Genomic DNA, 139,504 nt, shown 5'->3' on the forward strand with positions numbered 1-139,504 from the left:
TTTTTTATATTTTTCCTATTTTTTTCTTTTTGATTTTCGTCTTTGCTTGTAGAGTGAAGCTATGCTGCCGGTCGCTAATGTTGATGTCATGGGTGATGGTGATGGGTAGAGGGTTTGGACAGTTAATGCTATGGGTTTCGGGGTTTAGGTTCTGGGTAGTGTGAGGATGGTGAGCTCTGTTGTTAAAACATGAATATAACTCATATTTAATTTTTTAATTCTACTTAAACTCCTTGAATCTCTCATCAATAATCGCCTCATATTTGCTATTGACTACTCTTAACTGTAGTTAAAGACCTCTTTAGTGCTTTTTAGTGTTTTTTAGTGCATATTATTGCAAAAACTTCTCAGAACATCTCGGCACTTTTCTTAACATCCTTTTTCAACGATTCCACGATGTGTAAAGAGACCTATGTTGGTCTATGTTTTTTTTTTTTGCAGCAATAAAGTTATTTGGTCTTTCATCGTAAGTTACAAAACTTTGTTGGTGGATTCACCATATATGTCATGTTCCTTCTACTAGTTAAAACAAATCAAAATTTGGAGGTCTGTCGAAGATTCATGGCTTTGAAGGTCTGGTTAAAGAAAGAAGAGAGAAAAAGAAAGGAATGAGAAAAGAACGAGGGAGAGACGAGGAGGGAGAAGAAAGGAGAAGAATAGAAAAAAAATTAAGTTAAAAGAAAAATACAAGTTTTAAATTATTTAGTGCTGACATGGAAGCCACGTGAGTATTGAATGGGCCACGTGAGATCTACTTCAAAACAAATGGATGCAAAATACATAATCCAGCTTGAATTTTACCATCTCTAACTACATCCTTTAAAAATCTATCAAGATTCTGAACTAGTACAATGATGATGATGATGATGATGATGATGATGATGATGATGATGATGATGAAAGGGTGCCTAACATGTTGAAATCCTGACATGCCAATGCCTTAGTAACCCCATAACAAAGAGACACGACATAGTGGACAACGTCACTTTGCGTACTCAAACAAAAAGCTATGAAACAACAAAACTAAACCACCTGACAAATTGGGTCAAGGCATCTTCCAAAACCAAAAGTTAGGGAATCTATGTTGCTGCAGCAGACAGTAGATCCTCATCACAAATAAATACATACTTAATTTCTCTATTTTATATAATGGAACAGTTAGATCAAATGATAATTAGGGGCGGATCTTTTAAGGGTTGTAGTTAAAGAAATTAGAGACCCCCCTTTTTTTAAGATTACATGTTAATTTCTTCACAAAATTATATGTATATGTATTGTATTTGTCCTTGCTGTGTATGTCTTGAAGAAGGTGACAGATTTCACACTATCTTCGTAAAAGAACTTGATGTTTACATCTCAATGGAGTCGCCTTTCCAAGGACATGTTCACCTTTTCTTTGTCGTTTACATGCCAACAAAATTGCGTGGGGAAGCATAACTACTCTTTTTCAGCCCGGTAATTATAATGTTACCCATCCATGTATTACAAATGTGAATTAACGGTTTGTAGCATTGTTTAGATCTCTTATACCATGTCTGAAAAGTGTAACCAACAGAATCATGGTATATTGTTTTGACTGTCATATACAAGAATTATGTTTTCATACTTTGTTGAAACAAGGTTTGGAGGTAGTTTATATGATTGTTCAAAGAGTACTTAACGACGGTTACAAAAGTTTGGAGAGTTGAGTAGAGTTTCGATAAGGTATTTAGTATTTGTTTTATTTTGAAGATGGATAAAGTTTATATAGAGGAGTTTGGCGTAGACTCTCTTTACAAAAGTTTCCTGTAATGTAGGGTTATAGAATGTTACCAAAAGAGTCATTGGAGTGCTCTATTAGGATGTGCTTTAGCGAAATTGGCCTTACTTCCATAGAGTCAACAACAAATCTTTAAGAGATTTTATGAAACTTAACTCGAAAAGTCTCTAATTAAAAAAAACCAAAATTTTGAAATGTTTGGTATCTAATTAGAGATTTTATGGCGCTATTACCATTCAAAAAGTAAACAACATGTTATTTGAGCTTTGAAATGTTTTTTTATATATACTTTTATAATTTTTTGAGTTATTAAAAGTATTTAAAAAATTCACAATTTTTATAAATTTTCAGGGTTTTATTGAAAATATATTTTTTTTAATTTTTATGTACTTTTAAATAGTAAGGACTAATTGAAAAAAATATAAATATTGAGCGATAAAAAAGTTATTTTGCCTTCTTTATAATTGCAAAATTGGACAAAGGCGTTAAGATTTAAAAAAGGAAAGTAAAGTTTTAAATTTAAAAGAGTATAAGGACCTCTGACATATTTAATTTTTTTTCTAACAAACTTAACTTTGAAGTTATTAGAGCTTGAAAATAGGGTGATGATAAGATTAAATACTATAACAATTATATTAAGATCAATGGTGAAATATGTATTTAAGTTCAAACGCAGTAGAAAATAAAAAAGAGCATTAAGGACAAAAATATATGCATAGTTAACTTTTATATATATTTAATAATATTTTAATGATAAGATATTTATTTTATAATTTTACTTAAATATTTCAAATAATGATAATTTATTAAATATTTTTTAAAAAAGTTGACTAAATGAAAAAAATTAAACATAATTAATATAAAATATATTTTTTAGAAAATGAAGAAATCAGTTTCTTTTTTTCATTTCAATTTCAAGATGTATAAAAAGATTGTGTTGTTCCTAATTTTCTATTTCATAGAAAAAATAAATGAACAAAATAAAAGTAAATAAAAGTTAAAAGGAAAAATGAGTTAAAAGGGTAATTATAATTTCTAGGGGAGGTCATTGGACCTTTTTCCAGTTGTAGTTGATTGAAATTCCAATCACAGATATTCCAAACACTTCCAACATTGGGGTGCGTTCAGTGGACTTTTGTTTTCCTTTGATTCCCATTGCACTGAAGGCAACTGGCCTTTGATAATTAAGAAACTAAAACCAAACTAGAAACCAAGATTTTAAGGGGGTTATATTGGAAAATGAAAAGATTTAATATAACATTTTGGTACTTGAATTTGACATTTTTTTAATTTAATATTTAAATTTGACTTTTTTTCCTAATCTGGCACCTAATCTTTTTTTTGTTCGATTTAGTACTTGTCAACTGTTTTACAAATTACTCCAATATACTAACAATGTTATTTTTATGAAGTAATAAAAATAATCAATATATGACTAACATGTGACAAATGATATGATATTTTTTTGTATTTTATATGTTCAATTACTTTTAGTTTTATTTATTTTATTAATTGAAAATAAAGAATTTCTTTTAATTTGGGGTTTAAAATTATTTTCTTATTTAATATTAATTCGTTAAGCATAGTTCAATACATATTTTTTTAACATGAATTTTCTCTAATATTGACAATATTTTTGTAGCATAACAAAAGAAAAAAATATTAGTGTTTTGCGTAATTTGTACAGTATTTAATAAATTTAGAAACCAAATTGAACTTAAAAAAATTTAGATATCAAATTAAAAAAATTGTCAAGTTTAAGTAACAAATATTATATTAAACGAATCGAAGAAAAGCAAGGGGGAGTTTGAAAATTTTGGAAGAGTGTGAGGCATGGGATTATATGGGACATGCATGATGGTTGAGAATGGGTGCAAAATCATGATCCATGTGCTTTTGATATTGACATGCATGCAATTATACTTTGTATCAGAAGAGTGCGTGTTGCACCAGTTTTTCTTCCCCCCACTTAATCACACATTATCAAACTAGTTTTCTTTTTCTTTTTCAACATGTACCTAAAATCCATCCTATCTCAAATCCCATTTTGGATTCCATCAGATTGTAAATAAAATCAACATGATAAATTCTAGTTGTGAATATGGTACGGTAGAGAATCAAAATTTAAATAACATCACGTGGGATTAGTCCAATTGGGGGAAAGAAGAGTGGGGTGGTAAATTTCTAACTTGTAATGAACTAAAATATGTCCACGTGTCATTAGTGTAATTGGTGATGGAGGAATCTCTTGAGTTGATCAAGTTTAAAATACAAGGTGGTGATGATGATGAAAGCAATGAAGAGCAAGGGCGGTCCCTTGGGTCAAAGTGTATGTGAAAAGGGAGGAGAGTGATAAAATATCAATGTACTTAACTAACATTGGGTTAGTTTTAGAGCTTTGAAACAACAATATGATGTATATAAAAAATAATAGAAGTGGGGCTGGTAATAGTGGTTGGTTAAGGGAGGCTTTACCAAATCTCAACTCCTTCCATTTTCTGGGTAAGGAATCCAAAGTTACTGCTTACTCACCCCCCTACGACTCCGTATCAGTTACCCCACTTCCACCCCTTTCCTAACGCAGATTATCCTACTAGAAACTCTATCCTATAGGTATATATATATGGAAATTATATATTTGGAACATAAATGTGTATTTAAAAATAATATATTATAAATAATTAAATATATAGTTTGAAATTAATTAATAATAATAACAACATATGAAATATGTATGATAGTAAAATAAAATAAAAAGAAATTAAATTGTAAATAAAACAAGGTTTAAATATATGAATATATCATATTAAAAATACTAAATGAATGTAATTATTTATGATAGTGTTGTCATCAATATCGAGTTGGGGTTGAGTTATTACAACACCATCTCAATTAACCAACAACATTGTTAATATAATTGATGGAAGTAATAAAGTATACATGATAAAATTAAAATGTATAAATAAATTAAAATAAAGTTTTGATTAAGTGGTGAATTTAAATTTTTTCCAATATAATTGATTGACATTGGTTAAATCTCATCATATGCATATTGTTTTTTTTTTAAATTAAAAAGACTATAGTACCTTCAAATAATATAACGTATCTTAAATACGAAAAGTCTTTTCTTTAATTTTCCTAATTAAATTAGTGTCTGATTAACTTATGATACTAATTTTTTAGATTATAACAATATTTAATATTAACATTAGATGTTTGGATGACATCACAATACAAGTCACACAACCGAGCAAATGTTAACAAGCAGCACTGTTTTTTTTGATGAAAATTAAAAGAAAATTACATCAAAGATCAACATCACAAGCTATATTTTGTTGAAGAACCCCCACTATTTAATTAGGAGGCTTATCAAAAATCTATAGGCTTGACTTCCATGTTAGACAGAGTTTAACCAACCGGTTCGTAATTAAATTTTTTTCTCTGGGCACGTAACGAATCCACCATTGTCCTTCAGAACGCATAATCCTTTGTACTCTTATAAGAATTGTGATACATGAATCTTCCATCTCCTTTTCGGTTAAGGCCTTAATCACTTCTAGGTTGTCGGTTTGTATCATGACCTATTTAATTGAAGTTTATTTTTTCTTCAAATTTTATGTATTTCGATCTTTGTTTTTTAAGAAATAAGGTGTTGGTCTTGAAAGGAAGTGGTCCAATTTGTTAAAAACATACAAGTTCTTTAATAAATTACTTCATTAAAACAATATTTGGGTCGCATTAATGGCTCGAATATAAGATGAAAGGCCACATTTAATTGACCTTTAAGCAAAAACGAAAACCAAAAATAGATAAAATGGAAATTGACAACCTTCTTCCCTTCCCCGCTGCCTGAATCAAGCAAAACTGAGATAAGCCTACGCAATTAAAATGAGTAGGTTTAATATCTACGTTGGCTCTAATATTATAGTGAAAATTTCGCTTTGGTCCTTTTACTATTTTTCGGTCACTATACCTAGTCATATTAGCCCCTTGACCATTTCTGTAAAAAAAATCCAACGTGTTGAGACATCGGCCTCTTGACAATAGACTTAATGCTTGTTTTTACTCATGTACTATAGTGAGAATACTATTGTCCATGTATTTGCATGGGCGAGAGGATATAACATGATGGATGTAATGAAAGTGGAGGGAATAAAGTGATGGAAAAATAATTTAAAAAAAATAGTTAACAATATAATAGAGGAGCCAAAAGAGGTATTAAACCAAATTATCATTAAAAAAATGGATTGAATTTATATATATTGATATTTGAAGAAAAAGCATACCATTTGCTACCAAATTATAACATTATGATTCAACTAACAAATAACCACGATAAATACTAACAAGTTCTAATTAAGAATCCACATGGCTATGGTTAAAGTTTGCCCAACTAAAGTATTAAAGTCAAATTTTGCATATATAGAAATCCCCTAGAAAATTATGAGTTGGTGAAGAAAATCTCATGTATTAAGTTATTTGGTTTGACTGAAATGTAGTAGGATTTTTTTTTATTCAACATTTTCCGATACCACACGAGTGGAGAAAAGTTTGATTCATACATTGGAAAAAGACAATTATTGATCATCAAGAATATTATTTTGAAAAATAAAGCCAATTAAATCGAATTTGGTCCCTTGCTTGCGATTGCAACATAAATATTGGTAATACTGGTATAAAGTCAAAGTTTGTTGGTCCCTTGCATGATAAAACCGGAATTGGCTCATAATATATGTTAATGAAGTTTTACATGCTATTAGAAGTTTATTTATAATATCTGTCAATGAGTATATCTATTCCTATAAATAATTGTTTTTAATATATTAAGACAGAATTTTGTCAGTTAAGTCTTAATTTGATTGACATGAGTATAGTGCATGTTAAAAAGAACAGATATAATTATAACCTATGATGAAATTATTCAAAATATATGTATCTAAAAAAGGTTTAAAAAATAGATAAGTGATGAAAGAAATGGGGAGTAATAATATATTGGTAATGGATTATAAAAATTTCAAATTGACATTAAAATCTATAGCCCCAATTGTTAATCACATGCATAGTTTGATGGGAAAAAAGCAATCAGAAAAATAAAAAAGGTAAGTGGGCAAAACAAAGTTATATTATAATTACTGTTATTATTACGGTTGTGAAAGATATACTTGAGAGAGAAAGAGAAAAAAGTAAATGGTTGGTGGTGAATGTGGAGGCTTTCAAAGCCAGGCGAAGGATCCAATGCACAAAAAGTACTAAGAACTCTCCCTTTATAACCCTCTTCCTCTCTCTCTCTCTCGCTCGCTGAGTTAAAACTGTTTCGTCCTATTTTTTCTCTTACTCAACTGTAGAAACAAAGTCTGGAATTGTACAACTCCACCAGGGGGGAAGATGGTGATTTGATGATTTACTATATTTCTTTATGTTATACATTCTTATCGCTTTTTCTCTGTTTGCACTAATGTATGTAGAATTGCGGCTGCCTGCAGGTTTCCCTTGTCGGTATCTCGAGTTCAGAGACGGCCGTAGTCAAAGGTGGTGAAGAAGGAATGGAATTCGACATTCTGAAACGACCCCCATCGGTGAAGTGCCAAACTACAACCTCTTCTTCTTCTTCTTCACCCGGTAAACAACAAGAAGAAGAAGGAGAAATCAACGTTAGAGCAGCTGGTGAGGAGAACGAAGAGAAGAAAGAAATGAATTCCAAGGAAATGGACGATGATGATAATGATGGGCTTAAAACTCCAACATCTACGGATTCCAAAATCCCAGCTGAGCCGAAACAATGCCCGCCTGCACCAAGAAAACCCAAGCCAAATAAAAGAAAAGCATCATCGCCTACCAATGGTTCAACCGCAGTCAGGATTAATCCGCTACTGCTGGATCTTTCGGAAGAGCTGGAGTCCTTGAGCCACAAGGTCAAGAAAAAAACTCGAACACAAGAGCAGCAATGATTTTTATTCATTGTTAGCGGTATTAAGTACACACCAATCAAACATTAATAACTTATTCTTTATTTGTATTTAAGACTTAAGAGAGTTCATTGTTTTTGCTGACGGTGACGATCATGATGATATTGAAGCTTATGATATAATGTTGGTGTAAAGTTAAAATATATGGAAAAAGATGAAATTGTAAGAAAGTAGAGATACTAAGAAAAAGAGATGGATATATATATATAGAGAGAGAGAGAGACAGAGAGTTGCAAACTTTATTTGGCAGCTTGTTTTGTACTCAAGCTGTCATATGCTTCTGTTTAGAGAAGAATTTGTTCCTGCATTTGCTATCTTTGGTTTTAAGCTTCTAGTTTAGTTCTCTTTTTTATTACTGCTTTTATTTTTTTTTGGATTTAGATTTCTCCATCATCCACATGTATCAAGGGAATTAGAGCATTTCTGCCTTTACCTTTGCGTTGGAAATAAGTACAGAAATTTATGCAACCACTTTTTAAAAGTCACATCCACTCTATATTACCAATCTCTTTCTTTATATTAAATTGTAACTAAAATAAAAAGTAGAGGCAGATTGAGTCATAATTTAATTAACATGAACATCGTTATTAATATAGGAAGACGTAAGTTTAAGTATGTTAAAAAGTATTATTTTTCTACTTATGGATTGAGAAGAAACCATGAATAATTTTAAGTATTGTATAAAAAAAAGATATTATCAAAACCTATATTTCTCACAAGTTTCTTTATTTTAATGTTTTATTAAAAATATTGAAAAGTCTAATTTTTAAAATATTTTTCATAATTGTTTATTCACTTTTAAATAATTTGGACTAAATTGACAAAAAAAATTATAAATCATACTAGTTAAAAGAGTTATTTTATTATTTTATAACATTTTTAAGGACAAAACTAAAAGAGAGACCAATATTTTTTAAATAAAAAAATAACCACTCAATATAGAGAATAAATTTTAAATTTATACAAACTTTATCCAATTTAAACCTAAATTTAATCCAAAATTAGCATATTATTTTCTCCAATTGATTTGATTTTTTTTAATTTACCCTTCATGAAACACACATAATTTCAAAGTGGTTTAAGGTTGACCACTATTAGAGATTGGAGCAGATTTTTAATTTAAAAAAGAAAAAGGTTTAAGGTTATTGTACAAGCCTATTTTGCCCGAGGCCCATTACAAATAAAACACTTAAAAACCTATCCAATAACCAACCCAAACAACCCATTACAACAAAACCCAACTACCCAAAACCCAAAACAAGAAAAAAACCCTAGCAGAAAACAAAAGAACCCTAGGCGCCATACCTAGGGTCTTCTGACCCTCGGACTTCTACGCCACCGTCACGTCCAGCGCCGCACCTACCCTCTGCCCACCTACTCCAGCAACCCTACAAAATAGAGGAGAACACACAAGCAGCAAAAATAATAGGAAAAAATAGAAACAGATCGGCTATAAAAACCAAACACCATTTTTGTATTTGGCTTCTTCTTTTACAACTGGTTAATGAAAACCAGATAAAAAAGTTTTAAGAAAAAGGTTGACTCTAGTGCTTCTATTTTCTTGTTCTTGTGTTTTTCTTATTTTATTTTCTTATTTTTTTGTGTTTGTTTTTTTTACAACTCATTTGTAACAAAACGAAAAAGGAAAGGAAAAGGAGTACTTACCGGTTTCGAAAGCCCATCACCGGAAACCTTCTTCGGTGTTGGAATCGGACCGAAAAGGGTACGAAAGACCCCTCCATTTTCAGCCTCTTGGGTCTAGAGAGCCGGGTCTTTAAAAGGATTCGGGAATGGGGTTGAAAGCCCATCTTTTTTTGGCTCCGACCATCGCTCACGGCGGAGCCACGACGAAGCTATGACGGCAACATGCCGGAGCCGGCCGCCATCTAGTCTGAAATCCAGAGAAAAAATAAAAGAATGAAATTTTGAAAAAAGGGGCAGCTGTTAAATGAATTTTAGGTTAAAATTTTATTATTTATAACAATGCCTATACGACGTCGTTTTGGGTCTGAGATTCAGACATCAAAACGGCGTCGTTTCACTCTCTTAACCCGCGACCCAACCCGTCCACCCTCAGGATCCGCGTGTTTCTACAGTGAAGGGATATTCATGTGCCAGGTCCCTCCGCTTTCACGTTGTTGTACAATGTGGTCTCTCTTATTTTCTTAAATTTAGCCGCGTAAATTTCCGCGCATTTCATTGCAGTCCACACTGAAACGCTGCGCATTGAGGTTGGGAATATTGCCCGATCGGTCCCTTGTGCCTTCAGCGCGTTCTATTTCAATCCCTATCCACTCCTTTTTAATTTATTTGCGATTTAGACCCCTTAAAGTTCTGTTTTCAGTTTAAATTAATCCATTTTTGTTGTATTTTTGCTATTAAATTAATTAATTTCAACATGTTATCATTATTTTTATTATTATTGCTTTTAATATTGTTATTACTATTATCATGCTTATTATTATTTATACCTTTGTAATTTTAGATTTAATTATGTGCATACATATCTTGGATCTATATACATATACATACTTCCATAATTCGTATACTTTATAATTTATATATACATACATACGTTTTGTTATGCATATATAATTACATATATTATTTACACTTTATATGTATACATATATATACATATATACACTTGCACATTTTATATTTCATAATTTTAAATGTATATACATATACTCTTCTTAGTTTTATTTTTACGTATATACACATTTCCTTTTATCATTTTATAACTTACATACATATCCACATATTTATATACATTTTTAATTGTCATACATATATATGTATATTTTAGATCTTATTATATATATCTTTATCTACATATATATTTTTTATATCTTATTATATATATATACATCTTTATACACGTATTTTTCATTCACATATCTATATATATCTATACGCATTTTTATTTTCACGAATACATATGTATACTTGTATGTATTTTTATTTGTATGATTTTTATATATATTTATATACATATACATATTCATATATATATCTTTACTTTTTATAATCTTATTCACTTTCTTTATTTATTTCTTTGTTTACATTTTTATTATTATTTGGAAAGAATGTTTTAGTTTTATTTATCTATATGCTTGTTATTTTGTATGTTGTTGTTTTGTCTTTTTATTTCTCTTATTTTTGTTGCTATGACTCGTATTACTTTTACACTATCGTATCCAATATTGTTTTGTACGCATATTAACATCGAGTTTCATTTCTACCATTTCGAGTTAGATTAATTCGATGCATTTAGATTAATTCGATGTATGAATCATGTTTTTTTTTAAAAAGGGGTAAAACCTTGTATTTTAATTCGATAAAGTCGTACCCTAACTTACGGGGTTTCGATTTTCTCGATAAATTCAAATACACAAATCATTTCAAACAAAGTTTTTTTAATATTCTCGGGGATTAACAAAAGATCGTGTTCTAACTCACAGGACATGATCTCTTTCCTAAACTCGAGATAATCAAATATCTTTCAATTTTTTCTTTCTTTTGGCATTTATTCACGTATCGAGAATTCAAGATATTGTATCCTAACTTACAGGATATAATTCTCTTTCTCGATTAACGTGAAAAATGCCTATTTTCTTGAAATTTTTAGGATTTTAACAAATGATCATGTTTTGAATCTTTTTCAAATTTTCAATCTTTTACACTAAGACACTAAGTAATCAACTAGGTACCAATTTTGGGCGTTACGAGGGTGCTAACCCTTCCTCGTACGTAACCGACTCCCGAACCTGCCTTCTGATTTTTCGTGAACCAAAATCGCTATTTTGATAAAACCAAATTGTTTATTAAAACAACCATTTTTCGAGGTGGCCCGACCACACCTTATCAAAAAAGATTGGTGTCGACTCATGTTTTTATTTTTATTTTCAAAATCTAAGTCGATCCTGTTTTATCAAAAAAATGGTGTCAACAGCTTGGCGACTCCGCTGGGGACACCAAAGTAAGAGAGTCAAGCCATGTGTTGATTACTTTTTGTCTTTTTATCGAAGATTAAAAACTTAACACGATCTTTGTGTTGCATTTCATTCGTCTATCTCGGTCTTTATCATTTTGTTCATAACTACTGCGTTTAAATATATATTTTTGCATATTGCATTGCATGACCGTTGGTCACACCCTTTTAAGTGGGAGTGAGAAACTACGCATTTGTGAGGTTTTCACCTCCGTATGGGATAGTGAATCGCTTCCGGGATACATCCGTACCTATGTCTTCGTGAGATCTTCATCTCCGCATGGCCATAGGAAATGTATTCCCCTAAACTGAATTCAGTCCATATGAGCCTATAATGGGTGATGATCGAGGAATCTGCTGGTTCGGGTACCTTCACTTTAGAACTAAACCACATGTAGTGAGCCATAGGAACCCAATTAGATAGAGCTACACCAAACCTTAGTACTTACCTGAGTAAGCGATTTATTTATTATCATTTACTTTAAATCATGCTCTGTGTCTAATACTAATTTGCTTTTTTTTGTGATTGCATGGCATTTTCATTCTAAAAGAGGTGTCGATTCACGTTCAGTATCTAAATAGAAAGCCTATCATGGAAAAGGGGTTTCTTGATAAAGTAGAAGATAATGCAGCTGTCCAAATATGGCCGAGACGACACAACGAGAGAAATGTGATAGTCTTACCGAGGGGCACGTGTCAGAATTATGGGATTTCACCCGTATCAGCGTAATAAAAAATGATCTTCGAGAAATGAAAGAAATTTGGGATCAATGGGATAACGAGACCAAACAGCTGTACTTTTGTAACTACGGTGACCTGTCTTATCTGCTCAGTGTCAAAGTGGACAAGTAAATGCGTTTCTTGGAAGAGCTTGCGAAATTTAGCATTGGTACACCCTGATATAAAAAAAATAGTCGATGTCTTCGCTCTAGGTATTTATGGATTAGTAACCTTCCCCAAAGCTTTAGGGTACATAGATAAGACCGTCTCTGATTTATTTGATCGACTTAGTAAATGGGTTACGCCCGTTCCGGCAATATTGGCTGAAACTTTCAGATCTTTGAACGCATGCCGGTGAGCAAGAGAGGGAAGGTTTATTGGATGTGCACAGCTCTTATTAACATGGTTTCATGGCCACTTATGGAAAGTAGAAAAAGTCTCTTATCGAGTATTCTCCGATAGCTACTCCCCTCTAGAGGAATTGATGGCTACGCCAAGGCTGGATGACGTTTCGGAAGAAAAATGGATGGCAATACTCCAGAATCTCTGAAATGAAGATGTTGAATGGAGAGCTCCTTGGTTGATTCCTGATGAGATTTTATACCGGTGCGGATATTTTAACTAGGTTCCTCTATTCGGGATATGGGGAGCTGTTGGATACGCTCCTCTACTCGTATCAAGGCAGTTTAGATCACGACAATTCATACCAGCAATGCAGGGGTTGGCCCATTGTGAATTTTCCTATAAAGGGACAATTATAAGAAAAAGGTTCGAGAAATGTCTAATGCTTGGAACCAAACTCGTCGAATGAAGATCTTGGCTGTGGGTCCGTCAATGACCCCCGAATATAATTAGTGGCGTGATCAAAGAGTCAATGAAAATATCTCGATGTCGAATCCAGAAACTGCTCGATCTTTAGAGAAGCACCTACAAGTATTGCCCTCTGAGATAGAAATCATCAAACAAGATTTTGAAAAGAGGAGTTTGGAGTTAGGGAAGAAAATAGAGCAACTAGAAGAAGAAAAAATGCAATTAGGACTAGATGTTGACGTTCAAAAATTAGAGGCCGACAAACTGAGAAAATGGAAGAACAAGGCAGAGGAAGATTTAGACAGCCTGAAGACGGAGTACAAAAAGTTGCGTAGGTCAATGAGAACTGCCTGCTTGGGTAAAACGTCAAAACAATGGCGACAGGAAATCCAGGAGGGAAAGACAAAAGTTGATCAATGGGAAAAGAAATTCCAAGATACTCGAGCTCGAGAAGTTGCTTTGGAAAAGAGTCTACTAGTTTGCCAAAACGAGAAAGCGGAGTTAAAAGTCCGAGCAACGAAGCTAGAAAAGTCACTTCACCAGCACCGTAGTCGTAATTCTGCGGTTGAGTTAAAAGTAAGCTTAAGCAAAATCGAGGAATTGAGAGGAAAGGTAGGAGAGCTTGAGGACGCGTTGCAAAATAGCGAACTCCGAATAGAGCTTATTGAGAGGGGTAATGAACAGTGGCAGGAGCAGTTCCATCGGTCTCAAGATCAGATTAAAGAAAGAGATTTTATTATGGGTGAGGCGGTGGCTCAACTACGCGAAGTAGCCGATCACCTACAAACTCTGGTAATTTAGGCCGATGTATTAAGTCTAAAGTATGAGTCAGAATCTGTAACAGCCCGATTTTGGGCCTAGTCGGAATAGTGGTTTCGGGACCACAAATCCGACGAGGGAAAATATGGTTAATATTATATTTTTATGGTCTACAATTTCACGGAAAATTTTCGTAAAAATTTCGTTCGAAAATTTCGACGTTTGGGCACTCAATTTAGTCAAAAGGACTAAATTGTAAATAGTGCAAAAGTTGAGTTCTATATGTAGAAGTATCTAATTGATATGAAATTTTAAATTGGAGGTCTTTATGTGGTAATTAGACCATTAGTTAGTTGATGGACAAAAATAGACATAAGAAATGAGAGAAATAGATTTTTTTTAAGTGGGGGCATATTAGTCATTTGGTAATAAAAAAATAAAATGGGAAAAATATGTTCAGCATGTCATCTTCCTCATTAGTTGCTGCCGAAATTTGAAGGAAGCCATAGCTAAGGTTTCTTTGCTTTCTCAAGCTCATAGTAAGTGCATCCTAGCCCCGTTTTTAATGTTCTTCAAATTTTTGGAATCCTCGTAACTCGGTTTAGCTTATTCTAGCAATAATTCGTGTTAGGGCTCATATTTGGAAAAATACCCATAGGTGAAATGTGTTTATTTTGCTGTTTTGTGGTGGAATATGAAGCTATAAATTATGTTAAACAACTTTTGCTAAGCGATTTTAAGCGAAAACGGGTAAATAGGCATAATCGGTAAAAATAATTATTGTTCATAAGTGTATGTTAGAGTGAGAATTTGATGTTGCCATAGAAGGGAAAAATGTTCAGCATGTCATAAAACCTAAGAATAAGTGATGAAGTTTAATTTCCGAGCTTGGGGACAAAAGTGTAATTATGCAAAAGTTTGGGGGCAAAATTGTAATTTTTCAAAAAGTTGGGTGGTGGATTATTTTAATGAATGTGAACATTAAATGAGTTAAATTTGCTATTATAGATCAAGAAAGACGTGAAGATTATCTCAAACGAGGAAAAGAAAAGATAGTGGAGTGAAGTGCAATATTACGATATTTTGCACCGAGGTAAGTAAACACGTGACTTGATGTATTATTTTGACATTAATTGATATATGTTGAGATTTATTTGGAATTAAAATAAATGTTTGGCCAAATCCTAAAAATGTTGTTAAATCGGGAAAGGTGGTAAAGGGTTGCAATATATGATTTATGGGTTGAACACTCGGAATAAGCCGAAGTATGTTGTACATAAAGGGGTTGCTGTGTGCTGATTCCCCGATTCATTGGTGGTGCTATGTGCGATATCCACCGTATCTTTGAAATGTGAAAGGGGGTTGCTATGTGCTGATTCCCCCGAGGGGTTGCTAAGTGCTGATTCCCCAGTTCATTGGTGGTGCTAAGTGCGATATCCACCGTATCTCTGAAATAAAAAGGGGGTTGCTATGTGCTGATTCCCCCAAGGGGTTGTTGCTAAGTGCTGATTCCCCGATTAAGTGGTGGTGCTAAGTGCGAGATCCACCAATAACGGTTAACATTCCGAGTGCTCAACGAAAAAGTGTGGAAGGTGAATATTTCCATATGGTGGAAATTTTTATGGGGCAAATATTGAGTTGGATACTAAATCGATCCATGTATGAGATGGGAGAAAATATCAAAAACGAAAAAAGGAACGATTTAGTTATAAACTGTGTTGAACAACAGCAGATGGGTAACTTTGAAAAATCACCATAAATGGTGGAAAATGAATGGGAAGCTGAATAATATATGAAATTGAAGCTGAATGTGTCTATTTTCATATGAAATAAATAGAATAAGCAAAAGAGTTGTATTTTTGGAGATATCTGAATTTTACTGAAACAGGGCTGGATTGATTTCGGGATCCCCTGTTCTAACTTTGGAAAATCACCAAAAATTGTACAAAAATAATTATGGTGTGAAATTTATATTCCTGGATTCCTTATTGACTCTATTTTTAATAGAAACAAGCGAAACCATTTTTAAAATTTTGTACAGAGAGTTAAGTGAATTTTTTTGAGGAAGGGTCAGAACCGTTGGGCAGTGAAACAGGGGAAGTTTTAATGAATAAACTGTACTAATTGGATGGGTAAAAAAATTCTTAAATTTTTATGGTGAAATGGTATATGAGTCTAGTTTCAGGGAAAATTTACGAAACTCAATTTGGAGCCCTGTAGCTCCGGATAAAAATAAATTAGCGACTATGACGCAGAAAAACAGTTTGCTGGAAATTGCCTAAACAATGAAGTTATTCATGAATAAGTTTATATTTTGGTGTAGTTATGTGAGTAATTACTTATTTATCATGTGTTTACTTACTAAGCTATATGCTTACTCAATTTTATTTTTCCCTTGATTATAGTGACTTCCGACAACTCGGAAATTTGGAACGAAGTCAGACAATCATCCACACTATCCTTCACACTTGGGGTATTTTGCTACTATCGTTCCGGAAAATTATGGCATGTATAGACGACCTATGAAATATGGAATCATCATGTAAATATATGTTATGGTTTGATTTAAAATGTGGTGTTCATTAATAGTTAAATTGTGAGTATTATTATAAATGAGTTTGGTTGATATATATATATTGGATTGTGATTTAAATTTGCAGGAGGTTTAAGCAAAATTAAGCAGAAATGCTGTCGAAATTTTTTTAAAAAACTTAGTAATACCTCATACTCTATTCCGAGCCGGAATACGAGTAAGGGGTGTTACATTTTAGTGGTATCAGAGCTACGATTTAGTCGGTTCTCGGACCAATAAAATATGTGTGAAAGTCAGTCTATACATGCCATCAATATATTGTGATAGTGTGATGATTTCTGACAATTTAAAATTTTGTTTTATATAGTAAATGGATCCTAATCGAAGTATGGCAGATGATGTTGAAAGTAACACGCCGGTTCCCGCACAAGGGACCGCGCATGAAGAGAGTAGACATGAGACACATGGACAGGATGAGGCTCGAGAAGCCTTCCTCCGAATGATGAGTGATTGGTATACAGAATATGTCCGTGTAAATCCGAATGTTCCACCTCCTCCACCCCCTCCTATTCCTCCGCCGGTCCCCGTAGCTCCACGAAGTGCTGAATTGGTGAGATCAAGTAAACCACCCGTTGATAGAATTCGCAAGCATGGGGCTGAAGATTTCAGGGCCAATGTTGATGATGATCCGGAAAAAGCCGAGTTTTGGCTTGAAAATACTATCCAGGTATTTGATGAATTATCTTGTACTCCTGAGGAATGTTTGAAATGTGCTGTGTCTTTATTGAAGGATTCGGCATACCGTTGGTGGAAAACATTAATAACGGTGGTTCCAAAAGAAAGAGTTACTTGGGACTTCTTTCAGGAAGAATTCAGAAAGAAATATGTAAGCCAACGGTTTATTGATCAGAAGCGCAAAGAGTTTCTCGGATTGAAACAGGGCCGAATGTCAGTAGCAGAATATGAACGGGAGTTTGTCCGGCTTAGTAAATATGCCCAGGAATGTGTGCCTACGGAGGCTATTATGTGTAAAAGATTTGAAGAGGGGCTAAATGAATACATCAGATTACATGTTGGAATTTTAGAGTTAAAAGAATTTGTGGTATTAGTTGATCGTGCTTGCAAAGCTGAAGAGCTGAGTAGAGAAAAGAGAAGGGCAGAGATGGAAGCTCGAGATGTAAGGAAGAGGTCAATGGGCAGAACATTTCAATCTCACCCGAAGAAGTTTAAAGGGATGGATCCACGACCAACCAATTCAGTTGGGTATTCACGCAGAGACCGAGGGAGGTCATATTCCGGAACTACAACTCGAGCTACCTCAGTGGCAAGTGTGGGTAATGTAGGAAACACCAGACCTGAATGTCAACAGTGTGGCAGGCGACATACTGGTGAGTGTTGGGGATTTAAACGAGCTTGTTTCAGATGTGGTTCCCAAGAGCATTATGTAAAAGATTGCCCTGAGAGAATAGAAGAAGAAAGATTACAAAGAGCTGGATCGGGTGATGTTGTCAGTAGAGGCAGACCACCGAGAAATGTGGGAAGCAAAGCCAGTGGTAAGAGTGTGATAAAAGATGCAGCTGGAGGATCAGAAACTAGAGCGCCTGCCAGGACTTATGCTATACGCGCTCGAGAGGATACCCCATCTCCCGATGTGATTACTGGTACATTTTCTCTTCATGATATTGATGTTATTGCTTTGATTGATCCCGGCTCTACTCATTCATATATATGCATGAATTTGGTGTCTAGTAAGAAATTGCCTGTTGAAAACACTGAATTTGTAGTTAAAGTATCAAATCCTTTAGGCAAATATGTCTTAGTCGATAAGGTTTGCAAGAATTGTCCCCTGATGATTCAAGGTCACTGTTTCCCGGCTAATTTGATGTTGTTACCATTTGATGAGTTTGATGTTATTTTGGGGATGGATTGGTTGATATTGCATGATGCCAAGGTAAATTGTAGACAGAAAATTCTTGAATTAAATTGTGAAAACGGTGAAATTCTCCGGGTTGAAACAAAGGAGCCGAATAAGTTGCCTATGGTGATTTCGCACATGTCTGCTCAGAAATACTTGAGAAAGGGATGTGAAGTTTATCTTGCTTATGTGCTGAACACGGATATTACTGGGTCAAAGCTTGAATCAGTGCCGGTAGTTTGTGAATTTCCAGATGTATTTCCAGAGGAATTGCCTGGGTTACCTCCGATTAGAGAAGTTGAGTTTTCTATTGATTTGTTACCTGGTACTGCACCGATTTCTATTTCACCGTATCGAATGGCTCCGACTGAGTTGAAGGAATTAAAAGCTCAGTTACAAGAGTTGACAGATAAAGGATTTGTGAGATCGAGTTTTTCTCCTTGGGGTGCTCCTGTGTTATTTGTGAAAAAAAAGGACGGCTCTATGAGACTTTGTATTGACTATCGTCAGCTCAACAAGGTGACTATAAAGAACAAGTATCCTTTGCCGAGAATTGATGATTTATTTGATCAATTAAAAGGGGCAACAGTGTTTTCTAAGATTGATTTGAGTCTAGTTACTATCAGTTAAGAGTTAAAGAGTCTGATGTGCCGAAAACCGCCTTTAGAACAAGGTATGTACACTATGAATTTCTGGTAATGCCTTTTGGGTTAACAAATGCTCCAGCTATTTTTATGGACTTGATGAACCGAATTTTTCGGCCGTACTTGGATAAGTTCGTGGTGGTGTTCATAGATGATATTTTAATCTATTCTCGGGATGAATCTGAGCATGCAGAACATTTAAGAACTGTGTTGCAGATTCTGAGAGAAAAGAAATTATATGCTAAATTCAGCAAAAGTGAGTTTTGGCTTCGTGAGGTTGGATTCTTGGGACATATAGTTTCAAGTGAAGGTATTCGGGTTGATCCAAGCAAAATTTCAGCAATTGTTGATTGGGAGCCACCAAAGAATGTGATAGAAGTTAGAAGCTTTCTGGGCTTAGCTGGGTATTACAGACGCTTTGTCAAGGGATTTTCGATGATTGCTTCTCCTATGACTAAGTTACTGCAGAAGAATGTCAAGTTTGAATGGACCAATAAATGTCAACAGAGTTTTGAAAAGTTGAAGGCATTATTGACTGAGGCGCCAGTGTTGGTGCAACCTGAGTCCGGGAAGGAGTTTGTAATTTACAGTGATGCATCGTTGAATGGTCTTGGGTGTGTGTTAATGCAAGAGGGCAAAGTAATAGCTTATGCTTCGAGACAATTGAAACCGCATGAGAAGAATTATCCGACGCATGATTTAGAATTGACTGCCATTGTTTTTGCTTTAAAATTTGGCGTCATTATTTGTATGGTGAAAAGTGCCGAATATTCACTGATCATAAGAGTTTGAAGTATTTGATGAGCCAAAAAGATTTGAATTTGCGGCAACGAAGATGGCTCGAGCTAATCAAAGACTATGAGCTAGTGATTGATTATCACCCCAGGAAAGCTAATGTGGTTGCTGATGCCTTGAGCAGAAAATCTTTATTTGCTTTTAGAGCTATGGGTACGATGTTAACTTTATCTGATGATGGCTCAATGTTGGTTGAATTGAGAGCTAGACCATTATTTCTTCAGCAAATTCGGGAATCTCAAAAGAATGACAGTAAATTGCAAGCCAAGAGAGCTCAGTGTGAAGCAGGTGTTGACTCAGATTTTCAAATTGGTTCAGATGATTGCTTGATGTTCCGGGATAGAGTATGTGTACCAAGAAATGATGAGTTAATTCAGACCATTTTATGTGAGGCACATAGTGGTGACTTGTCAGTTCATCCGGGTAGTGTGAAAATGTATAATGATTTGAAGAAGTTGTATTGGTGGCCAGGCATGAAAAAGGATATCTCGGAATTTGTATCAAAGTGTTTAATCTGTCAACAAGTGAAGGCTGAGCATCAAGTACCATCGGGTTTACTTCAACCGATAACGATTCCAGAGTGGAAGTGGAATAGTATTACGATGGATTTTGTGACAGGATTGCCTTTAACTCCAAAGAAGAAAGATGCTATTTGGGTAATTGTTGATAGATTGACAAAGTCGGCTCATTTTATTCCGATACGCATTGATTACTCACTTGACAGGTTGGCAGAATTATATGTTGCTGAAATAGTGAGATTACATGGGGTGCCTAAATCTATTATATCGGATAGAGATCCGAGATTTACTTCGAGGTTTTGGATAAAGTTGCAGGAAGCCTTGGGTACAAAATTGAATTTCAGTACTGCGTTTCATCCGCAAACTGACGGGCAATCGGAAAGAGTGATTCAAATTCTTGAAGATATGCTCCGGTGTTGTATTTTAGAATTGAAAGGCAGTTGGGAGAAATATCTACCATTGGTTGAATTTGCTTATAACAATAGCTATCAGTCAAGTATACGAATGGCACCGTATGAAGCATTATATGGGCGTAAGTGTAGAACTCCTTTATATTGGACTGAGCTCGGTGAGAACCGGATTCATGGAGTCGACTTGGTGAAAGAAACTGAAGAAAAGGTGAAAATAATTCGTGACTGTTTAAAGGCTGCCTCAGATCGGCAAAAGTCGTATGCGGATTTAAAGAGAAAAGAAATTGAGTTTCAAGTAGGTGATAAGGTGTTCTTGAAGGTGTCTCCATGGAAGAAGATTCTGAGATTTGGTCGTAAAGGCAAACTAAGTCCACGATTTATTGGACCATATGAAGTTACCGAGAGAGTTGGCCCTGTAGCATATCGGTTAGCTTTACCACCGGAGTTGGAAAAGATACATAATGTGTTTCATGTGTCGATGTTGCGACGTTACCGTTCGGATCCTTCACATATGGTTTCCCCTACAGAGATTGAGGTCAGACCAGATATGACTTATGAGGAAGAACCAATAAATATTTTGGCTCGGGAAGTCAAGCAGTTAAGGAATAAAAGTGTATCCTTAGTAAAAGTACTGTGGCAAAAACATGGGATGGAGGAAGCTACGTGGGAACCGGAGGAAATTATGAGGAAACAGTACCCAAATCTCTTTTCCGGTGAGATTTTCGGGGACGAAAATCCTTAAGGGGGGAGAGTTGTAACAGCCCGATTTTGGGCCTAGTCGGAATAGTGGTTTCGGGACCACAAATCCGACGAGGGAAAATATGGTTAATATTATATTTTTATGGTCTACAATTTCACGGAAAATTTTTGTAAAAATTTCGTTCGAAAATTTCGACGTTTGGGCACTCAATTTAGTCAAAAGGACTAAATTGTAAATAGTGCAAAAGTTGAGTTCTATATGTAGAAGTATCTAATTGATATGAAATTTTAAATTGGAGGTCTTTATGTAGTAATTAGACCATTAGTTAGTTGATGGACAAAAATAGACATAAGAAATGAGAGAAATAGATTTTTTTTAAGTGGGGGCATATTAGTCATTTGGTAATAAAAAAATAAAATGGGAAAAAGATGTTCAGCATGTCATCTTCCTCATTAGTTGCTGCCGAAATTTGAAGGAAGCCATAGCTAAGGTTTCTTTGCTTTCTCAAGCTCATAGTAAGTGCATCCTAGCCCCGTTTTTAATGTTCTTCCAATTTTTGGAATCCTCGTAACTCGGTTTAGCTTATTCTAGCAATAATTCGTGTTAGGGCTCATATTTGGAAAAATACCCATAGGTGAAATGTGTTTATTTTGCTGTTTTATGGTGGAATATGAAGCTATAAATTATGTTAAACAACTTTTGCTAAGCGATTTTAAGCGAAAACGGGTAAATAGGCATAATCGGTAAAAATAATTATTGTTCATAAGTGTATGTTAGAGTGAGAATTTGATGTTGCCATAGAAGGGAAAAATGTTCAGCATGTCATAAAACCTAAGAATAAGTGATGAAGTTTAATTTCCGAGCTTGGGGACAAAAGTGTAATTATGCAAAAGTTTGGGGGCAAAATTGTAATTTTTCAAAAAGTTGGGTGGTGGATTATTTTAATGAATGTGAACATTAAATGAGTTAAATTTGCTATTATAGATCAAGAAAGACGTGAAGATTATCTCAAACGAGGAAAAGAAAAGATAGTGGAGTGAAGTGCAATATTACGATATTTTGCACCGAGGTAAGTAAACACGTGACTTGATGTATTATTTTGACATTAATTGATATATGTTGAGATTTATTTGGAATTAAAATAAATGTTTGGCCAAATCCTAAAAATGTTGTTAAATCGGGAAAGGTGGTAAAGGGTTGCAATATATGATTTATGGGTTGAACACTCGGAATAAGCCGAAGTATGTTGTACATAAAGGGGTTGCTGTGTGCTGATTCCCCGATTCATTGGTGGTGCTATGTGCGATATCCACCGTATCTTTGAAATGTGAAAGGGGGTTGCTATGTGCTGATTCCCCCGAGGGGTTGCTAAGTGCTGATTCCCCAGTTCATTGGTGGTGCTAAGTGCGATATCCACCGTATCTCTGAAATAAAAAGGGGGTTGCTATGTGCTGATTCCCCCAAGGGGTTGTTGCTAAGTGCTGATTCCCCGATTAAGTGGTGGTGCTAAGTGCGAGATCCACCAATAACGGTTAACATTCCGAGTGCTCAACGAAAAAGTGTGGAAGGTGAATATTTCCATATGGTGGAAATTTTTATGGGGCAAATATTGAGTTGGATACTAAATCGATCCATGTATGAGATGGGAGAAAATATCAAAAACGAAAAAAGGAACGATTTAGTTATAAACTGTGTTGAACAACAGCAGATGGGTAACTTTGAAAAATCACCATAAATGGTGGAAAATGAATGGGAAGCTGAATAATATATGAAATTGAAGCTGAATGTGTCTATTTTCATATGAAATAAATAGAATAAGCAAAAGAGTTGTATTTTTGGAGATATCTGAATTTTACTGAAACAGGGCTGGATTGATTTCGGGATCCCCTGTTCTAACTTTGGAAAATCACCAAAAATTGTACAAAAATAATTATGGTGTGAAATTTATATTCCTGGATTCCTTATTGACTCTATTTTTAATAGAAACAAGCAAAACCATTTTTAAAATTTTGTACAGAGAGTTAAGTGAATTTTTTTGAGGAAGGGTCAGAACCGTTGGGCAGTGAAACAGGGGAAGTTTTAATGAATAAACTGTACTAATTGGCTGGGTAAAAAAATTCTTAAATTTTTATGGTGAAATGGTATATGAGTCTAGTTTCAGGGAAAATTTACGAAACTCAATTTGGAGCCCTGTAGCTCCGGATAAAAATAAATTAGCGACTATGACGCAGAAAAACAGTTTGCTGGAAATTGCCTAAACAATGAAGTTATTCATGAATAAGTTTATATTTTGGTGTAGTTATGTGAGTAATTACTTATTTATCATGTGTTTACTTACTAAGCTATATGCTTACTCGATTTTATTTTTCCCTTGATTATAGTGACTTCCGACAACTCGGAAATTTGGAACGAAGTCAGACAATCATCCACACTATCCTTCACACTTGGGGTATTTTGCTACTATCGTTCCGGAAAATTATGGCATGTATAGACGACCTATGAAATATGGAATCATCATGTAAATATATGTTATGGTTTGATTTAAAATGTGGTGTTCATTAATAGTTAAATTGTGAGTATTATTATAAATGAGTTTGGTTGATATATATATATTGGATTGTGATTTAAATTTGCAGGAGGTTTAAGCAAAATTAAGCAGAAATGCTGTCGAAATTTTTTTAAAAAACTTAGTAATACCTCATACTCTGTTCCGAGCCGGAATACGAGTAAGGGGTGTTACAGAATCGGACCGAGGCCGAGAATTAGCTTGGCTTCTTAGAAAGGTTAAGGCTTCCAGTATAAGGGCAAAGCCATATATGTAATTTATTTTATGTAAAGAAATTTCTTCTCTAGTAAAGTTTTCTAATGAAGTTGAATCAGAATCAGTGCCTCTTTTTGCATTCATATCATGCATTTACATTACATCATATGCATCAAGTTTCATAAAATGACCCTAATAATTTAAAATATGACAGTTACCCTGGAAACTGACAAAAACCCATTAATCAAATATCACTACGGTACTCGTTGTCAAACAAAAGCAATGGATTAGAAGTTAGAAAAGTTGGAACAATTGCAAAAGGAAATGCAGGATCGAATGCAAGAACGACTAGATAAAATCCAACAAGACATGCTAGAATCCTAGCAAGTATTGATGAATCAACTATCGCAATTATTGGCTGGAGCGAACGATAAAGGAAAAGGCCTAGTAATTGATTCTGGAATTGGCTATGAAGATCTCGTTTATCCTCCAGGTTTCACTCCGATGAGTACCCAGACACAACTAGAGATGTGTTCTCAGAGAGTACTTGTCACTATTAGGCCTCAATACCAAGCTGGTGCCGCAGTACCTACGAATTTTCAAACAGGCTCGGGTTCTAATCCTGGAGATGATTCGACCAACCTTGTCGTTCCTGATATGGACGATGTAGCAGAAGTAGAAAAGGCAAAAGTAGATTTACCGAAGCAACTTGAAGATAGGTGTAGGTGGCTAGAGGAAAAATTCAGAGCAATAGAAAATACCGATTACCGTTGGAAGATCGACGCCAAAGACTTGAGTTTGGTCCTTGACTTAGTTCTCCCGCCTAAGTTTAAAATGCTCAAATTTGAGAAGTATAACGGGACTAGCTGTCCTGAAGCTAATATCACTATATTCTGTCGGAGGATGACGGGATATATCGACAATGATCAATTGTTAATTCATTGTTTCCAGAACAGTTTGATCGGAGCTGCGGCCAAATGGTACAACTAGCTGGGTCGTGCCCAAATTTACTCATGGAAAGATTTGGCATAAGCCTTCATGAGACAATATAGCCATGTAGCGGACATGACGCCCGATAGGATCACGCTACAAAACATGGAGAAGAAACAGAATGAAAGCTTCAGGCAGTATGCCCAGAGATGGAGAGAAGTGGCAACTCAAGTCCAGCAGCCTCTTCTGGAAAAAGAAACCACAATGCTTTTTATCAATACTTTAAAGGCCCCGTTCATTACCCATATGTTGGGAAGCACCACTAAGAGCTTCTCAGATATGGTGATGACCGGTGAAATGATTGAAAATACAGTGAGAAATGATAAAATAGATGCGGGGGAAAACTTTAAGAGATCGACCTCAATGAAGAAAGAAGGCGATATAAATAATGTGAGTACATACAACAAGGGATATTCAAAGCCAATCACTGTTGGTTCACCAAAGACTGTAGCTACCAGTCATCAGGGTCCTCCGAGGCAGGAAACCAATTCGAGGCTAGAAAGACCCCAGTTTACACCTATTCCGATAATTTATGGAGAGTTGTATCAAAATCTATTTAATGCACATGTGGTAGCCCCTTTTTATCTAAAACCTATGCAACCCCCGTTCCCTAAGTGGTATAACACAAACGCTCAATGCGAATATCATGCAGGGATAACGGGGCATTCGATTGAGAATTGTACTGCGTTCAATGAGGTGGTTGAAAGACTCATCAAAATGGGTATTGTAAAGTTGGATGACCCCTCCGGACCAAACATAACGGGAAATTCGTTGCTCGATCACACGGATAAAGGGGTAATTGTGATAGCCAATAGTGGAAGTAAGAGAATTAAGGCAGACGTGATGGAGGTAAGAACCCCAATGAATTGTGTTTGGGAACAAATGGTATATAGGGGTCTAATCACACGAGATTCAGACGAAAGGCTTGAAAGGGCAGGAACATACTGTGAGTTTTATGCCAAAGAGGGTCATAATATCCAGGAATGTGCAGAGTTCAGGACCATGGTACAAAATTTGATGGACAATAATGAGATACAGTTTTATGAAGAATTCAAGGGATTTGAAGAAGGAGAGGTCTGCGCCTCAAAAGAGGGACCCGCTGAAAGATTCCAAAAGGTCAATCACCCATTAGTGATTATTTCACGACCAATGAGCAATGAAGCAGGGATACACATAGCACCGAAAGTCATAATCCAAAAACCAGTACCCTTTTCCTATAGGGGTAACAAAAGGGAGCAGACTAAAGCCACTAATCCTATGTCCCTGAAGTTGCAGTGAAGCGGATTAAAACGAGGAATCCTATACCTTTGAAGTTGCAAAGGGTCGGATTAAATTTTATCATAACAAGTCGTATCTCCCTGAAGTTGCAGTGGGGCAGACTGAAGCTACTAATCCTATCTCCCTGAAGTTGCAGTGGAGCGGATTAAAACAATGAATCATATACCTCTGAAGTTGCAGTAGGTGGAATTAGATCTTATCATATCAAACCTTATCTCCCTGAAATCGCAGTTTAACAGGTTGAAGATACAAGTCTTATCTCCCTGACGTTGCAGTGGAGCAGACTAAAACCACAAACTTCGTCCCCCTAAAGTTGCTACTAAGAAGATTGAAGTTACAAGTCATATCTCTCTGAAGGGCAGTGGAGTGGATCAAAGTAACAAGACACAGTGGACGGAAATGAAGCTACTTGAAGAAGATGAGCACCAGAATAAGTCAAGACTCGGCAAGACCGGGCAAAATTGGTCTTTCTTAGTCTTTCCTCTGTTCTCGTTACACGACAACGAGCAAAGAGGGGCAGCTGTACAAGCCTATTTTGCCCGGGGCCCATTACAAATAAAACACTTAAAAACCTACCCAATAACCAACCCAAACAACCCATTACAACAAAGCCCAACTACCCTCAAAACAAGAAAAAACCCTAGCAGAAAACAAAAGAACCCTAGGCGCCGTACCTAAGGTCTTCTGACCCTCGGACTTCTACGCCATCGTCACGTCCAGCGCCGCACCTACCCTCTGCCCACCTACTCCAGCAACCCTGCAAAATAGAGGAGAACACGCAAGCAACTAAATAATAGGAAAAAATAGAAACAGATTGGCTATAAAAGCCAAACACCATTTTTGTATTTGGCTTCTTCTTTTACAACTGGTTAATGAAAAGCAGATCAAAAAGCTTTAAGAAAAAGGTTGACTCCAGTGCTTCAATTTTCCTGTTCTTGTGTTTTTCTTATTTTATTTTCTTATTTTTTGTGTTTATTTTTTTTACAACTCATTTGTAACAAAACGAAAAAGGAAAGGAAAATAAGTACTTATCGATTTCGAAAGCCCTTTACCGGAAACCTTCTTTGGTGTTGGAATCAGACCGAAAAGGGTACGAAAGACCCCTCCTTTTTCAGCCTCTTAGGTTCAGAGAGTCGGGTCTTTAAAAGGAATCGGGAACGGGGTTGAAAGCCCATCTTTTTCTGGCTCCGACCACTGCTCACGGCGAAGCTATGACGGCAACATGCCAGAGCCGGCCGCCATCTGGTCTGAAATCTAGAGAAGAAAATAAAAGAAGGAAATTTTGAAAAAAGGGGGCGGCTGTTAAATGAATTTTAGGTTAAAATTTTATTATTTATAACAATGCCTATACGACGTCGTTTTGGGTCTGAGATTCAGACATCAAAACGGCGTCGTTTCACTCTCTTAACCCGCAACCCAACCTGTCCACCCTCAGGATCCGCGTGTTTCTGTGGTGAAGGGATATTTATGTGCCAGACCTTCCGCTTTCATGCTGTTGTGCAATGTGGTCCCTCTTATTTTCTTAAATTTAGCCGCGTAATTTTCCACGCATTTCATTTTAGTCCGCACTGAAACGCTGCGCATTGAGGTTGGGAATTTTGCCCGATCGGTCTCTCGTGCCTTCAGCGCATTCTATTTCAGTCCCTATCCACTCCTTTTTAATTTATTTGCGATTTAAACCCCTTAAAGTTCTGTTTTCAGTTTAAATTAATCAATTTTTGTTGTATTTTTGCTATTAAATTAATTAATTTCAATATGTTATCATTATTTTTATTATTATTGCTTTTAATATTGTTATTACTATTATCATGCTCATTATAATTTATACCTTTGTAATTTTAGATTTAATTATGTGCATACATATTTTGGATCTATATACATATACATACTTCCATACTTTGTATACTTTATAATTTATATATACATACATATGTTTTGTTATACATATATAATTACATATATTATTTACGTTTTATATGTATACATATATATACATATATACACTTGCACATTTTATATTTCATAATTTTAAATGTATATACATATATTCTTCTTATTTTTATTTTTACGTATATACACATTTCCTTTTATCATTTTATAACTTACATACATATCCACATATTTATATACATTTTTAATTTTCATACATATATATGTATATTTTATATCTTATTATATATATACATCTTTATACACGTATTTTTCATTCACATATCTATATATATCTTTACACATTTTTATTTTCACGAATACATATGTATACTTGTATGTATTTTTATTTCTACGATTTTTATATATATTTATATACATATTCATATATATATATATCTTTACTTTTTATAATCTTATTCACTTTCTTTATTTATTTCTTTGTTTACATTTTCATTATTATTTAGAAAGAATGTTTTAGTTTTATTTATCTATATGCTTGTTATTTTGTATGTTGTTGTTTTGTCTTTTTATTCATCTTATTTTTGTTGCTATGGCTCGTATTACTTTTACACTATCGTATCCAATATTGTTTTGTACGCATATTAACATCGTGCTTCATTTCTACCATTTCGAGTTAGATTAATTTGATGCTTGAATCATGTTTTTTTTTTTAAAAAAGTGGTAAAACCTTGTATTTTAATTCGATAAATTCGTACCCTAACTTACGGTTTTTCTATTTTCTCGATAAATTCAAATACACAAATCATTTCAAATAAAGTTTTTTTAATATTCTCGGGGATTAACAAAAGATTGTGTTCTAACTCACGGGACATGATCTCTTTCCTAAACTCGAGATAATCAAATATCTTTCAATTTTTTCTTTCTTTTGGCATTTATTCACGTATCGAGAATTCAAGATATTGTATCCTAATTTACAGGATATAATTCTCTTTCTCGATTAACGTGAAATATGCCAATTTTCTCGAAATTTTTAGCATTTTAACAAAGGATCATGTTTTAAATCTTTTTCAAATTTTCAATCTTTTACACTAAGATACTAAGTAATCAACTAGGTACCAATTTTGGGCATTACGGGGGTGCTAACCCTTCATCGTACGTAACCGACTCCCGAACATGCCTTCTGATTTTTCGTGGACCAAAATCGCTGTTTTGATAAAATCAAATTGTTTATTAAAACAACCATTTTTCGAGGTGGCACGATCACATCTTATCAAAAAAGATTGGTGGCGACTCCTGTTTTCATTTTTGTTTTCAAAATCCAAGTCGACCCCGTTTTATCAAAAAAATGGTGTCAACAGTTATAAAAAGTGTTTAATTTTATTTTAAAAAATAACAATTAAGTTCCTACTTTTTTTTGGTACTTAATTGGTATTTGAATTTTCAAAATGCATAAAAAAACATTCTCAAACTTTTTCAAACAAATTAATTAAGCCCTTTCCTTTTTTTTTTGCACTCAATTTATTAAAATGCATCAAAAAGGTCATTTGATAGTTTACTTTAATAGTTGACCATTAAAGTTAACCGTCCCTAATTTTTTTCTGTTAAAGCCACCCCGTGTGACAACCACAATGTGACATGTGGCAAAAATTATAAAATTAAATATGAATAAAAGTTATAAAAAATATTAAATATTAATAAAAAATTTAAAAAATATTAAAATTAGAAAAAATTTAAAAATCATAAAAATTTATAAAATATATAGAAATATAGAAAAAATTATAAAATTTTATAAAGTCGTAAGAAAATTATAAAAAATGTAAAGAAATATAAAATTCGTAATAAGTAATAAAAATTATAGTACTAAAAGAAGCATTTTATAATTTTTCTACAATTTTTATTAATTTTTATTTGTTATTATTTTTCATCACATGTCATACTGTGTTGTGACACATGATATCTTTAATTGAAAAAATTTGGGGGTCGTTAATTTTAACGGTCAACGATTAAAGTTAATGATTAAAGGATTTTTTATGCATTTCATAATTTTTTTATACTTTTTATAAAATTTTATAATTTTTTTTATTTTTTACAATATTTATATTTTTTCTAATTTTTAATATTCTTTAATATTTTTATTAATATTTAATCATTTTTATAAATTTTTATATTTTTATAATTTTACAAAATTAGAAACAATTAATTTTAACAATTGAAGGTCAAAGAATCTTTTAATACATTTTGACACTTTAAATATCTAATTGAGCATAATTATTTAAGAAAAAAAAGAGGGATTTTTATCTTAAGCCAAAGAAAAACATTAACCATGAAAGTGGGGGTAGCAAATTCGCCAATGGCTCCTCCCGCCTTATTAAGATGTCAAAATAATGTAATGGCTCCTATTTGACCGTTTCTCCTCTTTTTCCTTCACTCCTTAAACAGTAATCTTCCCTTGTTTTCCTCTCTTCCATCCTTCGTTTCTCTTTCCTTCTCATTCCCTCCAATACCCTTTCAAAGCAAACCCCAAAGAAACAAACATCATTGGAACCAAACCTCAAAGCCTTTTTTTTTTCGCCTTTTTCTTTCTTTCTTTCTTTGCCTTCTGTTTTGTGTGTGTTTAGTAAATGTGTCAAAATGAATGCTCGAAGAATGGATCGCAAGAAAACCATGACCATGAATTGGGATGGCCTACGAGACGACGATGATGAGTTCTTCGACCCTAGCGATACAGGTCACGAGTCGGAAGGTTCTGATGACGAGAACGAAGATTTCGATGACTGTCACGTTTCTTTCGCTTCCACGGTGCCGCCGGTCACAACGGAGTTTCGAACCGTCGCCGCCACCGCAACCCCTGTGGCTCCCGACTACGATATGTGGATGACGTCTCCAGGGTCCATTAAGGCACGGAGGCAAAAGCTTTTTCAAGGCATGGGCTTAAATTCTAACAAACAACTACTCAGTCTTAAACGTGCCATTACCAACAAGGTCGCTTTCCATCCGGCTTCGACTCCGGCTCCGGCTCCTGCTCGTGCTCCTGCTCCTGCTCCTGCTCCTGCTCCTGCTCGTGCTCCTGCACCTGCACCTGCACCTGCTCCTACTCGTGCTGCTACTCCTACTCCTACTACCGCTTCGGCAAAACCCGAAGTTCCGGTAGCTACTAAGAGCAGTGCTCCTACAAAGGAACCCCAAAAATCCAGTGAAGAATCTTCGAAACGGGAATTGCAATCTCACTTGCCGGTTTCTTTCTTGCTGGTACGATCCCGGTCCGAAGGCGAGATTGAGTCACGTTCGATCGAGAAGCAAAGGAAACTAGATATGTTGGGTACGGTATCAAAGCAACGCCTGGCGAGAACGTATTCTATGATATCAGCCCCACAAGCAAAAGCATACCTACGCCCGGGAAACATTAAGGCTTCGAAGGGTAACCAGACAAGCAAGCAAAGCGGGCCTTTAACCTCGATATTCTCTAAACGTGGGTTCGAAGCATTTTTCTTAATTAAGAATTTAGATACGGGGAAAGAGTTCATCGTGAACGAGTATGATCAAGACGGGAAGTGGAACAAGCTGAGTGATCTTCAAACGGGTAAGAAGTTAACGATGGAGGAATTCGACAAATGTGTGGGGTATTCGCCAGTGGTGAAAGAGCTAATGCGTCGAGCAAATGATAACAAGTCCAACTCGTATATTTCCAAGAGCTTGAAGATGAGCATGAGTAAAGGTGCAGCCATGTTGAAAAGCATTAAAGGGGTGGCCAATTCCATGGCATTAAGAGGGGAGAAGGAGAGGGAGGTAGTGTTAGCCCTGGAACAAAAGAATAATGCCAACAAGAATGGAAATAACCAATGGGTGAAAGTTAGACAAACAGGGAAATCATACAAGGAATTGAGTGCTTTAAATTTATGTCAAGAAATTCAAGCTCATGAGGGATCCATTTGGATCATCAAGTTTAGCACGGATGCCAGGTATTTAGCCAGTGCCGGTGAGGATACGGTAATTCATGTGTGGGAAATTCAAGAATGTGAGGTGTTGTCCAACAATGAAGGGAGTTCAGTAACACCAGGGAGTTCACCACTTCATCCATCCCTCGCAGGCTCCATGGATCTAGATGCCGATAAAAGGAAAGGAAAGGTTCCTGATTATGTCCGTAAGCCTGAAGTTGTTTTTTCGCTCTCTGACAGACCAATCTATTCTCTTAGTGGCCATACCGAAGATGTTTTGGACTTGTCCTGGTCCAAATCTCAGGTTTTCTTCTCAAAACCTCCACCATATTAACTTAATCCAACCTAAGTTGATCATAAAATAAAATAAAAATCAATAACCCCAGCTTAAAAATGTCTTTAAATCATTATAAAATCATGGAGATGTTTAAAGGTGTAAATTGATTTTTATGAATTTTTCAGCAACTACTTTCATCTTCAATGGATAAAACTGTAAGGCTATGGGACCTGGAAAGCCAGAGTTGTATAAAGGTGTTTGCTCATAGTGACTATGGTAAGATTACCATTCCATTTCAACTTAAACGCTAAACTAGTTCATGTTGTTGTATCAAACTATAATCTCAGAGCTTTGGGTTCCGGTGTTGGTTTGCAGTAACTTGCATACACTTCAACCCTTCTGACGACAATCATTTCATAAGCGGATCGCTCGATGCGAAAGTTCGAATTTGGAACGTACCAGAGAGGAGAGTTGTTGATTGGACTGATCTCAACGAAATGGTTACTGCCGCCTGCTACTCCCCTGATGGCCAGGTCTTGTAATTCATTCGAACTATTCATATGATAACAACATTTATATCTTGAAATTGCATCCATTCATCAAGCCAAATTCAACCTCTAACTCTTTCTAAATTGTGTACATATGTTTTTCATTATTGAAGAGTGCCTTCATTGGTTCACATAAAGGCAATTGTCGACTGTACAGTACTGAAGGTATATATAGTTCACTCTTTTTGGTTCAAATTTTACCATGGACTTTTTCCCCCTTTTTTATAATATTCTTGTTATCTTCGATGAACTAGAATGCAAACTAAATCAGCTAGAACAGATTTTTGTTCAAAAAAGCAAGGCTAATGCTAAAAAGATCACTGGTTTCCAGGTAACCTTGCCAATTACGTTGCCATTCATTCATTTCCATATTTTTCAAAGTTAAATCACTTATAAACCCCCATAATTTGATCAAACAGTATTGTCCAACTAATCCATCTCAAGTACTCGTTACTTCCGCGGATTCTCGAATCCGAATCTTGGAAGGATCAGAAGTCATTTATAGATGCAGCGGTACCGATCTCAACAAGACTTCAATTTTGTTATTCGTTTTTCATTTTCGTTCCCAACGTCTGCATATGTTGGTATTTTTCAGGGTTCCGAAACACCAGCAGTCAAATTGCGGCATCGTTTACTCAAGACGGAAAATATGTGTTAACTGCAAGTGAAGATTCCCAAGTATTCGTTTGGAGGTATGACGAGCCTCGAAACACAGGCACAGCGAAAAGAACTGCAGTCCCTGCTCGAGGTTACGAGCAGTTCCCGTGTAAAGCTGTTTCGGTAGCAATCCCGTGGCCTGGGACTATAAAAGGCGAGACTCCGTCGATGTCAAAGAAAAACTCGAAACGAACCCAACCCGGTGAATCACCAAACAATGAAGACGACACTCAACCGAACAAGAAAGGCTTGCCGCCACTTCCTAAGAAGAACAACACAGAGAAAACTACTAGTCCTTCGGAAGAAGATCCAGCACAAGCTTCTGCTGTTGATCCTGGGATCCCCGAGTCATCGTCTTCGATGTCGAGATCTTCGTCATCAAGCAAAGACGATTCGCCATCCGATTCATCAGCTAGCAACCTCAACTCTTCTTCCTCAATAAAAGCTGGGGATTCGTCTTCTAATGCCAACACTGGCTCCACAAAAAGCGAGGAATCAGGTTCGGTGCCGTCTGCAGCAGCAGCACCATCCATTTGGTCATGGTTCGATGTTGTAGGCGGTGGAGCTGGAAACACTCCTACGGAAACAACGGCTTGGGGCCTAGTAATCGTTACAGCCACACTAGATGGTGAAATCAAGATCTACCAAAATTTTGGGTTGCCACGTAAAATTAACCTCATCTAAACATTGATTGATTACACAACAACAAAGTTTAGCCCCAAGCAATCAAATTAAGCTGCAAGAGAGGTTTTATTTTTTTCTTATAAGACTGTTTTGTATATTAATACCTATAGCTAATCAAATGTAACAAAATTTTGTTCATACATTCATTTCGTTGTACAATCCTAATGAATAATCATGCAGAAGAAATTGCTCAGTGTTTTAACAATTTCACTTCTTTTTAGCTTAAGTAAAAAAAATACTTTGTTTAGTTAAAGAGTGTAATTTTAAACTTTGAAAATAATTTTGTTAGGAGGGATCATGTTGAACTCTAATTTATAGAATAAAATGGACATAGAAAATATAAAAAAAATAAACTCTCACTAAAACAATAAAAAAATAATTAAATCATTAAAAAAATTTCACTCGATTGAACCCTCTATAATTAAAAGAAATCAGTCAGGCACTTTCATTAATGAAAACCAATTGACACAAACATGATTGACGTAAGTTGACACATGGCATGCTATGTTCATATATATTTAATTTTTTTTTTAAATCCTAAAAAAATTTAAAAAATCAAGTCAAAAATGAATATGAATATAGGCAATTTAATGTCAAGTTTATTTGAATATGAAAACTTATTTTTTTCTAAACTCATTAATATTATAAATATTATTAACAAGATGTAAAAATTATAAATGATTATTAAAATATACAAATTATAAAATAATTAATAATTATTAAATATTCCAAAATTTATTAAAAAAATATAAATCAATAAAAATTTCTAAAATGTAATATATTAAAAATTTGTCATAATAATCGATTAAAAATGTAGTGATAAAGCATATTTTAAGAAAATATAAATTTGAAGCTGTTAGGGCAACCACAACCTTAAATATGGGCAAAATATGAAAACAGGTAAAGTTCGGGCCTAAAGAGTGTCAATAAGACTTATTTTTACTTATCAGTCAACTTGGCCCATTTTAACTGACACCTCAATCAAATCAAGCCCGTTTCTCAAACTAGTCCGCCCAGAAAAGTTCCGTGCGGGGGAAGCTGCTTCCCGGAGCTTACAATACGCCGCCGTTTAATTTACTTGTTGAGATTTGAATTCAAAATCAGATCTCATTTCTCCCGCTGCTTAAGCCTGAAACTCCTCACTTCATTGTCCAGAAATCCAGTTAGATCTTCCCTTTAAAGATAGTAACAAAAAGAACAAAAATGAACTCTATCACTTCACCGGTTAGCTGCACCATCGATGACAAGGACCTAGACGACGCCGCATTATGGGCTGTTATCGACTCCGCCGCCGCATCCCATTCCTCCTCCAAGCACCGCAAACCCTTGGCGATCAAATACCACAGCCATCAATCCCCGCCCACCCCCGTTTCGGACCCCTCGCCCCCCCGGAAACTTCCCCAGCAAAAGGTTCAGAACCCTAACCATCAAATTTATTCCCCTCCTAGCGCGAATTGCCGCCGGTTTACTAACTCTGGGGAAGACTATCACCGGCCGTACAAAATCGCGAGGTCTTGCGCTTCCGAGGTCAGCGAGACAAGCCCGGTTGCCATAGTACAGAGGACACCAATAACCTCTTTGCCGGAGCGGTCGCCGGAGATGTATTTGTCTCCGGGTTTCGGAAGAGTTGACGTTAATGGATCCGAGGTGTCGCCGGGGAGTAGCGTAAGGAGCGAGGAGAAGGAAGGAATGAGGCATAGCTTGTCCGGGATGTTTCCTTCGGTTGCACTGTTTAAGCAGTATCAGAATGCAGCCATGGCGGTAATTTAACCTTTTATTTTAAGAGAAACTTATCTTCAACGTATTAAAATTTTTTTACGTTACATTTCATAAGAATGATGTCTCATTAAATGAACAGATTTTGGAGAAATCTGATTATACGATGATATCAGGAAACCCTTTCATTAAAAAATCAGGTAAATTAACTCTGATTCGCTTCTCAGCTCTTTCATGCTTGACATTTATGTGGTAGAATTTAAAATGTGAGCTTCAAGTTTTGTAGGTTGGAGGAAAATATCGTTTTACTTCAACCTCTCCTACGAAATCAAAGACAAGAACATTGAATTCGATGAAAACCGCAATGTTCAGCGTGCTGAATTCGTGGTTCGGGCTTATATGCAGTATGTTCCTTTAAACTCTTGAAAAATTAAAGGTACTTCTTTGATGGTTAGTGGTTACTTTGTTTTCCATTACTATTTTGTCTGATCATGTTGGCAGGGGTGGGAGATTCTCTGATGGGTGGGGCTCGTGTGAGCGGAGGGAGAAGAGATTTCTAAAACCAAACCATGATATCCCTAGTACAGCAGAAACCAGAGCTAAGAACAAAGCATGTCAGGTAGGCGTTTCTTTCCTTTCACATTGGCTTGTTTCTTTCATAGGCTTTAAGTTAATCTTAATCTCAGACTATTTCAATGTTGCCTCAAAGTTGGAATAGTTTTTTGTTTACCTGGAAATATGAGTTTTGCTCAAATTCATGTGAAGTTCAAGTACTTAGTCTGAGTTTGAATTCTATCTTCTTGATTTTAATGCCTCTTAACGCATAATTGCAAGCTTTTTGTAGATTAGTTGTTACTCCCATGGAATTTAAGGGAAATGGTGGGGTTTTTACATTTTAATGATCATTGAGGAGGCCTAGCTGAGAAATGTACCATAAGCTAGTGTTTTGCTCTAGCAATCAATGATCAGAAACTATGTTGCTTGGTCAATGAATGGTTTCAAAGTAAGCTGTAAATAACTCGAGCTGGATTTGAAATTCATAGTTCGAAACTTGGCACAAGTTCAATTGATTAAAATTATCTAAGCCCGAGATTCGATGTAAACTAAAAGAAAAGCATTATCAAGCTCAGCTCGATTAAGCTGATTTATATATATTTAAGCTTGAGTTAGGACTCGTTCTATATACAATTTATTTGGGGTAAAATGATAGTTTAGTATAAAAAATCTATTTATAAATAGAAAGTTTGGTTAAGCTCGCAAGCTCTATGAACCAAATATACTTGAATTCGGGGTTGCTTGATGGAATAAATTTCTTAATTTTTGTAGTCAAACTTGAATAATTTGTAAGCAGAGATATCTCATTTACAATCCTAGTTTCAAGTCAAAACCCTATGTTTCTCTGTCAATACTCAATAGTCTTCCTTGCTTTTGCTGTAGCCATTTTTCAATCTCAAGAAACCTTAGCTACTACTAGCTTTGTTTTGGTTTAAATATATATTTAAAATTTAATCCATTTCTTTATTGTTAGTATTTACATTTTACATTGTAAAATTTAGATCTAATTGTTATCACGGCTAAATTTTTTTTATTAAGTTTGTTGGTGTAATATTTTAAATTTTTTTTTAAAAAGAACTTACTAAATAGCCATATCACAAAAAATATTTATTAAAATAAACTTGAAATAAACAAAAGAGCTTTAGCTAAATTTTAAATATTGGAAAAGTAGAAGCACCTGCTGCACATTTTAACCTTTTGTTTTTCATTTCCTACAGCTTACTGGATAAGTTCTTTTGTATCCATTAAATAATTATTTGCACTGCAACTCCATTATTCTGATTCATTTGATCGTCATGTGCTTTGTGGTTAGATTTTAGATAGTTTTTAATATATTTGCAGGATTTGCTAGGAATTGGGGAGTATCGTACTGGTGCAAGCCAATTTCAGCGACAAATATAGCCATTCATTTTATCCCGCTCCATGTTGCAGTTAATTTCCGATTACCACAAGCATCACCGCCGAAGACATCCCTTCGCCCCCCAAAAAGTAATAATTAAAGAGCAAAGCTTAAAAACCGATTTCTTTGTGAAAACAACATAGAACTTTGGCAAATGGAATTGCTTCTGATTCAAATTTAGTTACCCATTCATCCCCCCCCCCCCAAAAAAAAAACAAACAAACAAAAGCGTGAAGGCCCTTATAAGGGCCAATAACTCGGCTTTTACACAAATTCTGAACTCCTAACTTTGGGCTAGGACCCAGCCCACATTATACTCAACATTTAAGAAAATGGATGTATTATTGTTGTTTTGATATTGATATGTTTTCCATTTGTCTATATTTTCTAAACATTTTATATTTAAAATTATAGTTTTTTTAATAAAACTTGTATTATATAAACATATAAACATACTTCTAAGTATAAATATATTTGTATGTAAATATGAATTTTAAAGTTAATAATTTTGTACAATCAATAAGTGGTTTGGTGCAATGATCACAATGGAAGAACATAAATTCGAACCTTGAAAATAATATTATTAAGAAGGATAACCACGAATCTTAAACATGAACAATAAAATCAACATATATAATAATTCAAAAGAATCTTTAGTTTTTTAAATTTTCATCCATTTATTTCATTAATTATTGCTGTAAAATTCACTTGCCTTTTAAATATACATGATCCTCTCAGTGAAGGACACAATTACTCTCAAAAGTTTATTTATTACTAATGAATTTTAAATAAACAGATAAATTTACTTGTAATTACTTATTGTTCTTCCTATTTTGTTCTATTCAAGAATTTTAAATTAAATAAAAATATAATTAATTATAAAATTATCTTAACATAATTAAATAATTTCAATTATAAATTGCATTATATTTTAATATAAGCATATATCAAACATATTATATTTTTTAATTAATATTTTGTAAGTTAATTTTTAAAATAATGCCATGAATGATCAACAAATTATGATAATTCGTCCCCTCCTATAGATTAGGCGACATTTTTCACAAATTTTATGAATGGAATACCTTATTTTTATAGTTGTTATTCTTGAAATTTGAATTGAATCTCCTTAAAAAGAATCTTGAAGTTGAAAAAACCACCTAATCGTTCGAATCGTTCGAATCCTTGTTGCAAAGCCTATAAATTATACTCACCATTGGTTGAACCACAAGCAATTGCTTCACTTTTGTTGACTCTATCCCACGTCGGTAAAACTCTCCCGAAACATAATCTAAAATCAGATCAGGAATCCGGAGTGAGAGTGATATTTATTAATTAAACCTTCATGAATCCATTTTTTTGTTTTTTTATTCCAGGTAAAACTTTCTTGACGTATCAACTACGGTAAGGCAGGAGGTGTTCTATTAGACAACCCGTAATTTTTTTTTTTGCACAAATGGAGAGATCATTTTATTTTCCTTTTCGCCCCTCTTTTATTAATTAACTTTTAATGCAAATACATGCAAGTTTAAACTTATTTTAAATTCATTTTTAGATAGTGAGTTTGATATGAATTCATTTTTCTTTATTTCTTTGCTTTTGAATTTTAACCAATTTATTTTTTCATTAAAACATTTTACACAAAACTTCAAAAGTAAATAAACATAAAGTATAGTGCCGACAATCATGGGACATATAGTCGGTCGAATCCAAAGGAAAAAGGCAAGAACCTTGGCCTTTGGTTAAATGGAGAAATTGTATTTTGACCCACCTAAAAATTAATAATTTTAACATAAAAAGAGTTTTTAGCTTTTAACCCGTAAAAACTTATAATTTTAACAAAATTCCCCCTGCATATAGTTAACATAGATCAAATCTAGCCTAGCTTGGTTGGATGGTTAGTCACAAAGTTAATATATATGAATATGATCTACTAAGGGGCAGTAAAGCAAAATGCATTACAGTAAAACCTGCTCGCGTTAACAGTTTAAAGTTAATATGAGTTATAATTACGAGCATCCACTGAAAATTTGACCCCCATTATATATAATATATATATTTCTTTCAGAAAAAGGAAAATGTAGTCCACTGCTTCTTCATTCCAAAAAGCAGACCGCAAGAGTATTTAGGGTCTATCCCCGATCTCATAGCTCATTATAATCAATGATATAAGCCGGATATAGAAGAATGGAGTTCAAAGAGCATACCAATTATACTCTCCTTGACTGTTGCCTGTCAGAACTTCTCAGTTTCTTCACTACATTCAGCAGGCACTTTTCCAGGACTGTGGCTACCCATTTTCCCGAACGAGCTGATGGCCGACAAACCTTTGAAACTGCTGCTTCCTTCACTGACATTGGACTTCCTAGATTTAGTTGGCTTAGAGGGACTGAATTCTGCTCCTGTATCGATGTTGGTCATCATTCCACTACTCAGCCTTAAAGGACTAGCATCTGCTTCTGATTCGTTGTTGTCAATTTTGGCGACAACTAGTTGGGTGATTCCCCTACGGCAGAAGGGACAAACTAGGACTAAAGGAGATGCTGTCAGTGGGTTGGGCTTCTTGTGGCAGCATAGAGCTAAGATGCAATGAGCACACATCCGGTGACCACATTGTCTAATCTCTATTGTGCATAGCCGGTCAAAGCATATGCAGCATACATCTACATCGCTTGCCTGTTTAACACAACTTTCATCGGTGAATTAACAGCTACATTCGTTTTATAATAGACTATTAACATCTTACATGTAATCTTTGCATAGAGCTGCGTAAAAGAAAAATAAGCTGTACACATTGTTACCTCAGAGGCAGTATCGTCAGCTTTGACCTCATACTGTGAAGCAGATGGAAGTTCATGGACTGTATCCTTCAAAATGGCTCTCTCCCTCTCTCTGTTAGCCTCCATTAAGGCCTTCTCCAAGAGCTCTTTTGCTTCTGGATTAAGCTCGCTTATGAACCTTAAAGGCAATGGCCAAACAAGAGGTTCTGCAGATGCAGGGTTCAACAAAGCTGCACATGCATCGTGTTTGTGCTTCAAAGCAATCAAATATGGTATTCTCCTGCAAATACATTAGAATCAAGGCTTTCAATGACAGTATCGAATAAACAAATTAACGGCTACTGTGTTGAAGGAAAGTTCAATAGTATATAGTTCCTATAGAAGTCATAATCAGAGAGGAAATGATTTCACCATGAAATAGAAAACAGAAAAAACGAAAAACAAATATCGGATTTCCTATAAGTTTTAGGATATAGAGTGTATCTTAACTTGTAGTTTGAATGTCAAGCTGAATGCAAGGTGCTTTTCACTAAAATCAAATTGAGCATTCAACCACGAAAGCTATACTCAATGTGACAAAGTCGATAAACAAAACACTTATAGTCACTTTAGCCTAGCAGATGAAAATAATGCAAAAATTTTGATTGAGAATACCATGGAATTTTAACTGTAAGAAAGTAATAATTGAAGTTCGTCCTCCCTTTTCCACGTATGCTTACCCATATGAATCCGGTTGAAGCCTATCAGCTCCCCAAGCAAGTAATTCCCGGATACACTCTATAGAACCCCCGCGCGCGGCAAAATGAAGAGGTGTGCTCCCAGGGTAGCTGCAATGTGACCTAAATCAATCCAGATTTCACAACTGAAAAGGATCAAAACACACAAGTAATCAAAGATAAATTACCCATTTCCACCAGTTGAAGCACAAACAAGAGCCCCATTATCTAAGAGTGCATGAACACAATCAGACCATCCTTCACGAGCCGCCAAATGCAGAGGCGTAGCACCGTTCTCATCTCTTATGTTAACAAATCTCGCAAAGCCCCTACGAATTCACAATGCCATTCAATTCAATCAGACAGCAACAGAAAGTTTAAGTTCATGAATTTGGCCACTTCTTTTTAAAGGGTTAAGAGAAAGAGACCAAGAATCTGCAAGGGGGCTGCTGTGAGCAGCAGAAAGAAGAGCTTGAAGGCAATCAGAATGGCCATAGTAGGCAGCATAATGCAAGCAAGTCCTTCCTTGAAGTGAATCAAACATCAATACCTGATTAATTTTTCATAAATAAACATCACACTGATCAGTTTCTAAGCAAACACAAAATAGTACAGTGTAAAAGGAAAAAAAGAAAAAACATGACATACATATGATCCACTCTGGATAAGCCTTTTCACACAATCGGTCTTCCCATGCATTGCAGCCAACATCAATGGGGTCTAAACCCATCACAAGCAAAACAGATCAATGGGAAAGAAATAAAGCCAGCCAATCAGAAACATGCAAAGGAAAGAAAGAAGAATTCCTGTCTGAAAACAAGTACCTGTCTGTGACGATTCAAGATGTCTGAATTTGGATGCCGATCTAAAAGGAACGAAAGAATCTGCAGCAATGATCAAAACCAGACACCAAAACAAAAGAATCCCAGAAAGAAACCATCAACATTGTCCCCCGAAATAAAATCCCAAAATCGATTAAGAAACAAACAAACAAAAAAAAGAACCCACCTCGATCTGGCCATGGATAGCTGCCACATGAAGTATAGACAACTTCCCATATCGAGTGGTGCTTTTTAAGGTAACTGGGTCTGCTTCAACCATTGCCTTAACCATGTCCAGGTCACCTGTCTGAACAGCACTGAGCAAATCATTCTCATGGTTTTCCAAGCAGCTAAGCTTTTGACCCATCACCTCCTGTCCACCTTATCTGTTATTATAAACGAATGGAGAACTGCCACAGACCCAGCGGAGTCTACCTCACGCGCCACCAGTAGGTGGTGGTGAAGTGGATGCTGATGGTGATAGTGGCAAAGGAGAGATTGTGAAAGTGAAATGGGCTTTTAATTAATCTAATGTAATCTAATCTAATCTATATGTACTACTACTTAACTAGACAGACACTGTGGAGTTGATGCCTCGTAGTTTGGTCCGAGATTTCAGGCCATTGCCAAATTGCATTTCGGACACTTTAAGATTCTCTTCATGTATTTGTTCCTTGGCATTTCCTTTGCTGGGAATTAGAATTTTAACTTTAACATGGAACATTATCTTGTCTTAAAATTTTTAATCTTATTGCTGTCAATGTCTCAAACAGTTTAATTCCCCTCCATGACCGAAAGCTATGAGAATATGCTCCTTTTCTTTTTATGCTTTTAATTGAATCTTCTACTTTAATATTTCTACTTTCATGCTTCAAGTCAAATAAAATCAGAGTTACGAGAGAGAGAGAGAGAGAGAGAGCACTCCAATCGTTGAAAGTGAGACAACACAGTACGGTGAAAATCAATAGAACAAGTGTTAGGTCTAATTATGATCCCAGTCCTCCTCTTATTTATACAATTAGAATTTAATCTCTCTATTAAAGTGGGAGGATTCCTTTTGAGACCATCCCAAATTTTAAAACAATCTTTTCGGCCTTCCATTAAACGGGATAAATGCATTTTTGGTCTCTCTAAAATTAATAAGTTAATTTAAACTTTTTTTAATACAAAATTTTTAGTTTTGGTCCTTCTAATTTTTTATAATATTATCTTGTTCCCTTTAAATAAGTTTTTTTATTCCGCTCTTGCATGTAATATTGTTTACGAGACTTTTTTTTTAACCTTTTAGAAATGTCATATAATCTAATTTAATAAAATTCTTTAGACAATATTATCAATTGAACTTTAATTATTAAATTAAAAAAATTAAACGCACATAAATTAAATTTCAAATATGTAAAAAGAACTAGATTTAAGTTCTAACTTTTCTATTTTTCATTAAAATCATGTTCAAAACAAGTCTTTGAGTAAAATAGGGAAAAAATGCTTGAACTAAAATTAAATACTAATAATGGACATTTTAAATTTTATTATTTTTAACAATCAAATAAAATGTCAATATTTTAATCTATTGAAACTCTGGAATATCTATTTTTCACCCGATTAAACTTTTGATTAATCGAAATTTTAAGAGGGTCTATAATCAATTTGTGTGAAAACGAGGAATCAATTGAGTAAAAAAGAGATATTTGAGGGGTTAATGATTTGGATGAGACAAATTAGCTTTTCTTCTTTTGACTTGTATTCTTCATTGTCACCCTCCTTGGTATCAACCTTTTACTTTTTGGTGTTTTCTGTCTATTAATTACAGCTCCGAAGGAAAAGTTTGGAAAAACAAATTTTAACAAAAGCTGAGATGGAAAACAAACCTTATGTTGATGTGTTACAGCCAGCACAAAAGATAAGATTAATCGGTTTGTTTATTTGAATCTCGGTTAAATTATAAATATTTTATTAAGATAATTATTGTAAATTATAAAAGATAAAACATGTATAGAGTTTAAATCTCTTGAGATTCTCGATTATTGATGGAACTAATGTCAAATGTTGATTTAATTTAATTTATATTATTGGATTTAGAAGAGTTTAATTATAAATACAACTCTCCCTTCATTTATATTCTTGAGTTAAAAATATTTTTATTAGTATTTACTCAAATACTTGATATGCGTTAGTTCAAAAATAAATTTAAATTTAAAAAATTAGCTCTAAAACCATGCAATTTACGAGAAAATTAAAGTCAAAATTTAACAAAAAGCCTTATCCATGTTCATGTGCATGCTTCTACTGATTTCATTTATTTCAAATATAGTAACTTAAGTTGGAGTGAAATTTAGGCCACTAAATGAAGCGCTTAAACTTTTTATAAAGTAACGTTGTATATTTTTCATACATTTGATGGGTCTGCGTTTAAGTTTTCTGTTCAATTTGATTTCTACACAACCTTGTACCTTTTATAATAAATTATTTTGTGGACAAAAAATTATACTAAGAATTTCCAAAAAGGTATAAATATTTGGAAAAAGAAAACACAAGATAACATCCAAAAATTGGAAAAGGATAATCCTAAATCAAGAATACAGATAGAATTTAACAATTGTTCTAAGAAGCTTTCTTTCAATTAAAAGATTGATTCTTTACTTTTTATTTATTTCATGGTAAAATGGTTTTTAATTAAGAAATATTAATGGTGGATAATAGTTTGATCAGTATCGAAGTGGACAGAGAATATATTCTGAAGATAAAATAAATCAAAAGATATCATAAAAAAAAAATCAGTCAAATAGCCACGACAGAACCTGGGCACAATATTTCAGCACTGTTCCATCAATTGTGTAGAAACAGCGATGAATATCAAAAGAGGGTGTTCTTGGAAGGAATCCAGTGGCCACTGCGTCATTTAAGATGATTTCTCAACTGAACTGAGAAACAGGGTAAGCAATTTCATCTCCCGTAGTTTCTAAATAAACCCAATATTTCAACCCCTGTTTCCCAGTGATCTTCCCCACCCACTAGCATCAACCCTGTCCAGATCACGGAAAACCTGAGTAGCTTTGTGATGGTTACCGGCGGTGTCACTGGTCGGACCTCGTCGGCTGAAACTATCTCAACCAGAGGCCGAGTCTGATCTTCTTCTTCTTCTTCAAAGAGTATTGTTATTCAACGGGGATAGACCTTAGCTTCGTAGTAGGAATCCTTGTTCCTTGCTGCATACTTCGACTTTGTCTCCTTTGAAAAACACCGCCATTGTGGTTTAAACACCATCCAGAAATATGTTGAATGGAAAAGTTTCTTGCCATTTGAATGTTTTGGGCACCAAATGCAGAGGCGTTTTAATCTCTTACGAGAGAATAATGACATAGTTAAGTCAATGGGGATGCTGAAAGAAGAGGTAAAAGGCAATCAACATGGCCATAGTAAGCAGCATAATGCAGACAAGTGATTCCTTGTATTTTGCGGGTTAGAATAGAGGGTAGTGGAATGATTAATTGTAGATGGTAATTGGCTTTTTTAAGCGTTGAAGCTGAAGCTCGGAGAGGGAAACAAAGGAAGTGATGGAGAAAAGGGTAAGCAAGCCAAGGACGCCCCCAATGACCGTAAGACGATCAACATTATTGCAACGAGAAAACGACCCACCTCACCTCAACTCCAAAGGGGAGACCTCAAACCATCCACGTTCCACAGCCAAAAGGAGGTGTACAGTCTCTTCCCACAGTCCACCCACAACCATTAAACAATGTAGAAGCTGGCGCCACCCCTTTAAACATAACAGAGGATGAAAAGAAAAAGGAGAAGATGGGAAGAAGCAGAGGAACTGTGAAAGACAATTCAAGGGGGAGAGGGAAGGGGAGGGCCGATGGCGGTCAACAGAGAACCGACGCCTAGGCTTTTCTTTGGTTAAAGTACACCGGTTGTAGCTCAACTATTAGCGTGATCGTTTTAGTCATTCAACTTCAAAATTTTTTTATTTAGTCACTAATACTATTTTCTTTTAAGACGACGGGATAGTTTTATTGGCATAATAACGAATGTAACCCTCAAATATTTATAAATTTTATTAATTTAGTTTTAAATTTAAAAAATAAATAAATTTAATCATCAACTTTATACATTCTATCTATTTAGTCTTGATTCTAAAATTTTTAAAATAAAAATAAAAAATTAAAAAATCTTTAAAAAAACAGAAAAACACTAAAAATCAATTTTTAGAAAATTTTAAAAGTTTTTTAAAAAAAATTTCTAGTTTTTAATTAAAATTTCCATGTTTTGTATAACAAAAATATTGAAAAATAAGTACTACTAAAACATTAGAGAAATTTCGTCAAAAGAAAAAACATTAGAGAAATTAAAATTTGGTCACCAAGTCTCAATCCCAATGGAGAATGGGCCAAAAGTGGAGCAAAAATCTTTTATGATATATCAAAATTCATACGTGGTGGAAAGTGGGTTATCCATTTGTATCATGGGCTTTTATTAGTTTACAGTCTTTAAAAATGAAAAATATTTGGGCTCAATAGGCAGTCTTTTTCCTTCAAAAATTTCAATTAAACCCTTTAAAATAGTTTACCTATTGTAAGGGGGGAGCTAATTTTTTTTTTGTGACATTAAAATTTTAAAATCTAAAACACCATAAAGATATTAAAGTGCTAAAATTAAAAATATATATATCAAAATAATCAATTACACATCTGACAAAAAATTTCACTAGTTATTAAGGATTAAGTTATGTATATATAAGTGTGTATTCAAATTTGTTTAGGGGAAAAGCTAAAATATTGTTTAAGGGATGGAAATTAAATAATAAATTTTGAGGGCCAGAGTATAATTTTACCATTATATTTATTTATAATTATATAATTGTTTAAGTTTCTAAAAGGGAAAATTTATCATATTGAGAGTCAAGAAAAAATTAATAATTTTATGTTAAAAGATTTAAAAAAATAGATAAGATTATATTTTCTTTTAACTTTAAAATAATTTTTTTATTATTCAATAAAAGGTTAAGAAAATAGAAGGAGCCAAAGCGAGCATAGACCTCTATCTACCTCTAAGTAAGACCTCAACTTTGAACCTTAAAAAAATTTAAAGGTATTTTTACAAAACAAGAAAAAAAAATGCAAAACTCCATTAGCATGTTAGAGTTAATCAACCATAGATAAGTTGACTATTGTGTCAGTTGGAGTTGTTAGTGATTATTAATTGGTTACATACGATTTATTAGTTAACAGTTAGTTGTGAACCATGTGAAAAGAGGAAAATGTTGTTACTTGTAAAGTTTGAAAATTACACTTTTATTAGACATATTTTTCCTTCTCTACAAATTATTTCTGTGCTCGTTTTCATTTATTTCTCTGTAAATATTCGTCATCTCAATGTTCATCGTATTATCAATCATTTACTTTGAAGTAAAAATGCAAGTTCTTAGCTTTTTTTTTTATTAAAAAACTTCTACATATTTTTCGTCAGTTGTATGAGCTCAACTTAGTTGACATGTATAGTGTTCAGTGAGGTTCATATTAAGCTTTTTGATGAAATCAAACATTGTCAAATTCTATATTTAATATAACATTTTCATTTCTTTCCATCTTGGTGTTGATCAGATTAACGATCATAGCCAACATTAAGGTTTCTTGTCTTGAAATTAAGGGCTTTGTAACACACCATGGTATGGTACTTAGGTAGAATTACAAGATGACTGGAAATTGACCTGGTAACTTGTCTTGAATCTTGACAATTTACCTTTGTGTCTTGTCCCAAAGCAAAAAATTAAAACATTTTTAAGGCTGTTGAATGGGCTGCTTCAAACTGAGCTGGAAGAGATTTCATGTGTTTGTCTATAATTTCCTCTTTCAGTTTAGTAGTCAGTGTTCACATCATATACCAAATATTATAGACAAATAAGTAGGTTAATTGTTCCCTATACTCATTTGTTTATTTATTATTAAAATAAATCTCTTTTTTTTATTACTTTTATTTATGAAATTTATAATACATTTATGATGTGGGTAAAAAAAAAAGGAACAAATATATTTATTAAAAGCTTACGTTAAATATGATACTTTGGTTGAAATAAAAAATTTGAAGTTTTGTTATTCACGATGTCCTTAGTTCAAATTTCATCATGTGTAAATTTTTTTATCGATAAAAATATAAGAAGATAAAAACACCTTCAAAGTAATAAACTTGATAAAAAATTGGGTATTTAGCAATTTTCAACTAACTAAAACCCGATTAATTGGTAACACTAACCCAATAAAAAAATTTCTTTCTTTAGTACATTTAGTACCTATTAATTTTTTTTATATAAATTTTAATTTCTTACTTTTGTATGTGAAAATTTGATTTAATACATTTATAGCAAGCTTCTCCCTTATTCCTTTTCCTTTGAATGATTTTAGTTTCATTTAACTTCGGTGGCGGCCGAAGGGATGGAGTTGTCTCCCTGATCTCCGAAGAAGAGGCCCATTTTGCCAAATTCATAGGTACACAATTTTTATTCAGAAAAGGTAAGTAATTAAAATTTGAAGTTTTTATATAATGTATTTGGATTTAGTTTCAATGTTTATATTGAAAATGTTAATATTTAAATTTAAATAAAAATATTTTTGATATATAATTTATTTGAATTAAATTAGAAAAAAAAACGTATTCGCCTTAATATCAATTAAATTAATGGCTCAAACTTTAAAAAGCCCTTATTACTATTCAATGAATAAATATTGTTTTTTTTAAAGTAAAACTATTTATAAATTGTTTGTAGTTTTTAAATTTTTTAAAAAATTTATTTTTAATATATTTTCAATGTTTAAAGAGTTTTTATTAATTTCATAATTTTTAGAAATATTTTAAAATGTGTTTTTTGAACAAGTAAGAACTATATTGATAGAAAATATAAATGTTAAGGACTAAAAAATTTATTCTATCTTATTATAATTTCCATGTCGATATGTTGAAAATGATAACGACAAAATTAGACAGAAAAACCAAAATTATCAAATAAAAAGTACAGAAATTTAATATTTCAAAATTAAGATATAAAAACTAAAATTTAAGTTAAAAAAAATCTGATGTTACTGTCACAGCATGAATATTTATTTTTAAGATACACAGCATGAACCTTAAGGGTATGGGGGCCATATGTTAGCGTATTCATCGCCGCACCCTCAACAAATTGATTAGAGACTATGCTCTAATTGCTCACCTATTAATTCTTCTTAATCAGTTTAGTTAAATTAATATAGCATTATTAATCTTGATTTAATTTGCTTCATTGACTCCTGATAATGATGGGTCAAACAAAGTTTTGTGTTCCCCCCACCGGTGTATGTGTGGGCTCTACTTGTGTTAGTAAAAGAATGAAAGAAATGGGTTAAAATACTAAAAATACCTCATTTAATTGTTATTATTTTTTAAAAGTCTACTTTTACATTTTTATTATACTTATTTAAAGACGTTTTACCTTTTGATTTTGTATCTAAAGAAACACTTATCTTGAATAAAAATTAATGATTTATTTAAATATAAATTAAAGGTTAATAAATTTTAATTTTTATTCAAATAAAAATTAGTGATGTATTTGGGCGAAAATTAAAGCTATAATTTGAATCCAACGACAACCTATGTACTTAATTTAAAAAAAAATTCTGGATTTGTATTTAAACAATCAGAATCAAATTGAGTGGTTCCTCTCGCAAGCTTCCATTTTCATTTCCATGCAAATGTGTGGTGCTAATTACAACAAAAACGCCCTAGAAGCCAAGCTCTTTTTGATTTATTTTATTTTATTCCACTCTTCTTTTGATGAGTCATTCCGAAAAATATAATAAGAAGAAGAAGAAGAAGAAGAAGAAGAAGAGAGTGTAAAGGCGAATATTTCTAGGATATGTTTATACAATGTACTGACTTAACTAAAAAAATTATCATTTTAATGAAATATTATATTACTGAAATAACTAATAAATCAAAACCTACGTATAATCTTTGTTTTCAGAATACATAATCCTATGTAAAAATCACACCTAAAGGGATTAATAAATAAAAAATAAAAATCACAGCTAAATAAGTACGAATCATGTAGCTAGCTGACATTCCACATTCACTAATTCTTCATTAACATGATAATGCTAATATTCATGCACGTGCATTTGTGAGTCATAAATTAGTAGTCAACAATTTTTATTTAATCATGCCATGTAGGCGATGCCTTAAGGACTAAGCCCTAATAATTTATGTTTAAGAAAATATTATTTCGACCCATGCACATTGAAATTTAATCATATAAAACTATATTGATGGAAGGAATGCCCACCTAGATTCGGCATATCCGTCAAAGACTAAAACAACATAAGCTAATGATGCATGTTGGTGACGAAAATTTTAGTGCCAACCCCAGGGGGGTATTAATTGGTCATATCATAACCATGTTTTTCTTTGGACAGCTAAAAAGGTGACATCTTAGGATGCTACTCACCTAAAAAAAAAGACATCTATCAGTGGGGGGCCAAGAAAACTACAAAGCCAGCCACAAAAATGGAAGTATTGAGATCAAATGAAGAAAACAGCCAAGCAACCAGAGCTTCCCTTAATTATTAACACTGTTTTGAAATTGAGTACAAGGATTTGTTCTTTTAGCTTGCTAAGGAAAGGGAATTACATATGGCTCATGCAATGTCCTTATTTCACACCCATCCTAATAACTTTTGAGAATTTCAAATTCTACTTCAACGTAATCTTAATTAAGAAATTCTTCTCAACTTCTAGCTTTTTATTTGAATTCAAAGAGGTATGAACTTAATCTAATTCGATTTGATTATAAAAGGTTAACAATTTCAATCCTCATAATTCAAACTTGAAAAAAAGCAATAAAAAATTATTCAAACTCGAAACTATATTAACATATAACTTCAAATGACACAAACCCAAGTATTACCTTCAAACTTGAATTATAAAAGTTAAAAACCCCTTTATTGACAAATTTGAATAACCCAAATTTGAAACAACTCGTGAGTCAAAACCAATACAAACCTTTACGAAAAAACTACCATATCACATAAGCTTTTTTTTTTTTAAATCCAGCTAGTAAATAGTAGTATTTGTTTAACTTCCATGACACTGATATAGATCTTTGGCTGTTAAGGAAACTACATTAGCAGAGCCTGAATAAATATGGGTCATTTAGGTGGGGTCGAGAGAGAGAGAGATAGAGAGAGAGGCGCCTGGGGAATCTAAAATTTCATGGGGCATGCGATGCGATGCGATGCCATGCATGCATGTGCATGATTGAGAGCACATGTGGGAGAACGTGATGGACATCCAGAAGAGAAGAAGTTGGAATCTCAGTCACTCTTAGTAGTTTTGGGGGGATCTGATCAGATCAAATCAGATCGGCTTCTTAGGGCATACATGTTGACGTACGTTGCAAAAGTGAAAGCTGCTGCCTCTGCACACACTTCCATGTGCCTCCCATCTAACATGGGATGCCAAACCCAACCTTCATTCACTACTCTGTTTTAGTTTTTAGATTTGATTTGTCCCTTGGATTTCCGAGCCAATTATCCCCCCCCTCCTCCTCCTTTCTTCTTTCTACTACTACTCTCTGTACGGTCTTTCTATATTTTCTTTTTCTTTCTTTCTTCCACTTCTTAACGTTAATTTCAATATCGACAATTTCGGGATCATTCTAAAATTATATAAACATATTGCTTTGATTACTAAGATAACGAGGATGATGTCTGACCGACCGACCAACCAAACTATATAACATTGTTATTTGTCTCGACTTAGAAGGGGAAGAGAGAGAGAGAGAGAGGAAAAAAAAAAGCTTTACCTTTGACGGTCTTGAATATGCTTTATTCGTTCTTGGTAAGCTGCCTTGGTTCTTGCAAAAAGCACTCTCCCCTATTCCTTTCTTCCAACATGACCCAATCCCAGATTCCCACAGTTTTAATACTAACACTCAATTAGTTAGTCTATAGATTCAATTAATGAGTTTTAATTAAGAATTATATTTAATATCTCTTATCTTTTATTAGGGTTGGTGGAGTAACAATATTACTAGTATATATCATTTTGTCATATAGATGTTTGTGGTTAGATAATAGAGGGAAAGTTCTGGTTAAGAAACTGCAATGATAGACGAATTTCCTTTCCTTTTCCTTTTTTTTTTTCAATATATAGTATATTGGTTATGTGCATTGGACCAACAGCCATGATTTCTAATCATGATTTTGGTTTAATTTTTAGTCATTGCACCTTTTAGGTTGTTTACTTAATTGTACATTTAGCCCCATATTGCTGAATATTTTGTTCAGCTTTCTGCTGACATCAAACCAAATTTACCGGACAATTTAAAACTTTCAATTAGGATCTTAACATATATTGCGAAAAGGTACTAGTATGGCTAGGATTCATATCATTATGTTTTTTTTTTATAATAATTATTTATCATTTACTCTACTAAGATTTAAGTTCATTGATGTGATTTTTCTAAACTGTGAATATCATTTGATATTTATTAATTATTTCAGATAATTTTAATGTACACATATGATAATTTATAAATATTTCAAATATTTTAGGATTAATTGTGTAAATATATTATAATATTTTTATATATAAAAATAAAATAATAATTTCAGGCGAGATAAATTAGGGCAAGCGCACACTCCATACCCGCCTTTAAAAAACACTCCTACCTTTACAGTTTGAAATATTAAAAAACCTCTTCATTCAAAATAGATGAATTCGAAATTCATTACAATTAATGTTTTGAACTACTCATCTTTTACAAGACGTAAATGGTAATTAACTCAAACTGTATATCATAACAAAGAAGATGAACTCAGCCGATTGAATTTTAAAACTATTAAAAAGCTTTAAACACATACTCTATTTTTTTCGTAGATCTAAAGAGAGAATCCAATTAAATTATTCTTTTCGTCATAAAATATATCAAATCCAATACCCTTTTGATCGCTTAAATATATAGAATATTTTTTTGGATTATCGAGGGAGGAGAATGGATTTGTTTGGAGTCGAACCCAAATTCTCATCCTTATAACATACAATTCTTACTATTAGGTTAAGAAGTTATTGGTATATTAGAGGGTTCTTTAAATATTGCTTAAATGCTATACATTGTTTGTTTAGAAATGGTAATTAAATAACTTTTGTTTATACTTACAAAACCCTTGGACTTTTATTAAATTTATTTTTTTAAGGAAGTTGCACATATAATTACTTATACAAATACAAATAATATATGTTTCATAAGCTAAAACTAATATAAATTTAATGTAAAGTAAAATGGACTGGAAAATGAAATTATATTCAAATTAAGGATAACATGTAAATCCAAATTAATTTGGGGAATACTCACATATGACATTAGTGCATAATGAGACTTAAGCTTAGACACTCAAACTCCTAAAACACTCAATTTTTCTTTAAAGACTTTTCTCATAATGTGATATCATTTGGTTAACTAAGTATGCATATCCATGCATCAAATATAATTCTTTTTTTTCTGTGAATTATAAAAAGAGGGTAATGTCCTAACAGCAACGTAACTAACGCGACTTGAACTCAAACTATACTTGAGATAATGAATACATTGATCATCAAACCAACACACGAGATTCAAATATAACTGTTATTTAATAATAAATATATAAGCAATTATAATTATCTTTCTTTATATACCACATTAGGTAAGTGCTAAGCAACAATTTCCATCAACAAGATAAAGTAGTTTAAAACAAATAAATCTTGGATGGATTGTTGCAAGTCTAAGCTAAGAGATGCATACAGCCGTATTTGGTAGTAGGGGAGGAAATGAAGTCAAGTCAAGTCAAGTCCTGCATGTGTTTTATACCAAAGCACCCAACAGTGAAGGGTGAGAGTGTCTGTTGTGTCAGTAATGTGATCAAATGGAAAGAGAGAAGGAAACATGACAAAGATGATTTTTTATTTATTTAAATTTTCAGAATAATATGAATAATTTTTGTATTTTTGAAAAAAAAGGTAAAGAACCTGCAGCCATGAAGCGCGTGCTATGTAAGATCCAATCACGGAGACCAAGACACAACAGTCAGGTCCACATGCTGACAAACCCAGTACTTTGTCTCATAGTGAGACGTGATACCAAACACTGCGCTCACGCGCGTCAAACTTAGGAATTGGGTCAGACATTCCATTCTCTTGTCCGAAAGCCACTACTATCCTTTCTTACTTTGACCCTGTTGTGTTGGCACTCTTCTTTTATTATTTATTATTTTTAATTATTTTTAAGAATACTATGTTGATTTTTTGGTTATATAGATTTGAGTGAGATTTTGGAGTCTTTTGAGACTATTGTCCTTACATTAATTAAAACATATTATTGTTACTGTAATTATAATTCGTTAAAAATGTTGGTTTTGTCATATACTACTCATAGCTATGATTTCATTTCACTCCTCTTCTTTTTCCTCACGGCTCAACAAACAAGTACGTTCTCAAATTATTACAAAATGATTCCCCCTTTCATTTACAATGCATGATTCTAACCTAATTATCACCTTCTTTCATATATTATCATTACCAATATATACATACACACCAAAATGCATGCCGGGCGAGTAATAAATAATTTAACTATTTTTAAATAAGGTTTTTGAGTTCTAAAAGTAGAAAACAATCTTAGAACAACTTGCCTTTTATTAGGAGGTTGAATCTAATTTGTCTCTAGATTCAATTAAGACCAATATAATTGTCGAAGAGAAGGGATTGTATGAAATTATAATTCCACGTCATCCTTAGTCCTTCCCATTAGAGAATGACAAATCAGATTTTTCTTTCTAATTTTTAACTTCTTTCTCCTGATAAAATTTAAATTCAACTAAAAATACTAAAAATCAAGAGAAAAAATTTGATTTGTCATTCTCTCATTGAAAATGGATAAGAATGACGTGGAATCACAGTTTCATACAATCCTTTCTCAATTGTTGAATACCTAATGATTTTCAACAATGTGACAATAAAAGCTTGAGCTTTTTCTCCTAATAGATGCTCTGCAGATGATTATCAACAATGTGACAATAAAAGCTTGAGCTTTTTCTCCAAATAGATGCTCCATTATTGTTGCAGCTTGATCACATTTGTGGCATTATACAAGAAGAATGTAATAATATCAAACACATTGTAAGCTAAAAGTCATGGCTAAAGTAATCATTCAAACAAAGGGAAAGACATAATTAAACTGAAATAGAGATGGAGAAATTATTCAAGTAAAAACGATTATGTGGATGGATCGTTGAAAATTACATATAGAAGCATATTATTTTTTGGTCAATTGTCATTCCAAAAAAAAAATAGTACCCTATATAAAGAGATTCTACTTTTGGGAAAATATTGATATGAATTACAAGGATGGGTACTATATATGGCAACAATCAGAGAAGAACATTCTTCTCTGATAAAATAAGTTGTAAAAAGTGTAAATTGTAAAACGATATATATATTTGAATACGACGAAACGAAACTTTGGATATTTCGGTAGACTTATATTATTAAGTAACACTAAAAAATAAGACTTGATAATAAAGCTTCACACCCTTGAAGTTGAGAATAAAATGAAAACAAATTTTGATTGCTTAATTAATTTGGAGAATTGAAATGATTAAGCCACATTAATTTGGTAGCAGGAATTATAAGAAAATCATCAAGAGACAGGAATCAAATGTGAAACTAGAGAACTAAAACAAATATATATTTTGCTCAGAACTTTATCATCAGTACGTATATGCCTGATACAAGCTCTATAAACCGATACACTCACTATGGAAAACCAACACATACATTGAAACCTACCAATTCTAGTAAAAAAGAAACGCCTACCAAATCTAGTTTTTGATCATATTGGTGACATTTGGAGTTGGAAAGTAAGTAAATTTGTGTTCATAATTGTTGTAGATGAAGAGGTGAAACTATGCAGTTCCACCCCAGTAATGATCATATCCTTGAAGCCCCAAAAACTGCCTTGACAAATTCATCAGTTCTTGCTGGTTACTATTGTTATTACTATTATCTTCCATTTTCACCAAAGCCATTTGGGTTGCTATTGAGCTCGATATCTTAGGCCTAACCTGATGATGACCGGCTTCACCTCCATAACCGGATGCCTCAATACCGCCGCCTCCACTTTCGAATTGGTACATCCCGGGAGAAGATTCCAAACCACTTAGGAAAGGAAATTGTGGGGGTTGTTGTAGCCGCCACTGATCCAAACCAGCCATAGTCAAAAGTGAAGTGCCGGGAGTAGCACCGCCACTGCCGCTAGCTAAAGCGCTTCCCATTTGAAAACTCAAGTCATTCATTCCACCAAGTGGAGCTGACATGGTCCCATAATTCAACCCAATATGATCGCTGCCACCAAATTCAGTAAGATGATGCAAAGGGGTCATGAACCTCTGTGGGCGAACCTGATGTCCAAGGCCTAAAATATCAGTGTTCCCAGTACTGTTTGAAGAAATTGTACTGGAAGAACCCGAAGCCGTTTGTCGGTCACCGCTGGCCGAAGATTTCGAGCTGCTCCCTTTGCTTCTTTTGTTCCTCCGGTATCCACCTCCGACCGGAACATTTCTCAAGGCACCTCCTCTAGTCCAGTACCTTCTACAAGTTTTGCAAAAGTGTCGGGGTTGAGTGAGGCTGTAGTTGTTGAAGTAGCAAAACTTGGTATTGGTGGATTCACATCTTGGGCATTTTAATGCTGCTTCGGGCATCGGTATGTTGGCCAAACGAGCTCGATCGGCCATAGAACCGGGCCGGATCGAGCCTGCTCCACCCCCTCCATGTGGTTGAGGAGCTGGTAGCGGCGGTGGTGGAGGAGGAGGAGGGAGCTGATGAGCGTTAGCGCCACTACCATCACCAGCTGGATGATTCGGATGCTGTAAAAAACGCAAAGAAACACAAACAACAAAAATGAAGGCAATAAAATACATGGTATATTCAGCAAGATATAACAAAAGTAATAGGAATATTTATCTTTTGAATTTATTTTTTTGCTTTTTTGGCAAAGAAACCATTGGAACAAATCCGAACAAAAAATAGAAAGGAAAAAAACCCTTACTTGTTGCCAGTTGGCTGGATCAAGATAAGCTGGAAGGGAGGTAAAAACCATGGTTATGTGATGTTTCTTTTCCTTTTGTAAAGGCTTGTTGCGTTTTTGTGAGATACAAGTAATAGTGGAGAATCACATAACAAAGAGATTAGTGATAGAGAGAAAGGGAAAAGAGAGATGTGTGGAAATGAAAGAGAGAAGCAAAAAACAAATTAAAAGGAGGGTCCTTTATATATAGTATATTTAATCTATATACTAATCAACTTATTGTTCCTTCTCACTTCACTCTTTTTGTTTTATTGCTTTTTAGGGTTTGGAGAAGCTCATGTTTCTTAATCTATAAGCTTCTTTTCTTCTCTTTTCTTATGCTTCACAGACTAAGTGCAGTCATTCACAGTTCATGTTAGCAACTCGATGCCATCCTTTAAAATATTTGTATTAATGCTATAAAAATGTGTGATGTGATGCGATGTGATGCAGTAAAATAATGTAATTAGGGTGAGATTTAAGTTAAGTGTAATTTGTTAAGACTTAAGGAATATTTTAAGTAAAATAAAGTTGCTTCATAGGGGGTGCTTTGCTGGTGTGCAGCAATCCAAAGTGTACCGACCCAATAAACCCTTTTTTCCCCCCCGGTCCGGTCTGTTCCTCTTCCCCCACTGCTTTTCTTTTATTTTTGCATGGGAATATTATAAATTTCAGTGCTCTTCCACACGCTCCTTTTGAGGTGCGTGTTTTCTTACGCTCTATGATGCGGCACTATATTGTTGCCGTTTTGGTCCTCAGCCATTTTTCAACCTACCTCAGATCTGTAATCCCTATTCCCTAATCATTTCCCATTAAAATTTGGGATTTTAAATTTCTCTCTAAATTTTAAATATTTTAATTAATTTTTTAAACTTATATCAATTAGTTTGGAAATTTGAAATATATTTATACATATTTCATCTATAATTTAGATTTGAAGTATTAAAAAAATAACCTTTTTTAAATCTTAATGGCATTATTTATTTTTTAATCTAATTGAAATTACCTATATAATGGATATAGGTATGTTTAAATTTTTATTTACATGTTTTAAATTTGCTTAACATTAATGTCTAAGTTGATTATTGAAGTCTTGGGTTCTAATTTACAGTACTGATTAGGACTGTAATTTCATTTTTAAACCATTTTAAAAACGCAAAGATTGAAAAAAAAAAGCAGAAAAACAGGATGAAGTTTACCGTGTTAGAAGGGAGGTGGTCAGACAAGTAAGATCGGTTTTCTTTGATAGATTGGATTTACTTTTTTGAGGTCAATAAAAGATGCCAAAGCTAATTCCTGTAGGATAATTTTTTGTCGGATGGACTGCACATCTTATTAGATTGTAATATTTGAAAGTAAATAGAGAGGGAAAATAAAGTTACTATATTTTCTATTTGGGGATATTATTTAAAGGCTTCGACCAAAAAGAAAAAATAGAGAGAGAGAGAGAGAGAGGCTAATAATACGGTCCAGAGACTTGTCGACACTAGGCTTAGCCTTTGCTCCAAAATCCAGTAATCTTGAATGGGCTAAATTTAGTTCAATCTTCATGATAAATTTTGGGTCCAATGAGCCAGAAATTGGCATCAGCTCTTCCTCTATTGAATTTTTAGATCGTCCCATTTTGGGGTTCTGTTCACATGTTATGTTAATTATGCAAAATTCCAATACCTTTTTAAGTTTAAGAGTGGTAGGGTGCTGGTTTCGGAAGATGATCTCAAATCTCTATCTTATATAACCCAACAAAGGGTACCATTTCTTGTTCTTACATTATAAAGCGTACAACTAAAATCTGATGATGGAAGTCTAAGGAAATTTCCTGCAGGGCATTGAAAGACCGTATTATGAAGGGATAAATTCAGGGGCCTATTCGTATACCCTGAATGTGCTTGAGAAACCATGGAGTATTAGGAAGCTCCCATGAATTTCAGAGTATGTCAGATTTTCTCCAACCTTATGGGTATTTTATTTATTTAAACCCAAGTGAGATTTTGTAATTTACAATGGAAACATATTTCAGATAAGCTGGCATGGTATCGAGATTTGAGACACATCCCAACACCAATCAAAGCATGAAATAAATTGACATTATCCACCAAGCAAAGCAAAACTTCAAGATTCAAGACACTCTTAATTTGCTGCAAAAACACCACCATCCGGATTCCACAAAATAGAAATCTTTACTTTCTTTTTTTTCCCTGTGAGAGCTCTTTCCGGCACCCTGAATGGGCCCTGTAAACCGCGTAACCAGGTAGCATATTTTTCCCCCTTTATTGCTGTCCCTTGAATCCCTTCAATTAACCATTCGGAAAAGGAAAAAAAAACATACAACTTTATCAATGTCAAACATTAAACGTGGATCTTGCCGGCCGCTGGGTTCCGACTGTTTTTACTTTTGGTAAATAAAGGACAAAATGTTACTCGCTATTCACAATCATGGATAGAAAGGAAAAACCCTAGAAAGAAATCAAGGAATTACAAAGACCAAGTGGGTTGCAACTCAATTACTTCCATTTATACCAACTCCATCCAAGTTGTTCAATTATTTCTAAAACCTGTGAATCAATTGCTTGCTTAAGTATTGAAAAGCCGAATCTCCCCCCCCCCCTTTTTTTCCCCTTTTCTTACTTAAAAACAACAAAATTTTGAGCAACAATGCAGCTTACATTAGACATGCATGCTAAACCAAGCTGGCAGCATCAGGCAGACCTTGATGATGATCACTTTGTCTAACTGAAGTTGAACCAGACGGCGGCTGACGATTATTATTTGGCCTCTTTACGGCAACATTAGCTCGGCATATTGGACAGTTGTTGTGATTGTTAAGCCATAAATCAATGCAAATAGCGTGGAAGGAGGGCTTGCATCCACTCAACTGCTTTACTTCCTCCCCATCAGCAAACACAGATAAACAAACGGGGCAATCACTGCCCATATCTTTAGAGTGAGTTTCTTTTCGATACTTAAGACCTGAAACAGGCTCCCTTCTCTCGGTTACTTCGACAGCACTTCCATGGTTGTCCCTGGACCTGTCTTGGCGTTCGTCGGAAGACCAAGGAGGGCACCTGACGGCGAAAAAGAAAGCGTAGACTATAGCTGGGATCGTTATGACTGCCATAAGAGCAAGAATGAATTCGAGTGGGGACAAATCAACGCTTCTCGGTGAATCAGGGAAAGGTGGTGGTGGATTGATGCTCACTATGGAAATGTTTCCGTTTTGACCTATGGGGTCTATTTGGGGTGATAAAGAGAATGGTAACGGCGAGGGTGATGGGATAATAGTACTGCTAGTGGTGTTATCAGGCAGAGAAAGTGGTGGTGGTGATGATGATGAAAAGAAGGGTGGCGGTGGTTGTGGTGACGGTGGCGGTGGCCGGATAACAGTAGGTGAGTTCGCCATCATAAGGAGATGAATTAAAAAGAAAAATTCGATGGTAAAAGACTCATAAAAAAAAAACTTGAGGCTGCTTTATTTTTGTCGAGCTGATGTATATATATATTTTAATAATTTGCAAAAGCAATAATTGAGGAGAAAATGTGGGGTTGTGGTAGGGACAAATTTCTCCTAACATCATGAAAGCAACGCATGTTTTGATACTTGAATTTTTTTAATTTTAAAATCAATATATTTATTAAAAAAAGCACAGATGCCCCAAAAGCAATTTTGATATAAAAGTTGAGACATTTATACATTTTTTTAAAATAATATTAAACAGTTTTAAATTTTAATGTTTATGATTTTATTAATTATTTTTTATACGTACTTAAAATATTCGAATATATATCCTCTTGATCATTACAATAACAATAAATCATAATTCTATTATTTTAAAATTGTAAGATTTATTTTTTTTAAAATATTTAATTTAGGGTTTTTTTGGATGGACGTTTATTTTGTGTTTAATTTTTTTTGTCTTATGTTATAATATTTAATCTTATTGTCTCCATTATTTTTACAGTATATCTGAAAGGACCTTACTTTTGATTTGACCCAAAAAAGTAGATCAGTCTAGTGCTTCCAAAGTAGGCCCAAATTGTTGTAAGCAACATTAAGTAAAGCTATTGACCCATAGTAATGAATTAAGTAGGCCCAATACAAAGTATCTTCCAAACCAAAATTAAAGTTTCAAAATCAAAATTTATATATTTATCTCATTCACAGGGCATTTTCTCCCTTTGAGTCACTTCCAAGCAAATAAACAATCATCAATAAAAGGGTATCCAATCAAACTAGCTTCAAACCCCATCGTTTTCATCATTTGGAGAGACAAAAAAATAAAAGAAGCTAAACCCTTAAATCCGGTAATCTGCCAAGTCCCGTAGATATCGATATGCTAGATTCCGGCAAAGAGACGGCCACCTGCTGCGGGGGAGAAGTACCAGCGCGGCAAAGTGGACAATTGGAGTGCAAATTTAGCCATTTATCAATACATCCCACATGGAAAAAGTGCAAGCAATCTGGCAGTACCCGAATCTGCTCACCGTCCTTGAAATCACCCAAGCAAATGGCACACGTATCTTCATTGCAATCTTTGCTGTACCTAAAAATGGGAATCAAAGTGGGTATTGTGGAAGCACCTCTGTTTCTTTGACGAGGCCTTTCCCGTGGAATTTGGTCAACAACATCTTGGGTAGTAGTATTGTCGGTCTCCACCGTGGGCCTGCGGAAGCATGTGCAAATGGTGTAAACTAAATGATAAGTAGCCACCACGATGGCTCCGGCAATGACTCCAAGAAGGCCGACGAGAACCGGGCTAAATCGGAAGACACGACCGCCGCCGCCGTCGTCGTCGTCATCCATCGTAGGAGGAGTTAAAATTGGTGGAGATTGCATGGTGGGAGAGTTGAGGTTATATGTGTTAGAAACTGTATGTATATATTACGAAAGAAAAAGAGAATGCTTACAAATTAAAGGCTTCACTTTCACTATCATCTGTAACCGTAAACGTGGGTGCCACGGTCATTAACGGGGAAAACATCCATTTTTAGATTCAGAAAATTGGTGGCAACGCCGTGTCATCTTTAGCCTTCGCAGGTCTAAATCAACCATCTTCACTTAATTTAGTTCAACCTTATTTTTTTTCATTTTAAAAAAAAAATTCAAATTTGATTTTTAAATTTCATTATATGTTAAAATTTGTTGATGCCTTTTGGGATAATTAAGCTTAAAGGAAAAAGAAAGTAAGATTAATTGTATTATACAACTCAAATTACAATAATTGAATTTTTAAAATATCAATATAATATAATTTAATTGTTAATTTGAGTGTTAAAATAATAACTTGGATCTCACACCAAATATATTTAAAATGAACACAAATAGTTTGTGCCCTTCTATCAATTACGCCGCGTATTCTTTTATATCTTATAAATTTTTATTAGAATTATAATTTTTTTTTGCAATTTTATACTAATTGTAGAAGAATTAATATTGATAAAAAAATAAATTAAATTAAATCAATTCATCATATTTTTTTAATTTATAGAAAAATATAAACCACCTAATAGATTGAATTTTGAAAAAAAAATTCTTAAATTAAATCTGAAAATCAATTTTTTATTAATTCAGTAACTCAATCAGTAAAAAAAATGCTTTGGGATATAATGAGTTTATTAGATTTCAAATTTAAAAAACAAAATTCAATATAATATATTTACTAAATTTAAAACATGTTTATTTATAACTTATAATCAATCAATTTAAATCTCAACAAACTTTGAGCCCAAAAAATTTGAGTTGAAAAATATCCAAGTTCAAGCTTATTCGAGCCTAAGATATTCAAACATGAAATAAACCGAATTTAAAGATAGTCAAATTCGGGCTCATCCCAATATGCTAGTTTGTTGAGGAATAATTTTTTTTACTATTGATGCTGAAAAAGATAATATAATTATTCTCAACAAAAAGTCATCTCAATATTAATTGTTTAAACTTTTTAATATTTACTAGTATTGTTCCTCTGCTTATTAAAGGTGACAAACCAATGCAGCGGATTCGAGTGCTTAGATTTGATTGTCTTTGAGTTTGAATAATTTCAAGTTTAGATTATGTTAAGCGTGCTTAAATTTGGTTGTCTTTGAGTTTGAATTATTTCAAGTTTAGATTATGTTAAGCTTAGATTAACTTTTCTTAGATATTCTCGGCTTGAGCTTTCTCAAGCTCATATTTTTCTTGAAATCATATTTTTTGTACTCGGATTTTTTCGGATTCAAATTATTTGAAGTTATGTAAGCTTAAACATATTCAAATGATTTTGATGTTTTAGAAGTTATAAATATTTTTATTTTGAACTTAATAAACATATTATATTAATTTATTTGTATTTAATAAACTCATTATGTTCCCAAAAGCAACTTTTTCCATTGATATGTTTTTTTGACTTAATAAAAAGAAGTGTAAAGTATAAGAATATCCACTTATGCCTTTAATTCTATTTTATCGTCCACCGAATTTTTAGAGTGGCCGTCTTTATGCCAAGGGAAGTTCTCACTTCCTCTATCACTTCCCCAAGCACATAACTTGTCTTATTTATTACCATGTTTGACCAAAAGATTTTAATGATTTGCTTGCATCTTTTTGAGGATATTGTGTAGTCAACTTTGTGTCTATTATTGGAGAAAAGATTGAAGCAAGCAAGAATTTTTTCAAGAATTTTTATGTGGTCTATTTACCTTATATATTAAGATATCCAACCCATGAAGATATGAGCTAAGTTTTTGTATCCTTATATTAAGGATAATTAATTTAATAAGATTTTGACTAATTAAGATGAATTAAATGTTATTTTGTGAAAATAGATTTGTTCTCTAAATGCGAAAAGTTTGTTCAATTTTGATAAAAAATTTTATTATTGGCGTCAAACTTTTTTGAAGTTGAAATAACTTGAAGTTATCTAAATGGACCCAAATTAAATTATATAGAAGCTATTCAAATATTTTTCAACATGAAACTTGCAGCAAGTTGTGGAGATTGATGGTAGATCTCTAGTAGGATAAAAAGAAATTTTCAGAGTGGGAGAAAAAACCCATCAATTATCGCCTAGAAATGAACAGAGACATCCCCTCCTCTAGTTCTTCATGTTCGATCAAATCTATCTATATAGTATTTCATATCCCATCTTTATCTCCCTCTTTTTTCTTTAATTTAGAAAATTTAAATAACTATGCATTTTTTGAACCTTAATTTGATTATTTTTTGAAAAAAAATAATCAATTTACGAGACAACAATTAAACGCTGGTGTTAATAAATTTGCATCCTTGCCATTTAAGCAAAAATAAAACATCCCAAGACAATTGAACTAAAAATTAAGAACGGAAATTTCAAAAAGTAAAATAAAAATGGAAGATTCAAAAGGAAAACAATGGAAAATTTGTATAACAAAGAAGGTACCCGGCAATAACACCAGAGTTCAATGTTTCCAATAACTAAAATACTCAAAAATTGGCTTCAAACAAAATCCTCAAAAACATGTCTAAAGTCCAATAAAAAAGAAACCAACATGAAACGACTAAAGGAACAAATGTAAGGGTCGAAAAGAATGGAGAGAAATTTCTTAGTCCACTTCCTCAATCTTGGGGCCTGCGCCGGTTCCACTAGCTGGGGCATCCTCATCCATGCCACCCATGTCAGCTCCAGCGCCTTGGTACATTTTGGCAATGATGGGGTTGCAGATGCTCTCCAATTCCTTCATCTTGTCTTCAAATTCATCTGACTCTGCAAGCTGGTTGTTGTCTAACCATTGGATGGCCTCGTCAATTGCATCTTCAACCTTCTTCTTATCTGCTGCAGCAAGTTTGGCACCAATCTTCTCATCCTTCACTGTGTTCCTCATGTTGTATGCGTAGTTCTCCAACGCGTTCTTTGCGTCCACCTTTTTCTTGTGCTCTTCGTCCTCTGACTTGTACTTCTCCGCTTCCTGAACCATTTTCTCAATTTCCTCCTTCGAAAGCCTTCCCTTGTCATTTGTAATGGTGATTTTGTTCTTCTGCCCAGTGGTTTTGTCCTCGGCGGACACATTCAAGATACCATTGGCATCAATATCAAAGCACACTGTGATCTGTGGGACACCTCTGGGAGCTGGTGGGATACCAGAGAGCTCGAATTTACCAAGCAAATTGTTATCCCTTGTCCTTGCTCTCTCACCTTCGTACACCTGGATCAACACACCAGGCTGGTTGTCTGAGTATGTAGAGAAGACCTGCTCCTTCTTGGTGGGAATGGTGGTGTTCCTCGGAATCAAAACAGTCATCACACCGCCAGCGGTTTCCAAACCGAGAGACAGCGGGGTGACATCCAAGAGCAACAGATCCTGCACCTTCTCATTTCCCTCGCCACTCAAGATAGCGGCTTGAACTGCAGCACCATAAGCAACAGCTTCATCTGGGTTGATGCTCTTGCAGAGCTCCTTCCCGTTGAAGAAATCTTGCAAAAGTTGCTGAACCTTGGGAATTCTAGTAGAACCACCAACAAGCACGACATCGTGGACGCTGCTTTTGTCCATCTTGGCATCCCTCAAACACTTCTCAACTGGTTCCATACATTTTCTGAATAGATCCATGTTAAGTTCCTCAAATCTGGCACGGGTAATGGTTGAGTAGAAGTCGATACCCTCGTACAGGGAATCAATTTCAATGGTGGTTTGGGCAGTGGATGAAAGAGTTCTCTTTGCTCTCTCACAAGAAGTCCTCAACCTCCTAAGAGCTCTGGGATTGCCACTAATGTCCTTCTTGTTTTTTCTCTTGAACTCTTGCACAAAATGGTTCACCATTCTATTATCAAAATCTTCACCTCCAAGGTGAGTGTCTCCAGCAGTGGCCTTCACCTCAAAGATACCCTCTTCGATGGTAAGAAGAGATACATCAAAAGTCCCACCACCAAGATCAAAGATCAAGACATTCTTTTCACCAACGCTGGTAGCCTTTTTGTCAAGACCGTAAGCAATGGCAGCAGCAGTGGGCTCATTAATAATACGCATGACATTAAGACCAGCAATGACACCAGCATCCTTTGTAGCCTGACGCTGAGAGTCATTAAAGTATGCAGGGACAGTAACCACGGCATTCTTAACCGTAAAGCCAAGGTAAGCCTCGGCAATCTCACGCATCTTTATGAGGACCATAGACGAGATCTCCTCAGCGGCAAATTGCTTCTCCTCACCTTTGTAAGAAACTACAATCATCGGTTTATCACCAGATCCTGGTATGACCTTGAATGGCCACAATTTAATATCACTCTGAACAGCGGCATCGCTGAATCTACGACCAATCAACCTCTTTGCATCTACAAATATAAAATCACATTAACTAAGCCAAAACAAACTTAAAAGAAAATTTAGCCAAGAAGATAACCCCTCAATCTATAAATTACATGACTAACCAATCACAAAAGGAACATCATATCAGAAATACATATTCAGTTTAAAACATTGGTGATATACAGATTATAAATACTTAGATGGCAACATAGATTGGTATGGTTAAATTCATAATTGAAGTTATAATCTTAAAAACACATTACGCAAAAATAATTATCAGCGTATATTCTGTTTTTACATACTATAACTAATCTTATTAGAACTAGACAGGAAAAATAAATCTTGAATAATATTTCAAACTTGTGAACAACAAATAATGAAGGAACGCTATTATCATCAAAACAACTTCGTTCTCCTTTTAAACTGCTAAGCAGCAAACCTAACCAACAAGTCTCATTTACGAAATAGGTAACAGCATTGAAGAGATAAATTACCTAAACTTAAATGGTTTTAGATCAGATCTGAACGAGAATCTAAGCTTGAGTAACAGCGATAACTAACTAAATCCATCGCTATCCTAGTAAAGTTCAGATCTAACTTTGTACGTACTAAAAGTTAACCTTATTATAGATCTAAACTAAACTAAATAGATCCAAAAACAATCAAAAACACGAGATCTAAAAAATAATGAAAGTAAAAGACTATTTTAAAGAATAGAGAAAAAAAAGAGAGTTAAAGCTTACCAAATACGGTGTTCAAGGGGTTCATGGCGACCTGGTTCTTTGCCGCGTCACCGATCAAACGCTCGGTATCAGTAAAGCCAACATAAGACGGCGTGGTCCTGTTACCTTGATCGTTGGCGATGATCTCAACACGATCATGTTGCCAAACGCCAACGCAAGAATAAGTTGTTCCGAGATCAATCCCAATCGCTGGACCTTCTCCTTTGCCGGCCATTACTCTTCTCTTCTATTTGCGGTGTCAACGGACAATAATAAAAGAGAGAAAGAAGCAGCGGCGAAGGTTGCAACTTTCAAGTTGAAGTGGGAGGGAAAAGGAGTTGGTCTATATAGATTTTCTAAGTTCATTTCTAGAATGTTCTGATTTCTAGAGTCTAGAAAAATTATTTAATGGTCCCATATTTTTTCCTTAAAAGTCCAATAAAATATCGCCACGTCGTGAATTTTATATTGACGGGATTTAGGACCGTCCGTCCATTCAAATCTGACGTTCTGTTCTCATTGGCCCATTACCGTCCAGGAAGATTCCATATAGAAAAACGAAAATGGTAGGTCTAATTCTTTCCGTAGTCCCTTGCTCATAGAGGTGCTCATGGGTCGGGCGGCCCGGCCCGGCCCGATGGTCCGCTCGAAATATGAGAGGGTTTAGGTAAAAATATAGGTCCGAAATATGAGTTTGGGTAAGAAATTAGGCCCATTTTAAAAACGGGCCGAGCCTCGGGTAAAAATTTTTTGGCTTAATTAATATAATTTTTTTATTTTTTATTTGTCATTAATAGAGGTGTTCATGGGCCGGGCCGGGCCGGGCCTAGAAAAAAATTCGGCCCAGGCCCGGCCCGAAATATGTGCCTAGAATTTTGCCCAGGCCCGGCCCGGGAAAAAATTCATAAGCATGGGCCCGGCCCGGCCCATTTTTTAAATAAATACCAAAAATTTATTTTAAAAATTAAAATAAAAATTAAAAAAAGTATTTTAAAAATATTTTAAAATTAAAAAAAAGTATTTTAAAAAAATATTAAAATTAAAAAAATTTAAAAAAAAGTATTTTAAAAGTATTTTAAAGTTAAAAAATAAAAAATAAAAATATTTATTATTCGGGCCGGGCCCGGGCTAAAAAAGTGGTGCCCGAGGCCCGGCCCATTTTTTAATCGGGCCTCGTTTTTTTGCCCAAGCCCATATTTCGGGCCTATATTTTTACCCAAACCCTCCCATATTTCGAGCGGACCGTCGGGCCGGGCCGGGCCGCCCGGCCCATGAACACCTCTGGTCATTAATACATTTCCCATTTCCCTTCCCCTCCCCATTTCCCCCCGACCCCAGATAAATCTCTAACCCCTTCCCTCCCTTTTTTCCCCCCAAATCAGATCCAACTCCACCTCCACCGATTCACGACTCCACGTCCACGACTCCACGGTGTTTCACCGCTTCTAGCCTTCTTCGTTTTCTCAAAGGTGAGTTTGCTGTTAACCTTTGAATTTGTTTTTTGCTTTGTGCTTTTTGATTTTCATTTTTATTCGAATCAGTTCCCTCACTTGCTTGTGACCGTAGATGTATAATTTCATTTGATGTGTCTGTTCTTTTCTTGCTTGTGACCTGCTGAGAGATTGTGTTGCTTAAATCTCCCTTGCAAATTTTAATACTGTTTACATTGTGCAAATTTCCATCTGTTCTGCTGGCACCTAGATGATTAGAAATGGGACTCTGTTTTAAAGTCCTAGTTTTGTGAACAGCCTAGACATAGGTTGGGCTAAACATAGAAATCAACTGTTTCTTTGGGTTATTGATTCTAGTACCTTCCTCATTTGTGTTGTTCGTTCTAGTTATTTGTTGGATATGTCCTGTTTAGATGAGTTACAATTCAGAGAAGTTAGGCTTTCTAAATTTTAGTTCTGACAAAATTCTTTTATTTTTCTTTCAGCTCATGGTGACAATTTTGCTGCGAAAAGAATGAGAAAGCTGACCCAAAGGAGAGCTGTTGATTATACTAGTACTGTTGTGCGATATATGCAGGTATTTTTTTCATGTTTAGTTGTTTTCATAAGCGTTTTTTTTTCTATATCTTTCTATAAGTTGTTGCATGGTCTTGGTGAATCTGATTAACATGGATGCTTATGTTTGTTCTTAGATGACTTAAATGTCTCTTCATTATTGTGGTTGTTGGCCTTCTCTTTATCAATATGGGCATTGATTATTCAATGTACTTGGCTGTTGTATTTTAAAGTTTGTTTTTTTCTTCTGTAGCCTTTTGCTCAAGTTTATTATTTGAATGTACTTGGCTGCTGTATTTTAAAGTTTATAAAGCTCTGTAGCACTATTATAGTCATAATTGTATCTTTATGATAGCTTAACTTATGGAGTTGTGTTTCAGATTGCTGCTGGAAAAGCCATTAATATAGAGGCAAAATGACTTGGTCTTGCTTGCCATTGATGTATGGTGTTAAAATGTTCTTTTTTTGCTTCATGGGAAAAATATTAAGTTGATGTCTTTTTATGTCATATTTTTCCTAGTTGCTAAGAGTAGCTCCTCTTTATCATAGTTTGGACCAATGCCAATTGACTTTGTGTTCATCACTATTTAGTTATTGCCTACTTTATCTTGGCTAATTCAGGTATTGCCTACTTTATCTTGGCTTAAGACTGAATTACGTTTGCCTAAGCCTTGGATTACTATGCAGACTCAAGCAACTGGTCATAAAATCAATGTTCTTTTTCTTTTATGCAAGGTTTGCCAGAATTGTTTGTAATTACTTGTATATTATAATTATTTTTTTATTTTTAAGATTTGATTGTTTGTAATTAAATTCAAATTAATTGTTTGTGATTACTTGTATATTATAATCATTTTTTATTTTTAAGATTTTATTGTTTGTAATTAAATTCAAATAAGTAATCTTATTTTATTTTTTTGTTCATTATATACAAAAAAATTACAATTTGATATTTGATATAAATTTAATAACAATTAGTTTTAACTTTTAAGTCAAAAAAAAATAGGCCGGGCCGGGCCTGGGCTTCATATTTTTTCACGGGCCGGCCCTGGGCAAAATATTAGGCCCATATTTCAGGCCGGGCCGGGCCCGGGCCTAGTAAATGGACTGAAATTTTTTATGGGCCCGGTCCATGAGCACCTCTTTGCTCATTCAAATTTAATTTATTTACTTGTTTAATTAAAAATTAAGTTCTAAATTATTTTTATTAAAAATAAAGTTCTTGTTAATTGAAGATATGCTAACAATTAAACTTTAATTTCCATATCAGCATTTTAAGTATGGGTTGTGTAGTTAAAAATCACAAAGAGGTAAATCTGAAACCATTTGAATTGAAAAAAAATCCTAAAAAAGTCAGATAAATGTGTTTTGATGGCTAGACTCATCATTTAAAATACGGATGTTATGAAAGTGGCTTAGGTATTTTTTGAATTACATTCAAACAGGGACAACTGACTTTATTAATCTTGTTTTCAAGACATGGAAGTAGATTGTTCGTGGTCGAGTCGAGTGCTCGCCCGAAAAATGTGAGGGTTTGGGTAATAATATAGATCCAAAAAATAGGTTTGGATAAAAAAAATACCCGTTTAAAAAATACACTAGGTCTCGAGTAAGGCTTCTTTTTTACTTTTTTTTATTTTCTTGTTTTTTTTACTATTTTGCTACTATTTCACAATTATATTGTTACTATTTTATTGTTGTAATTTGAATATTGTATAACTCTTATTTTATTGTTAATTTTGTTACTATTTTTCACATTTGCTTGTTAAGTTACATTTATGTTAATGTTATTTAAGTAACCATTGTTTTAAATTTATTTTCAATTTGTTGGAAAACATTTATTTTAATGTTTTTAGTATTTTTGATGTATTTTATATATTTTTTTAAATTAATACGGGCGAGCCGGGCCGGGATTGGATTTTAGCATTTTATCCGAGCTAAATTTAGGTAAAATTTTAGGCCTATTTTTCAAGCCTAGGTCTAGCAAACGGGACTAATATTTTTGTTGGACCCGCCCATGGACACTGGAGGGAATAGTTACAATACATTCCTAGACAAGAAGGGTTCAAGGACTGCTTGTCCAGAACTTCTATTTATAAGTGATGACAAGCTTGTTAGAAGGAAAACAATCATGGGATTTTCTAGACAAAGGCATGATCAACGAACCAGAACCCAGAACAATGTTAATGGGAAAGTTATGTGGCAAATCAAGTTGCTCTTTAAGCTCATCATTTTCCTGTGAAAATTTTGCAACAACTGCCTTGCAACCCATAGTGAACTAAAGAAATATAACATTAAGGCACAGAACATTACCTTCTTTGTAACATAGAAGAGGAGAATATTAACTGAACACGTCTTTAGACGTTGCCATTTCACTAGGTTTGTCTGATTTGGTTTTACAAACTCCAATTGAATTCCATAGCATGATGGATTCAACAATGGCTCCACATCAAAGATATTAGCAGTGTTGAACCAATGAAATTTACTTGTATTTCGTCGACCATATGGAAGCAACAGAATGACTTACTTTTAGGAAGGTCCAACCACACCCTTACAAAGCCTTGTGCCATGCTAATGCTTAGTTCTTGATATCCTCACTGCTTTCATGCAAATGCTTTGCTTCTTGATATATTCGATATTCCAAGGCACCACCGCTCTTTTCATCAACAACAAGATGAACACCAAAGTTTTCGAGATTGGGGTGTTATAGGATATTTAAGTGTGGATCATTTGAAAGAAGTCGATTTGAGTCATGTGGTACCTTTGAAAAACATTACATATTTACTTATAGGAAGTTTGTTAAGTTAGAGATTGTTAATTGTTTAGACTTCAGTTTTGATCTATGTTGGATTATTTCTATTTGGTTTACGTGAGAGTTCTCTCTTGAAAGAAGGTTAAACAAGTTTCAGTGTGACAATTGAATTTATAGCGTAAGGGTGTACATAATTTAGTTTTAACTAAATTAATTGACCTAATCAATTTTTTTTCTTTTAAACAATCGGCCATCAAATCTAATTCAGTCAATGAATTTTTGAAATTTCAATTAACAGTTAATTCGATTTGAAATAGAATAATTAATCGAATTAACCGATTAACTAAAACTATTAATAATAAAATATTATAGGTCTAATATATTATGTAGGTCCAAAATATATTCAAAAATTAAAGAATGGACTTAAAATTAATTGAATTTATACAAATTATTATAATGGGCTTAAAATTATAATAAATAAATGTATTTCAAACTATATAAATAGAAATAAGAAATAAGCCCTGAAGTTTTATTCTTCCCATTGTTAAACTCAAAACAAAGTCTCGATGTGCACCACTTGACATTAGACCTGTCCATGGGCCAGGCCGGGCCGGGTTCGGGTCGTGTCCAGTAAAAAAATTTTGGCCCGGCCCGAAATATGGCCCTAAAATTTTGTCCCGGCCCAGCCCAAGAAAAATATCATAAGTCCGAGCCCGGCCCGGCCCATTTTTTAATAAACATTAAAAAATTATTTTAAAAATAAAAAAATAAAAAAATATATTTTAAAAGTATTTTAAAATTAAAAAAAATATATTTATTATATTCGGGCCGGGCCCGGGCCAAAAAAGTGGTGCCTGAGGCCCAGCCCGTTTTTTAAACGGGCCTCTTTTTTTGTCCAAGCCCATATTTCGGGCCTATATTTTTACCCAAACCCTCCAATATTTCAGGCGGGCCGTCAGGCCGGGCCGGGCCGCCCGGCCCATGGACAAGTCTACTTGACATTAGACCATATTCTATTCTTCTTGAGTTCTTCGGATCTCTTTTGTTTAATTTTCAAACTTTTATTTTTCATTTCATCACTCAAGTCCAAAACTTTATTACTTTTAATGTAGTGTTTGTTACTAGACTTTCTATCATTCCAATAATGAATATTATGATTTTAAATTAGCATTGTTATTGTGTTATTTGTTTATTTTGCATTTTATCAGAACAAAATAAGGGCGGAACTGTAGAATTGGGATTATAGGGTCAAATTTTTAAAAATTAAAATATTTATAAAAATTATATAAATTTATGTACAATATTAATCCTTTGTAAAAACAATTAATAATATAATTAGATGTAAAATTATTGAATTATCTTTATATCAAAAAGTTAAAAATTTTCGATACACTCACTTTTTCGAGAGAAAATTGTGATTACAGGGTGTTATTAGATAATAAAATATTTTTTTAAAGAAATAATCGTGATACATGTAATTAGATAATTATTAGACCTGATCGTAAGTCGAGCCACCCGTTCAAGCCGGAATACTCATTTAAAAAGTGAAAGAGTTTAAATAAAAATATAGACGCAAAGTTTTTAAAGCAGATCGGGCCTTGGGTAAAATTTACCCGAGTCAGCCCGAATCAGCCCATACTATTTTTTATTGTTTTGTTGCAAGTCACTATTATATTTTTTTTCTATTTTATTGTTAAGATTACATAACATTAATAACCCAACAACTATTTTTGATGTTTGAAATCCTAATTGGCAATAGTTTTATTATTTATTTTATCTTCGTCTTTTTTTTTTGTATTATTAAAGGAAAAGCAACAAGCATGGCCATTTTCTGAGTGCTTGGACTGCTGGACTGAAAGATGGAAGCTCTCAGCGTAGCAGACGATTCCATAGAATTGGAAGCTAAGCGCAAAGAGGAATCCTCTTGGCACCCTTGTATTGTTTCTCTCGGGTAACTCCCTCCTCCTTCTCCTCTTTTCTTCTTCGCTCTTCTTCCCATGGCTGTCTATGAGCTGCCCTTTTTCTCCTTTTTTCCCAACATTGTCTTTTCACCTATCAATAATCCCTGTCCTTTGTTAAGAACAAAACCTGGGTTGTTCCCCCAATTCTGGGTTGATTTTATATGGTTTTTTTACTTCAAAACTATCACCGATCACTGGGTTTTATTTCATTCAGTCACCCAGAAAGGTAAAGAAGAAAACAAAAGAAGAGAGAGAAGATTTCACTCAATGTTGTAGGATATTCTATTCAGAGGCTCTAAACTTGCATCTGCATTGACTGTTAATTTGTTTGTTTAAAATGGATTGCATTGTTGATCATACCAGTGATTTGAAGTGTGGCTTCTGATAATGGTCCTGTACAGCTCTTCTGGAGATAGTCTGATTGTAAATTTCGCGAGCCAGGAGTTAAAAGATATGATGTTGAACAAGGATGAAGTTCTGGCACGCCTTCGTTTCCGGTCTATGCCGCTTCAAGTTGATGACTGCTGCCACATCGAAGAAGGTGAACGTGTACTTGTCAACACAAAATTACAGTCCAAGGACTTCTTCTATGATGCTGAGGTGGAAAAGGTTCATTTTCTGTCTTCACATAGGCATTACATCTGCAAGAAAGTATCAATAACGAAGCAAAATTGCATTCTAACGTGTTCTTATATCTTATATCGTATATGCATGGTTGAAGTAATATCACTATATTTGATTGGTAGAATTAAATATATTTAGCTATGTTATTCACTAGACCAGGTGCTATATATGATGAATTTACTGTGTTTTTCAGTATGAAACTTCAAACCATGATCTAGGCAATAACTTAAAAAGATGTAGCTAATACATAAAGATCAACTCTCAAAGAACTATAATGTAAATGTTGGTTGAAATCTCATTAAACTTGTGGAGCCTTAGAAAATAACTATGGTATCAGATATATCTATTTTGCATAGCTTAAAATGAGTTACCTGATTTTATGGTGATGTTCTTTAGATGGTGTACTCTAATGAGGCTCATATTGAAGATATGTTCATTGAGTTGCCTGTAGTACTGCTAAACACTTCTGTTCCTTTATTTTGTCACCCCAACTTTTGTCATTATCAGGTGGACAGGATACGACACTCAAAAAGGGGCTGTAGATGCAATTTCATGATCAAATGGCTTGATAACGACCTTGAAGGACAAACCCTTGCTGTCCCATCAAGTTCAGTCATGAAGCTTGCTACCAAAAGCATCAGTGACCATCCAATCATTCATACACTCTTAAAACCAGAAAAAGACACAGATTTATCATATTCATGTCCTTTCTTGACCATTCTTGACGACTCTGATGCAGAAATGGACCTTAATAAGTTGCTGCAAAAGCAAATAGAACAGATTAGCAACTTAGCTGATGCACCTGAGAAAGATTTTCTAGACGGTTTTCTATGGAGAAAAAAAGGTAAGCATCTTAGCCATTGACATTATTAGAGGATTGTGATGCAGGCTCTTTTACCAAATTGTTTTACCTCAAACATAGTCTATGGCTCCATGCAGCTAATTATCATCTGTCTTCTTCAATTTTATACTATTGTTTTCAGCGCAGATTATGTGATGTGGTTAACCTTATCATTTATTTTTAAGTTTCCTTGCCAATGAACTGATGTGGTTAACCGTATCATTTATTTTTATGTTTCCTTGCCAATGAACTGAGACATGGTTCTGTCTGGTACACATGCTGGTTGGCTTTTACTTGTCTAAAGTATATCTGACTCTTTCTGTTTCTCTGCTGATTTCAGATTTCAACTTTGTGATAAAGGAAGAGATTGTCTCAATACAGATTATTTTCTTAGCATTTGATAAGTACTATTGATATGTTTCTATGTCTGGTAATTTCTGTGGTTTCCTTCTCTGGTACAATGAGCATCTTAAGATGATATAAGAGATGTTCATGCATAAGTGCTAATGTGCAGTATATATCCTGCATACCAAATTCCCTGTGGTACATATCACAATAACTCAATGTTTTTTTATCTTTTCTGCGAGCTGTTAGTCTAATCCTGCTGCTAATACAGTTCTTAACAATGGACAAACACCTCACAATTCTACTGCTGAATCTAATGCATGTATTCCAGCTGTCCCTGATAACCGAAATCATTTGAAGAGGATAACATGCAGTAAAACTAAACTGCAAGTGGATATAGAAACCAAGTATCAATCAGGAACTGCGGCTTCTATGCAAGAAGAATTCATTCAGAATAGGTCTCGTCTAAGCCCTCTTGCTTCACGTGCAGCTCTAGCATCATCCTTGTTAACAGCTAAGAAGTGTCTTGATATGGAATTTAGCTCCTGTATGACTGCCAACATGTTTATGAAGGGTAAACATTCCTCGGAAAATTTGGCTATTTCCGTTCCACTTGTTTCATATGCTTCCCATGCAATATCACCACTAATTTCAACACAAGGGGATGCTTCATGCAAACCCTCTTCTTGCATACCAACCAAGGTTCGGGGAAATGAAAATAAGACCTCAGTGAAGATTAATCGTAGTGCTGAAGATAAGACCTCTTCTCCTGCAAAGGTTACAGCTGAAAAAGTTATCTCAGAAATTGCAATGACTGCTGAACATGCAATTGCTAGGGATAAAAAGTCCTCAGTACTTGGAGATGTTAATGTTAGGCCAACAACTCCTATGAGATTAACTCGACTGGCAATGCGGAAAGGGGCTGTGTTTCCAAATGAATGCATTGAGGTGAAGATCTGCACTGACAACAAAAAGAGAAGGATATCTGGGAACAAAAACAAGTTGTGTCATTCAGCAATTCGTCAAGAAAATGAAAATTTGGGCAATGAAGAAAACAACTCAACTCATATTATAGATTCAGGTTCATCTGAAAGAAACATTGCTATTCTGGAGAGCAATGTGTCCGCAACAAAAACTGCAAAAGATGCCTCTACACCATGTAATGCAAAGCTTCGCACCCTCAGAACTTTAGCAATGAAAAAAAAAGCTGGATTGTAAACTTGTTTCTGTTAATTTTTATACATGTGTATATATGAATGCTTGTAACTGCTATATTTATTCTTTACTCTCTTGCTGGTTCATAAAATACTTTCTTAACGTAGGCTCTTACAACAGTTTCAATATTGCAGGCAAGAATGCACAGAGTGGTAGGAGAGATCAGGGAAAGAAGAGAAAAGCAGTTTATCCGGATAAGCAAGGCCTACGATTTTCACCTCGAAATCATCTACCCCGGACTCGCTCCCAGAATAAATCCCACCATGGGAAGTAAGAGGAACTATTAGCAGTTAGAACTTATATTGCTAGCTCTAGTGTTAGAACTTATATTGCTAGCTCTAGTGTACCAGACATTAGCTATCTAGCAAAAACTAATTGCTCTACGTATTTTAAAGGTTGAGAGCAACACCAATATGCAGTAATCTTTTGAACCGAGCCATCTGGTTTTTTTTTGTTGTTGTTGTTGTTGTGTGATGACGAATGTGAATCTGACAGGAAGGTCCATGTAGTAAGATTTTGAATCACATTTTCATCAATATACAATCCGGATCTCATGATCTTGTGGTTACTGATAAAGGCATTGGATGTACGACTGAGAAACTGTCTTCTTTGGTATTTTCGGAGATGCAGTGACGAAAAAACATTGGAAACAAAAGTCTCAATTAAAGATTAGTAGGTGATAAATGTGGTATGCATGATAATGCAAATGGTACAATCATTTTCCAGACTTGAACTGGATGCTGAAAATTAAATTTGTTACTTCTTTTTAAACCCTGAATTTCTCCTTGTTCCCCATCTCTGGCCAAACCACAAGGTCCAATGGCACTTGTAGAAACGTTAAAACTTAATAGAAGAATTTCACAGCAGAGGCTATGGAGCTTATTATCTTGTTCCTGCTCTTTCATTATAGTTGCTAAAGTAAGTTCAAGTACAAAATGAGGTCTTTAACAGAAATAGCTATCAAGTCTTAGCAGAGCTCGAAAAAGGAGTTGCAAATGAGAACCATATCCCATGATCTCGTGTTGGGAATAACACCAACTGCAGATGTCCAAACAAGATTGAGGCCTAAACAGAACAGCATTGAGAAGATTAGGAAGCCATGTTCTTCAGCATACAGCAAGAGTTGCCACTTGCCACTAAGATATAAGCCATTGTAATCAAAGAAGAAACAGCTGACCCACTCAGATGGAAGAATCCAACAAGGCATGCAAATTTGCACTTCCTGTTATTAAAGCTTGATGCCAGACGAAGAATATAGCTCCCGCAACACTTCACCACTCGCTAGCTATGCAAAAGATTGGCTAGCTATCTACAACCTCATATGCAAAAACAATATCTCATCTCAATTGCTATCATCATAATGCAAAAAGTATTCTTTTTTCTTTTTCCTGGAACTAGATAAAGAGCAAAAGAAGGTGAATAAGTGAACTATGCCTCTCCATATCTATGCATAGACCTATCAAGGAGGATTTAGTTCTTCATGAACCATCAGTTGCCTTGAGGCCACGCTTGAAACAGCACAGACCATGATAGACTACACTCCACTACAATGCTAACCCCACTTTCACATTTGCTGCATTCCAACAGAGTGCTGCCTCAAGGTGCATCATATGTTAAATCACTTGAGCAATAGTAAATGTAAAGCAAAAACAAGAAAAATGGATATAAATATAATTCTTGCAAAACATTAGCAATAAGATGACATTTATATCAATAACTTGTTGAAGGTTTTTAACAACATTGTTTCGTCTTCGTTTCTGAAACAACTCAGTCTACCAAAATTATCATCTAAATATCCATTGCAGACACAAACAAAAAGTGCAAAATCCTCAGTTGCCTTCAAATTTTGGGTCAGCCATCACATAATGATAGGCTATAACGAGAACGAAAATGAAGATCCCAAGGAAATTCGCGAAGAAGCCAAGGTCTTGGTCATCAATCATCTGAAACATACAAGCAAAAATAACAGCACAAATCAGTTTTAAAACATTTTTTCTTCAAATTTTAGGGCTATTATCAATCATCTGAACATCGAGCTTTGATTTCTCAACCAGTAAAACTAATAAACAAGAAAATTTTCACATAAAAAACAATCCTAAGTTCATAACAGACTTGAGCAAAATGACTAATTACAATGATTAATTTAAAACCCAAATGATGAATTAAAAAAATACAGGAAACGAAAACAGCCATAAACTCGAAGAAATACATGATGTTACACTCATTGTTCAGATCACAACCTACAATAGAAAACTCACAAAATAAAACACGAAATTAAATCTCTTATGAAAAATATTGAATATTTCTACAATTACAATATCGTGACCAAGAAAACCCAATCATAAGCGTTTCTGGTATCCAATAAACGGAAATTTTACGATCTTTATCGACTCAAAACGTAACATAAAAATTGGATATTAAAAAATTAAAGATCCAGAAAATTGGATAAAATTTAAAACTCTTACCTTGACAGCTTTTGAGTAATGATGAAGATGATGATCCGGAAGAACTCCGAATTTGATTATTTTATCAGAACTCGGTGAATAGAAAAAACTAGGAGTCTAGCAGATATGTGAGAGAGTTGGCTTCCGAACGATGTCGTTCTTTATTGATGTTTAAAAAAACTAGTGAATAGACACTTCTTTATTTATTTATTTATTATAAATCTAAATAGTTTCATGTGCCAATACCATCAATACTTTATTGATATTTTTATCAGTATAATTTAATATATAGTTTTAGATTTATGGATATACGAAAAGTAATTTTATATATTAAATTAATAAGATTAAATAAATTTATTTACAAAATATTCATTAATATTATCCATTTCATACATTAAAAATTAAGATGATCTTATAAATTATTCCTGATAATTTTTCATACTAATTAAAAATTACAAGACACTAGTTTTCTATATCAATATTAACATATATTATATTTTTATTGAAATAGTCATTTAAGTTGGATGAAATCAAGTTATTAGCTGGATTTATTAAAATAATGTAATTAGCTTTATTCAATTTCATTGGCTATGTACTTAATGATACAAATCATTTCTGCCCATAGAGTGGGATGGGACAAATGCTACAAATTTAAATTTTCATAAAAATAAATATATATAATTTAGGGTTCTAATTTATTGTACTAACTGATACATAGCGGCGGCACCAATCTTACTTTGGTAAATTTGCTTCTTTATTCTCTGCCAAAGCAAAATGCGAGACTAGATAAAAAAGAAATTTCCATGTATAATTTTGATCTAATAAGAACTCTTATATACCCAAATTATGAATATATATATATAAGTCTAGTCTTTTATACAATTACGATAAAGCGGTAATAATGTATATTATCTCTTTTGTAAATTATAGTGGAGAAAAATATTAGTAATTGTGTTTTGCGGAGATTTCCATATGTTTTTACTGGTTGATCTTAACTCGATTGATATTTGTATTGTTTCCAGTGTAAAAGGACGTGGGTTTGAGTATGCTGAAGCGCATTATCCTTCTATCTAAGGTATAGAAAATGGTCATAAGTAGTTTTAAACATTATATCAAAAAAATAAATATGATAAAAAATTATAATAAGATTAATATTTACTAAAAAGAAATCAGCCATACTTAATTAAAAGCAACTATTCTTGACATGTGACCACTTCATTATGCCACAATAACATTTGTCTTTTTCTTTTCTTCCCATTATTACTTTCGTTTTTGGCAAACCCCTATTATTACTTAGACAAGGCAATTATTATCCCATGCATGTTGAAGAAGGCATCTTTTAACTTCTGTTCCAAACTAAGTTAATTTTTTACACAGTGGCAAAATATTATATATATACATATATATATATAAAGTTTAGTATTTGGTACATTAATTGTGTATTTTTTTAATTTTTTATATGTCTCGTTTCTTTTATATATTTATTATATCTTATTGAACATTTGTCATTATCCTAATGAAGTCTAAAAACTTTTTTAACAATGTATCAATAATTTTTTCACATGTATATAACCGTAATCATAAATGGTTTTATAATCTAAAACAAAATATTGTGCCTTTTCTAATTATATTTTTTTCTAAAATGATAATTGTTAAATGATGATTTTTTAATAAAAATGTGTCTATAATTACTTATAGCCCCTACAAAATCCTTAAATAAGAAAATAAACACGTTTTAGCGTACTCAAACCTATATCTTCTTACACTGATAACGATACCGATACTAATACCAACTGAGCTAAGACTCAATCGATAGTTAAATAATAAATTTTATTGTTAATTTTAGAATAACCATATTTATAACTTTGATCATACAGTTGATAATAAATTGAATTTAAATTTTAAATATAATATTTATATTAATGTATAAAAATCGTTATGATAAAAATATTTAAGCATAAAATTAAATTATTATAATAAATTATGCAAAATATGAGATAAATTAAGATATAAAAAAACAAAATACATGATGTCATAAAATGACATGTACACGACATAAATATTAGAATGTGTTAAAATTTCCATAAAAATATTATTAATATCTAAACATTTATATAAATTTTTTATAATACTTAAAAAAAACAAATATGATATAGATTCGTAATATATAATAACATGAATACGCCAAAACTATGTAAGATATTAGATTAATTGAGATGCTATAAAAAATAATTAATTATTCCAATGTAATTTATGTATAAATTTATAATAATTTAAAAAAAAATTACAAGCCCAACAATTTATGTCATGAATACTTAAGCTTGAGACTCGCCATGTGCACTTATATGTATAGGCCTCTGAGTCTCATTTATGTATGGGAGTTCTAGTGTAGTTAGTCGACTTTAGTCTAGATTTTATAACTTTTTAATCCATTTGTGCTACAACAGTTTGATTGTACTTGGTGATTACTCGAATAATCCATTTATAATAATTTGATATTTGTTCGAACTTATATTTGCAATTATACTATACTTGTAGCACTAAAAAAAGGAAATAATGCAATGAATCAAAATAATAATAATAATAATAATAATGCATCAATTTTATTGCTTATATCGAATGATCTAATTAACCCTAATGCATTTATTGGTTAAAGTTTAGTACGTATCATTTAAAAAAAATTCATTTCAGTCCTTCTACTATTAAAAATAATAATTTATTAGTTTTTATACATTTGATAAGTTGACATTTCAATTATTGCATGTTAATTCTGCTGTTACTGGAATGGCCTTGTTTAATAGTGACTAACATGACATTAAATTAAATTAAAAATCTTTTGGTCTTGAAAATAAACCCAATGATTTAGTTTAATAATAACTTATGTGAATACAACAATTATGTAAAAAATAAAATTGAAAATAAGTTGGGGATAAAAGCAAAATCAATTACTTACCTCTACTTACTATTCAAAATTATTGTTTAGCTTTGTAATTTTTGTAAAAGTACAGGGACTAAAATGTTATTTTTAATAATAAAGGAATTATAATCAGCTTTATGATATATTACAAGATTTGCAGCAAACTTATACTTCTTTTACTTAATTGTGTCCTTAAAAATTGCCATAATTAACCCTTCAAACTCCAGTTAAGCCATTGTTCTGTGTGCAATAAGCTGTCCGTCCTATTTCCTCAATTGAAGGCATCATTGTTGGGTAACTTTTATTGACGTGTCATAGATAATATGTCATAACTTCGTATATTTGTTGGAGATTCATAATTTAATTTTTATATTTTTATTTTTAAGAATTTAATTTTAGTTATTAATATTGTTAAATTTTTTAATGTGAATAAAAAATATTCACTTAATAGTTATCTAATTAAAAAATTACAACGTAATTAACCTGAATTTAAAAAAATTAATAATTTTAATAATTGAATTCAAATTTTAAAATATAGACTCGATTTTAAAGTATAAAAACTTAGAGATATTTTAATAAAAAATAAAAAGATAAATTCTAATCTCTAAGCATCTCAACTCATCGTCTCATGGTACTTTTCTTGCATCTACAGTTTACCATAAGAAATAAAAATGAAAAAGAAAAACATTAAAACTTCAATGGTCGAGATTTGAGATACATTAGATTTTATACGAAGATTAAAATCAAAGCCTAAACAGACCTACCGCACTTTCTTTTCCCCTTCCCTCAATCAAACTCCTAGGGTTCCATGTCTCCCCAACAACTCTAAATGTATCTGATAAATTAGATTTTGTGCCAAATTAAATGAAAGCGTTGAACCCGGTATAGAACAAGGCTTGTACTTTTCAGATCCAAGTTCTTTTTTCCCCCTAATTAAAATTAATTGGTTTATTTGAGGATAAAATTTTAAACCCCTTACAGGGTTTTAAAAGAAACCATGTCTGCAGGGGTTTGTGGTAAAAGGGTGGGCTTTGAAGAAATATTCGGATCCTCTCCCAAGAGATTCAGGTGTTCTGGTTACGAATCTCCCAACTCGTCGTCGGATCCTGGGTCCAGACCCGATGACCGGGTTTCAACTTTCTCTGCTTTGGATCCTGAGGTTCATTTCATATTTGTTTCGTTTTAATATTGTTAAAAAAAACCCAGAATATCATTAATAGTTGTTTTATTTAGGCTCTTGTTTATATATACATATATATGCTTATGAGATTTAGATTATTCGGTAGAAATTAGATTTTGTTTATTAGAAGCAGGTTGTTTTGTTAGCACTTGGCATGGTATCTTCTTTGTTTAAAACCTTAATCATGTTTTAAATCCTGTTAATTGATTCTGTGTATAGTTAAGAACATCTGTTGTCGACAAGAATGAAGATTTTAAGGAGAGTTCGAATGCACTTTCTTCTGATCTCGAAGAAAGAAATAAACAATATGGCTTTGATTGTGTGAGAACTGGAAATTGTACTGATGAGACAGCTACATGTAAGTTGTTTGACTAAATTGTTATTGCTTAGTTGCTTTTGGGATTATTGAGTTCGTATGTTCTGTTTCCTTTGAAATTTACGGTGGATTTCCTCCTTTCCTTGTAAACCAGGTAGTCAAATCTCGGACTACAATGTCGAAGATGTAAATAAACAGAAGTTTTATGATAGAAATGCAGTCAATGGTCCCGAGTGGACTGACTTGTTCGTGCACGAGATGACGAGTGCAATGAATATAGACGATGCTAAGGCACGTGCTGCTAGGATTTTAGAAGCCTTTGAGAGGCGTGTTGTTGCCAATAAAAGGGCCGCCGAAGAGGTAATCTTAAAATCGTTTTATTTTGTCATTAAGCTTTTTTCAGGGAACCAACTTGTTTGTTGCCTTCCACCATTTATATGCTGATTGGTTTTCTGCTGGACATGATCATAAAGCAGATTGAGCATGCTTCCTTGAAGGAATATTTGCGGAGCTTGTTAGATAACAATCAAATTCTGAGGAGAACTGTTGCCATTCAGCATGAACGCAACATCGAGCAAGAGGGGAAGGAAAGAGAAGTGCAACACTTGAAGCTCACACTCAACCAGTACATCGAACAAGCTCGAACTTTAGAGGTATGCTTCTTTTCAACCTCTGCTTCTATTAAGTGTCAGCATACTGTATTTGTTATGATATTTGATTCAACGTAACAATTTGACTAAGATTCATCTATATATATCTCAAACCTTCTCTGTTGAAAGTTTTAGCTGTAAGACTAACCATAAAGCTTTCTTTTTCGTATGCAGTTGAACAACTACACATTAAGGCTACATCTTCAAAGGGCACAAGCACAACAAAGTAGCTCAATTAAGGGGCAATTTCCTCCGGATATATACTAAAAGCTTTCGTCGTGTTATTATTAATTAATAGCTAATATTCTACTATTTTATGGTTTATGTAAACCAACATGGGATATGAAGATTTATACACAGTTGTTCTGATGTGTGTAGTTTGTATAATTCAAGCCAAAATATCAGTATCTACACAATTGCCAGTTTGAATCTCTCGCAAGTGTTGACATTGAAGGGGTGATCGAGTTTTCTTGTTTCCTGTTAGAGAAGCGATGGATAGCTAACCGCATTTTCTTGGCTGGGTCAACTTGTTTGCATATTAGAGTTCGAGTAGAGATTAATATCCGGATCATCTTCAATTTAGGAGATCTTTTTGGGATAAACTTATGATGCTCGATTGAAGCTGATAATAGTAATACCTTGGTTGGTGTAGATCGTGGCATTCGATGTCAAAATTGATTTTGGGAAGGAGAGTGATGTATCATTGTAGGTTTGGGTTTCTTTTTCTTTTTGCCAACTGAACATTCATTCACATAAAAGGATTACAAGGATAAGTCCCATACAAACGTGCAATCAATACAAAGCAAACTGTACAAAAATACAAGACCATAAAAAGCTTAGCCCTTTAAAGTAAACCGTAAAAACACCAAAACATGAAAAGCTTAGCCAAGTGTCGATTGGGTGACAGAAAAAGTTGAGTGAAAAATGTAAGAGATGAGGGACTGAAGGGAAATCCGCCATAACTTCATGAAATAAACTGAATTCTCGAAACGACATCGTTAATACCACGATTCCTTTTTTTTACAGCGCCGTAAAAAGTTATTGACTTTTAACTTTCCGCTTCCCGCCATATCCATTAAATGTTTTTGTTCCTTTTTTTAAAAGAAAAGTTGGGAAAAATCTATCACCAGCAACCTACAGTTTCAACGGCAATGGCTCCCAAAACCCTCGACAAAAACGACGGCAACGCCATCCAAAACGACAGCAATGACGGCAGTTCATCATACTTCCAAAAAACTGTTAAAATTTTCTACTTTCTTTTTTCTCCCTGAAATCAAAACTCTCAGTCAATGGCGTACCATTTCTTTTTCCCCTGACTTTAAATTCCACTTTTTCTAGGTTTGTTTGCACGATTGGTGGTTGATTAAAGCCGAGAAAGAGTTTTAAGGAAAGAGATTATCTGTTGCAGGGTCCACATCAATAGAGTAAGCTTCTCTTTACGCTTCAGGTTTTCTTCTCTCCTTTTTCCCTGAATTTGTTTTTTTATTTTAAGAATTTGGGTGAAACATGTCAAAAGCGTTTCGGTTATTTACCTCTGCACCGATTGTAAAAAGACACGATGCATTAACTCTCCAGACAGCTGATGGGATTTGTGTTTGCATCAGAGGTTTCATCAACAAACAACGAACCATTGAAAATGGGTTTTCTTCTGAGGTATCATTGAAAATCGATTTCTTTTTCTAAGAATCCTGTTATATTGGTATAATTATGAATCTTCAATGCTATTATTCATAGTTCTTGATGAAAATAATAATAATGATGTTGTTTGGAAGTAATTGATTTCAAATTCGTAATAATTTTGTTTTAATCTGAACAGGTCTTTACTCATTTCTTCATTGGCTTTCCTCCTTACTGGGAAAAATATGCTAAAGAGTGTTTGGGGGAAACTATTATGGCCGATGTCGGATTAGAAGTTGTCCCTAATTCTAGTAATGCAGCGAGAGATTCAGGTTTCTGTTCATGCATTTCGTTTATTTGGCTATATAAGAGTTAAGACTTTAGATTAGATGGCAGAATATGACTTTTGTTCATACATAACACTTCTAAAGGAATTTCAGTAAGATCAGCTTATTTCTCTTTGAATTCTATCTACTGTCATGGCAGGTCCTAGCTTGATTTCGACTCCATGTAATCATGCCGTTAACTTGCCCACAATGGTTGAAGAGAGAACAAACCTCGACAGCAGTCAGCAAAAGGGCGAAGCTTCAACAATAAAGGTTCAAGATGAACAAAACCTAAATAGGAAAACACTGAGCTGCTTAACCTCAAAGTTAAACCATGTCAAAGAATCCTCACTTGAGAAGGAGACTCGGAAGAAACTTGATTTCGAAGAAGTTGTGAGCTTTCTTCTACACTATTTTTATAGTTTAAGTGCTCCCTTTGATTTATGGACAGTAGTTTCGTACTTTTCATAGTTGCCTGGCTTAACTCAAGATGTAACTACTTCACTCTGCTAACCAGATATGGCATCTGATAATCTTTATTTACTTATAAGAAACGGCTCAAGGCTGGCTGCTTGCTTGATTTTATCTTTAATGCAGGTTGATCAGGTTGTATTCACATGTTGGTGTGAATTCTGCTCCCCGGATAAATGTGTTTCCTTTCCCTGTTTACTTTGTCATTGTGTTTCTATTTACTTATTTTTCTCCAATACATGTATGAGTGCTCATAGTACTAAACTTAATGATAGGTTTTTAAGCCAAGAAAACTTAATGTTGTGTTTGGAAACATGAATTATGGGATTGAAATGCTGAATTAGTTAAAGATTAAATATGATTAGATATTTGAAAATTATAAAAAAGAATATGAATTTCAAACTCATTACTAAATAGGCATCTATAAATCCATAAATTTGAAACTTGCATTTACAGGGGTTTGATTACTCAATTACACTATTTTAAAATCCAACTTCCCAAACACAAGCTTTGTCTTTTTCTGCCCTTGCTTGAATCACTGTACTGTTTCTGTTTCTACTTAGGCAAGTTCTGTATCCAGAGAAAGAAAAGGGAATAAATCTATCATCTCTCCTGAGTCTCTGAATTTCAAACGGTCAAGATCAGGTGAGTTCACAATCTAACATTTAGAAATTGTCATATCCTTTGGTCCCAAACAGTCTTGTGCTCCTTTTCTCCCACTCTTAATCTTTGTATAGAAGTTGTCTTTCTACATTGATTGTGCTTTTCCTTTGTAATTGTTAATAAAATACATTAATTCATATGGTTTAAACACTGGTCAGCTAAAGAATCCATTTTCAGTGAATTTTGCTCTCATGTTTGAACTGCAATTTATCAAACCTATCTGATCTAAGCAAATAACGCCATTAATATTTTTTTCTTTTCTGCTTTCTTAGTAGAATTATCACAGGGTCTGAAAGTCGTTGCATAAGTATTAAATTAATTTTCATTTTCAGTAGATATGTGCTCATTTAACTGATTAAGTTATTTCTGTATGTTGCAGGTAGAGTCCTTTTACCTCGAATGGAATTTTGGCGCAACCAAATTCCGGTTTATGATCAGGTTTGTTACATTTGTATATCCATTTCCGCCTACACATTCCTTTCCTTGTCTTGAACTTTAGTTCCCCACCTTGAATCTACCTTGAATCTTTAGGATCGTAGAATCACAGGCATTAAGGAAGAGGTGGATGACGTGAACTCATCAGGTCTGTCTAATTATCAAAGCATGACTAGTTTTCCTTGGCTTCTTTAAGAAAATAAAATCATCAAAGCTGGTTTTATATGTACTCAAAGTGACAGCATTGATCGATCTCAGACTTTCACGTTCCATTCCTGCCATTTGCTGTTGACAGTGCTTTATCTTTCTGGTTTTTGATCCAAGAGTATTGTTTTATTGGGTAGGTTCAGGTAGCTACTATATGGATGCTGCTAATTATTGTGGTTTGTTTCTACTTTTGTCATTAGGCAGTCGATCGAATCCGAAGTATCAGAAAAGGTGAAACCTACTGTCATGAGTTTTTAGATCTTAAAACTCTCGAATTACAAAGCTATTTTGTATTAGCCAACATGCTGGTTTCAGAAGCGGTGTCGTTCTGCAACCCTGATAGATCTCCTTTGTATCTTGTAAACTGTATTTTCCACCTTGTTATTTATAATATTAAACTTTAATTACCTTCCCCTTAAGACACGTGGCACCCACCCACCAGTTGCTTTTCCTTTTCTTTTCTATTTTGTGCAAAAGGGTTAATTTTTAATTTTGGTCCTAATATGCTTAAATTTTATATTTAATCCTTATACTTTAATTTCTAACATAATTTTGGTCTTTATATTTTTATAATTTTATTAAATAGTTCAGATAATATTATTTGCTTTTCAATTAAAATATTATGTGGTCATATATAAATTGAAAGTGGATTTTTAAATCCATAAAGTTGAGAGATTAAAATTAACTCTCTACATTTAAAAATTCTATCAATTTGATCCTCAAATACATACAATTAAATATAATTTAATGATGATTATATATTATGAAAAAGTACAAAATGTAATAAGGTAAACAACACCCAAAGTCACTAAACTATTAGTAAGTTTACATTTTGGTCACTCGACTTTAAAATGGTCATTAAATTATTTGAAAGTTTTTATTTAAATTAATTGGTTGTTAAATTTGTTATTGTATGGCCTTCCTTGTTTGCATCATATGCACCAATCAAAGCTCTTCTTCCCTTTATCTTCTACAGTTTAGTTTTTTTTCTTCATAAAATAACTTTGAATGTTACAAATATGTGAACTAAAATCCAAACATCTTTCTACTTCGATCTATGACGCTGACCGTCGGATCAACTTAGATCTAAGGTATGTTGTTCTACTCATCGATGGGTACTGATCTATCATATCAATCATCAAATCATCATTCAGAGCTCATTAGTTGGACTTTTAGAAAAAGAAAACTTAACAACCCAATAACTTAAATAAAAACTTTTAAATAGTTTAGCGACTAGTTTTGTAATTTTTTTAAATTAAGTGATTAAAACGTAATCTTACTAATAACTTAGTAATTTTGAGTATAGCTTATCTAATATAATATTATTTATATATAATATTATTTATATATTATGAAGAAATATTATTTATATTAGTTTAGGGTTATATTTGCTCAAATTTTGAAAAAAAGTATTATATTATTTAATGACTCGATCAGTTACTCGATTGCAAAAAATACCCAGATTTCCCCTCAATTTCTCCACATATTTCCTATGATTTCTCACAATATCTTCTTTCTTCTCAGTGGATGATAAAATTGAAACTCTATTGTGAGAACAGTCAAAACAAAGATTTCTTTCACAACTGGTGCCTTTGAGTTGTCATTTTCATTATCTTGACAGAAAGCTTTTGATGCTATTATAAAATATTAAAGTATGAAACAATATGGTCAAATCAAGAAACAAGAAATGAAAGCTGGTTAGAGTTTGGGTTTTTTGCAAAGGTTTTCATTGAAGTTGTATGAGGTGGATTTAGATGAGCGATTGAGTGCGGTGCGGTGTGTTTAACTTACTTTTTGTTTCACGCTACAGTATCGTTTTAGTATCTAATCTCACCGCCACCGCTGTTTTTACACTAACCACAGTTAAACGCACCGCCCATCTAAACTCACCCTAAATATATAATTGGCTAAAAGCCTAAAAAGCTAAGGATGAAAAGCAAAAAAATTGTTAGCCAGGTTGAGAGAGAATAATATCCGAAATAGAATACGTAAGTATTGACTAGGTTGAGAGAGAATAATATCCGAAATAGAATACGTAAGTATTGAAGATTAAATATGTTATTATATCAGTTAAAAAAATATATCATCATTTTCGTTAATCATTTAATAGGGAGTGATCAAAATAAAAACGATTTAAAATGTTAATGATAAAATTAATTTTTTTTATAATTTAGTTACCAAAACAAAAATACACTAATAGTTACAGGACTAATGGTATACTTTATCCTTTAAGAATTTATAATAATTAACTACGACTTTTTCACCAAAATAATATTTATATTATTTATTTACGTAAATAGTATGAAAGCAAAATTATTTATATAAAAAACATGAATGCTACCGTGAAAACGGTGAATACAACAGGGGTTGATACCAGACCAGCACAATTTGTTGCGATTTGGGCAGGCACAAAATTTTATCCCCCAAATCACCACTGGTAGTGTCGATCTGGGTGTAGGGGTAATTTTTTTATATCCCAATTCAATGGGTATATCTTGCTTGATTTTTGTAGCCTTTTCTCCCTTTAATTTTGACAAAAAAAACTAAACCCTACTTTCTTTCAAAGTCTAATTGTCGGATGATTTTTTTTTTTTTGAGTTTAAAGGGTTTAAGAATTGAGTGTGATATTAAAGGGTTTGGTTGGGCATTTATGGTGATTGACGGGGATCTATTATGTTTTGTGGGGTAAGGGGGTTATGTGCTGATTTGAGCCTGCACTTGGCAGGGGAATATGTTGTCTCTACACTTCTTGCCCTAATAGCCACCAATGGTGTTGATTTGGTGCCAGACTGTACACCTCCAATTTTACTATAACTTTCATATTGTTTGGGTACGTAAATTTGGTGCCATATCATTTAAGTAAATACAAATTATTTTTATATTATTTTGGTAAAAATCCCAATTAATTAAAGTTCGCATAGATCCAAATCAATTTGGAATTTTTGAGTCGTGAAGAATGTTCCACTATTTTCAATAACAAAACTTTACCTAAAAGTTACACGAGTAACATTTTTAACAGAATAAGGGAAAAAGTGTTCGGTAAAGATTACGGATTTGATGAAAGCATCCATTTCGGTTATTGATGTGCAATTTTCTCAGCATGTAACGTCCCTGTATGCGTCGTCCCTGTTTGTGGTAAGTACTTATGGCTGCCGCTGATATCATTGCAGTTCATTCAACCTGGACGTACATGCGTTTCATTTTCCATTTTGACCAACGGTTTCCTCATGGAATACAACATTATGGAAATTATCATATCCACTATCCTTTGCATCATTGTCCCAGGTAGCCCAATCATCATTGTTGTTAGAAGTGATAGTCACTTTTTCAGTATCTCCCTTCCTATTATTGTCTTTTGTACCACAGTTATCCCAATAACTTGAACTATAAGAACTATGATTCCCATTAGAAAAGGATTCTCCTCTACAAGTAGAATTACACCCTTTCTCTTGTTTAAACTCTTGATAATAACCATTATTCCGTTGCCAGTTATTGCTTTTTTGGGTAATTGCATCTTTAGTGAACCTCCCAACCTTTTGTGTTGCTAATGTCACTGCCCCTTTCATGACTCCCCATGTTTTATGGCCAAACTTACTTGTTTTTGTAGTAACAACATGGACAGTTTGGTGAACCTTTGTGTCATAGCTACCCTCCTTCGCCTGCATAAAGAAGACTTCATCATGCTCTACTGTATATAATTTCAAATCACGGAATCTTATAAATACAAGAAAAAATCCATCATGCTATAAACTATAACATCAACAACATGTATTTTCATAAGGTATTAATGCCAGGCAAACGAGTTTTACTTGAAAGTTATGAAAGACACTGCTCTAGGACATGAAGCTCTAATGATAGGATAACTAAATGTGGAATTTGATTGTTCATCATGAATTTTGTAGAAAATCATATATAAGGATGAACAATTTATGAAACAATATGAATTTAAATATGATTAGCTGAAAGTTGATGAGCACACAGAAATTATTAAAGGAAAGTTCAATCCACAATGTATATATCTCATACATCGCATTTATGCGTAAAATTATAGTTGAACAACAGAGAATCTCATCCTTTACTCAATGTAAGAAATCAACTTTAGACACCAAACACAACAGAGATCTAAATAATAAAAAATTTCCCAAAAATACCTTCGAGGACAACTCCTTTCCTATTTGGACGGCATTTGCAGTTGTTTGAGCTGCGGAAGTAGCCACCATAGATAACTTCCAAACCCCCTATATCAAACAAAAATTTCACCAATAACTAATAATTATCATCATAAAAAAAAAAGAATGAATGAAAATAATACAATATGTTAACCTGAGACATAACAGAGAGGACATCCCCATGAGACTTATTTTTCTTATGGCTAAGCTTATGATTCGATCCAAACCCAACAAATTTCCCTCCTTGTGAAGGTGGTAGCTTTCCGGACTTGGGTTCATTCCTCGCAAAACAATTATCATTATGTGCCACCGAAGCCTCCAATTGGGGTTGCATGTAAATATCCTCCGTCGACCTCGACCTAATCGGAACAACTCTTCTACTACAACGACTCATCTGTCCTCTTAAATCACTCATTGATTGGTTCCTCCTCAATTCGCTTGAAGATCTAAACGAATCATCACAGTCCCAACTAGCCCACCCTCCATCATCATTCCGGTAACTACTACCTTTGCCACAGTCATCGCTATCGCTCAATGACGACTTTTTGTGACTGCCATCCCCATTGAGAGTCTCTCTCACAAGGGGTGGATCTTGCCAGGGGCGGCCCTCGGCTAGTGCTTGGATCCGATCGCGATACACACCAGCGGCATTGGAATTGTATTTGGTAACAATATCGGTTTCTTTAGGAATCCCATGTTGAGCTAAAAAAGAATTGAGTCTCTCATTACCGCCCGACTCCATTTTCTTGATCTGGATCTCGGACCATGAATCCATGGTAACAGATCGAACGAAGGAGATGTGGACACCTAAGCCACGGTGCTTACCGGAGCATTCCAAGCACATGAAAACACCGTAGGAAACCGAAGCCCATGTGGGATTTCTTTGGCTACAATCGACGCACGTTTTGTTACCTGGCTGTGATTGGAGGAAGCTTAACCGTCTCATTGCCACCATTTTCTCTTTTCTTTTTTGTTCCGGATCGGAACAAAACTCAAATTCTGTGAGAAGAAAAAGATTAAAGAATTTGAGTGTAAAAAAGAAAAGAGAAATAATGGAAGACTAAATTTTGATTAGGGACCGTGAAGACATATTAAAGGAATGGGGTGCAAGCAATGGTGGAGATGACTGACTAATGAGTTATGTGTTGCAATACGCAATTTGGGGGGTGGGGGTATGAATGTTCTTATTTTAACAGTAACACATGTCGTTCCTTTGATCTTTGTTGCCCATTCCTCCTTGGGGCTTGGCGTGGCGGGTGCTGCAAGTCTATGTGGAAAGGTCTTTAAAATATTACGATAATTGATATTTTAATTTACTTAATTTAGCACTAATCTTTTTTCACTCCTCTCTACTATTATTTAAAACCCATTAATTGAGTTAGTGTCACGAGTCAATCGCACACCAACTCGATTAAAAAAAGTACTAAAATATGCATATAGTAAGATTTAAAGCATATATCGATTGTATTAGCGTAGTCTTAAATTTACCACTCAACCAAAGAGTTATTTTAATTTTTTTAAAATTTTAATTTTATTATGTACATTTTATTACCTTAATCAATTGTATATATTAATTAATAATGCTGTTAACTGAGTTGACATTACAAATTAACTCAACGCCAAATCAAGATTGATGACAACACCTTAATAAACAATTGTATTTGTTTATTATTCTTAATCTGATATTTTTATGTGTTTAACTTTCGTTTTACCTACAGTTTAATCTATTTTTTCATTTTATTATCGTAAATATTTCACGTGTTATTATTAATTAGGTTTAAACTATATGTTTTTGTTGATGAAGAATCAAACAAGGGAATGTGATGGTATGATGGTTCATCTGGCTTAAGGTCGGGTGGGGTAAGAGTGGCCGAAAGGTTTCAGGTGACAGAGAGAATCGGGATTGAGAGAGAGAGAGAAAGAGAATCCCCTGTATACGGGAGCTAAGGATTTATATATTCTAAATTAGGATCTCGAGGTGCCATGTTTCACTATCTTATTAATGATCGTAGGGCAAAATGATCAATTGTTCTATCATGGTTAACCTAAGCTAAACAACTAGGGTGGTGATGGCAGTTGGCATCATAAATGTTGGTTCCTCACTTGATTTAACATTAGAGAAGTTATTCCGAGAAGATCTCTCAAGAAGTTTTTCTAAAAGGGCCACCATGGAAGATAGTTCCTAAGAGTGATTTTGAAGAGTAGTAGGGAGCCTTCCTTCCTAATCATTCCCTCACATAAGTGAAATTCATTTATGAATAAGTTAAAGAGGCGTCCTAATTCCACTTTTGAGTCAACATGTGGACCAATTCTTTGAATGTATTATTTAAAAGAAGCCAACAACTAACATTTCTTTTTCAAGCAAACAAAATGCACATTAACTCTCTTAAATACTCATTTAAAATTTAAATAAAAATTAATATAATCACTTTTTAATTGTCACACCATGTTGTTAATATGTTGTCAATATGGTGCCATATCATTCTCTATGACATCATCAAATAAAAAAATAATTTGAATTTTAAAAAATAAAAATTATTTTAAAAAAAAGTCTGACATAAAAAAAAGTAATGACGCCAATCTATTTTGCTCCACCACTATTCTACCATTGGTCACATCAAATAGATTGGCAACTCCCTAAAATTTATTTTCTAGCCCACGAAATACACGAAAATACTAATATTAAAGGTTGGTATTTATACAGGTGGCGTCAAATAGATTAGCAGGACCCAAAAAATTAATTTTTAATTCTACCAATTAATGATAGGTTGACGTGACAAGTGGGTGACGTTAATCTCTTCGACTCCACCCATTTTCACTATTCATTCCAAATTATTTACGTACATAATAATAAAGTGGGTCATTTTTATAATTAATAAAAAAATTTTGATTATTTTTATAAAAAAGTCTCATTTAACCGTTAATCGAACCGATATATTTTCAAAAAAATTTAACAGAACCTAAATATTTCGGTGAATTCGATAGTTAATCAAATGAACCAAAATTTACATGTTTTTGTTTTTTTAAACAAGTATAAAACATATCAAATAAAAAAAAATAGATTGATAATGTACATTTAATTGAATTATTCGAATCATCCAAATTAATCGAATTAACATGTAATATATAATAGCCTAATACATATAATATATAATATTAATTATTAAGTTCGATTAATTTAGTTAATTCAATTAATTACTCGATTTCGAATTGATTTAACTGTTAACTGAAATTCTAAAAAAAACTATTAACCGACATCCGACCGAACTAGATTAGTTAACTGACCAATTAATCGAATTAGGTCGGTTCAGTCAGTTAATTCGGTTTTAACCAAAATTTGAACACCCCTTGGTTTGGTGCTTTCTTATGATGAAAAAATTACCTTTTTAATGTTTGGTATGTTAGAATTGTAAAATTCTAATATAGAACTTAATAAATCAAGATCTATCATGTTAGATCATTAATAATTAAGACTAAATGCAGAAACGTACCTAAATTTATTGATATCTTCAAAGCTTCAAATCTTGAGGTTTTGATGGAAGTTTTGTCCTGTGAATTTTTCTATAATATGTTATTTGGTATTCAAGTTTTAATTTTTTTTAATGTAGTAATTGTGTTTTTTTTTGTCTAATATGATACTTGTATTTGAAAGAAGTTATATATTATGGTACTTAAAGATAATTGTGCTAATTTTTTAGTGTTTAATTCGAATTTTAAGGTTGATTTGATGGAAGTCAATTGCTAATATTATTAGGTTTGAATTTTTCATAATTTTGTTAATAAAATAAATTTAGTTTTAATTGCTAATATTATCAGCTAATTATGAATTTTTGTCAAACAATTCTAAAACCTGAATCAAACACTAAAAAGTTAACATTTTTACCTATAAGTGTCAAAATTTATAATTTTGTCAAATATATATACCATATTGGACCAAAAAATAACACAAATGCCACATTAAAAAAGTGTTAAATTTAGATATCAAATATGTATTAGTATTTTTTTACTTTTCATTTTTATGGAAAAAATAGCTCTCACCACTTATCAAGAGAACCACTTTGCATTCAACTTAACAATGCGGTCATAAGATAAATGTATCCAATTACCTTTCGAATCAGGACTATGAGTGGCTTTATGTTGTCCAAAAGAATCATGCTTAAGCGCTCCAAAATATTGTTTTGCCTAGTTTATTGAAAATCTAATAATCTCAACGGAGTTCCAAGTAAATTAAAAAGATTAGACCAAAAAACCCCACATTGAATAACACAAATATAGAAATAGTATGGACTGAAAAAGAAAAAGAAATATGCACAAGTTAATGTTTAAAATAAAGAAATAAATTTATTCTATGATTAAGAAATGAAATTAAATACCACATGATTTTTTTTTTGTTTAGAAAAAGAGAGAAAGTTCTGGAACTTCATTAACCAAGGATGTAAAAGCCGTTTAATACAAAAATAAATGTCATCATCATCGAAACTACATCCGAGTATCCGACTAACTACCCTAGATTAGTATAAGATTTATTATCGAATAACATTCTCTCTCTCTTTTTTTTTTTGAACGAACATTCTTTTTTTTTTTCTATTACCATAGTTTAAGAAAATTACGATTTTTTTACTATATTTCCTTAATTAATTATTTAATTATTTATTAATTTAGGAAATGTAACATTTTGTCTGTTGCATTGTTTTTTGTTCTTTTATTTTCATAATCACAAAAAATTTACTAGATTATAATCAGCTAAACCAAACAACTTTTTAATACAAAATTAAGCATGGATAAATAAATTAAAAATTATAATTTTTTTAATAAAGGTATTCCAAACAAACTATAAGCTAAGAAAAGAAAAAAGTTGGAGGAAAAATGGTGTGAAATTTTGTTTCCTTTACAAGTTAGAGCTGAAACAACCCATCTTCCTAATTGATTAGAGTAAGTGAGAGAGAGGTAAAAAACTCATTATAGTGGCTCTAACCTCCAACCAAATATTAATAAAAAGACAAATGCATAACGACTCATGGATCCATAGGTTTATAAAAGATGATATGGATGGGTCGTTGAGAGTCATTACTTATTACTGCTCTACACCGACTGACATTGAATACCATAGAAGCGCCCCCAATCACTATAAATATTAATGCACCCCTTTCCCCTTATTTCTCAATCCCCCTCCTCTTTTGTTGTGAAGAAAAAAATGGTTGGGCTGTTTAGGTTGGTGAGTGGGTGTCCGGGACCAAGTGGCTTTGGTTCAGCCTCCACCGCCCAAGAGGTTACCGAAGGGATTGATGGAACCAACTTGACTGCTCTAGTTACCGGTCATCGCCTCTCTCTTCTTCATTTCTTTGCAATTTTCACATCATCTCCTCTCTAGCTTCCATGCTTTTACTTTTTTGTTTTTTTTTCCCTTCTTAATTACCACTTTTTCTCACACACATATAGACTGTCATTTTGCTAAAAGTGTGTTTGGAATAGATTAAAACTGGCATTTCCATCCATAACAAAGGTATTTCATTTCTTTATTATACTCAACCCAGAGATTCTCTTTTTTAGCAAAAAGGATTACTCACAAATCCAGGATTTGTGTCAAGATGATCACTTCATTTGTAATTCAATCTTATTCATAAACAAACAATTAAACTTTGAGCAGAAACACAAGGACTACGATTACGTAACTCTGTCCTAACCAAACAAACACCTTCGCCCTTGGGATTTAGTTATTATAATCTGGTTTCACATAATTTGTCAGCTTTACTGTTTATTGGTTTCTGTTTTTTAGTTCAAATCACTAACATTCTTACCAATTTTGTCCGTTGACTGAGGAGAAATATTTTAATGGTGATAATGATTTTGATAAATACATATATCATTAATATGAATATGAATAAATTTATTGAATTATACTGAATTAAAATATAAAAACAAGTTCTTAAATATAATGCAAACACAAATATCCATTATCCGTCGTGGTCATAATTCAACCCCGCCCGTATATATTTATGTGTTCCTCTGTACTATGATATTACAATTATTATTTTTTTGGATTAAGTTACATCCTGCCTCCTTATAGGCTGATAGGTATTCGAAATTAAATTATATATTTTTATAATTTAATAATTTATATTTTTATAAAATTTAAAGAATTAAATTAAAATTTTATTATTTTTTAAAGAAAATATAATTTTATTATTAATTTAAAATTGTATAAACTATAAACTTACGGAAGTAAAAAAAATTATATTTTAGAGGTCGCGGTATTTGCGACTGCTCCCCCAGTTCTCGACGTCGTTTTTACATATCATTCTGTTCTGTGCTGTTAGAAAATTGTTGCCCTACTTGAGTTCTTGTACACTCGCAGTCTTGGAATGTGACGAGTGAAGACTCGTTAAATCACTACACAAAGTGTAAATTATTGAAGTTTTTTTTTTTTTGAAATGAAGGAGGAGCAAGTGGAATTGGGTTGGAAACTTCTAGAGTATTGGCTCTTCGTGGAGTCCACGTCATCATCGGTGCAAGGAACATGAAAGCCGCGAATGAAGCAAAGAACAAAATTGTTAGAGAGAACCCAAGAGCCCGTATAGATGTTCTGGAGCTGGATCTTTGCTCTACTAATTCAATCAGATCATTTGCCGACAATTTCATTGCTCTTCATCTTCCTCTCAATATCTTAATGTAAACAAAGAAAACCCTCTGAAACCTCAATCTACTCTCTTTTATTTTATTTGAGGATTCATGACAGGATTTTTCAACCTTTCTCAGAAACAATGCTGGCATCATGTTTTGTCCCTTTCAGCTTTCTCAAGATGGATTAGAGGTGCAGTTTGCAACTAATCATATAGGTAAGAATTTAACCACATATGATGGCACATAGTTTATCATTTTAAATTATGTCTGGTTCACTAACAATCTACTTCAACAGCCCAGTATTAATGTTTTATTTTTCAGGACATTTCCTCTTAACAAGCCTTCTACTGGACACAATGAAGAACACAGTTAAAGCAACTGGGATCCAAGGAAGGGTTGTCAACTTATCATCAATAGCTCACAACTACTGTTATAAGAAAGGGATCCGATTTCATAAGATCAATGACAAACAAGGGTATGCAAACTGTAAATTTAAATTGTCAATCGAGTGCTGAATGGTGTTTTCGTGGTGGTAAAAAACTTTAGCCTATGGTTTAACCAGTACTTTAGAACTATTTGACATTTGAATTTTTCGTTATAATTAAAAAATTATTTATTTATGAGTTTTTAGATTTTTTTAATTTATAATAGTTGAATAAAAAATAATGATTGAATTAATTTGACTACTACTCTATTTCTTACAACATTAAATGTTTTAAAAAGATTTGATGTTAAAATAATTAATTATATTAATAATGAAAAGTTTATTAAATTAAAATGCATAGTTTGAAAAAAAAAACTGAAATTTGGTTTCCATTAATCAGCTAATGATTGAGATGTGAATTGGTTTCAGATACAGTGAGAAAAGAGCATATGGGCAGTCCAAATTAGCAAATATATTGCATGCCAATGAACTCTCTCGTCGGTTGCAGGTGAAACTTGAAAAAGGTTTATTATTTGTTTATTTCTCATTGAAGAATCATGGTATGAGTGACCATAAACTGAACATCCATGATTTCTTAAGGTTTTTTTTTTTAAAAAAGAAGAAGAAGAAGAAGAAGAAAGGTTGAGGTTGATGAATGATTATTTTGATATAAAGAATGACCAATAAATTTGGGCAGCCAAAGTTGTTGAACAATTTGACTATTTATGACACGTAGGAGGAGGGTGTGAACATCACAGTTAATTCGGTTCACCCGGGATTGATTATGACGCCTCTGTTTAGACACTCCGCTGCTGTAATGAGTATGTTGACGTTACTTCTTTTTCCCGATAATCATTAATTGACCTCTACAATAATATACATGCTTTTGTTTAAAATTTTTACTCTTTAAAAATATTGTTTTATTATAACCCAAACTAATAGTATAATGCAATGGAAAATATATAAATTATAATAAACAACTTTAAAATTTTATCCTTTCAAAAAGTTTTTTAAAAATATATGTAGAATCTAAATTTATGCTTCAATTAAAAATAAAAAATTAAAATTTTTCAAAATTAAATCTTCATTTAAATCCCAATTTCATTACTATCTTATTTTCGACTCCTATTTATATTTATTTTTCTTCAAAATAAGATTAGATTTTTTTTAAAATTTACAAATAAATCTCGAAACTTCAACATCAAATTTGAATATCGTTAAATTGTGTTGAATTTTAACATGTTGTTCCCCTTTTCATAAACTTCTCTTTCGTTGTTTGGACCAATCAAACAATACCTAAAACACCCTTAGAGTGCGTTTGGTTCGCTGTATTGGATTAGAGATGTATTGGATTAGAAGTGTATTGGATTAGAGGTGTATTGGATTAGAGGTGTAATAGCAAATCAACTGTTTGGTTGAATGTAATGGAATAGATGCGTAATAGTAATCTTGTGTTTGGTTGAATGGAATAGAGGTGTAATAGCATAGTGGAAAAAAACTAAAATGACTAGAATACCCTTAGCATAAATTTATTTTGGTAAATGATTATTGTTATTGTTATTTAAATTTTAATAAGATTATTATTATCAATAATAAATATTTTAATCATATTTAAACATAATTATTATTAAACATATTTTAATTAAAATATATAATTTAATAAAATTCTTAATAATTACTAGAAATTTGTTTTGGTAAATTATTATTGTTATTGTTATTTAAATTTTGATAAGATTATTAATATGAATAATAAATAATTTAATCATATTTAAACATAATTATTATTAAATATATTATACTTAAAATATATAATTTAATAAAATTCTTAATAATTAATATTCTTATATGAATTTACTCAAATCATAATATATTATATGATACTATAAAAGATAATTTGAAATAATTAATATTAAATATATTTTAATTAAAATATATGATTTAATAAAATTTAAAATAATTATAACTAATAAAATTTAATAAGTAAGAATTGAACTCTAAAAAATAAAAAAAAACATAACCATATCGAATTATCATCAAGAACTCGATTGAATTTACAACAATTCTGAATTAAACGGAAGTACTGCATCAATATCTCACTTTCAACTAAAAATATAAAGCAAGCATTCAATAGAAGAAATTCAAGCCGATACAATATCTCTTTCACCTTGCTCTCAACTCCAATTGGCCTTCCATGAAACCGATTCTTCACTTCAAACAAAATAGCTCACCAATCTAGCAGGAAAACGAATACTGTCCAAAGTTGCCATTGAAAATAACCTCCAACTTCATGTGTCCATTCCACAAGTTAAGGGAAAAAGCAATCTCTGTCAATTCTGGATTTATATGATGCATTGATAAATCAGGAAATAGAAGGCCATGAGGTAAGGTTGCTAAAAAATCATAATGAATCAAAAGTAATTTACCTCTCCAGGAAGGCTAAATTGCCAAGAGCACATGTTTCCTCTAAAGCACCAAAAACCAAAAGACATATTTGTTGACAAGTTGCAGTACTGCCTCAAGATCTTAGTTCAACTACAATATAAAGCAAGCATTCAGCAGAAGAAATCAAAAGCTTACTTGTTCCTCATTTTCAGCAGAAGGGAATCTCTACTTACTCTGCCTATGTCATGAGCACCAATGCCAGAAACTAAACAATGAAGCTGAATGATGTCCATCACTGATCCTATGAATTAAAACAATCAATGCAATCAGCTAAATTCAGAAAAACAATTCAGAAAAACAATTACATGACAATGAAACATGAAACATGAAATAGTATAAGAACAATTTTATTACCATAATCCAAGTTTTGGTTAGGTCCCATTGCAACGGTAACATAGACACAGAAACATGCTCAATCATAATGACAGATACAAACACAATAACATCAGTCGAGGAAGATTACCACCATTTGATTGATATGCATGAACCCCGCAATAGTACATTCAATGACATAGAGTTGCAACCAGTAGCTAAGGTTAAATCCAGACGCACCATTGGCAGTTTCTAATGAAACTCTGAGTCGGTTTTGTACACCTCTTCTTAGACTGCCTACGGCTCTTTCCCATTTGACTATCTCTAGATTTCAGAAGGATGACTTACAAAGATCATCTATGTGACTGTGTCTGTTATAAGAGAATGACACAATAGCACAGTAATTGTCTAATAATAACTGCAGGTATACGGAGAAGAGAACAACAAAGTGAAATATTAATAATATTTGGGCTTTGCATAACTGAATGCATGAGGAAATCATATGCGAAGTGCTTGAATTATATTCCTTATAAGCTCACGGTTTTCTTTGGATTCCCCTCTGGTTCATCCTCACCAAAGAAACGAGATTCATAGGTTCACAGATTCACAGATTCACAGATTCTAACATGTAGGTAGTAGCACGAATTGTAAACAAAGAAAAGGATTTCATGAAGTTTATTACAATTGATTCTCCTAATTTGTGGTTGTTAATTGCATAAATATTATATTTGCATGAGCTTGCATTGTATTTTCTTACATTCCAAACATATGAAAATGGTAAATAGTAAATATATTAAACTCTCCTAGGAGGAAGACAACTTCATCCATGGGGGACTGCAGGACACAGTTCTGGCATTTACTAATGGTTTGAGGCTGTGGCTAAGAACGAGCTCAAATGAATACAGACAGTGAGATAGGATCATCTCAAAAGATACTGGTTTTTATTTTCATTGCCACATTACGAGTTTGTATTCTTTGAGAGTTTCTAACAATTCTATGCAATACCAAGATGCAAAAGATCGATAGCCCAACAAAGGGGGCGGATGATCATTTATTTTTCGTTCTCAAAGCGGAACATTCATCATCAGTCTTAGATATTCATCCATCGAAACTCAACAACAAACAAATTATTACCATTTACCATAGGTGAAAAAAAATCTTTGCAACCCACACATCACAAGACTTCCACACAAAAGGTAAGAACACAAGGAAGTGTTGGGGAAGCTCATTAGCAAGTTTGTTATAAGTAACCTATGAACATTTAAACATGTCAATGCTCAAACTCGCTCACCACTACCTTCTGATTCCATGGCCTTTAAACTTTCTGCCATCATTTGATCTCTGTTCTGTCTTCGTCTTTCTACAGCAACCATATACAGGGCTACATAAGAACTAATTGTGAATTACCAGCAAGAACAAGGAAACAAGATGAAGTTTATAATTCAAGAGTGAAAATAATTCAACAAAAAAGTGAAAATAATCCAATTTATCTGTCCGCATCTATCCTTCCTACAATTCACCTTTTAACAATTATAGACCTAGTAAGAAACCTATAACAATCACAAAAGGCAACAACCAAACTTTACCTTCCCGGTAGGGAGCCCACTCATGCTTACGCAGATGATGTGGAGCATCAAGTGGAGGCAACATCCCAAATTTCAGCATAATAGATGGCCTAAAACAATAATTAGACCATTAAACAAATAAGAAATTAGGTTAAAAAAAACTCATTGATCCGAAAAATAGTAGCAGCATGAGCAATTTGACTCGCCAACTGAAAGAAAAAGGAGAAATTAAATTAAAATTTGTAACATAGGGTAGAAAGAGTGAAGAGAAACAGAGGGATTTTCCATTACTCGAGTGGCGAGCTCGAGAGACTGAGCGTTGTCGACGATAGAACCAGCGATGGCTACGGTGACAGTGGGGATATCGTCGGCTTTTTTGGTTTCACTGGTTGAGAAGAAGAAGGTCGACTGGTTGAGAAGGCAATCGAAAGAGTGGCAGAGCGAAAAAGAAAAGAAAGGAAACGGAGGGAACAAATCGGCAGCAAAGAGGCATAATGGACTGGGAGGAAATCGGCAGAAAACAAAAGCAAAGAAATAAGGAAGGAAATCGAATGAAGGAACAGAAGAGAAATAAGGGGATGGGGGGAGGGCAAATCAGGGAGGTGATGCTCAATCGGTAGCTAATCTGGGCAAAGAGGGGGGAATAGAAATCAGTGGTTTTCACCGATTAAGAAGGTAATGGATTAGATGCGTATTACCAATACATCAAACCAAACGACGTGTTAGAGAGGTATTAGGTGGGGCCCACCGATTAGGGGTGTATTGGCTTAGCCAATACACCAAACCAAACAAGCTGTAATTCTTGCTTTGGCTGAAATTGGTACGGTGATTTTTTGGAAAGTTTTATGAATGATGTTTTTTGTTGGGCAAGGAATGAGTAAATAAGAGAGATATTAAATTTAATTTTAGTAAATATATTTTTTAAGTAAAAAAAAGGGAGTAAGTTTATTTTCTAATTGGTTCTTTTAATATCGATTAAATTTTGGTCTAAAAGCTATATAAAGGAATAATACTTTGTATCAAGTTGGACCAAGAAGAAATTGAAGTGTCAAAGTAGGGGAAAATTGTGAATTAGACCCATTCCATTACTTACATCAAATTCTAGATTTTCTGTCAACAAAATTTAAACCCACACAAGTTATATATTGTAAATGGTTTAAATATGTAAGAGCATTTCTATTAATTTAGTTTTTAATCTTTAAAAATGTATAAAAAATAAAATAAAATTGGAACTTCCTATATTTTTAAATGTACTTTCTAAAATTTATGTTTTTTTTTTAGAATTTTTTTATACAAAATCTATAAACTTGTAATTTTATGTACTTTTAAATAATAATGATTAAATTGACAAAATTAAGTGAAGGGATCAAATATTTTAAAATGAAAAAAAATACATGTATAATAAATAATTTAAAATTTAAAAAGATTACAATAACCTTACTACATTTGAACTTGTTTTTAATAGGTTAAATCTTGTTTTTCGTCCCTTTACTACATCTAAGTTGATGATATAGTTATTGAACTTATAATTTTACCTTAACCCTAAATCACTAATCATTAACATGCATGAAAATGGTCATTAGTGATTTAAAGAAAAACTCAAAAAAATACGGATATCAAAATAGTTATTTATTAAAAGGCTATTCAAACTCATGATGCTAGACTCTTTTTTTTTTTTAATCAGAATTTTTGGTTTAAGTAAAAATTTATTCATAATTTTGTAATTAATGGTGCAATTTACCCTTTTATCTTTTTACCAACTCGACTTTATGTCGCCTGCAGAACTTCTGAAATTCTTCAGTTTCTTTCTCTGGAAGAACGTTCCTCAGGTAACGACAACCCTATGTTATTTCAGAGTATTCACTTTGCCTACATTGAAACCCATGAAACAGTTTGTTTGGGTAATGTTTTTCAACTTCGAAATGGGAATCTTCAACTGATTTGTCCTCTTTGGTAATTGTGTATCGATAACCATCAGGGGGCAGCTACGACGTGCTACGTCGCGCTCCACCCGCGACTCAATGGGGTGACCGGAAAATACTTTGCGGACTGCAATGAGATGAGACCGAGTTCATATGCTAGAAATGAGTCCTTGGCAAGGGAGCTTTGGGAATTCAGTAACAAATTGATTAGCTCAGTTTCAGTACCTTAACTCAGATCATCACCTCTCTTTCCAAATGAAAAAAAAAATTGCATTTATGTATTTTCACATTAAATGGGGTTTCCTCCATGGCATGGCATGAATGAAGGGATGATTTTCAGCATGGGAAATCTTGAAGCATAATAATAAGCTTAAAGTGCCTTTTACTTTCTCGTTTTCGTGTTAAAGGCATCATACTATCACAGCAGTTGGTTTCCTAATATGTGTGCATTTTCAGTGTTTTAAAGGAATAAAATCCTTTCTATATTATTCATATTAGTTTGTTTTGTACGGATTAATTGTATGTATCATTTTAATTATATTATAATCATATTATTCGATATACATATTCTCACTAAGATGACCTTGTAAAAAGGTGTTGTTAACATCAACTTGATGGAGGGATCAACAACGACTTACTGCAAGATTATGAACAAGATGGATGATGATTGGTTTGGTTATTGATCGGACTAAAGGTATCATGATAATCAACTCTTGGACGTTGATGAAACTCCTTTGCAATTAACCGTGCCTTGTACCCGTCAATGAAACCATAAGAATTATGTTTAATTCGAAAATTCCACTTACAATTCACTACATTTTAATTAGAATCAGATGACACAAGCTCCCAAGTTCCATTCCGAACAAGAGCATCATATTCTTCCGACATCGCATCACACCATTTTGGTTCTTTCAAAGCTTGAGTTATTGTTGTGGGTTCAAGGTCATGCGATTTGGATAATTGAGTATAAAATTTTAGTTTCTGAATAGGTTTATGAATGTTGGCTTTTGCTCTGGTTTGCATTGGATGGTTTGGTCCTCGTGTATTTTGGGTAGGTTGAGGGACAGGTGGTGAGGGGTTTGTAGTGGAGATCAGTGAGATGGATTGGATTTGAGAGTCATTTATGGGGTGGTGGGAAGTGGTTGCTTGGTTTATCAAGGGTAGAGATTGTGCCGGAGCTTCAAATTGGGGCAGTTGGGTGTTGACTTCAGATGATGATATGCATGATGGTAGAATGTTTACATGTATTAGTGATGGAAAAGGAGACATGTTAAAATACTAGTTAAAGTGGAGATTTGTGGAGTGCGTCTTGCATTTTTTGGTTAAACCAGAGCCAAAACAAAGGTGACATCGCGACGAGGATTCAAGTGACATTGCAACGACGCAAAACTAATCAAAATGCAAAGCAGAGGTGCGACGAGGAGTCTCTTGACGTCGCAACGATTTACCCAATTAAAGCAACTGCGTAATTAGACTCTCCACAATGTTATTTTTCCCAGTTAAACTCTGATTATACCAGAGATATTTTAGTATGATTAGAACTCTAATATTAGCTTATAAAAAGGGTCGTAGTAACCATATAATATACATCTTTTAACAAAAAGATCAAGAGAAGATCAAAAGAGAGCTTTGAGAGAACTTTTAGAGAATTTTGTATTTTAGCCGAAGAGATTTATTTTCAGGGTTAGAGTTTGTTTTGATTGTCTTCACCTTGTACTTTTCTATTATTTGCTTATTTAGTGAAATCTCCTTGGCCCGTGATTTTTTATCTTTTTTATTAGAGGAGTTTTTCCACACAGATGAGTTTTTCCACGTAAATTTGTATTTTCAATTTTCTATATTCTTTCTTTTTTGTTGTTTATACGGGTCGGTCCCCTACAAAAATTGGGCCTTACTATAAAAATCTATTTAGTATATTTCTTAAGATTAAGTACAAAATATGATTATACTGATTGATAAATGTATTTTTTAAAATTTTAAAAGTAAAATATTTAAAGCATAAAATTAAAAGAAATAAAATAAAAAGAAGTAGAAAAAATCTACATTAAATGATAAGTAGTTCTTTATTTACTTATCATTTTCTACACTTTTTCGTTGAAGAAATTCTATTACTTAGATTTTAGTGTATTTTTTTTAATAATAAGGGGAAGAGAATAGGGTTACTTTGGATTGAACCCAATCTCTCATACTTACAACATAATATTCTTGTGAGTGAATCAGAAGGACAAAATCCATTAATCACAACTACACATGTTAAGACTATTGAGGCTATCACAAATGTATATAGTAAAACTTGAGCCAAAATGTCCACAAACCCAAAGCTTCAGCTTTAACTAATAAAGCCAATACCTCATTAATCTACAATAATGTTTTTTTTATAATTTTTTATAATAATTATAATTTTATCTAATTCTTTAAATATTATGTTAGCATATTAATTCATGCGGTACGTCGCATATCAACATGTTGAATTCCGAATTTATCACATTAGTATACATCAATAATAAAATTAGTGAATGATAATACATGTTAACAAAAGAGACCAATTGAATAAGCTTAATTGATGTAAATTTTTTCAAAAAGTTGATTTGATTTTCCATTTTTTATTAAAAAAATTTAGACCCTTCTGCTTTTTAAGTTTTATATGATATAAATTATATAAAATAAAAAATAATATATTAAAAACTTCAAAAATAAATCAAATTGAAGCAACTCAATCTTAAAATTAGATTTTAAATTGATTTTTTTTTCACCAAAAAAAAAAGATTTAATTTTTGTAAACTTTTCTACTAAATTTCAAGATGAACTCCAAAGGCAACCGAAGAGTTGGACTTGTCCGTTAAAGTGAGTCATAAAGGGTTATCCGTTACGAATATTGAGATATAAAATTTATGATTTTATTTATTTGGAGTTAATTTATTACACTATATTTCTATTATAATCAGACAGAAAGAAAATAGACTATGAATTTCAGCAGAAAAGAAATAAGCCGAAATCAATGGGCCTCGTCGAATTCCCACAAGCCAATGCCACGGACCACCCAAGCCGACCCAGTAACAATGACGGCCGCGAAAACCGGAGGAACAATCCAATCGATTTTGGACTTACCGAAGAGGTGAACCGGCAAGCACAGCTTCTCTCCCGCCACGTCCATCGGAACTCTAACCGACCCCTCTGTTCCGCACGCTTTCGAGAACGAAGATGACTGAGATACGGCGGAGACAAAGGCCACCTCCGGCGAGAACGACGCCACCGCCACCATCGCAGTTAGAATAACAGTCCACGTGGCAGCGTAGAGTAGCACCGGCCACCGTAAGGTGAGTCTATGAAGCAGGGTTGTAAGAACAGAAAGAATCATTTTTTTCAGTGAGGGGATTTGGGGGAGGGTTGGGTTTTAAAGAGAATGGATTATCGAGGAAATGGAAGCCTTTTAGAAAGAGGGGGTGGCTAAAAGGAGGAGGGGGGGGAGGGAGGGGACCTAATTTCAGCTACTAAAGTTTAGTTGGGCTGGGGATTGGCGTTGAGCTGTGTAATGAAAGAGACCAACTCCCAGAATGTTTTCGACTTTCTTTTTTTTAGTTAAGGATTTGGTTGCCAGTCTCCACGATCTCCATCACTACGTGGATTTGTTTGCCTTGCTTCGCTAACAAATTGAATCTATTAAAATGTAGGACAGCTTTAGAGTTTTTTTAGTAAAAACTATATAATTTTGAATATTGGAAATTTTTACTAATAAATAAATAGTTTAATGAAAATTTTGGCTACTAATATTTACATGTTTTCTCAAAATGATCCTAATTATATTTTTGAGTTTTTTTCATCATCAACCTTTGATATTTTTTTCAAACAGCCAAATAAAAACTCAAAAATACATTTACGGTCATTCGACAATTTTAAAATATTTAAAATAATATAATATTGAAGTAAAGTGGACCGTTGGATTTAAAAAACAAACACTATAATAAATTGATTTCTCTTTCTCAAGCCTTTTATTTTTATAAAATTTTCTATTAGCTTCAATAATAGGTAGAAAAATCATTATAATAATCAATTTTTAATTTGTTACGTCCATTAAGTAAGGGATAAATTTAATTTTTATTAAAAATAAATAACTTAATTACACTTGATTTTAGACTTCAGTCCATCAAATTGAACTTTTGAAATCAAGGATAATTTATTCCGACTTATAAAGTGGACGATGAAAATTGAAATTATTATATTTTACAATAAAAAAAAACCTAATCAAACAAACGACCAAATCAATAATTTTATTAAACCAAACTCAAGTCAAATTTATGGTAAGAAAAAAGAATAATTTAAGAAAACACTTGCATTTAAAGGGATATTTATAACTACAAATTGATATTCGAAACCAGACTTGTAATTGGATGGATATTACAATTATACACGTCAAAGAACATTAAGTAGCATGTAATTAAGTTTTCCCAAGCTTGAAGAAACATTGGTTGTACCATAGCTTGGTTGAAATATATTACATGTTGGTAACTTGGTGCGAAGAGAATGCTTTCTCTACCTTCAGAGTAAGGAATAGAAACGAAACCAAGGAAACAGAAATTGCACCAACCATGATCTCCACCATTGTCTGCAATGTCACAACTGGGCTCAAAAAGAACACGACTGCAATCGCGGAACTCTGCCACACCTTCAGCTGTGCAAACGCTCCTTCCTGTTTCAGAAGAAATATTCACTTGTGGTTACAGAGACAAAAGTTGTGAAGTTACTGAAATATCTACACCGAACATATACTTGTTCCGTGTTCGTACCGTATCATGCTTAAAAAGTAGAGCAAGCAAAGCACTGAGCTGCGTGTTCAAAACCCCATCACCGATGCCCAGGAAAGCCGCCATGAGAAGAGGGTATATTACGCCAAGCACTCCACTAGTTGCACTACATCACAACATTATTTAAGGTTAAAGTAGGATAGAGAAACAGCTGGGAAGTTAAATACAGAAAAACTACAAGACCGCTTTGCTCTAACCTGTATTTTAGCAAAAGCCAGAGGAGTATCAATGCCTGAAAAAAAGCTCCCCCACAAACTATGACAGTAATTGATCTGAGGCCAGATGTGAGTCGACCAGCCACCAGGGAACACTATCACAAGGTTTTACCATCCAAATGAGAGTAGATAATAAATCAACCAAGTGAGCTACCAGCACTTAATGAGAATAAATATCAATATTTTACCGACTTTGTAAGACTAAAGTGAGCACTGCCATACAGTAATAAACAGAACTTACGTGATGGTCAAGTCAAAGAAATGCTCTTTTTAATGCAGGCATATGGATATGCATCCATGGAAAAGAAACAAGTAGCCATTGTCCTATGGCGAAGTGTCTTGACAAAAAAATAATACAAAGGATTTTAGGAAATTTTAAATCTTTCACTAAGGTAAGTAGAAATAGTTTACTAAGAAGCTATTCATTAAAAACCTAAACTTTCATGCGGTTATTTTCAAGTAAAACTAATTGTTAATAACTAGCAATCAATTCTGAATTTTAAGTACTTACAATTGCATCAAAAGCACCATAAACTGCCATTGCACCACCTACACCAGCCTCTCCAAGAGTTGGGTTTACAATGTCCTTGGTGTAACTGGCCCTAAAATTGCAAAATATATCTAACTAAGAAAAAAGATGAAAAGTTCTCTTTAAGAAGGCAAGGCTTGAAACAAGTTGTTGCAGTAAAGGGCCTAAGCAAGCAATACCATACAAAAGCTTGCTGTAATCCTGAATAAGCAATAAGAGGAATGACCAACAGCATCCGCATGTCAAGCAAAGGAAGGATAACTGAATTCAACCGAGATGCCACAGCAGAACAAAAACTGACAGAAGAATCTTCTGATACCTTCTCTTTGTCATTGGTTTTACATATGAAACACATAAGAATTGTACCTAATGTCATACTACAAAGAAAGACAATGAAAAGCAAAGACGTGCTGCCGGTACTTCCTTCCTGCAGTGTAAGGATAACTTGTCATTAGCCATTGAACATTTAAAAGGAAAAATGAAAAACACTAAACCCAAGCTGAAAGATCCATGCTATCAAATGATAAGATGGAATCAAATCCCATGATGATATTTTTTTTTTTGGGGGGGGGGGAGGCAGGGCATTGGAATGGTGGTATGTATATAACTACCTAAAGAATAAATCAGTTCTTGAAAGAGAAATTAAGTACTAAAATCAAACATGTCTGGAAGCATGCAGAAAGCTGGACTGATTTTTCCACCCTGATATTGAGGAAGACACCATCGTCCAAGAACACAATTAGAATAAAAGAGGAAAAAAACTGTTCTTCATGAAGGCAACACATACCGTTCCCTTTGGCAGTACTGCAAGTGTGATCAGATTCCCAACAAACTGCAAATTTTAGCAAAACCAATTTGTAGTAAAAGATTAATGTTTAGCATTTAAACCTCGTCATAGAAAGTTTCTGAGTAGATTGTCACAACAAAGATTGTCACCTGGTGAAGAGCAAAAACTGCCCAAAATTCTCCATTGAAGTTACCAATCACAGTTCCTTCATGTAAGCCGGTATCTATAGCATGACTGCGTGCAATAGAAGTAAGATATGTCCCCTGAGACACTAAATTGGTTAAGAATCGGAAATCAATCAATGATAATCACTATACAAGAAAGATCGATGAACCTAATAAGTCTAAATCGCACACATACCTCCCCAACCCATATTATTGAAGCTGCAAAACCCATATACAGTGAAACTGGAACCATAGTATACCTACAACAATAAGATTAAAAGATGTTCAATTTGAAAGTTCCATTACAACATGGTTAAAACATAGTATGGAAAGACTCAGTTCAAGTTGAAAGTACCATACACAGAAATTGGGCAAAAGGTCAGTAGTTCATTTCTACATTAATTACCATTCAAAAACTGAAAAACAATTACCACGTAGGCTTCAAATTTGCAGCTATATACAACCAATAACCAGTAGTCCCCAGCACCACAGCATTCTTCGACCCCAATACTCGAACCACCAGCGAAGCAAACAAGGAGAAAAACGCAAATGATACATACAGTATCCCGAGTGATACCGTTCCCAAGTTTCCTTCCTGAAACAGCCAAAAAAAAAAGGAATAGTTAAAACTTTTAAAATTTCAATAATTCAGGAAAACTGTAGAATCTCTTAAAAATTCCCGAGAATTTCAAACTTCAGTCACGTTTATACTCAACCAAATAGCTGGATTTGAATTCAATCGAATGAAAACATATGAGACGGAAAAAGGAACTCACGGAATTAATAGTAGTCTCTAAATTCTGAGCAGCTCCATAAGCAAGGAAGATCAACAAGAAGGCGCAGCTCAAAATATGAACGTCCCTCGTTCGGCTTTTGGGAGTTTCACCTCCCGAAACATCAACGACCAGGGGCGCCTCTTCGTCGCGAGTATCCATCGATTCGATTGCCATATGACTTGTAATTCTAGCTCCAGCTGATTTTAAAAAACCCTCCAGAAATTAGAGAGTGAGAAATCCAAGAGAGTGATGTCAAAAGGGGAAAGAGAGCCGGCTTGAAGAGTGTGGAGTAAAGGACATACGAGAAAAGCTACAACTTCGGATTGTTGATTAAAAAAATTGGGTTGGGGACCATGCGGTTGCTGAGAAAATCGTAGGAAAATCAAAAGATGTGGAAGGATTCTGAATATTCAAATTGATTATTTTGGTTTCGTATCATTTTGAAAGGAATCTAAAAGTATTCGAATTAATCGATGATGATGAAAGATGAGAGAGGGCCGGAGTATCGGACGGCGATGGAAGCTTAATCGACGAAATATATATTATTTCTTAATTCAGTAGTATTTTATTCAATTGTTCCTATAAAACGACAGACAAATTTCTTCTCTTTTTTTCTCTCCTTTTGCTAGCATCCTCCGTCAAAATTAGGAATCCAACTATAAAAGAGTGTAAGGGGTAATCCTCCATTGCAGTTTGAGTTCAAAAGTATGATTTATTCGTTACCTATTCCTATTCATTTTCCCAGCAATAATTTAGATTGTATTTAAATAATTTAGGTTAAGGGTCTTGAAATTTACCAAAAAATCAATTAAATTCCTGTTTATTTTTTACATTGAATTAAGTTCTTCGATATTAAAATTTCAATCAATTAAATCATTGAACCATTAAAATTAAGTCAATCGTTACAATGTAATATTAACATTTTCTAAGTTGTTTTCACTTTTTATCAAGTTACATGTTAAGATTATGTCATGTGGTGAAACTTGATATTTTTATTTAAAATTATTAAAAATATTATAAAAAATCATAAAAATGTTTAAAAATATAAACCACAAAAATTAAAAAATTTATTATAAATGAAAAAAAAGTTGTATAAATTATAAATTTTGTACAAATATTAAAAATTACAAATTTTATAAATTACAAAAAAATGAAAATTGTAAAAATTATTAAAAATATTAATGAAATTAACAAAATATTATAAAACACATAAAAATTATAAAAATAAAATAAAATAATATGAAAAAATATAAAACTAACCTTAAAAATATGAAACTACATTAACAGTACAAACCTATTAAAACTTATAAAATATTTATTTCATCCCTAAAGCTATCTATTGTACTCGTCCGGATCTTATCAAATCTTGTATCTCGTTTCTCCATCGTCTATAATAGGGGAGTGTTTTGAGATGTAAAAGATAAGAAAATTGATTGAGAAGCGAAATGACAAATAAGGTTATATGTAAAATTGTAATATTTTTAATATTTTTTTAAATTTTATATTATTTTTGAATATTTTGTAATAATATTTTTGTAATTTTCCATTTTTATAATTTTTTGCACATTTCTATATTTTTATAATATTTTTAATAATATTTTATATTTTTAAATATTTTTCTTAATTTATAATTTTTTATTATGTTCATAATTTATATAATTTTTAATATTTTAATATTTTCTAATTTTTAATTAATTTTAATAACTTTTGATGTATTTTTCAATATGTTAATTAATTATAAAAATTATAGTCCGCAAAAATCAAAATAAAAATATAAATATGATTGTCTTGATTGACAAAACATTAGATGGGACTTAGTTGAAAAATTCGAGTTAGAAAACGTGTTTGTTTGCACAGTGAAAATTTGAAATTTTTTTCAAAAATGAGAGCCCTTTGTGTTATTTATCAATAAACTTTACCAAATTATTACATGTGTTTTCTACTTAGTCAATCCCCAACTTTCAACCAATACGATCTTCTATATTATTTTTGAACCTTTAATTTGCTTAGAGAATAGGATCTAATTCACAAACTAATTCAAGTTAATTCCTTTTATGGGACAAGAAACCTAACTCGAGTTCTCAGAAAAATAAAATTTATTTAAAAAATAAATTTCACCATTTTCGTATAGAGTAACTGCACTTAGAGTTGTATATATTTGACTTTGCCCATAGTCATTATTTATAGGAAAATTTTTCATAAGTTCCACTTGAACAATAAGAGACAACATAATAATATCTTAATAAAAAACATAGTCTCACTAGGACTACACATGGTGGGCCGTGGCACTCACACTGGAATACCCTAGTGTGTCTCCCACCTTACTACTAGCAGGTTTTATGAACCTTTTATGTATTAGGTATAATTATATATACTATCTAAACTTTAAATCAATTTATTTAATTTATTCATCTCAGTAACCAATTATCTATTTTCAAAATATTAATTAATTAATTAAAATAAATTTTAATTAAATTATTTTTCTCAACTCAATTCTAATTTTCTTAAAATCATGACGATTTTAACATACTAAAACATATGAGTAAATAAATTTAATTGTCTCATTTCGTAAAACTACAAAGACTGTATAATTTAATTTTTTTCTTTAAACTTCAATTATTTAATTACAACCAATTAAATAATAATTAAAAAATAAATTAATAACTAACTTATCTATTTTCCTTGGCAATAAATTGCATTTAACCTGTAATAGTAATACACGCAATTCATTTATCTTTTCGTTGCTTTTATTCATTCAACATATTGATTCTAAATGCAAATTGTGAAGGGTTGTGTTGAGCTAGCGGAAGGACTAATTGAATATATATAATTAGCGTTCAAATAATTTGTGATTAAGTTTTGACTTTTCGTTTATTAATTACAATATTATTTAGTCATGGAGTCAATCCACTAAAATTACCATGACTAAAATCTCCCTTTCTCATTACGAAAACAATTTATAATCTTGCTTGTCCAATAACCTTATAATTAGTGTGTCACTCTCGTATAATATAATTAGTGTGAAAAAAGTCTATTCCTAACACATAGTAATAAAATCATTCGTATTAGACCAATGGCTTGTGGCCATGTTTCTTTTTCATCACCAATGCAATGCCAATGAAAGTATATTATTTACCCTTTATTGGACTATGAATTCTATTGTTTTAAGCAAAGCCATTTATATATATGTAGTATACCCAAAATACAATCTTTCGGCTCTATTACCAATTGAACACGAACTTTTAGTATACCAAAGTATACGAGTTATGTGCACATAGTCAGTTACTTGTGATTGAGGTAAGTCACACCATAAACGTCACAAGTGAATACATATATAAACAGATCTAGGATAAATTCAACTCTGGTCATGTTTAATTTATTGTTAATCCAAACAATCACACTATATCTTTATTTTTCTGGAAGTCGTCCACTTTGATGCCCAAAATAAGGTATCTCACTTGATAATCTCTTAAATCAAAATGCTTAATTTTGGCACTTTTGACTATGAACTATACTTATATTATCTATAAATATAAGTTGTCTTTTCGCATCATGATTCGACCACATAATGCAACTTCATATTAGTTAAACGTTAACTAATTAATGAGTCAATATTTACTTCTACACTTTACTTTTCATACCAAAACCATTAAGAATAAATATACAAGATATGATAATTTAAACAATGAAATTGTTGAAAAAGTTACGGGCATTAATGATGAAACAACTACAAAAAGGATACTAAATCCCAATAGACTCTGTTTTAAAAAGTTATGAGTTGATTATTGAATAATTAGTAAGTTTACATGTTTAAACTTTGATTACTCAGTATTTGCACAATTATTACCTAACCTAATAATCCAAACCATATCAACAACTTAAATCCCAAACCCTAGTAAAGCCTAACCACTAATCCAACTCACTTAACAATCTTTCATTCTTAATTCACTTACCATTCCCTATTTAGCCAATATCATAACTTAAGAAATTTCACAATCAAGTTATTCATACATCCTTACTTTGAACTAACAACCAAATATCTCTGCAACCACAATTCAAACAAACAAAAAATACAAAAAAAAAGTAAAAAAAAGTAAGAAAGTCTCTTGTTTCAATGAATCCCGATTAGGACATACAAAAGTGAATTAGGGATTGAATAAAATAAGAGAAATGATAATATATATATAATATATAAAATGATACTCAAATGTACAAAATTCAATTAAAAATTAATCAGAGAGTTCTAAGTGACAGAAGTTTAATATAAGAGGTTAAGGAGAAAGTTTGGTTGAAAAGAGGAACATATCAAAGTCAAACAATCATTTGAAGATGATAGACAGAGATCAGAGGACTTCTTTGTTAGACATTTGATTTTAAATTAGTGGGTTTTAGGCCATTTCAATAAAAACTATACCATGAAGTTGAAATAGGAGGGGAAAGGCACTAGTTTGGTGTGATTCTTTGTCGAAGGGGGAGACTAGACGATGGAGAGATTATTGGAAAACAATTGTGAACGAGGTCCATTAAATTCTAAAACTTTCAAATAGTTTAATGATCAACTTGTAATTTTATTTTTTGAAATTAAGTGGCCAAAGTGCAACGTTATTAATAGTTGAATGACATTGGGTGTGTAGTTTACCATATGACAAATAATGAGGTAATAGTCACATCTAACGTCCATTACCAAATTAACATGCAAGTGACTAACTTATAACTTTTTGAAATTAAACGACGAAACTGTAAACATGTTAATAATCGAGTGACATTTGGTATTGTTTACCTTAAATTTTAGCACACCAAGCTTTCCTACAAAAACTTTCCCAACTACTTAAATTATTAGAAGCTTATTACTTCTCATCGTATCAAACACTAACACTATGTTTTTCAAAATTCCGTCATATATAAAAATGTAAAAACATGCCAAAAAAATATTTTATAGAACAATAATATTTTAATCTTTATTCCGTGAGTTTGTTGTATGTTAACAAGAGAGATGCTTATATATATAGTAAAAATATTTTTGGCTGCCCCTCTGACCCTAATTGAAAAGTAAATAGTGACCGCGAATTAAGCATTTTTCATTCTGGTTTGCTTACCGCTCTCTAAACCTAATACAAACCTGGACGATTTTTCTTTTTCTAGCTTTCCACGAAATCTAGATCCGTCAGATTTGAAATATGGTTGTCTTCATTACTCGTGCATGCTTTGTTCTTCGATTCGCTATAATTCTATGTTATTCGTATTCAATTTCTAAATGTTTTCTTTTATTCTTGGACTTGTACAGTTAGTGTTTCCGATTAAAATTTCCATTGTCCAAATTATGATTCAACTTTGACTAACGTAAATGAATATCTTCTTCTCGTTCTTTTTTTTGGTATAGTTTGCGAGTTGGATTGGAGGCACACATTCAAGTCTAGCATATTGTAACGAATGCCTGTTTAGCATTGCTTTGGAGGCATATATTCAAGTTTTCCGGACGCATTTGGATTCTTATTTCTTTCTCTGGATTTCCAGTTTTGAATGCTCTTCATTATCTGAACTTTGGAAACTAATTGCTACTAATGGAGGAAGAAGCAGTTTTTATGGGAACCTTAACAGAGGAGATTATGGAGAATGTAAATAGTACAAAGCCTGAATTGAAGCGGGCTTTAATTAGGTACTAGCATTCTTGATAGAGCCAGAGTGAAGGTAACTATTGTTCCCCCTATCTAAATCAAGGTTAATTTTGTTTTTGTTAAGTGTTGACTTGTTTACGGAGGTTGTTATTATTGTTTGGTTATGGTTATTAGAGAATACTGGATGGAATTATTCATGCTGGTGAATAACGGTATGGATGCATTTTATGATTCATCCAAAGTCGCTCAACTGTTCAACTGTTATTTGTTCTTTTAATGCTTAGTATTTAGGATGTATAATGGTTGTGTGGTGTGTGAGCAGGTGCTGAGTGCTTATGACTTTGAGCAGCATGCTGATGCCAAAACTAGGCATGCACATAATCACATAAACTTGGAGAATGGAAAGCACTCAGATAAAACCAACAAGGTAAAATCAATATCCAGGTTGAAAACCAAGAAAATGCATTTAGTGAAACTTGACCATAAGATAAGTACACAAAAGAGATAAATGTATATATATATATTTTAAAGTTGAAACACTTAGAGATCACAGAAAAAGAAATTAGGCAAACTAGGTGGTTTGATGTTATATTTCTTCTTTGCTTCAACCTTTCTGCAACTCCGATGTGGACTTGCTGCAGAACTTAACCATTTGTTAAAACCTGAACAATGGCAAAAATAAAGTTGGTCTGTACAGTCTGGCAAAAAATCAATTTTTCATTCTCTTTGGTTGGCAGTATCTGTATTAATATACCCGGTATGGTAACAACACATGAGAGGGCAGAAGCATCTGCGTTGTTTTTTCTACTCTTGCATGCGCTGCTTGAGTCAACCACTTACCTTCTTTGCTTAAACTTTACACGTGCCACCAGATATGGCGACAATTAGCTTAAATGTAATTCCTGCCATCTGATAGAATCTATATCAATTCGTTTCTTTCCCATTTGGAGTTAATTTCGATTATTACACTTTTGTAAATTTCCATGTTAATATTCACAAGCATTGGATGTATCACATAAGCTACTACTTACGCGTGACAGCTTGATCCTAGATATTTCTCCTCACTGTCGGTCCTAGATAACTTGCACTTGGCCGGTACATATACAAATAAGGAGCCCTTTCGGAATTGGAAAGGTAATAACTTATGCAGAATGCTTTGATTGATTTATGTATGTTAGGTTTGTTCTATCTCATATGGCTTATTATTTGTTTTTCTTTCTTGGGAGTTTGTGAATAGATTTGCGGTTTCGTTTCTTTTTAATTGCCAAAAGTAAAAGAAACAAAAAGATGAGAATTCAATTAGAGGACTGCCATTTTCCTTGAGGTTGCCTCTCTTTCTTCTATAGGCAATCAAGTCTAGTTAAGGAAATAAAAACAAAATTGAGGAGAAATATTTAGGATCAAGTTGCCACGTGTACGTAGTAGCTTATGCGATACATCCAATGCTTGAATATTAACATGGCAATTTACAACAGTGTAATAATCGAAATTAACTCCAAATGAGAAAGAAATGAATTGATATGGATTCTATAATATGGAAAGAATTACATTCAAGGTAACTGCCGTCAAATTTGGTTGGCTCGTGTACGGTTTAAGCAAAGAAGGTAAGTGGCCCACTGAAGCAGCGCATCCTTACCTTGATTCTTTTTTCCCCATTTTTTTGCATTCTCAATGTTTTGGAAGTGAGGATGAATTTTGCGAGTTAAATATTAAATCTACCATACCAGGCATATTAATATATAGTGTCAACCTTCTTAAAGAGAAGGAAAAATTGAATTTTTACCAGTCAGTACAGAACCTCTTTAGTTTTGCCATTTTTTAGGTATTAACATGCGCTTGTGTCCTGCAGCTAGTCTTAATCGGAGTTGCGGAAAGGTTATAACATCAAACCACCTAGTTTGCCTAATATAAATTTTTGCGGAAAGGTAAACTGATATAAATTTTTGGTGATTTCTTTTTCTATGATCTCTCATTGTTTCAACTTGAAAAAAAAATCATTTCTGTCCTTATCTTATGGTCAGGTTTCATTGAATGCATTTTCTTGGTTTTCACCCTAGATATGGAATATGGATTTTACCTCGTTGTTTTTATCTGGGTGCTTAGTGGAATCAAATCTGGCATTTGAGCATCACGTTTGCCTTTTCAATTTAGTTCTCATCTGAGTTGGTGGATTGAATTTTTTTCTGACTAATTTTATGGTTAATTCCTCAAGGGGGCTGTTATTAGGGCTATCTACCTTCCTCATAAGATAGATTGTTTGTTTCTTTTTTTTTTTTCTTTTTCACACCTCACTGACATTGTACCTTAAGACCTAACTCAGTCATGAAACGGAAGGGAACTGCTGATGCTGGCACGAAGAAAAGGTACGCTATGGCATATGGTGTGCTTCTTCTCTATGTAAAATTTAGATCGGCCTGAATTAAGCTGGAATTTCTTTAAATTGTTTGCAGGGGTAATTTCTTGCACCAGTCACTTTTTATGCCAAAAGGACTTCCAGATGGGGCTGAATTGGCTTACTTTGTCAAAGGACAGGTGAAATGATTTATAGAAAATAATATAGTTGATTGGTAATAATTTATGCCTAGTACTGACTGAAACTCTCAAAAGAAATTTATCCAGAAGCTAATTGAAGGGTACAAGCAGGGAAGTGGCATAGTCTGTGGATGTTGTGAGAGAGAGGTAAGTTTCTAATTTATTGTCAACTTGATGCTAGATCATCTCTCTCATCTATGGTTTGCTTTAAATTTGTTTTGGTATGAGCAGCTTAGCCCTTCACAGTTTGAAGCACATGCTGGAATGGCCGACAGAAGACAACCGTGAGTGGTCTATACTGAATTTGATCTTTCGCTAGAATATTGAGTCATTCCTTTTTAAGCTTTTTACTTTTTCTTTTTTTAAATAGGTATCGTCACGTCCGTACATCTAATGGGTTGACGCTTCATGATATAGCCTTGTCATTGTCAAATGGACAACGCATTACCACTGATATCGGTGGTGATATGTGTTCAATATGTGGAGATTCTGGAGATCTGCTTTTTTGTCATGAATGCTGTCAGGCTTTTCATCCTGGTGCGTAAATTTCTTTTATTTTGAGCTGTTTCTTCTAGATTATGTTTGTTGAGACAGGTACTTGATTCAAAATTGGTGTTTAAAGTATTTGATATTGGGTGGCCAACATCCAGTGATTATATGATCTTTTCAATTACAACACAGTGCACTCTGTTCAGCATTTGAAGCTCTAATCATTTTGTGCTTCTGTGCCTAATGATTATTAGACTGTCTTTTGACAATTTTCTCTCAAACAATGAAACAGAAGATGCACATGCCTGATTAACTTTTTTTCATTTTGCATCTTAATTGTGAAATACATTCAATTTATCTTGTGCTTGATTTTCATTTTGATCTAAGGTTTTCTTTCATCACTGATTCCATTGAATTTCTTTGTTGCAGCTTGTTTGAATTTAGGGCACCTTCCTGAAGGTGATTGGCATTGTGCAAATTGTGCAGATGAAAATGGTCTTGGTAGAAAAGCTGTTTTAGGAAAATCTTCAAGGATAGCAAGACCAATTGTGATACGATTGACAAGAGTTGTTAAAGCACCAGAATTTGAAATTGGTGGTTGTGCAATTTGCAGGTTGGTATTTCTGTAATTTTTTTTCTCCATTCTAGTATGCTGTCTCTAAGCATATCAATATCTTAGAATCTGAGGTTCAATGTGTGAATAATCCTTCAATGAATTCATATATATGTTTGTTTATTATCCACATAGAAGCATGTTGGAATTGAAACTAGTGGATTGTTAATAGAGGCTTTTTAGGAGCCAATAATCTCCCAATAGTTTCTTATTTGGACTTTGTGTTCCTTTTTTCTTTTCCCGTTTATTTATAGATTTCTTACATGATTACTGCTTTTTGTCTTTATCAATGTCTGATATTTGTATTATGAGACAAGGATGACTATTATTGTTTTTTTCAGGGAGTATGACTTCAGTTCTACTACCTTCGATGATCGGACAATTATTTTTTGTGACCAAGTATGTGCAGTTTACTCATCTTATTTCTATCCAAACAGGCTTTTTCTTCGGTATATCATTATCTTTTTCTTCTGTCCTTTCTTAGTGTGAGAAGGAGTTCCATGTTGGATGCCTGCGTGATAGTGGACAATGTGATTTGAAAGTAAGTCTTAAATGCTCTTGCAGTTTAATTGTTACGATATATGTACTAGTTGAATTTTTTTTTTTTATCATTTTGTTTTTCCTCCATGCAATAGGAAGTTCCCAAGGATAAATGGTTCTGTTGTGATGACTGCAAAAGGATTTATGGGGCCCTCCAGAGTTCTGTTTCCAACGGGGTGCAGATAATTCCTACTTCATTCTCAAATGTAATCAGAAGAAGGCATTTAGAAAAAGGATTATTTATTGATGAAGCCACAGATTGTGTTCAATGGTGTATACTAAGTGGAAAAAGCCATTATCCTGAAGATCTGCCATTACTTTCAAGTGCAGCTGCAATATTTCAAGTAAATTTTTCCTCACTTGAAACATATTAGCATTCAATATATTATGGTAGTTGCTCAGTGGGTCATATTCTTTATATACTTTTTTTTCATCTGACCTTTTTGTTAGAACATATTACCTTTTACCTAGCTTTTTAATATTGTACTTGGAGCTTGTACAATATATGTTAACCAAACTTTTTGAATTGAAATTTTGAAATAAGCTCTGTGCCATGACTGATTATGGCTTTTGAACAATATATAAAAGGAACATGTTGGAGAGAGTTCTGAATTCCGATGCTCTCAGACGCATTTTTAGAACGTCTGCTATTTGCATACACTTCCATCCACATCTCAGCATATAATTTTAGTTAAAGCAGTTGAAATTCTTAAGCACACAATCATGATGAGGTTGGGGCACAAAGAAAATTGTCAATCTTAGAGAATGACACTGGTACTTTTGAATTTTGTGGATATATTACTGATGGCTGATGGATAGAATTAAGATCCAGCTTAACGAAAGAAAAATTGTACTCGGATCAAATTGATGAATTCCCATCCATACAAATTACAAGAATTGCAGTTGAGGTGAAGTTGGGATTTTAAAACTAAACTAATGATGGAACTGAATTTTAAACATTCATAAGTATTGGTTATACTATGGATTTTTCTGATATGCTCGTCTATATGCTAGCTTTCTTTAGAGTGTTGATTATCTTGCTTATATTATATTTAGTTTAGTTGTATTTAATAATTGTCTGCTCAAGTTATTTGTACTTTCTTTTTGACAGGAATGCTTTGATCCCATTGTTGCAAAGTCTGGTTGTGATTTGATTCCTGCGATGGTCTATGGGTTTGTATCTCATTCTTCCCCTTCCTACCTTTTAGGTGGTTCTAATGTTTTATTTTCCTTTTTGGCTTTAAAACAGAAAAAAAGAAATATAGAATCTCTTTATGACTAGAAAAGGTTTTCTCAAGAAAATGTGTTTATTTATATGTGATTAATAGGATGTTTTGCTTGATTTATCACAAATTTTGCATCTTAATGATACTACTAAAACTGTTAAGGCATAATTTACTTGTGATCTGGTTTGTTCGGATTGGATCTGACGGTTGCATTTTGATCTTTGTAAAGGAGAAGTATATCTGGGCAAGAGTTTGGTGGAATGTATTGTGTGGTTTTGATTGTCAGGTATTTTGCTTTTTGTTTTCATTTGGGTGGTGGGGAGGGGGGTGTTGTTTTCTCTCTATTGCTTTATTGCATATGCATGCATACACTGTGTTGGTGCATGGTGCAGGTCTGTTGTTGTATCAGCTGGTCTTCTTAGGATATTTGGTCGGGAGATTGCTGAACTCCCTATGGTAGCGACAACTAGAGAACATCAAGGAAAAGTAAGTGACTAGACTAAGCATGTGCATCGTTCTTGCTGTCAACTTCAATCCTACTATTTTAGGCGGTTTGAAATTACATTGCAGTTCTATGTTTAACTTACAAATCTGTCACCTTAGAATGCTGTTACGTTCTTGTATAGCTTATCGGTTTTTGTTTAAACTCTTCATTCAAAACACGAATGAATGCACTAGTTCTGGACCAAGCTGACATATCATCATTATCTTTGATATTGTTATAGGGATATTTCCAGGCATTATTTGCTTGTATTGAGAGGTTTTTAAGTTCACTAAATGTGGAAAGCCTCATGCTTCCTGCAGCTGAGGAAGCTTTGTCAATTTGGACAGAGAAGTTTGGGTTTACAAAGATGAAAGAACAGCAAGTAAGTGCCATTCTAAATTTCCTTTTGTTTGAGAAACAAAGATGATAAAAGCTCTAAGCGGCCACACTGAACTTTATTTTGTGTTTCAGTTGATGAATTACCAAAAGCAGCTACAAGTGACAGTTTTCAAGGGAACGTCAGTGCTGGTGAAGAAGGTGCAGCAGATTCCAAATAACTCTGTTAATCTCCCCGATAACTTTCCATCGGAATAGCCAGCCAGGTTCAGCAATGGCTTCAAACATGACTTTTAATTTGTCTTGTTGGGCTCTTGAACCCTTCGTGAAATTTCCTTTGTGTTTTACAGAATCAAACAAGCATTGCATGATGACTTCTTATTATGCATGCATGCGGTAAACAGAAAACCTTTTCTTGACATTTCAAATGTTCTTGAATAACATATTATGCCTAAAATCATGCTAAGATTTACATATTTTGAAGGTAACTAAGAAAAGATAATGTGAAAATGATATGTGGTTCGTGCTTTATTTAAACTACAAATTTTGTTTTTGAAAATTATAATCTGCCTCAAATCATACCAAGTTATAAGAAAGAAGCTACTATTGAGTACGTACATCTTTTTTTTTTAAAAAAATAGAGTAGAGTTTTTCATCTTTAACATAGCAGCAAAAGAATATTTTGTTTTTTCTATCACAGAGAATTATTACAATGCAATTATGTAATACCTGTTAAATGCTATGCTAAGCTAGAAACATCTGGTAAGCATAACATCTTTGCTAGACAAAAATAAATATCGGAAAATGGAGTAGGGCTTAATGTAATAATAATTTGTGGTAATAATAATCTGCGGTATGTTTTGAGTCACTATTATTGTAATTAATAAATTTGATTAAATTTGGTATAATTGGGGCTTTTAATTATTTGCTTTAATTCTTAATATTTAGGTAGGTTAATTAATCATAAATTTTTATATTTTTTAATTATGCACTTATGTAATTATTGGATAAAGAGAATTATAATTTATCGTAATTATAAAAGGGTATACTTATTACTTAATTTTTGATTTTTTAATATTCATTTTATTGTTTAGGTTGAAAGTTTGTAATTGGTAATCTTCAAAATTAGAATTCTAATAATTATACCTTTTTTCTATTATTTTATGATCTTCAAACCTGACAAAAGAAACAAACAAAAAAGTGATATTGTAATGCGAATAATTTATCCAATATATATTGAGATAAATAATATGGTATAAATATCTATTCACTATAGCGAAAATTAAAATTAAAATTTTTACTTAAATTTTTATTAATAATATTAAAATTATGATAAGTGTTATGAAATGATAAAACGAAAGACCACACTGAAAAAATATCACTAGAAAGAATTATGAAATAATGAAATGAAAGAATAAACTTAAACGAAAAGTGACCAAAAAAAATCTTTTATTTCTTTTCTTGTGTATCCATACAAACTTTATATGTGACTCTATTTCTGTTACTCTATTAAAAGTATCACTTCGAGAGTTATTATCTCCATTTAAATCTTGTTTATAAACTTTTATATTCACCTAATAATAATTTTTAAGGAAATTATTTATTATACAGTAAAAAAGAGAGAGATTCCGATGTATAAAAAATATATTATAAAAATATATATGAATTTTTTAGTACATTAGCAATGTACTAAATATTAGCCTTCATTTTTATATAATTTTATAATTAAAATTAAAATAAAGTGACACACACTTAGCATTTAGCAATAGGTTTTCGGCAATAATTTTTATATATTATTTATATAATACATCAGTATATTGTAAGTGCTACCAAAAACCCTCACAAAGTCTCTCCTTTTCTTCCTCTTCTTCTTCGTCATATTGAACTCCGCTCCCATCCAACGTAGGCAAGAAATCATTTTTTCAGAAATGTATTCATGTGCTCCACATTTCACTTCTTTGAAATTCTCTGAAATGTTCTACCCTAAGGTCAGCTTCACTCTCTCTTTTTTTTGCTTGAAGTCTCTGTTTGGCTGCCCTGCGAGAACATAAGATTAAAGTTCATTTTTCTAGCTACAAATAGAAAGAGAGAGATAAATTACTAGGTAACTAAATGGTTTTTTTTTCTTTTACATTTTATTTTGCAGATTATAAGCTCTATTTGTTCGCCAAAGGCGGATTTTAAAGTATTTGCTTCTGCATCGAATGTTAATGAGGCGCCCAATTATATACCAGCTGCTCCTATTCTTCTCCCTGATGGTGATGGAGTTTGGAAGCAGGTCAGCCACTTCATTATTCGATTATTAATTCTTTTTTTGTTTTCGAATTTCTGTCTAAATTTGCTAATTTATTATCGTTTTGTTTCCGGTCGCAATTGCATAGATTCCGGGAGGAGTTACGGCTGCTAAGGGATTTAAAGCTGCGGGCTTATATGGTGGATTACGGGCCAAAGGAGAAAAACCTGATCTTGCGCTTGTCACCTGTGACGTTGATGCCAATGTTGCAGGTGTTATTCCTTTTATGCTTATTCTATACTTAGAATCTTAACCGAAGTATTTCTTCTTTATAATTTTTCTGGGTGAGTTCATTTTGAAGATTGTGTTCATTTTCTGGCTGTGTACTATAACTCACTCGGAATCTATTTCCAGGGGCATTTACTACAAATGTTGTTGCAGCAGCACCGGTGGTGTATTGCCAAAATGTGTTGAATAATACGAAAACAGTATGTCGGATTGGCTATCTTGCGGATTTTTTCTTAAACTGAGGAACCAATTTGATTTTAAATTGCCTTTCTGGGAGTTCATAGCTTTCTTTAGTCTTGTAGATGTTCTTTATGGCATGTATGTATATATCTGCTCATTTCAGTTATATGGCTAATGGCTAAATCAATCATCTTATCAGGCACGTGCTGTGTTAATAAATGCTGGACAGGCCAATGCTGCAACGGTTTGTATATGCATTATTTTATTTTTCATTACACTGTTTGGTAGGGGTGGAAGAGGTAAAAAGAGTTGACTACGTCCTTTCCTTTTCATCCTAATGTGGGAGGAGAGCACTCTTTCAATTTAAATTAAAAATTTTATTACAAATTTCCTATAACCTCTTTCTTTCCTTGTATTTTCCATCCTTCATGTCAAAACACAATGAAAGATAATTTATTCACTCTCCTCTATTTCCCCCTTCCTGGTCTTTTTCCTTCCATCCATTTTCCTTCCTTCCTATCAAACATGGCGTTGGTCTTTATCTAGTCCCAAGTGCTTACCAATGAGTGTAATGCATTTTAAATGTGCTCCATGTATTAGTACAGTTGAAGCGTAGGAAAAGAATCGGTCTTTGACCCTTTTCTCTTATTGTTCAAGCTCCCAGCACACCAGATTGAATCAGATTTTACATGGCTAATTGACCTGATGGATTTCAGGGTGATGCTGGTTACCAGGATGTGATAGAATGTGCAAATGCCCTTGCTACGGTATACAACATTTAGAGCATAAGTTCCTTGTTCTGTTTTGATCTTTGTACAGGCTGCATTCTTTTCACTTTTTTTTTTTTGCATCATTGCAGATCCTGCAAATAAAGCCAGAGGAAGTATTGATTGAATCCACTGGTGTGATTGGTCAGAGAATAAAGAAGGTGCGGGCCTTTTTCATTTTTTATGTTGAACATGGGCATCCTATTTATATTCTTGCTTGTTATGGTGATCTATTAATGCCATTGAAGTGAATTAAGTGGTATCCTTTTGATCAGACTGATACAAAACTATCCATGATAATGTCATATGCAGGAAGCACTTTTGAGTTCCCTCCCAAGGCTAGTTAATTCACTATCACCGTCTATTCAGGGGTACTTCTTATGCTTATTCTTTATTCTCTTTGGTTGTTTCAATGCTTTTATAAAGGACTAGAGACATAGATCTGATAAAGTTAGCTATGGTGTTATTTTTTCCTTGTCAGTAAAGTACTAATAGAACCAGGCTTAGTTGATTAGGAAGTGAATTTAATATCTGCAAATACTTCAAAAATTTGTCTTCTGTGCGGTATGTCAATGTTCGCATAAGCATTCTTGGTCTCATTGTGGCTGCTCAGGGCAGATTCTGCTGCAGTGGCAATTACCACAACTGACCTTGTTAGCAAGAGTGTGGCTATTGAATTTGAGGTAACGGTTTCAAAGGGATACCAATTTATATTCCACTTTTACTATAATTTTGTATTTTTTTTCTTAGAAATCAATATCTTTTCCAATTTAGATGATAGCATTGCCTTGGCACCATAGAACTTGGATGTTTCTTATGAATGAAGTTCTTGTTTAATGCATCTCATGTTGATGTGTAAATAATTATTGTCTTAGGTTGGAGGGACTAGTATAAGAATTGGGGGAATGGCCAAAGGTTCTGGGATGATCCACCCTAATATGGCAACCATGCTTGGTGTACGTCTTTCAAGTGTTTCTAGCTTTCCTATATGATACATCAATTCTATTCTAAAGCCTGATAACTCTTTCAGGTAATAACAACTGATGCCCTTGTTGAAAGTGATGTCTGGAGAAAGATGGTTCAGGTTGCTGTAAGCCGCAGTTTCAACCAAATCACTGTATGTAATTTCATTGCTTTCAAGCCTCCCTGTGACTTATATCAACTAGGTGACATCTCAGTTGAATGGACTCCATTTCTTCCTTGACATGGTCTTATCTGTCTTGACTTGTCTTTAGCAAGTTCGGTTATTGTTTTTCTGTAGGTTGATGGAGATACCAGTACCAATGATACTGTCATTGCTTTTGCCAGTGGGTTAGCTGGATCGAATTGGATCACTTCTATGAACAGTTACGATGCTGCACTACTTCAAACTGGTCTTGATGCTGTAAGTTGGCTGTACTAGAGCTTTACCTTCTTCTTTTCTAGTTCTTAGATGTTGAATAAATAAATTTTATCCTGTCTGCAAATCTCTCAATTCATCTATATCACTGACTAGAGTTTTGGTTAATTTTTTTGAGATGACAGCGCCTGGGTTATGATCTAAACCAGTTTTTGGAATGAATTGCATGAAGTTTAACGTATCTCTTCTCAGGTAATGCAAGGTCTTGCAAAATCAATAGCTTGGGATGGAGAAGGAGCAACTTGTTTAATTGAGGTCTGAGTTCTTCAATTCTTTATTCCCTCTCTTTATGGACCTACAGAAGGGTCTTTCTTACTGAGTGAACCCTGATGTTAAGCCACTTCAATTAATAACTTGTTCTGATATTATTGAGTAATGCATTTGAATATAGGCAAAAAAATCTCTTGGTCTTTTTTTTTCCCTTATTATGGGTTCTTGAATAGTTTCAGCCAATGCTAACCCAGAGATGCAGGTCACAGTAAGTGGTGCAAAACGGGAGGCTGAAGCAGGAAATATTGCACGCTCTGTGGCTGCTTCTTCACTTGTCAAGGTATTAAATTTGAACATAAAATCTAACTGTTAATCATAGCATTGCCTAATATAAATTATGTCAGGCTGCTGTATATGGGAGAGACCCGAACTGGGGACGTATTGCTGCTGCTGCTGGCTATGCAGGGATTTCTTTTAATCTAAACAACCTCCAGATACTGCTTGGGGATATTATGCTCATGGATGGTGGGCAACCACTTGAATTTGACAGGTAAAGTTATGCCCCATTGGTGATTAAGGAGAAATTACAAGTTATTTAGAAGGGGTTAGGAAGTGACCTTGTAAATACATTCAAATCTTTATCATGCCTAATATGTAGTTGCCCCATGTATTCCAGGACCGCAGCCAGCAACTATCTCATTAAGGCTGGTGAGACACATGGAACGGTGGAAATTAAAATTGCTGTTGGTAAGTTTCTCTGCAAATTATGCCCTTAATCCTTTATACATGTCTTCCTCTTTGGATTTTAATGTCTGTGATTGATCTATAACAGGTGATGGACCTGGATTCGGTAAAGCATGGGGGTGTGACTTAAGTTACGACTATGTCAAGATAAACGCAGAATATACAACATAAAAGACATTGTTGCAGAATATACAACAATACTCGAAATTTTAACTGCAAATTATAACCTGCATTTCCTCCATATATGTTCTTCAGTACACTGTTTTTAGACCATGTTTACACGCAGGGAAGTATTTGATGGGGCAATAGACTGGGAATCAACCTTTAATTTCTTCAAATTGTTCTCTTCTTCTCAAAGCTTAGATTTGTAGCAAAAAGGGCAAAATCAGTAATGAGTAACTTGTCTGCAGAAATATGTTTCAGATCTCATTAAAGAGGTGCTAGTAATACTCTTTTTACAAAGGAAAAGAACTTTTAAACCCACACAATCGTCAAAAAACCATTGCGTAATTGCAGTTAAGTAAATTGTTCCAACATCCATATAGGGAAAGCTGAAAAAGCTTTATTTATCTACAAGGATCGATAAAAGCGAAGAGCTTTTCTTGTCCGTGATATGAAAGGAGAGATTTACTCAGAGAGCCTCTGCAACAGAGTAGTGCATCCTGGTTGGTGATTTTTTCAGAAAACTACTCCCACAATAAGGATCTGGACTGCCGACATTGAAACCCTCAAGGCTGACAGAGGAATTGGCTAATCTGTCCTGATGAACCTCTGGCGGTGGTTTATAACACCTATCAGAACTCCCGCCACCCCTGCGTATTTGTTTGTTGTCTTTACCACCACCACTGCCTCGTCCTGAGTTGTTGCCCTTCTGCCCTTTCTTCCCATTTTTATTCTTGTCATTTTTCTTTTTTGATTTCTGCTGCTTTTTGCTTCTAACTGTGTGCAATACTGATGTCGGCGGAGGATCATACACATCTGGTGCCCATTTCACGGTAAGCTTCTTTGTCGGCAATCCCTGTTTCTCACGGCTACCTTTAAGGGCTGATACCAGCTTCAAGGGAGTCTGTTAAAGGGTAAATAACAGTAAAATTAGAGGAAAGAACAACGGACCTATGGACACTTAAGAGCAACAAAGGACACTTACAGGCAAAGAAATCGAGCGGGAGTAGGTCGACAGCGACTGCACAGAATCCTCAGAGAACATTCGCTGCATTGCAGTTACAATTTCATCATCATCATCATCATCGGGGGTAGACACAGCAGAAGGAAAAGATGCAGACTTAGCTAAACACTTTGAAGGAGGTTTGCTTTTCTGCCTCTGTTCGAGCAACTCTTCCACTTTACTCGTGTTCGTATAGTTAGATTCATTAACATCGTTGAAACATGTACGGACCGTAGCATGCTTTATGTCACTTAGATTTTCTACCTCTCCAGAACCCAATATGTCCATTTCCACTACCAAGGAATACAAGAAATCCTAGCTTCAACTAAAGAACAAAACACCATTGTTACGATTGTAAACTTTCTAAGATATAAACTCAACGGACAGAGCAGAGGAATATCAAAACCAGAATCACATCTCTTTAGACTGATAAAAACTAAACCTGGTTTAGAATATAATACTAGGATCCAGCTCCATGATAACATATAATTAAGATGAACTCAAATCTGTAACATTGCAAACAAATAAACTAGAAATGAAAAAATAATTTCCCAAAAGCTTTATCAGTAACAATCATATAAATGTAGACAATAAAATTTAAAACACCCAACATATATCCATTACGTAATGCGATACATATATATTATCCTAATTACGTAGGATAAACACAACGATCAAACTTTGAACAAGATATATCAGCTAGATACTGTCGCGTCACACATGCGGGTAGCACGTGCTAAACGGATAAGGAATGATATACCTTTCTTAAGAAAGCTGCGGTAAGTGAAATCAATACAAGATCTTAAAACCTCTGAAAAAAGCAATCCCAGTTCAAGATCGAACCAAATCTCCAGGGTTTTCTTTTTTCTTTCTGAGCAAACTAGATTCCTTCGTGTCGCACGGTAATAGCCTCAAAAGAAACGGACGACTCTAGGGGAAGACAGAAAACAGAGAGGAAAAAAGGAGAGAAAGTAAAGGAGTCAAAAGAGAGCTAATGATTTTGAGGGGAAAACGTTAACTAAGATTACCACGCCGATCACTCTTTTCAAGATGTTTCAAACGATGGGAACTTAAACCAGCATGAAAAGGGGTTAAGGAAGGGATTAATGGGAGCAAAATCGATCTGAGAGGTAACGAAGGCATATTATCGTTTTATGCTCTTCGAACCCCCAACTTTTGTAAGAAAAAAGCCCTATTTTTTTCCCTTTGGTTTTGGATCAATCAAGATTTAGAAGGAGACGGAGAACCCTAATATGAAAAAATCGTTTTGGGGAGGAAAAGATGGAAGAAGATTAGATAAAGAAGGGAATGGAAGGAAAGAAGGTTAAAATATGCTACAAGTCCCTGTGCTATTCGAAAATTAGGAACTTAGTCCTTCTATTTTTTAAATTTTAAAATTTAGGTTCAACTGATATTGTTTTTTTTTTTTGTTGTTAAATTTGTTGTTGTGACATTTTTTAAATAAAAAAAATGCTTACTTGGTAATAATGTAATAAAAAATGAATTTTTAATTAGCTTTAATTTTTTTAAAAATTAACAATGTTAATAGTGAACTTGAATTTTGAAATCTAAAAAATAGATGGACTAAATTTCATGAAATAAAAGTACAGGAATTAAATTTCGAATTTTTGAAAAGTAGAGGGACTTATAACAAATTTTAACCAAGGAAAGAATCTTGTGGGAGTCAACGGGAATTGGCGGTATTTGAGATCGAATCAATAACGTCCACGTTCCAATCACGGTCTTGACTGACTCAGATTTTTTTTGGGTGAATGTACTTTATAGGTCCTTATATTATAGGAATCTGTTCAATTTATCCTCTCTACTATTAAATGGTTCAATATAGTCCTTGTAGTATTAAAATGAATCAAATAAGTCCAAATTGGAATAGATTTAACATTTAATGTTTAAAAAACATAATTTATTGTTTAATAAATTTAATATTTTTAAAGTTTTTATGGTTTTGTAAGTGAAATCTTTGTTTGGAATTGAACTACAATTGAAAAAAAAATTCAAGACATTTTTCATACAATAAATATTAACTTTGTTATAACTTTGACTTATTTAATTTCTTTTAATACTATAAGGACTAAATTGATTCATTTAATAATAGAAGAATTAATTTGATCCAAACCCTATAATACAGGGACCTCTTTAATACTTTAACCTTTTTTGTTTTTGGTTTAAAATTTGAAAATCTCCCTCAACTACTAGGATTCAAGTAAGCCAATGAATAGGTCGCCCAAGAAGATCACTTATTCACCGTTGATCTAGATTACTTTATTTCAACTATATTAAGGCTGACGTGGCACTTGCTCCACATAAAGCCGGGCTCCACTACTATTTATAACTTATCAATCCATATTTTAATTATATGGGTAAACTAACGTAGAGTTACTTACTTATAATTTTTTTTCCTTTTTTTGGTCAGTTAGTTATGAAAAATTGTAAAATGTTTATTTAATTATTCAATTTTATCTTTTTTGCTCACCAACTAACTAACATAAAAATGGAAACACCCAATAATCTAAGATAGTTGAGTGACTAAAAAAGAAAAAATTAAATAACTGAATGATCATTTTATAACCTTTCATAATTAAATGACAAAAAATATATACATTAAATGACTACTAATGTAGTTTATAAACTCATTGTATTTGGAAAAATTAGAGTAAAAATTTTAAATATATAATAAATGATCTAATTTTTAATAAAATGAATTTATGATTAAAAAAAGGAATGGTTATAATAAATTATACGAAACATGTAAATAATATAAGAAATAAAAAATTGACGCAAAAATTTACTTGAACATAACATAAATTACTAAGATGATGACAATTAGACACCTTTAGGGAGAATGTTATGAACAAACTTGCTTCCAATAGACATGCTGCTAACCACCATCACGTTTTTGAATATTCTCGTAAACATCTAATATTTCGAGTTGAGGAGACTAAACTATTAAATTTGATGTACTGAGGGTAGTATATTCGTTTGTAAATTTATAATTTTTTTTGAATATATTGATTAATAAAGTTATATTAATACTTTGTCTATGATCCAAGTTTTATCTATTTGGACAACGGGCTTACAATTTGGCCACACCCTAATCAAAGGATCAAATGTACAAAATAATCGGTAGAATATTTTTATGCTCTTCACTAGTTGACCGGTGGATCGTATAGATCGACGGTTTTCAATTCCATCACGGTACTTGGTACAAACTGTTGCATTGCTAGTAACCATGTCTGCAACTTGTTGTAAGAGTTGTCACAATCTCGACAGTTGAAAAATGACCCTTTGTTTCGCATACCAAGCTTTCCAATAATTGATAGTGTACTTATAATAAGATTACGTGTAGACGATCAGAAAAACAATACACGAATTCACAAATTACTCGATCTAATTTTCTCTTAAAATCATAATAATTTGTAAATAGTAAATAATTGGGTTAACTACCAAAATAGTCGCTTTTGTTTGTCTCAAATTACATTTTAGTCACTTATATTTGAAATGTTTGTAACACCCCCTAACCCTAAACCGTCGCCAGAATAGAGTTACGAGGCATTACCGGTCATATCAGATAATTTACAATAATTCTTAAATAAATATTAAACACATTAAGATAAAATCATAAATTCATATAATATTTTAGTAATTGACTTCATTCATTTTTTTATTTTTTTTTAAATTTCGGCAGCATTTCTGCTTGTTTTTACATAAAACCCCCTGCAATTAAAAACCATTTCATTTTCAAATCACAACCAATTCATTTCACATTCTCAATTTCTATTCCAAATACTTTCTAATCAACTTACTCATCATAATATCAATTTAAATTTAACAATATACTAAATCAAATAAATATAGATAAACTTCTTTCATTATAATTTATAAACTTATAATACTAACATTTTCAACCGTTTATATTAAAAACATAATAACCTTTATACACATCCTATGTACATGCCACATTACTAAAAGAAAATATACATCACCAAAAAGTTTGCTAAAGTCGGGTCTGGCTTTGGATGCTGGTTCAGTACTTGACTTCTACAACTTGCGCACGGAAACAACCGTACGCTGAGTATGCATATACTCAGTGGTATCACTATAATTCAATTTATAATTAATTACAGTAAACCACACACATACTTTTCATTACAATTATCACTATTAATAAACTATTCAATCTTTTTATATTATCAATTAACTACATATATATAAATATCATTCTTATTTCTTTATTTCAAATTTCACTTTTCACATATACTATATCATTCGAGATTGATTTTATCAGTAAATTTATTTCATTTGTCCCTATTAACTTGACTCGGACTCGGCGGATACACGGATTCCAACCAAACACACCAGTGAACAGTAATCAGTAACGGTAGCAATAACGGTAACAGTAACAGTATTCAACACACAAAGTGCTGAACCTGTAACAGTAACGGTAACAGTATTCGACACACAAAGTGCCGAGTCGGTAACAGTAACAGTAACAGTATTCGACACACAAAGTGCCGAATCAGTAACAGTAACAGTAGTCGGCACATAAGTGCCTGATCAGTAAGCCGGCAAATACCCCGTACACTTCCATATCCTATGGCATGCCAACTATATCCGACTAGCCCGACTAGTTAATAGGGTATTTAATTCACTTTTCAGTATAAATTTCCATCTTAATTCAGTATCAATTATAATTCATTATTTCAATCGGTTTCACAGTATTACAGTAATTCTTTACTTCAGTAATTTCAAAATTCAATGCATTATACATAACAAGATTCAATATTTTCACAATTCACTCAGTAATCAAAACAATATTCAGTATTCCATAATTCGGTTTAGTATCAGTTTCAATTTCATTACTACATTATAAATTTATTATTTATTAAACACTTGCCTTAAAATACTTACCACACATAATTAGCAAATTAAACACTTAATAATAATAAAGTTTGAATTATACTGATACAAACCGTAATTCCCGTGTCTATTCCTCGTCCACTTTTTCTTTTCCTTTCCTCGTGGATGCCTCGGGTGCGATATTAGCTACGAAAAAAATTAAGATAATTTTCATAATCATTAGCATAACACAACTTAATTGCTGAAATTTTTATCTAACTTTTTCTTTAATTTCAATTTAATCCTAAGTAAACCTATATATTTTTCTTTCTCAATTCATACCTTCTTGCTACTCAATTTCTTGCCAAACTCATATTTAACTATCAAATTTTTATCATATTTTCATAATTTCGAATTTGTTTCAATTTAATCCCTAAAATTCAAAACTTATAGCTTAGTTTACAATTCAATCCTTTATTCAATTCCAATCAAAATTTCTATCAAATAAACCCTCAATTCCATCATTATTCAACATAAACCCTACTAAAAAAATCTATTAACTTCCAAAACCTCAACTTATTTTCAACAAAACTTTGTTTTAAAACTTCTAAAACATCTATATTAAAAGAAAAGGACTTCATTAACTTACCAAATTAAACTCTAAGCTTCAAATCCCTAATTTTCCCTTTTTCTTTTCTTTCTTTCTTTTTCCTACCCCTGTTTCGAATGGCTAGCTGTTTCGTCTCTTTTTCTGTTTCTTTTTTTTTTTGTTCTTTTATTTCTTTTATTTTACTTTATATTATAATAATATATATTTTATTCTAAATATCTATTAAATATTCAATCATATATTCACATTTGTATAACATCAACACCATTCAATTGTCACAATTTGATTTGTTTATCAATAAAAATCTCCCAATATAATTATTTAATTTATTAATATCTTTTACTTAAATTTTAAGTAATTAATAATTATAATACAAGTGTATATATATTATTACACTTGTACCATCTTATCACCACACATTTGTCTTAATTTTAATTTGTTCCATAATAAAATAAAATAATTAAAATAAATTACTATTTAAATAAATAATTATAATATAATGCATATATGCCGCCCCATTTATGGGACTTGGCATATTTGCCTATTTAATCCTCTTAACTTTCTTTTAATCTATAATTAGACTTTCACTCTTTATTCAATTTGGTCCTCTTTCCTAATTATTCTTAATTAAACTAAATTCACCTATCTAAAACCTAATTAAACACACAACTAATCTCGTAAATATTTCTAATAATTATTTTCGAACTCAATTCACTAAGACGGAGGCCCGATAATACACACACTTTTCCGGTGCCCAAGGATTTTGGGTCGTTACAATGTTACGTTATCGTATTGTAACATTTTAGTCACTAAGCCTTAATTGTCGTTAACGGTAAGTTGACATGGTACGTTAAATCATCATTTCAGACGAAAATTTTAGATTAAATTATACAATTACTGTTTATAGTTTTTTTTGTTTTGAGCAATTTAATTTTTTCTTTTATGTTCTTTGAACTCTTTTTTTTAATCCATTCTCTTCTCCTTCTCTCTCTATTTTCCTCCCTTCTTCATTTCTTTTAACGTAGTTTTTCTATGTTTTCCATTAGTTAAAACTAGTACCTATACTTTTGTTTTTTTGATCAAATTATTTTTTCTTTTTATTTCTTTATTTTCCTTTTCTTCTTCCCCTTTATTTTTCTCTTTCATATTGTTAACTACAGAAACATAATATTTACCCAACAAATAAACCAAATCCTTGTTTCTTTCACATGATTCCTAAATTGAATTTCATTGAAAACCGAAAATCAATCATTCTTGATCAAATCTCAATTTGAATATAACCTAATTTTGAAACTAAAATTGGATATAACTAATCAATATAAAAAACCATATCCTCAATCAAATCTAAATACATATTGAATTCTTTATATTAAAAACAATTTTTATTCGTTTCCAAACTTTTACAGAATCGTGTAAATTATTCATTTACTTTTCTTTTATTTTTAAACGAATAAAATTAAGAAAGTGATAAAATTGATCTAAACCTTCTTGGATATTCCCAAGCAAGTTTGATTTGAAGTCGAATATGAATGAACTGAAGAGAGAAAGGGAGCATGAATCAAACTGGTTTGGGTAAAGTTGATGGTAAGTTTCGTATGTTGGTCATTTTAGTCATTGAGAGTGTAGAACTCGTTTGAAGAATTTGTGAAACAACATAGTTTTGAGAGGGCGAGAATGTTGTAGCTAAGTTAGACAAGATGGTCGTGGGAGTTGATTAGGAGGTTAAGGGAACAAGCTCGAGAAACTTTGTTGAGGGTCAACTGCCATAAGTCACGACTGGCAAGGTCTTCGAGTGAGTTGAGTTTGTGAACTAGGTGATTGAGAGATCTAAATTGGTTCGTTAAAGTGATGATGGACGATGAGAGTTTGTAATTATGGGGTGAGGAT

At 33.2% G+C, this 139,504-nt stretch overlaps 19 protein-coding genes and 2 long non-coding RNA genes across 39 annotated transcripts; 10 read left to right on the top strand and 11 right to left on the bottom strand.

Annotated features, from left to right (window-relative positions):
* Positions 1-6,928: 6,928 nt before the first annotated feature.
* LOC107891050 (cyclin-dependent protein kinase inhibitor SMR3) lies at positions 6,929-8,039 on the top strand. The gene is made up of 2 exons (XM_016815694.2): positions 6,929-7,147; positions 7,243-8,039. The coding sequence occupies exons 1-2, from the start codon at positions 7,145-7,147 to the stop codon at positions 7,705-7,707; spliced, it is 468 nt and encodes a 155-aa protein (XP_016671183.2). The 5' UTR covers positions 6,929-7,144; the 3' UTR covers positions 7,708-8,039.
* Positions 8,040-30,732: 22,693 nt separating this feature from the next.
* LOC107891049 (WD repeat-containing protein 44) lies at positions 30,733-34,777 on the top strand. The gene is made up of 7 exons (XM_016815693.2): positions 30,733-32,684; positions 32,843-32,933; positions 33,033-33,190; positions 33,319-33,370; positions 33,460-33,536; positions 33,625-33,718; positions 33,801-34,777. Exons 1-7 carry the CDS (start codon positions 31,077-31,079, stop codon positions 34,544-34,546), a joined length of 2,826 nt encoding a protein of 941 aa, XP_016671182.2. The 5' UTR covers positions 30,733-31,076; the 3' UTR covers positions 34,547-34,777.
* An 821-nt stretch (positions 34,778-35,598) lies between these two features.
* On the top strand, positions 35,599-38,412 carry LOC107891047 (uncharacterized). Its single transcript, XM_016815692.2, has 5 exons — positions 35,599-36,307; positions 36,405-36,462; positions 36,549-36,666; positions 36,764-36,881; positions 38,159-38,412. Exons 1-5 carry the CDS (start codon positions 35,750-35,752, stop codon positions 38,216-38,218), a joined length of 912 nt encoding a protein of 303 aa, XP_016671181.1. The 5' UTR covers positions 35,599-35,749; the 3' UTR covers positions 38,219-38,412.
* Positions 38,413-40,150: 1,738 nt separating this feature from the next.
* Positions 40,151-43,330, bottom strand: LOC107891046 (putative E3 ubiquitin-protein ligase XBAT31). The gene is made up of 8 exons (XM_016815691.2): positions 42,721-43,330; positions 42,537-42,596; positions 42,361-42,432; positions 42,141-42,262; positions 41,901-42,041; positions 41,716-41,823; positions 41,018-41,276; positions 40,151-40,892 (listed from the first exon to the last, which is right to left on the bottom strand). Exons 1-8 carry the CDS (start codon positions 42,898-42,900, stop codon positions 40,452-40,454), a joined length of 1,383 nt encoding a protein of 460 aa, XP_016671180.1. The 5' UTR covers positions 42,901-43,330; the 3' UTR covers positions 40,151-40,451.
* Positions 43,331-56,253: 12,923 nt separating this feature from the next.
* On the bottom strand, positions 56,254-58,269 carry LOC107891045 (dof zinc finger protein DOF2.4). The gene is made up of 2 exons (XM_016815690.2): positions 57,640-58,269; positions 56,254-57,457 (listed from the first exon to the last, which is right to left on the bottom strand). Exons 1-2 carry the CDS (start codon positions 57,688-57,690, stop codon positions 56,498-56,500), a joined length of 1,011 nt encoding a protein of 336 aa, XP_016671179.1. The 5' UTR covers positions 57,691-58,269; the 3' UTR covers positions 56,254-56,497.
* Positions 58,270-59,599: 1,330 nt separating this feature from the next.
* On the bottom strand, positions 59,600-61,180 carry LOC107891044 (RING-H2 finger protein ATL33). The gene is made up of 2 exons (XM_016815689.2): positions 60,324-61,180; positions 59,600-59,948 (listed from the first exon to the last, which is right to left on the bottom strand). The coding sequence occupies exon 1, from the start codon at positions 61,058-61,060 to the stop codon at positions 60,338-60,340; it is 723 nt and encodes a 240-aa protein (XP_016671178.1). The 5' UTR covers positions 61,061-61,180; the 3' UTR covers positions 59,600-59,948; positions 60,324-60,337.
* A 595-nt stretch (positions 61,181-61,775) lies between these two features.
* On the bottom strand, positions 61,776-62,680 carry LOC107892496 (RING-H2 finger protein ATL79). Its single transcript, XM_016817572.2, has one exon. The coding sequence runs from the start codon at positions 62,489-62,491 to the stop codon at positions 61,943-61,945; it is 549 nt and encodes a 182-aa protein (XP_016673061.2). The 5' UTR covers positions 62,492-62,680; the 3' UTR covers positions 61,776-61,942.
* A 2,324-nt stretch (positions 62,681-65,004) lies between these two features.
* Positions 65,005-68,014, bottom strand: LOC107891043 (heat shock cognate 70 kDa protein). Its single transcript, XM_016815688.2, has 2 exons — positions 67,656-68,014; positions 65,005-66,938 (listed from the first exon to the last, which is right to left on the bottom strand). Exons 1-2 carry the CDS (start codon positions 67,867-67,869, stop codon positions 65,212-65,214), a joined length of 1,941 nt encoding a protein of 646 aa, XP_016671177.1. The 5' UTR covers positions 67,870-68,014; the 3' UTR covers positions 65,005-65,211.
* A 964-nt stretch (positions 68,015-68,978) lies between these two features.
* On the top strand, positions 68,979-70,431 carry LOC121220946 (uncharacterized). Its single transcript, XR_005918219.1, has 2 exons — positions 68,979-69,103; positions 69,571-70,431. It is a non-coding gene; the product is annotated as an uncharacterized lncRNA (long non-coding RNA).
* A 3,750-nt stretch (positions 70,432-74,181) lies between these two features.
* On the top strand, positions 74,182-77,932 carry LOC107891041 (uncharacterized). Of its 2 annotated transcripts, none has more exons than XM_016815684.2 (5): positions 74,182-74,343; positions 74,755-74,962; positions 75,485-75,821; positions 76,495-77,322; positions 77,513-77,932. In XM_016815684.2, exons 1-5 carry the CDS (start codon positions 74,252-74,254, stop codon positions 77,650-77,652), a joined length of 1,605 nt encoding a protein of 534 aa, XP_016671173.1. In that variant the 5' UTR covers positions 74,182-74,251; the 3' UTR covers positions 77,653-77,932. The 2 variants fall into 2 exon arrangements, with proteins under 2 accessions (XP_016671173.1, XP_016671175.1); XM_016815686.2 differs by having other exon boundaries at positions 74,193-74,343; positions 74,717-74,962.
* Positions 77,933-79,065: 1,133 nt separating this feature from the next.
* LOC107891042 (dolichyl-diphosphooligosaccharide--protein glycosyltransferase subunit 4A) lies at positions 79,066-79,986 on the bottom strand. The gene is made up of 2 exons (XM_016815687.2): positions 79,844-79,986; positions 79,066-79,321 (listed from the first exon to the last, which is right to left on the bottom strand). Exon 2 carries the CDS (start codon positions 79,319-79,321, stop codon positions 79,208-79,210), a length of 114 nt encoding a protein of 37 aa, XP_016671176.1. The 5' UTR covers positions 79,844-79,986; the 3' UTR covers positions 79,066-79,207.
* A 3,448-nt stretch (positions 79,987-83,434) lies between these two features.
* On the top strand, positions 83,435-85,316 carry LOC107891039 (uncharacterized). Of its 2 annotated transcripts, none has more exons than XM_016815682.2 (5): positions 83,435-83,898; positions 84,139-84,277; positions 84,390-84,595; positions 84,712-84,888; positions 85,060-85,316. In XM_016815682.2, the coding sequence occupies exons 1-5, from the start codon at positions 83,737-83,739 to the stop codon at positions 85,150-85,152; spliced, it is 777 nt and encodes a 258-aa protein (XP_016671171.1). In that variant the 5' UTR covers positions 83,435-83,736; the 3' UTR covers positions 85,153-85,316. The 2 variants fall into 2 exon arrangements, with proteins under 2 accessions (XP_016671171.1, XP_016671170.1); XM_016815681.2 differs by having other exon boundaries at positions 83,437-83,898; positions 84,709-84,888.
* A 159-nt stretch (positions 85,317-85,475) lies between these two features.
* LOC107891040 (kinetochore-associated protein KNL-2 homolog) lies at positions 85,476-89,011 on the top strand. Of its 6 annotated transcripts, none has more exons than XM_041100950.1 (9): positions 85,476-86,123; positions 86,224-86,332; positions 86,490-86,538; positions 86,702-86,834; positions 86,989-87,221; positions 87,863-87,944; positions 88,342-88,400; positions 88,494-88,545; positions 88,806-89,011. In XM_041100950.1, exons 4-9 carry the CDS (start codon positions 86,777-86,779, stop codon positions 89,006-89,008), a joined length of 687 nt encoding a protein of 228 aa, XP_040956884.1. In that variant the 5' UTR covers positions 85,476-86,123; positions 86,224-86,332; positions 86,490-86,538; positions 86,702-86,776; the 3' UTR covers positions 89,009-89,011. The 6 variants fall into 6 exon arrangements, with proteins under 6 accessions (XP_040956884.1, XP_040956881.1, XP_040956882.1 ...); XM_041100947.1 differs by having other exon boundaries at positions 86,224-86,309; positions 86,378-86,538; positions 88,742-89,011; XM_041100948.1 differs by having other exon boundaries at positions 86,224-86,309; positions 86,378-86,538; positions 88,805-89,011.
* Positions 89,012-91,554: 2,543 nt separating this feature from the next.
* On the bottom strand, positions 91,555-93,924 carry LOC107891038 (probable ADP-ribosylation factor GTPase-activating protein AGD6). Its single transcript, XM_016815680.2, has 3 exons — positions 92,928-93,924; positions 92,756-92,842; positions 91,555-92,263 (listed from the first exon to the last, which is right to left on the bottom strand). The coding sequence occupies exons 1-3, from the start codon at positions 93,726-93,728 to the stop codon at positions 91,802-91,804; spliced, it is 1,350 nt and encodes a 449-aa protein (XP_016671169.2). The 5' UTR covers positions 93,729-93,924; the 3' UTR covers positions 91,555-91,801.
* A 4,004-nt stretch (positions 93,925-97,928) lies between these two features.
* On the top strand, positions 97,929-106,617 carry LOC107891036 (short-chain dehydrogenase TIC 32 B, chloroplastic). Its single transcript, XM_016815675.2, has 8 exons — positions 97,929-98,088; positions 99,211-99,442; positions 99,530-99,609; positions 99,716-99,869; positions 100,248-100,326; positions 100,555-100,639; positions 105,920-105,966; positions 106,116-106,617. The coding sequence occupies exons 1-8, from the start codon at positions 97,968-97,970 to the stop codon at positions 106,287-106,289; spliced, it is 972 nt and encodes a 323-aa protein (XP_016671164.1). The 5' UTR covers positions 97,929-97,967; the 3' UTR covers positions 106,290-106,617.
* On the bottom strand, positions 101,771-105,272 carry LOC121220947 (uncharacterized). The gene is made up of 3 exons (XR_005918221.1): positions 104,429-105,272; positions 102,434-104,247; positions 101,771-102,350 (listed from the first exon to the last, which is right to left on the bottom strand). It is a non-coding gene; the product is annotated as an uncharacterized lncRNA (long non-coding RNA).
* A 2,317-nt stretch (positions 106,618-108,934) lies between the features above and the next one.
* LOC107892863 (uncharacterized) lies at positions 108,935-109,728 on the bottom strand. The gene has a single exon (XM_016817897.2). It carries the CDS (start codon positions 109,415-109,417, stop codon positions 109,055-109,057), a length of 363 nt encoding a protein of 120 aa, XP_016673386.2. The 5' UTR covers positions 109,418-109,728; the 3' UTR covers positions 108,935-109,054.
* Positions 109,729-110,371: 643 nt separating this feature from the next.
* On the bottom strand, positions 110,372-114,014 carry LOC107891035 (UNC93-like protein 3). Its single transcript, XM_016815674.2, has 10 exons — positions 113,333-114,014; positions 112,988-113,151; positions 112,753-112,816; positions 112,542-112,655; positions 112,393-112,437; positions 111,785-112,032; positions 111,588-111,678; positions 111,059-111,171; positions 110,844-110,967; positions 110,372-110,746 (listed from the first exon to the last, which is right to left on the bottom strand). The coding sequence occupies exons 1-10, from the start codon at positions 113,504-113,506 to the stop codon at positions 110,552-110,554; spliced, it is 1,332 nt and encodes a 443-aa protein (XP_016671163.1). The 5' UTR covers positions 113,507-114,014; the 3' UTR covers positions 110,372-110,551.
* Positions 114,015-118,355: 4,341 nt separating this feature from the next.
* LOC107891032 (increased DNA methylation 1) lies at positions 118,356-125,588 on the top strand. Of its 11 annotated transcripts, none has more exons than XM_041100960.1 (17): positions 118,356-118,512; positions 118,713-119,159; positions 119,270-119,374; positions 120,797-121,310; positions 121,398-121,479; positions 121,555-121,626; positions 121,711-121,763; positions 121,850-122,016; positions 122,398-122,581; positions 122,923-122,980; positions 123,066-123,122; positions 123,217-123,465; positions 124,233-124,294; positions 124,577-124,633; positions 124,740-124,833; positions 125,073-125,213; positions 125,303-125,588. In XM_041100960.1, the coding sequence occupies exons 4-17, from the start codon at positions 121,270-121,272 to the stop codon at positions 125,423-125,425; spliced, it is 1,440 nt and encodes a 479-aa protein (XP_040956894.1). In that variant the 5' UTR covers positions 118,356-118,512; positions 118,713-119,159; positions 119,270-119,374; positions 120,797-121,269; the 3' UTR covers positions 125,426-125,588. The 11 variants fall into 11 exon arrangements, with proteins under 11 accessions (XP_040956894.1, XP_040956892.1, XP_040956889.1 ...); XM_041100958.1 differs by having other exon boundaries at positions 118,713-119,020; positions 119,122-119,159; positions 119,270-121,310; XM_041100955.1 differs by lacking the exon at positions 119,270-119,374 and having other exon boundaries at positions 118,713-119,020; positions 119,122-119,159; positions 121,268-121,310.
* A 1,372-nt stretch (positions 125,589-126,960) lies between these two features.
* Positions 126,961-131,326, top strand: LOC107891029 (arginine biosynthesis bifunctional protein ArgJ, chloroplastic). Its single transcript, XM_016815660.2, has 17 exons — positions 126,961-127,155; positions 127,314-127,445; positions 127,549-127,672; positions 127,815-127,888; positions 128,068-128,112; positions 128,585-128,635; positions 128,728-128,796; positions 128,948-129,006; positions 129,249-129,318; positions 129,511-129,591; positions 129,666-129,752; positions 129,897-130,019; positions 130,227-130,289; positions 130,507-130,584; positions 130,649-130,794; positions 130,921-130,991; positions 131,077-131,326. Exons 1-17 carry the CDS (start codon positions 127,096-127,098, stop codon positions 131,157-131,159), a joined length of 1,416 nt encoding a protein of 471 aa, XP_016671149.1. The 5' UTR covers positions 126,961-127,095; the 3' UTR covers positions 131,160-131,326.
* Positions 131,327-131,479: 153 nt separating this feature from the next.
* LOC107891030 (uncharacterized) lies at positions 131,480-133,446 on the bottom strand. 2 transcript variants are annotated; one of them, XM_016815661.2, is made up of 3 exons: positions 132,914-133,446; positions 132,136-132,478; positions 131,480-132,054 (listed from the first exon to the last, which is right to left on the bottom strand). In XM_016815661.2, exons 2-3 carry the CDS (start codon positions 132,439-132,441, stop codon positions 131,620-131,622), a joined length of 741 nt encoding a protein of 246 aa, XP_016671150.1. In that variant the 5' UTR covers positions 132,442-132,478; positions 132,914-133,446; the 3' UTR covers positions 131,480-131,619. The 2 variants fall into 2 exon arrangements, with proteins under 2 accessions (XP_016671150.1, XP_040956899.1); XM_041100965.1 differs by having other exon boundaries at positions 132,136-132,659; positions 132,914-133,431.
* Positions 133,447-139,504: the final 6,058 nt, after the last annotated feature.

Source organism: Gossypium hirsutum, chromosome D09 (assembly GCF_007990345.1).
Source record: "Gossypium hirsutum isolate 1008001.06 chromosome D09, Gossypium_hirsutum_v2.1, whole genome shotgun sequence".
Lineage (NCBI taxonomy): Eukaryota > Viridiplantae > Streptophyta > Magnoliopsida > Malvales > Malvaceae > Gossypium > Gossypium hirsutum.

Coding starts and splice junctions, on each gene's coding strand:
- LOC107891044 (XM_016815689.2), bottom strand. CDS start 61,060: ATGATGGCGAACTCACCTACTGTTATCCGGCCACCGCCACCGTCACCA.
- LOC107891049 (XM_016815693.2), top strand. CDS start 31,077: ATGAATGCTCGAAGAATGGATCGCAAGAAAACCATGACCATGAATTGG. Junction 32,934..33,032: donor GTTTGCTCATAGTGACTATG/GTAAGATTACCA, acceptor GTTGGTTTGCAG/TAACTTGCATACACTTCAAC. Junction 33,191..33,318: donor GCTACTCCCCTGATGGCCAG/GTCTTGTAATTC, acceptor TCATTATTGAAG/AGTGCCTTCATTGGTTCACA.
- LOC107891032 (XM_041100952.1), top strand. CDS start 119,111: ATGGTTATTAGAGAATACTGGATGGAATTATTCATGCTGGTGAATAAC. Junction 121,311..121,397: donor GATGCTGGCACGAAGAAAAG/GTACGCTATGGC, acceptor AATTGTTTGCAG/GGGTAATTTCTTGCACCAGT. Junction 123,466..124,232: donor GTGCAGCTGCAATATTTCAA/GTAAATTTTTCC, acceptor TCTTTTTGACAG/GAATGCTTTGATCCCATTGT.
- LOC107891030 (XM_016815661.2), bottom strand. CDS start 132,441: ATGGACATATTGGGTTCTGGAGAGGTAGAAAATCTAAGTGACATAAAG. Junction 132,055..132,135: donor CCCGCTCGATTTCTTTGCCT/GTAAGTGTCCTT, acceptor ACCCTTTAACAG/ACTCCCTTGAAGCTGGTATC.
- LOC107891036 (XM_016815675.2), top strand. CDS start 97,968: ATGGTTGGGCTGTTTAGGTTGGTGAGTGGGTGTCCGGGACCAAGTGGC. Junction 98,089..99,210: donor CTTGACTGCTCTAGTTACCG/GTCATCGCCTCT, acceptor TTTGAAATGAAG/GAGGAGCAAGTGGAATTGGG. Junction 100,640..105,919: donor ACACTCCGCTGCTGTAATGA/GTATGTTGACGT, acceptor TGTCGCCTGCAG/AACTTCTGAAATTCTTCAGT.
- LOC107891045 (XM_016815690.2), bottom strand. CDS start 57,690: ATGGTTTTTACCTCCCTTCCAGCTTATCTTGATCCAGCCAACTGGCAA. Junction 57,458..57,639: donor ATCCAGCCAACTGGCAACAA/GTAAGGGTTTTT, acceptor CGTTTTTTACAG/CATCCGAATCATCCAGCTGG.
- LOC107891041 (XM_016815684.2), top strand. CDS start 74,252: ATGGAAGCTCTCAGCGTAGCAGACGATTCCATAGAATTGGAAGCTAAG. Junction 74,963..75,484: donor ATGATGCTGAGGTGGAAAAG/GTTCATTTTCTG, acceptor TGTCATTATCAG/GTGGACAGGATACGACACTC. Junction 75,822..76,494: donor TTTTCTATGGAGAAAAAAAG/GTAAGCATCTTA, acceptor CATGTATTCCAG/CTGTCCCTGATAACCGAAAT.
- LOC107891038 (XM_016815680.2), bottom strand. CDS start 93,728: ATGGTGGCAATGAGACGGTTAAGCTTCCTCCAATCACAGCCAGGTAAC. Junction 92,843..92,927: donor TCCTCTCTGTTATGTCTCAG/GTTAACATATTG, acceptor TGTTTGATATAG/GGGGTTTGGAAGTTATCTAT. Junction 92,264..92,755: donor GAAAGGAGTTGTCCTCGAAG/GTATTTTTGGGA, acceptor TTCTTTATGCAG/GCGAAGGAGGGTAGCTATGA.
- LOC107891042 (XM_016815687.2), bottom strand. CDS start 79,321: ATGATTGATGACCAAGACCTTGGCTTCTTCGCGAATTTCCTTGGGATC.
- LOC107891029 (XM_016815660.2), top strand. CDS start 127,096: ATGTATTCATGTGCTCCACATTTCACTTCTTTGAAATTCTCTGAAATG. Junction 130,020..130,226: donor TTCAAACTGGTCTTGATGCT/GTAAGTTGGCTG, acceptor ATCTCTTCTCAG/GTAATGCAAGGTCTTGCAAA. Junction 130,992..131,076: donor GGAAATTAAAATTGCTGTTG/GTAAGTTTCTCT, acceptor GATCTATAACAG/GTGATGGACCTGGATTCGGT.
- LOC107892496 (XM_016817572.2), bottom strand. CDS start 62,491: ATGCAATCTCCACCAATTTTAACTCCTCCTACGATGGATGACGACGAC.
- LOC107892863 (XM_016817897.2), bottom strand. CDS start 109,417: ATGATTCTTTCTGTTCTTACAACCCTGCTTCATAGACTCACCTTACGG.
- LOC107891039 (XM_016815681.2), top strand. CDS start 83,737: ATGTCTGCAGGGGTTTGTGGTAAAAGGGTGGGCTTTGAAGAAATATTC. Junction 83,899..84,138: donor TCTCTGCTTTGGATCCTGAG/GTTCATTTCATA, acceptor TTCTGTGTATAG/TTAAGAACATCTGTTGTCGA. Junction 84,889..85,059: donor AACAAGCTCGAACTTTAGAG/GTATGCTTCTTT, acceptor TTTCGTATGCAG/TTGAACAACTACACATTAAG.
- LOC107891043 (XM_016815688.2), bottom strand. CDS start 67,869: ATGGCCGGCAAAGGAGAAGGTCCAGCGATTGGGATTGATCTCGGAACA. Junction 66,939..67,655: donor CCCCTTGAACACCGTATTTG/GTAAGCTTTAAC, acceptor TTATATTTGTAG/ATGCAAAGAGGTTGATTGGT.
- LOC107891035 (XM_016815674.2), bottom strand. CDS start 113,506: ATGGCAATCGAATCGATGGATACTCGCGACGAAGAGGCGCCCCTGGTC. Junction 112,438..112,541: donor CAGTTTTTGCTCTTCACCAG/GTGACAATCTTT, acceptor TAAAATTTGCAG/TTTGTTGGGAATCTGATCAC. Junction 110,968..111,058: donor TGGCTTTTGCTAAAATACAG/GTTAGAGCAAAG, acceptor GTTGTGATGTAG/TGCAACTAGTGGAGTGCTTG.
- LOC107891047 (XM_016815692.2), top strand. CDS start 35,750: ATGAACTCTATCACTTCACCGGTTAGCTGCACCATCGATGACAAGGAC. Junction 36,308..36,404: donor ATCAGAATGCAGCCATGGCG/GTAATTTAACCT, acceptor TTAAATGAACAG/ATTTTGGAGAAATCTGATTA. Junction 36,463..36,548: donor CCCTTTCATTAAAAAATCAG/GTAAATTAACTC, acceptor CAAGTTTTGTAG/GTTGGAGGAAAATATCGTTT.
- LOC107891046 (XM_016815691.2), bottom strand. CDS start 42,900: ATGGGTCAAAAGCTTAGCTGCTTGGAAAACCATGAGAATGATTTGCTC. Junction 42,597..42,720: donor CTATCCATGGCCAGATCGAG/GTGGGTTCTTTT, acceptor TCATTGCTGCAG/ATTCTTTCGTTCCTTTTAGA. Junction 42,263..42,360: donor TTATCCAGAGTGGATCATAT/GTATGTCATGTT, acceptor AAAATTAATCAG/GTATTGATGTTTGATTCACT.
- LOC107891040 (XM_041100945.1), top strand. CDS start 86,392: ATGTCAAAAGCGTTTCGGTTATTTACCTCTGCACCGATTGTAAAAAGA. Junction 87,945..88,341: donor TTTCAAACGGTCAAGATCAG/GTGAGTTCACAA, acceptor TGTATGTTGCAG/GTAGAGTCCTTTTACCTCGA. Junction 88,546..88,805: donor GGATGACGTGAACTCATCAG/GTCTGTCTAATT, acceptor TTTGTCATTAGG/CAGTCGATCGAATCCGAAGT.